At 52.0% G+C, this 139872-nt stretch overlaps 2 protein-coding genes across 11 annotated transcripts; both read left to right on the forward strand.

Annotated features, from left to right (window-relative positions):
* Positions 1-2372: 2372 nt before the first annotated feature.
* TRAF3IP1 (TRAF3 interacting protein 1) lies at positions 2373-63329 on the forward strand. Of its 6 annotated transcripts, none has more exons than XM_019838973.3 (18): positions 2375-2634; positions 5398-5466; positions 5840-6001; positions 7744-7887; positions 7990-8418; positions 10811-10882; positions 11779-11854; positions 14201-14302; positions 15748-15843; positions 19040-19141; positions 21313-21333; positions 22200-22260; positions 22668-22751; positions 23845-23968; positions 24168-24204; positions 28874-28950; positions 59968-60191; positions 61689-63329. In XM_019838973.3, exons 1-18 carry the CDS (start codon positions 2512-2514, stop codon positions 61852-61854), a joined length of 2169 nt encoding a protein of 722 aa, XP_019694532.2. In that variant the 5' UTR covers positions 2375-2511; the 3' UTR covers positions 61855-63329. The 6 variants fall into 6 exon arrangements, with proteins under 6 accessions (XP_019694534.2, XP_019694532.2, XP_011283891.2 ...); XM_011285589.4 differs by having other exon boundaries at positions 2376-2634; positions 22197-22260; XM_019838975.3 differs by lacking the exons at positions 59968-60191; positions 61689-63329 and adding an exon at positions 56726-57250 and having other exon boundaries at positions 2373-2634; positions 22197-22260.
* A 21637-nt stretch (positions 63330-84966) lies between these two features.
* On the forward strand, positions 84967-111366 carry ASB1 (ankyrin repeat and SOCS box containing 1). Of its 5 annotated transcripts, none has more exons than XM_003991302.6 (5): positions 84967-85096; positions 89218-89359; positions 91593-91895; positions 99544-99929; positions 101197-111366. In XM_003991302.6, the coding sequence occupies exons 1-5, from the start codon at positions 85048-85050 to the stop codon at positions 101322-101324; spliced, it is 1008 nt and encodes a 335-aa protein (XP_003991351.1). In that variant the 5' UTR covers positions 84967-85047; the 3' UTR covers positions 101325-111366. The 5 variants fall into 5 exon arrangements, with proteins under 5 accessions (XP_003991351.1, XP_044890626.1, XP_044890625.1 ...); XM_045034691.1 differs by lacking the exon at positions 84967-85096 and adding an exon at positions 85368-85491; XM_045034690.1 differs by lacking the exon at positions 84967-85096 and adding an exon at positions 85401-85534 and having other exon boundaries at positions 89213-89359.
* The last annotated feature ends 28506 nt before the right edge of the window (positions 111367-139872 follow it).

The raw sequence follows: 139872 nt of genomic DNA on the forward strand, positions 1-139872 counted from the left end.
AAGTTAATTTTTTAAATGTTTACTTATTTTTGAGAGAGAGAGAAAGAGAGAGAGAGATCAATCTGGGGAGGGGCAGAGAGATGGGAGACACAGAATCCGAAGCAGGCTCCAGGCTCTGAGCTGTCAGCACAGAGCCCGACGCGGGGCTCAAACCCACGAACCCTGAGATCGTGCCCTGAGCCGAAGTCTGACGCTCAACTGACTGAGCCACGCAGGTGCCCCAGGAATGACTCAAGTTAAAAAGAGTGACCTAGGGGGCGCCTGGGGGGCTCAGTCAGTTGAGCGTCCAACTTCGGCTCAGGGCACGATCTCAGGGTTCGTGGGTTTGAGCCCCGCGTCGGGCTCTGTGCTGACAGCTCAGAGCCTGGAGCCTGCTTCGGATTCTGTGTCTCCCATCTCTCTGCCCCTCCCCCACTCGTGCTCTCTCAAAAATAAATAAATGTTAAAAAAAAAAAAAGAGTGACCTAAAAAAAGAAAAAAAGGACTGACCTGTCAGGTCTTGGCAGGGATATGGAGCAAGTGGAAATCACACACATGGCTGGTGGGAATGAAAAATGATGCCATCAGTTTGAAAACTTGGTGGCATCTTGTAAAGTTAAACATATTCTTACCATACAACCCAGGAAATCCACTCCTAGGTATTTATTCAAGAGAAAGGAAAACTATGTTTGCCCCGACTTGTATGTAAACGTTCTTAGCAGCATTATTTTTTTTAAAAGATTTTATAGCTTATTTACTTATTATGAAGAGAAGGGAGTGGGGACAGGAACAGACAGAGAGGGAGAGAAAGAGAGAGAATCCCAAGCAGGCTGCACGCTCAGCTCAGAGCCTGATGCAGGGCTTGATCCCATGACTGTGAGACCACAACCCAAGCTGAAATCAAGAGCCAGATGCTCAACCAACGGAGCCACCCAGGTGCCCCTAGCAGCATTACTTATAAATAATCAAAACCCAAAAGCAACCCAAATGTTGATAAACTGGTGAATGGATAAACGAAATGTACTATGGAATACTACTCAGCCACAAAAAGGAATGACGTATTAATGTCTGTAGCAACACGGGTGGATTTCAAAATTGTAAAAGAAAGAATTAAGCACAACAGACTATGTACCTTATGATTGCATTTATATGAAACTCTAGAAAAGGCATAATTATCATGACAGAAAGTGGATCAGTTGTTGCCCCCTGCTGGCAGAGAGAGGAGATAGACTGCATGTGAGCGAGAGGAAATATCTTGATTGTGGTGGTGGTAACATAATTGTATATAGTGACCAAAATGCATTGACCAGTAAGTATACTTAAAATAGGTAAAGCTTATTGAATATGAATAATAATCAAATATAAATTTTAAGTTAAAAAACTCCCACACCTAGAAACATCATGGGCAAATTTTTAAAAACCAATGATAAAAGAAAATCTTGAAGGCAGCCAGATACATAGAACAAAGGTCTACAGCCGACTTCTCTTCAGAAACTAAACAAGAGGCCAATGGCGTAAAATGTATAAAGTACTGAAAGAAAAAGAAATTGTTAACCCAGCTTTGCACGCTCTGTGAAACAATCTTTCAAATGTGAAGGTGCAATAAACACTTTCAAATAAAGGAACCGTGGGAGCACTCTTTGCCTGCTGATATTTGCTAAAAGAAATAGTAAAGGAAGTTCTTTAGACAGGAGGAACATGATACCACATGGAAATTTGAATCTACCCAAAGAATGAAGAGCATCGAACATGGTAACAATAAATGTAAATAAAATTTTAAAAAGTACGATTAGAAGAAAGAAACAGATAAAGGGGGTGAAAGGTACAAATTTCCAGTTATAAAATAACTAAGTTATGGGGATATAATGGACGGCATGGTGACTTTAGTTAATATTGTGTTACATATTTGATTTGAAAGTGCTTATTACAATAAACAGCTTTTGAAACTATGGTGGTGGATGTGAACTAGACTTACTGTGGTGATTATTTTGCGACGTACACAAATACCAAATCATTATGTCCTACACTTGAAACTGATGCCATATATGTCAATTATATCTCAAAGGATTTAAAAAGGGGCTACAATCAGCATCTTTTAATAAAAAAGAACCAAAAACAGATCACAAAGCCTCCAAACTGCTGGAAGGACTTCTGCAGTGAACTTGTGCCGGCGGCCCGCAGACGGGTGGGACACAATCACCGACACCTGCTAGAACACCAAGGGCGTGGCTTCGTCCAAGTTGCGAAGGGCGGGCACCACTTCTGGGGCAGACTTCTCCCAGCAGGCGCTGCGGGCGGGGCGGGGCGCCGCGGCGCGTCCGTTGCTAAGGCCGCGCCGCCCTGGCGACGGGCGCCTGCGGCCCCGCGCACGCGCCGTAGCCGACTCCGGTGCACTGTGGGATGGGAGCCCGGGCGCTGCGTCCAGGCCGGAGCGGACGGCGGCGGCGGCGGGGCCGGCGGCGGCCCGGGAGCGCGGCTTAGGCTCGGCGGGTTGGCGGGGGCGGCGGGGGCGCGGGCTCGGGCGGCGCCGCCATGAACGCGGCCGTGGTGAAGCGGACGCAGGAGGCCCTGGGGAAGGTGATCCGGAGGCCGCCGCTGACGGAGAAGCTGCTGAACAAGCCCCCGTTCCGCTACCTGCACGACATCATCACGGAGGTGCGGGCGGGGCCGGGGGCCGAGGGTCGGGGCCCTGGTGCGGGTCGGGACGCAGGTGGGGGTCAGGACCCAGGTGAGGGCCGGAGTCAGGGTCCCAGAGGGGGGCTGGGGCCCTGGTGCGGGTCGGGACCCGGGTGGGCGCCGGCGCTAGGAGTCAGGCCCCAGGTGCAGCCGGAGTTGGGGTGCCAGGTGCGGGCCGGGGCCCAGGTGCGGACGAGCCAGGGTCGGGACCCGGGTCAGGGTCAGTGCCGGGAGTCAGGGTCCCAGGTGCGGGGCCCGGGGGTGGGGGGGTGGTCAGGGCCCAGGTGCGGACGGGCCGGGTCGGAGCCGGGTATCGGGACCCAGGTAGGGGTCGAGGCCACAGTCAGGGTTGGCGTTAGAGTCGGCCTCGCCTAGTCGAGCACAGCCGCTGCCCGGGACCGCTGGGCCCAATCCCGCGGTGCCTGTGCACCGAGTTCCTTGCCTTCACCCCTGCTCTGCCCTCTCATCCACCCCCACTGGGCTGCCTCCCTCCGCCCCTCAGGGAGCCTTATTTCTTTCCTATGTATCTGTTAGAGCTCATCTTCCATTTAGCTTGGCAGGGCCGTTTTTGTGACCCCCCCCCCACTTTCAGTGCCTGGCTCGTGAAAGGTGACCAGACATTGTGGGATATTGAAGTTATTCTTTTCTATCCTCATGTTTCCCGAGCATTCTCCACACTACTCTGCACCGTGGTCCCCATGTTTTGGATGTTCGATAAATACCTGGGGGTGAATTTGTTGAAGGTGGTTGTAGTGGGACCCCAAAGGGAAAACTCTAGAAGAGCAGGTTGATATTTGCTGCTGAAGGGCACAGCCTGGCCTCCATGGAGATTGTCTGTAACTTTTCCCCAGTGGATGGTGAATTACCGAACGGTGGAGACCGTGTGTGTTTGTTGCCATATCCCGGGTGAACTGAACTGAGTAAGGTACACAGAAGGTGCACAGCCAGCCTTCGTCGTTGAACCGGGCTGTCAAGGCTCCTGGTAACTCAGGCCGAGGCGCGTTCCGTGGTGCAGCTAAGAAGGGTATTGAACCCAGCAACTTGGGCGTGGCCTCTGGGAGTTAGGAATCAGGTTGAACTTGCAGGCTTCTGAGGGCTCCCCGAATTGGTGCTCGTCTTCACTTCTCTTTCCGACCGGTGGGCGCCTTCCTCTCCACAAACTGCTTTACTTATCCGCTCTCTGAACTTAGTTTATAATGTGCACCTTTGTGTTAAACACCCTAACTGTGCTTGAGACTCTGGAATCCCAGCCACATCCCAGGGCTGCCTTGCCTAGCCTCTACCTGCTTCCACCTGTCCCGGCCAGTGTTTGGGAGGGGACAGGGCCGTGTGGAGAGCCTGGTGGGAGCTGGGCTGTGTGCTGTGTTATCCTGCGAAGTAGGCAGGTAGTGACCTCTAAGCCAGGAGGTGAGGCTGCCTGACCCCAGTGCTTGCCACCATGGCCCGACATGACACCTTTATCTTCTGTGTTAGTCCTGTCTGGCCACTGAGTGGGGAGGCAGGGGGCATATGCCTCATCCTGTGGGTCTTGGTGTGGTGCCGGGCTCCTGGAAGGCCAGAGCACATTGAAGTGGAGGAGGAGGAGGGACATTCTAGCAGGAATTGACTCGATTGGGCAGGCAATCAGGCTGTGTGGAAGGAGTTACACGTTCTCCACTGGGAACCAATGGTCTGCTTTTCTTTCATGGGTTTTCTTTCCTAAGCTAATGCTGAAATTAATTTCTCTGCCCTGTGTAAAGGCAAATTCATTAATTGGCACCTACTTGTTAAGGATATTAGGATGATTGACCTATTGGAAAGCATTTTCAGGTAGGGGGTGAAGAGTCTCCTCTGAAAATTCTTCACTGCCTCTGAGTATTGTGTTCAAATCACCGTTGGTATCTTAGCTACGGCTCAACTAACTCAGCCTCTTTCATAAATCAAAGCATTGATCTTGTGAGGTTAATGTTTTGTGTCCCTTAAAATTATTATTCACAATTTTACTGCCTGCAAACTAGGAAAACGTCAAAAGAGACAAAATGAAAAGGTTCCAGGAATATTAAGGATTCTCTCTCTCTTTCTCTCTCTTTTTATGTTTATTTTTGAGAGAGAGAGAGAGAGAGAGAGAGAGAGAGAGAGAGAGAGAGAGAAACAGAGTGTGAGTGGGGCAGGGGCAGAGAGAGGAGACACAGAATCGGAAGCGGGCTCCAGGCTCTGAGCCGTCAGCACAGAGCCCGACGCGGGGCTCGAACCCATGAACTGTGAGATCATGACCTGAGCCGAAGTCGGTCACTAAACCGACTGAACCACCCAGGCACCCCTGTACTGAACCCTTTTGCTCCCTTGAACGGGACCCTCTTGGCCCGGGACCTTGCAGGGACCGTTCAGCCTGACACGTGTTTCCTAAACACCCCGCCCCTCACTCTCGTTTCCTGGTAGTGGTGGCCTCAGTTTAGATCTGATTTCCTCTGGGAAGCTTTTCCTGACACCTTTGCCCCTCCTGCATTTGGGTTGGGCACTGATCTAGTGCTCCCTAGTGCCCCGCAAGTCTTCGTAACGTTCACCTGTCCCCACTTCCAGACTGGGTCGTGCCTGGTAAAAGGCCGTGCATGCGGTAGATACTCAAAAGCTTCTTGAGCAAGTGAAGGAATTAAATCCTGGATGTGGACAGGCTCTGACGGCTCCTGACCGTGGGGCTCAGGGGGTGAGGCTGATGAAGGGGCTGTCCCGTGAGGTGCTGACCATGGCCTTGATCTTTTGAAGGTGATCAGGGTGACTGGTTTCATGAAGGGCCTCTACACGGATGCCGAGATGAAGTCCGACAACGTTAAGGTAGGCTGGGGGCGTCACACCCTCACCTTAACAAATGGGTGTTTTGTCAGCGGCGTGCCGGGTGTGTGTCGGCGCGAGGGGTCGGTCACTCTGTGGGCTGCGGTTCGCCCTTCCCATTCCGTTTCCTTTTTTCCGCCAACTGCGCATCGTGCTGATTTTATCCATTAACAAATGGAGTCAGTGTTTCAAGGTTTCTTCTGGCCTCTCCGCTAGAATTAAAAGCGTCAGCGAGTCGTTTTGTTTCGTGACAGGGGGTTCGTATTTCTAGATTTGACATCTACCAACAGTAAGCGTGCCTGTTGAACATACCGAAGAGGGTGCAGAGTTCTTTGGAAGTACTTTTTTGTTTGTGTTTTGAATGGAAATCTTTCAGGATAAAGATGCAAAAATTAGCTTCCTTCAGAAGGCCATAGACGTGGTGGTGATGGTTTCAGGAGAGCCGCTGTCGGCAAAACCAGTGCGGATCGTGGCCGGGCACGAGCCTGAGAGGACTAACGAGCTGCTGCAGAGAATTGGAAAGTGCTGCCTCAGCAAGGTAATGCTGGCGAATCGCAAAGTGCTGTCTCAGCAAGGTAGTGCAGGCGTGCAGAGCTGGCAGGACCAGAAAGCAAGATGGGGGCGGCAGGGTTGGAAGCGTGGGGAGACGGTCTGGTGGCGTCTGTCAAAGGCTATGCTTCGCAGCCTCCGAGTTGCAGGAGAAGCGATTTAAAACTGTACCGTGAAACAAGTGAGGGGATGCCACGCACACCTTCTCCAGGCTTCACTGTGAACCAGGGGACCTCACAGGCGCTTGCTCTCAGGGCGGGTGGCTGGAGGCTGCGTGCCCATGCACCCAGCCCTGCCTGCCTTCTCCTTTTGGGCTTCCTTCCAGTGCAGGGGCAGGGGCGGGGGCGGGGTGGGGGCAGGGGGTGGGCAGGGCGGAGGACCTGCTTTTCTTCTTCTCTGGGGCTCATGGGATGTTCCTGTCCTCTACCTACCTTTCCAGCCTCTGTTTTCTGCTTCTCTCCATCCCTTCCTTCCCTCCCCCCGCCCCGCACTGTCCCTCCGCTCCTCCTCCCCTCCTGGCTGTTGGCTGCAGAGCTGTGCTGCCTTCAGAGACACCTTGTGTCACTTGTACAGGGGCCGCTTGGTTACTTCCTGGGATCCTCACTGTGGGTTTGAAGCTGGGGTCTCTGCTTAGACCCAGCCCGAGTCATTCTTGCCAAGGGCGTTAAGGACATCTCAGCTTGGTGGTGGCAGCAGGTGTCTCTAAGGCCTGGGGAGAGGGCATAGCTGATACAGCCCTTCGTGGACCCTATGGATCGTGGGCGGGGCTAACCTTCCACGTTGCCAAAGTGGGAAAGGGTGGCCTTCAGCCCACACAGCGGTGGTGGGGGTGGGGAGCAGGGCCCCGAGGAGGCCTCCAGAGAGTCTCGCCCTGGTCTGCATCCAACTCTCAGGCTTGGAAACGAGGAGCTCATTCCGCCAGTGCCCCGGCTCTGTCCCCAGTCCCCACCCGTGCATCCTTCATGTTCCTTCTCTTTCAAAACACATTTGACTCCTGCCTTCCCTGCTGAATCCTTTGCCAGCTTCCTGTTGCGTCTGGGCACAGCCTCTCCATGGCCTGGCTCACAAGGCTTCTGGAGATCGGGTCTACTTCCTGTCCCCCGGCTTCCTCTCAGCTCTCACGCCCGTGCCTGAACCCTGAGGTCCCCTGCATGGTCATGCTTCCTGTTTCTTTGTCAGGCAGCAGGTGTGGGATCGGCTGTCCCAGAGCCCTGGCCTCTCCTCCCTCCCAGGCGTGTAATTGTTGCATTTGGTCTCTCCCCCAGTACTCACAAGCGTCCTTGACTTGTGGTCTAGCGCCTGGCGTGTGACAGTCGCTCAGGGCATCCTTGTGGAATGAACAGGCGGGATTCCTGAGCGGAGGTGTTCGAAGCCTCTGCGCGGTGGCAGGGACGCTGCAGGAGGGTTTTTGTGTTTCATAGAGCTCGAGTTAGATCATTCCGTGAGGCCCTTTCCATGCGGGGCCCCGTTGATCCTGGGCGGAGTTCAGGCACTTGTGGAACTGTGTGGGTCGCCTTTGTTGTCCGTGCTAACGCGCCGGAGGCGACAGTTACCAGGAGAGGCCGTGCTTTGTGCTAACAGCATTTCCTTCTAGTATTTTCTCCCGGGACCTTCCTGGGGAGACGCAGAACGCGTTTAACGAGCTGTCCCTGAATGCCGACACTCGCATTTGTCACTTGTGCTGATGTCACTTTCACCTTGCCTTTCGTTTCCTCCCGCTCTGATGACAAGCTCTCCAGTGACGATGCGGTGAAACGAGTGTTGGCTGGAGAGAGGGGGGACGCGAAGGCAAGGACCTCCCTGACGTCCAAGTCTCAGGAATTGGACAACAGGAACGCGCGAGAGGAAGGGCCCGGAGTTCGTGAAGATAAAGAGGTGAATTGCAAGTTGTGCATATCCGGAAGGGAGATAATGAGTCTTTTTGTAGCCCAGGTAAAGGTGTTTATAAGTGATGCTGTTATTTGACCTTTTCTTCAGGATAAAAGATATTCTGAGATAAATGAGGAAAGTGCAAGGAGAGACCAGAAACAGAGGGAAGAAGTGAAAGAAGAAAGCAAAGCACGAGACAAGGACAAGGACAAGACGATGGAGAACGACCGTGAGAGACACAAGGAGCCGGAGAGGGACAAGTACCGAGAAGGAGAGAGCGAGCGAGCCAGGAACCGGGCCAAGCAGGACAGGGACAGAGGCACCCGAGAGCGGGACAAGGACGTGGAGCGCGAGAGAGAGCGACGGAGTGAGGCTGGGAAGGAGAAGGAGAGACGGAAGGAGCGAGAGCGAGAGCGAGAGCGGGAGCGAGACAAGGGCCGGGACAGGGACCGCGACAGGCGGCGGGGCAAGGACGGGGACCACTCCAGGAACCCCGACAGGGAGAAGAGCAGAGAGCGCGACAGACCGGAGAGGAAGGTAAAGTCCTGGTCGCGGCCCTCTGCCTTTAACCTGCAGCGATTTCTGTCGCTGCCGTGGCATGATTAGGAAACCGCTTCTCTCCAGCACCACCTACGGCGGGCTCGGGTTCCCAGGGGAACCCCAGACGGACCCCAGGCGTCGCCAGGTGTTTTACGAGGTGCTCCCCTCACCTCTGCGCTGTGGGCGTGCACGTGCGCGCTTCGGACGACGGAGCTTCACGCCGTCGCTGTGTGCGCGGTTCCTAGGTGTGCCTCAGCCGTGTGCAGGCTCTTACGCACCGCCTGGCTTGTGGGCTCGGCTGACTTCTGGCAGGATTAGGGCCACGCTCTAAGTCCTGTGCGCCTTAGTGGAGGAGCACGAGACCTCTGATTGCCGTAATTCTCGTTTGATTAAGTTTTCAGCTACATTTACGACAGGCCAGAAAATTTGTTTGGTTTCAGACGGTGTTTTCTAAACGTGCAGGTGACTTTTGGGCTCATAGAGGTGGGGAGGCCTCTGCCAGGACTGGCTTTGCAGGTGCCTGTTCTCACGGGGACACTTCGGCGTCCCAGAGGCGGAATGTGGAGATCTGCTGGTTTCCTGCTACTAGGAAGGAGGGGCCGAGGTCTGGAAAGGTTCAGGGTCTGCCCAGGTGAGGTGGTTGGGTAGTGAGGAGAGGGCCAGTGCTGGCACTCGGGGTCGTGCCTCCCGGCCCTGTGGCATCTCTGGGATGTACTGTACTGGGCGATGATGGGCCCAGTGGGCATGACCCTGGGGGAGCCTCAGGGTCTCCCAGGAGCCCCCTGGAGTGATGGGCCCTGTGGTATGTGTCCTGAAAACCAGGCTTCCCTTAGAGAAAGGCTTTAGAAATAACAAAGGCATTCCGCACCGTTTGCCTCTTTTTAGAGCTCTAAGAAAAAATATTTTTCACTGACCTCATTTTTCTGAGGCGCTAGCACGTTCTCTCGTTTTTTTCTGTGCCCGAGTTGGGCAGCCCCCGGAACGGGATGACCTTCTCAGCTGTCCTGGTCTTATGAAGTTTCCCATACTGTACGTTCACTGAAACTGCTGATGCTGTGACCGGTGTTATAAATAGAAAGCTAATTCCAAAGATGAGTTTTTATAGGCGGGTCTGTGGGACACTGGAGCCTGGTGGGAGTGACGGCTTGACTTCGCGGGTGAGACCAGGGCGAGGGGCCTGTGCTGCTGCTGCCTTTTTTTTTTTTTTAATTTATTTTTATTTACTTATTTGTTTTTTAATTTTAAGTAGGCCTCTTGCCCAACGTGGGGCTTGAACTCACGACCCTAAGATCAGGAGTTGCCTGCTCTACCGACTGAGCCAGCCGGGCGCCCTGGGCCTGTGCTTCTGCTCAGAGCTGGTCCTCCAGGCCCCCAAAGCCGGCCGTCGGGGTGGTTTTGCGGGGCCAGCTGCTCCCGTGTAGATCTGGGGTTCCTCTGCAGGGTCTGCAGGGCAGTGCTCGCTGGTGGTGAGGACACCCCGCGTGGACACCTCCCAGGGAACCAGGCTCCGGGACTTTGGTACCGGCGGCTCTGGGGAGGCTCCCGTCCTCACGCTCCGTCAGCTCCCTTGACTCTCTTCCACTCGATTTCTGTCTGGAAGAGACGATGATCAGACCTTCTCAGTCCCCCTCAGGCTTTTTGTGAAGATGAGGCGGGTGGTTGGTGTGTCTAGAGTGTGGGGGTGCGGGGGGGGGGAGGGCCAGGTGTCAGGGCTGGGGGTACGGTGACTCCTCACCCTCAGGGGACAGCGGGGCGGGCGAGGGGCTGCGCATAGAGCCTGATGCCTTCTGCAGGGAGTTAGGAGGACACGTGGTCGTTGACTTGAACCGTTGTCCTTTGCTTTTCAGTCCTCGAGGAGGACGATCTCTGTGTAGTCTCTCCTGCTTTCTCCTCCTCGCATCAAGATGCGTCTGTTAGAGATCTGACTGTAGGACTGAGTTGGCGTGTGCAGTTTGCACGTAATTTGCTCTGGGAGAACTTTCCCGATGTACAGCCTGAAGCCTTTGCTTACAAAGAAGCGTCCATTCGGACGTTGCCCCACTCTCGGAAGCACGGACTGTGGCTGTGTGTCCGTTTCTGTTCACTCCTTACCCCGTTTCCAGATTCCTGCGTCTCGCTGAGGAGTTTGGCCTGGTGTGGGGATCCCGCATGTCTAGGAGATGCCGTTCCGTAGTTTCCCAAGAGGCACCGCCCTGACCCTGTGGCCCTGCCCGGTCTGCCCCGTGGAGAAAGGTCCCGGAAGGCCCTTTGGAAACATGGGTGGCGTTGGGCCTGGAGTGTGACCGATGCTCTTAAGGGAAAGTGATCTTGCTGCTGGTGTGTTTATAGATGTCACAGATTTGAATACCAACAGAATATGATGAATTATTGTTGTTGTTTTTTTTAACAGTCCTCGAACTCCGGGGAGGTGTCTAAAAAGTTGTCAGATGGATCTGTGAAAGACTCCAAAGCTGAAACAGAGGTAAACTTTAAAAAGTAATTTCAAGAGACGTAAACGGGTAGCTGTGTTGATGTGGTGACCGCAGCACTGTGGCCTCTTCCAGCCCACGGAGACCCGGGCGCGGGACATGGCCCAGGCTCATGCAGGAGTCCAGATGTCCATGGTGGGCTGTGGGCTTATTCGTTTATTTGACAAGTATGATGTATGGGGTACAAAGGCATGGGGGCGTCATCCGGGAGAGGGTCCAATCTCCAGGCAGACAGGGAAAGCAGGGGCACTGGAGGGACCCCTCCAAGCTGTGCCCAGCCTGTGTGGGACCCTGCGGTGCGTATCCTACGGCTGGGGGACAGCCGAGGCTGGGCCATGTCATCTCTGCGCCTCTGGGCCCCAGAGGTTAGACTCATCCCGACTTTCACAGTCCAGTTTGCATTTCAGAAAGTATATCCAGGCAGCTTCAGGGAAGATGGATGAGGTGTGGAGTGGAGGCTGGGGGCCAGTTAGGAGTCATCCTGGCAGGTGCAGCAAAACCACAGCGGCTGCTTTGTGCTGTCTTTAAACGTGAACGCTCGCACTGTGGATTGTTACGGACGGACGTGTGTGAGTGAATAGCGTATAGCCACCGAGAGTGAGTCCTCGGGAGCACAGCTGCTAAGATAGTGTTTCTCAGTGTGGCTGGTGGACTGCTGGCCTTTTTAGGCCTTTGCAGAAGATTGGTTTCTGACTGTAGAGTGAAGGGGCCTCCGTGTGTTCAGTTCAGCCTTGGGTCTGGAGCAGCCCCGTTCGCTCTCGAGCGTCTGGATGGTGGTGTTCTCTTTGCTCTTTGTTCTTCATTAAGCAGAGCTTGAGTAGGAAGTCTGCTCAACGTATTGCGGTGACATACGCACTAATTCATTCCTTCTCCTTCTCTTTTCTTTAAGACTGAGGTTTCCACTAGAGCGTCTGGGTCCGTGACAGCAAAGATGTCAAAACGGCGATCCAAAAATTCAATGGAAGGTACTGCAAATTTATCATTATAAGTAACTGAAAATATGGAAATCGGTCACCGTATCTGGTAGAAAAAAGTCCTGTGGCTAGAAGGCAGATGTACCATTGGGGGAATGAACAAAGGCTATGTGAAAGGGGTGAAGATATGTCTGTCTGTCTGTCTCTTTCTCCCTCTCTCCCTCTCTCCCTCTCTCCCTTCCTCTTTCCCTTCCTCTCCCTCTGTCTCCCGTGCATGTGTGTGTGTGAGCCCATGACACCAGGGGCAGGGGAGCGCCTCTTTGCTGGAGATCTGTTGCAGTCTGGGAGATGTGCTCAAATTTTAATCTTCCAGAAATGGTTGCCAGTCGCCCATGTTTCCTTGACTCTGGTCGTGTGAATTGGTAGGCTCAATTTAATCCTGATGCAGAGTGGCCGACGAAAGCACCCTGCTCTTAGGTGATGTTTACCATTTAAAGATCAGAAATGGTCCCCAGGAATCATGCCAAAAGCTAGGAGCTGGAGCTCAAGTGGGCAGGCCCGGCCGGGGCTTAGCCCATGGGCAGTACCTGGTTCTGACGGACCAGTAGGTGGGAGCAAGGGTTAGGCCGGTGCCGGCGAGCGCCCCTGCAGGCTTTCCAGGGAAGTGTCACGTTACTTTGAGCAGCGGTCGTGTCCGAGAAGACATCTTTTTCCTACATCGTAGAGGTCCAGGTAGCGTGGACCTAGTTGGACGTGAGAAGTGGCACGGAGATGAGGCAGAGTCCTCTCCTCATAATGGTATGCGGTGCCCTCGAGCGTCTCTGTGCCGGCACCTGGCCTCTTGTGGGAGATCTCTGTGGGCGAGGCTCCCGGGAGGGGCCCCTGGTGCCCGGGGCAGGCAGGCGTTCGGGTGTCAGCCGAGGTGCACACCAGTTCCCCGCGCCCGACGCCTTTTCCGGTGTCTTTGAGGCTTGCCGACTTGGGTCCGTGAAAAATGAACGGCGCTGGCTCTTTTTAATTGCTAGTGAAATTGTGCATTTTTAACGTGTGTTAATCATGTGTATTGACCTCTTGGGCCTGTCCTCTCCTTTGTGGGCTCGTCACCGCCGCGATGGAGTTTCCGTGTTGTCCTTAATTTGCGCAAGCTCGCTGTCTGAAACATGTCTGCCGATTTTTAGATACGTGTTTGTTCTTTTTTTTTGTTTCCCCCCAGTTCATCTCTACTCGCTGTGTTTCGTTCCTCACTTGCCTGAGTGCTTGATTTTTCTGCACTGGAAGCGGCCAGTCGTTTTTGTTTTTTTTGTTTTTTTTTTTTTTTTTGTAGTTTGTCTAGAGATTCGAGAGACGAAGATTTGTGCTTTATCCTGCATTTTTATATTTAATCTTTTTAGTGACGCTGTAAGGTGAGGCTGTCAGTTTATTTTTCTGGAACACCAGGTGTTCCAGAATTATTGATATTAAGCCATTTTATGCGCTTATTCTTCCAGGTTATTTTGCAACATTGCATCAAAGAGTCTCACGTCCCTCGAACGGAACTAATTAGTTTGTCAGGATTAGGTTGCCTGTGCCCTCACTGGGGAAGACTGGACACCTGTGGTTTCGAGTCAGGACGCGTGTCTCCGCCTCCCCCAAGAGGACGCGTGTGCCCGTGCTGGGCGGTGTCGGCGGTCAGGATTGCGCTTGTCCATGGTCACTTTGTTCAGCGATGGTGTCTTCTCTCCCCCCTGTTACTAGCGATGAGTGTCAGAACGTGTGCGTGTCGCCAACTGTTGTCACTGCACCCCAAACCTGGCCTGTGTTCATCTCAGCCCATAGTTCTGTTGGTTTCGGGTTGTTTCAAGCTGACGGTTGTTACCGTCTGCTTTTCTAATAGCTCAGGGCGTGTGCGTCTGAGTTGACTGGGGAGCTTGTGCCTTAGGGCTCCTTTCCCGTGGTCTCACTGAGATCCGATTACCAGAGATTCCAGGCTTTGTGATGCTGAGCTTTACCGAGGTGTCAGCAAGCTGGTGGGCTCTCCCCTGCCTGCCAGTCAGGCGCGGACCTCAGCGCTCAGCCTCCCCCACCAGAGCTGCCGTGCTCAAATGGGTACGGCACAGGGCACTTGGGCAGATGTCCAGCATCCGCAAGGTGCATGAGGCACAGGACATCTGTGTTCTACTCAAGGAGATGAGCCTACATTTACTGGAGTGTGGGGTCCCAGGTTTGTTAGACACACAGACTCTTAAAGCTCTTCTAGAATCCCCACAGAACCCAAAAAACATTCTTCATAACAACACGGTGATTTCTGCCTATGATTAAGTAGTGTCTTATAGCAGAAAAATATACTACGAGTGACTGTACGATGAAGCATTACAAGTTAAGTTTAACACATACTTTCATTGTGCAATTTCACATCAGGAAGAAGGGACTCTAGAACCAGTGAAAATAGTGCCTCCCCTGAAAAACAACATAACCCTTCCTACAGTAAAGCTAAGAAGGAACATACCGTGAAACAGCTCGGTAAGACTAAGCAAGCCCTCGTGGGGGCTGTGAATGTTGGAGAGTGACGCCGTTGCTTCTCTTTGACCAGGGGACAGGTGCAGCTCTGCGGGTGGAGCCCTGCTTGAGCCGGGCCGGGGCTGTGGAGGGGGGGCTCTGGCCAGGGTGGTGCAGGCTCGGGGCGTGAAGCCCTGCCCACCAGAGCTGCCCCAACCGTGAGTGGGTCTCCTACCGTAAGTCAGTGACGGGCTGAAATTGTCCATTTGAGTGTTCTGCAGATATTTCTGGAGTACCTGCCCCCCCCGGGGAGTGTAACGTAGAGGGACAAGGCAGATAATAAAGAGAACGAGGGTGCTGCCTTCGCGTTAATGACGAGACTTTTGATGGAAACTGTAGCCGAGAGGGGTGGGTGCGGTAGGGGCGGGGTGCGTAGGCAGAGAGGCTCTGAGGACGGGCCATCTGGACAGAGAGTTGACAAGGTGACGGGGGACGTGTGGACGTCCGGGAACAGGCAGAGGCCCTGGGCGGGGGGGCAGCCTCGCCTGTGTGAGTGATGGGAGGCCCAGCAGCGAGGCGGGCAGGGAGGGGAAGGGGGGAGTGGCCCCTGAGGAGGGAGGCCCGAGGTGTGGGCCACGTTGGTCAAGTGTTTGTAGCGAGTGTGAGCAGAAGCCCTGGGAGGACGTGAGGCTGGACAGAGGCCTGATCAGACTCAGGTTTTAGAAGCATCTCCTTTTGAAACTAGAGAGGTGCAATTATGGAGGCCGGATGGCAGGTAGGTGTCCGGGTGAGACCTGATGGCAGGGACCCAAGTGTCACTGGTGAGAGCAGACTGGGTGTAGGACACATTTATAGAAGGATGACAGATATGCGGGGTGACCGCGGGGCACTTGCTGGAAAGGAGAGGGCACGGAGGTAAGGTCAGTGGGGAGGGGCCTGGGCACTTGTGAGGCCCATTCACTGAAGCGACGGGGCTTTGGGAGGAAACGGTTGGTGGGATGGGCGGCAGCACGAGGAATTCTGCTTCCCGCGCACGAAGTTCAAGTGCCTGCGAACAGCCCGGTGGTGTGTGGAGACAGCAGCCGGAGGCGTAGGCCCGGGGTTCAGGGAGGGGCAGGAGCCACTGAAGGTGACGTCGAAGGAGGTGGGGGTCTTTCCCTGACATAGAAACTCGTGTGAAATTCAAGTAGGGGGCCGTGGAGATGAAGAGGGCGGGCTCTGGAGCCCGCCAGGACCTGCAGGGCGGAGGCGGTACTGCTGGGGGTCCCACAGTCCCGAGAGAGGGTGTCCTGAGAGCCGGGGGCCGGAGGGGCGGCGGGAGGAGGGGGGGAGGCGTGTGTCCTGTGACTGTGGAGGAGATGAGCGAGCATGAGCCTCGTGTGAAGCCCTGTCCGTCCCAGCGGGAGGACCTGCCCCACACGCAGAGTCCTCTGCAATGTTTTAATCTGTTGTTAACTATTTTGTGTCAGGAAGAAAGGAAGATAGTATCTCAGCTAAAATTTTAGGCTCCAGAGTGTCTGGATTAAATAATGAACCAGATCAGGAAACTACGACCTCGGATATAGGTAAGAAAAATATATTCTTTAGTTTAAATTCTTTACCACTTTGACGTAAAGTATTTATCTCGGTGTAGTTATATTTTTTATTATTCTAATCATGATGTACTGAAGATCAGAAATGATACCAAATATTGATACAATATCAATGACATTGATATTCCACTTGCTTTAATTTGCTAAGTTATGATAAAGAATATTAACTCAGTTTCAGTTAACTTTTACGTGCCTTTTTACACGTAACTCATTTTCGCATCTGGATCAAGATGCTTTCTTCATCTTGCTGTTGGGATTTAGAAAAACGATGTGGACGGGTGGATAGAGAAATTATTCAGCTTTCCGGTCCTGCTCTGCTGTGTTGTATTAAGGGAATGCCCCCGATAAAGGTTTTAGGGTGCTTGCTGCGGCACGAGGGGACGTTGTTGCCCGTGGCTTGCGCTCTTACCCTGAGGCGGCAGTGGGACAGGTGCGTCGCGTCCCCGCCCTGCTGCTGTGGAGCCATTAGGTGCATGAATTCGGGGTTTCAGATGGGGTGATCCTTGATGAGTGTCAGTATTTGTGACGTTAAATTCTTCAGAAATATTAAGAAGCTTGAGTGACGTTTAAGAGAAAATATAGCGTAAATCTTTTTAATGCTTTTTTAAATTTATTTTTAAGAGAGAGAGAGTGTGAACACGAGTGGGGATGGGGCAGAGGGGGCTCTCACCGACGAACTTGACGGCGGGGTGCGTGCTGCCGTTCGGCCACATCCTCTCAAAGTATACGGATCTCCTTTCTGCGGAGGCTCAGCTGCGCGCAGCTCCGAGGAGGGGAGCCCTGGGCAGCCCCCGTAGCACGGGAGAGGGGTGGGTGGTGCCGGTCGTGTGAGCGGAGACTGCCACCTGGGGCAGCCGGCCGGGCGGTGACCGTCTGCCCGTGTCCCAGACCAGAGGGAAGACCCCATTCCTGCCGTTGCCACCTCTTGGCCTCAAGCAAGCTTCCTGGGTGCGTGGTCCGAGCCGCAGGCCCCTCTGCGCTCAGTGGGTGTAGAAGCACCTGCCTTGAGGCTAAATGAGCTCCGCCCAGAAAGTGGCTAGCTTGTCGCACGTGGGCCACACGGCACCTGCTTTGCAGATGCCCCGTTAGTTACTGTGGGTCTCGTGCTGAGATGGTCTGATGGGATGGAAGTACACCCGAGTGGCTGTTTAGACCTGTGCCCTCACTTGGTGGGTGTTCTCTCCGGAACCCTGTGGCACACGGTTCTCAGTTGAGAGCTTCGCAGAGATCGGAACGGAGCCCGGTGCCCCCTGGCGGCCACGAGTGGAGCCCTGCACCCGGGCCCTGGGCGGTCCCCTCCCTCCACCCCCTGCCCCTACGTCCCGCCCCTGCAGGTCACCAGCATGCCTGTCACGGGTCATCTCGTGCTGTCGGGACTCCGCTTTCTCAGCTGCCTCACCGTGGCTGATTTTCCAGTTGGGCGTGATTTCCAGATCCAGTGCTGGGTCTGCTCACTGAGCCTTTCCTCCCGGGTCCCCTCACCCTGAGCTGGTGCTGCTAAGCCATGCTGGCCCCTGTTGTGCCTGCTCCCCGGGCCCTGGCCTGACTTCGGCCGCAGCGGCCCGCCCGCGGGACCGGGGCGTCACGGGAGCGTTCCTGCGTTTTGCTGTGTCCTCCCTCTTGCTCTCCCACGCGCCCCGAACCACCCCACAGGGAAGCTGTCCGCTTCTTCCCTGCTCCGTATCGGAGCGCCAGCTGCGTGATGGGCCTGTTCTCTCTGCCTCTGTTTGACGGGACATGGGGACATCCTTACAGCTGCGTTGTGCTCGGGTGCTCTCACCCATGTCCTGTTGCTTTGTTGTGTACAACTTTTTATTATAAAAATGCAGAGTTGGGGCGCCTGGGTAGCTCAGGGTCAAGTGTCTGACTTCGGCTCAGGTCACGATCTCTCAGTCCGTGGGTTCGAGCCCCGCGTCGGGCTCTGTGCTGACGGCTCGGAGCCTGGAGCCTGCTTCGGATTCTGTGTCTCCCTCTCTCTCTGACCCTCCCCTGCTTGCACTCTGTCTCTCTTTCTCTCTCTCAAAAATAAACATTAAAAAGAAAGAAAGAAAGAATGCACAAGACCTTGGAAGCGGTGAAATGGTGCAAAGTGTCATTGGTCCCCTTGAGATATAGGCAGAGGCGAAGCACTTGGAAATCACTTACCGTGTGGTGGGTTTTGTATGGCGTAGGAAAGTTTTGACACTTCCAAATAAAGTGTAACAACCTATAGTTCTTGTGTTTTCTTTTAAAATTGATAATCTACAGTTGCCAAGCTGATGTTTAAGTTTAGATTTATTTTTGAGGTTAGTATATCATACTCTTTGGTTGTCTTATAGATCATAAGTAATTAACTATTGGAATCAGGCTGTTTAAAGCATTTTTATAGATCAAACAAAATTTCCTTAGAAAATTGCGTGTCTTCTATTGTATGTAGTTCTATTACATAAAATCAGGTCTTTGATAGTTAATGATAGTTTGATTCTGATATAAACTGTTTATTTGAATACTTTAAAGAAATTGTAAGGTTGTGTTTCAGGAAAGGGAACAATTTTTCTAATTTTATTTTTGTCTCCTGATTTCATTTTAGAGAGTGAGGTCCTGTGGTGATGGGTTAGCTTTCTACCTTGGGTCCTGCCACAGTTTAAAATCTGTTCCTCTAGCACCTCCCGCCCCTTATTTTTAGTATAAAAAATGTTTTATTAGGTGTTTGATATTTTTTCTATTTTTATAGACATTGGCACATTAGTCAGCCATCAGTACACAAGTTATTTGGGAACTTCCGATCTCTAGGACTGTGCGCTGTGCTGGAAGGATTTTTCTCTTCGCCCTGCTTTCCTGACACGGCCACCTATTTGCGGCTTCTCAGTTGGGCCTGGCCGCAGTGGGGAGGCGGGTGGAGAAGGTTCTGGAAATGGCGGTGGAGGGGCTAGTTGGCTTCGGCCGTGGGGACTCCACGCCTCCGCCTGGGCCGAGTGGGCCTGGGGTCTGCTCACAGTCCGGGCACCCCTTCCCTCTCCTGATCCCACAGCCACGCTGAGAGGAACGTTCTGGGTGTGAGTTCTCCAAAGCTGCCTTCGGCGGGTGTTCTGGGAGTTTGTGGGGTGGGAGAGCAGGGTAAGTACTGGAGCCGGAGGGGACCCGCCTGTGTGTGCGTCTTCGTGACCCATTTTAAACTGTTTTATGTCAGGCACAAAAGAAGCTAATACTAACTCAGCTAGCGTTTCAGACGATAATTCAGCTAGTCTGAGGCGTGAGCACGTCGAGCCAGAGCCAGCAGTGAAGCAGAAAGGTAAGCGGGACACCCGTCTCCTCACTCCTTTCTCGGTGAGGGAGAGGGGTCCCCCCAGATGTAACCCCGGGGGCCTCCTCTCTCCCCAGAGGGCGGTGGCCAGGTCCCCTTGGCTTTCTGACCCACACGGAGTCCAGTCCCCGGTTCTTCGTCGGGACTGGATGTGGTGGGTGGCCCGCTGTCGCCTTTTCACATCAGCTGGGCTAGGGCAGGCTGGTCACTGCGTGGTGACCCCAGTGTCCTTTCTGGGGTGGCGGGCGGAGCCCAGGCGGAGTCGGGAACGACCCGAACCGAGCGTCAGAGTCACTGCTGGAGTCCCGTCGGCGAAGCCGCACACCTCCCACGTTTCGTGTTCGGAGAGGACTTTTAAACAGCTCGGGACACTGCCCTGACCCGACGTTTCTGTCATGTCCTCGGGGTGTCCTAAGTTGCACCTTGGTGAGATTCTGCTCTGGGCCTGGTTTTTCTCTGCATCGAGAAAACGTTGTGGTGAAAGATGCGTCTGGCGTTTGTCGGGCACGTGTCGGGCTCGGAGGGGACGTCCCGCAGCCAGCGTCCGCGGGCCGGGTGACAGTCGTCGGCTCGTGCACGCCGCAGGCCGGGTGCGTGGCAGGCCCGAGGCGGTGGGCGCGGGGACCTGGCCTGGGGGGGCGCCGTGTGGTGAGGGGTGCTGGCCGGGAGCGTGGGGGCCACGGGGCCGCATGGGGCCGGGTGCGTGCTGGCTGAGCGGCTGAATCGCACGTGGGTCGCGTCAGTTTGGTCCAGGCGGGGGCGGCCTGGGCCGTGTGGGCGGTGGGGGGACAGGCAGGTTCCGGGGTGCTCTGGGCAGGGTCTGCCCAGGGAGGGGGTGTGTGTGGGCGGGGAAAGAGGCAGAGCTGGTGAAGGGTCCGGACGAGACCTGCGCCCCTGAGGCTGGAGCCCTCGCCCAAGGGCGGGGGACCCCGCCTGCGAAGGGGTGAGGCCGCTGTGAGCTCACCATCCGGGTGTCGGCCTTGAGCTCCAGCAGCCGCGGTGTGTCCCCAACCCGATGGCGTGAGTTTTGACGAGAGCTTAGGAGTCTGGGGTCCAGGGCCAGGCAGCACGGTGTCGAGGAGAGGGTCTGCTGCTACCTGCTCTGGCCCCAGGGCAGGCCCGTCCCGGGGTTGAGCCCAAGCCCCCCGTTGCCATCACCCCGTCCTTCCGGTGGCGCTGTCTGGAAGCGCCATTTCCGGGTGCTTCCTAACCACCAACCCACAGTTGCACTGGGCCTGGCCCCTGCCCTGTCACTCTGTGCAGTGTGACCTCCGGGAGGCTCCTGTGTTGCCTACGTATGGGCCCTATAGGGCCTCCCGGTTCCCGTCGCCCCGGAGGCGTGGCCTCTCCTGTCCCTAGAGCCACCTTCTGTGGGGCACCATTCACGTGGCTCTATGACCGGTGACCAGAACGTTCTCAAGTGCGCCTTAGCGGGCAGGCTAAGGTGTCCGAGGAGCACGCTTCCCCCTGTGGGTGCGTGTGTGCCCTCGGGGCGACCCCGGGTCCCTGGCGCTGACTCGGACCCGTGCAGCTTCAGTGCTTCTGCAGACGTGGTCGTGTCACACAGAGATTGTCCTCTTGTGACTTGGGGTCCACCCCACCCCTGCCATGCTTCCACTCGTGTGCTTGTGGCCACGTAGGTCACCTCTGTCCCCAAAAAGCAGCCCTTGAAGAAGGATCCTGGGTGAAAAGAGCAAAGGTAGCCCATAGGGAGCTAGGCCGTGGCAGAGCCCTGCTGGCCAGCTCTGCGGGGAGGGCCCCGTCGCTCTTGTCCAGTCGTCAGAGTGCCCGGAGCCTTGTTTGCCAGGTCACCCCTCTCGTCCCTCGTGTCCCCGTCGGTCTGCCGGCGGCTCCCTGGGCGTGTCAGCTGTTGCCGTGTATCTTTCATCTGCGTGTGTGATCCTCTCTCTTCATATCCCTTTCGTCTTTTCATTAATGGCATTTTATGGGTCATAGTTTCCTTTCTTCTTTGTCTTTCCCTCTTTGAAAACGAAGGGGTCACAGTGGGACACTGGAAAAGGCTCCGAGGAAAGGGCCGTGTTTTCCCGACAGGCGTTTGTGTTACTTAGTTTGTGTTTTTCCCTAGTCCTGCTCGTTTATATTCCGAGCTTCACTAAAACAAAAGTCGGTTTTCTGATGTGCCTTTTTTTTTTTTTTAGGTGACTCCCCTAGTGATACAGGTAAGGAATGGCCTGCACTAAGTGTGTTTGCTATGAATTGTGTGTGTGTGTGTCAGTATGAACACGGACTCTCAGATTTGTTAAGGAACCATACGTGTCCCACTTTAAGATTTAATCTACACACCTTATGTTCCAGAAGAATGCATCTCAGGACTCTTTCCAGAGTAAAAAGTACATTTCTAAATTCAAATTTTGATTCATTCTGTTCTCTAGAATACAAAGGCTTTTTACTTTAAATAGTGGGATGAATTTAATTGCCTTAATAGAGTTTGTTACTTACCGATTAAGTCCTTTCACCAAAATGAAGAAGCTTTATTCAGATTACAAAAACAATTTGGTCCATACCCAAAGTAGAATCTGTTTAAATGCAGAAAAATATGAAGAAGGAGATGAAAAGCACTGTTTTTCATGGAAATGACCGGCCTTCTAGGACCCCTGTCGTGTGTGTGTGTGTGTGTGTGTGTGTGTGGTGACGAGATACACTCGTCACTGTTACATGTTGGAGTGATGACGTTTTGTGCAGAGGGTCCGGTGTGCGGCTGGAGTTACCCACCGCCCGTCACTAATACATGGTGGCAGGTGACCCTCTTGACACCGCTGATTACACACGTCCATCCTTCTCAGGTTGTAGCTGACCGGATCCACCCACCTTTTCAAAGAAACAGAATCGGTTTGTACTTCCAGGGTTTGAACGCCGTCTCCCAGATCTTCACCACCTCTAGAAACGACTGTTCTGTCTTCATTAAAATGATAGACGAATAAAGCTCGTTTGCGTTTGCACTTACCTGATGGCTGTCTTTTCAAGCACTTACCTATTTGTGTTTCTTCCTTTGTGAATTGCTGATGCGATTGTCACGCTTCAGAAGAAGTCGGACCTTCTGTCCAGGAGAAATCCGAGCTGCCGAGCGAGCTTCCGGCCAACATCAGGTCTGCGGCCAACGTGCTCTCTCTTTGCACCTTCTGCCGTTTGTCCGGTGCTTGAGCTTAATTATGAGGAAATACCTGTACAAAGAACGCAAAAACCGTTTGCTTAATTTTCACATGCTGGGTGTGAGTAACTACACATAGGGCATTTTAAAGATTTAGGGAAATTCATAATTATGGTAATGTTTTGATTACTTTTTGGATCTTAAATTTAATGAAAATATAGGATTAAAAGACGGATACTTTCAACTTGTCAGGTTACTGGAATGTTCTTAATGCTCTGCAGACTGCATCCTGACCAGTTGACGGTGGGAGATTAGCGATGACATTGACCTGGGTTTTCTGTCGTCCCCTTTGAAATGTGCAAGTGTGTCACATTCCCTCTCTGGTTTTTCAATATCTGGGTTTAGAAAACCACCTCGGCCTGGGAGTGCGAGACCAGCGCCTCCCCGGGTGAAGCGTCAAGACGGGGCAGAGGCGCTCACGGCGGACAGGTGAGGCCTCTGCTGCGAGGTGGGGTGAGGGTGGAGAGGGCTTCCTGATGGGGGAGTGTGTGTGGGAGGGGTTCGGGGCGCGCCGGGGGTGGTGGGGGGGAGTACGGGGCGAAGCGAGGCTGGGCCCCGCTGGGGGCAGGATGATGCTTTTGAGGGTTGAAGGGCCTGGTGCCGGAGAAACGTGTACCGTTTCAAGAGCTCACGCCCAAGCACAGGTTCCCTCCTGACCTTGTACAAGGTCCCCGAAGCCAGGAAGAGGGTGTGCACGTGTGCGTGCGAGCCTGCATGTGTGTGCGTGCGCTTGGCTGTGCTGTGATCGTGGGGAGGGAGTTACGGGCACTCGGTGAAGCGTGGTTGTGTTAGGCGGGTCGGGAGGAGGAGAAGGCAGGTGGGAGCCGCGGTGCGTTTGGTCTGGAGGCTTGTGGTCCAGGCACAGGTGCAGCAGGAGTTAGTGTGTGAGCAGAGGGGAGCTGACAGCGGCCTGCAGTGGGGTGGCAGCGGGCGGGGCAGTTCCTGAGAGTGGCCACGGGAGGCGTGAGAGAGCCCTAGGATGGAAGCGGTCACCTGGGGGGACAGGGCCAGGCCTGCGGGCTGGGCAGCTGGGTGTTAGGCTGACTCAGATCGGTGGTAGGACTCGGGGGAGAGGAGGTGCTGGGCAGGGAGCGGGACCCAGAAAAGTGGGACCGGGGGAGGCTGCTGTGTTCCTGGGAGAGACCCAGAAGCAGGGGTCTGTGGCCACATTGCCACCCCTGCCCTGGTGTTGCAACTTGGAAGAATAGGGCCCTCCAGGTGAGAGGCCGCAGGCGGAGGGCTGGTGTCCAGAGAGTGCGGCCAGGGGAGGGGCAAGGCTCTGGGTGGGGGAGGCCCTGGGGGCCCTTGTGAGATAGGGGCACAGGGAGGGGCCTGGGTGAGGACCAGAGGCCAGCATTAGTGGGGGCACAGAGGGCAGGACTCACAGGGACCCAGGCCTGCATTCTGTGATGTTCTGGAGGTGGTTGGTGGTTGACCTCCTCCCTTGGAGCCCGGGGTGCATGGGATTGATGCAGACGTGTGGCCAGCACATTCCTGTGTGATGTGATTTCTGGTGCTCCAGGACAGGGAGTGGCAAAGCCGTGGCCAGTGTAATTGTAGACGCACAGAACTCCGACGGTGAGGAAGACGACCAGTTTGTGGTGGAGGCCGCCCCCCAGCTCCCTGAGATGTCCGAACTTGAAGTGGTGAGTTAGCGGGAGCGTGTTTTGTAGTTGCACTTGGACGACGCTGGAATCCATGCTCCCGCATTCAGGTTCCGGAGACAAACATTCCTCTAACCTTTCGGTTAGATGTCCGCCTTCTTTAATTCTGTCGTTGCTTTGGGGACATCCGCAGAGGCAGGATTTCGAGAATCAGCTTTTTCCTCCTTCCTTTCCTGCCCAGGTGCCAGCGGTAGACGTGGAGGAAGAGGAGAAACACGGTGAGTGTGGGGTGCGCACAGCTGTGCGCGGGAGGGGTCCCGTGCCCTTGAGCTCTGAGCGCCCCGTGTCGGCCAGGGTTCTGAGGAGCATCAGTGAAACACCGCAGCACAGATGGGCTCCTCCTCTGTTGGTGGCTCATAGTCCCGGATTCGAGGGGTGCAGCGCCCCGGGACCCTGGGGCTCGGTCAGTAGCTTCCAGCGTGGCGTGGGGTTAAGGTAGAGGTTCGACCTCTGGGGTTGTTTCCAAATCGACAATATTTGTAATATTTGTTCTCTTCCCAAATGTCTTTGATTTCAAACAGTTGCAAAAGCAGGAAGAGTCTCCTAATGAACCCCCTTGTACCCATCACGTGGCTTCAGCCGTGATCGGCTCATCTCGTTTTCTCTAAGCCTCTGTCTGCTGCAGACCCCCATTCCCCACGCTGTTTTCTTTGTTTTGTTTTTAAGTTTTTATTTATATTCCACTTGGTCAACATATATTGTAATATCAGCATCAGGAGTAGCATTCAGTGGGGCACCTGGGTGGCTCAGTCACTTGAGTGTCCGATTTTGGCTCAGGTCATGATCTCACAGTTCATGGGTTCAAGCCCTGCATCAGGCTGTGTGCTGACAGCTCAGAGCCTGGAGCCTGCTTTGGATTCTGTGTCGCCCTCTCTCTCTCTCTCTGCCCCTCCCCTGCTCATGCTCTGTCTCTCTCTCTTTCAAAAATAAACATTAAAAAACAATTCTTCAAAAGGAGGGGTAGCATTCAGTGGTTCATCCCTTGCATAAAGACCCAGTGCTCAATCCTGAGAAGCGCCCTCCTCAATGCCCATCACCCCTCTGACCCATCCCCCACCCGCCTCCCTCCATCACCCTCAGTTTGTTCTCTTTCGTTAAGAGTCATGGTTTGTTTCCCTCTTTTTTCCCCCCTCCCATGTTTGTTTTGTTTCTTAAATTCCATGTATGAGTGAAATCATGTATTTGTTTTTCTCTGATTTACTTCACTTAGCATAATATAGTCTAGTTCCATCCATGTTGTTGCAAATGGCAAGATTCCCTTCTTTTTGATGGCTGAGTAGTATTCCAGTGTGTGTGTGTGTGTGTGTGTGTGTGTGTGTGTGTGTGTGTGTATACCACATCTTCTTTATCCATTCGTTAGTCGATGGACATTTGGGTTCTCTTTGGGCTATTGTTGATAGTGCTGCTATAAATATTGGGGTGCATGTGCCCCATCAGTTCTGTATGTTTCTGTCCTTTGGGTGAATACCTATTCATATTTATCCAAATTACCCAATTGCTGAGTCATAGGGTAGTTCTAGTTTTAACTTTTTGAGGAGCCTCCATATTGTTTTCCAGAGTGGCTACACCAGTTTGCATTCCCACCAACAGTGCAAAAGAGTTACCCTCTCCGCATCCCTGCCAACACCTGTTGTTTCTTATGTTAATTTTAGCCACTCTGATAGGTGTGAGGTGGTATCTCAGTGTGGCTTTGATTTGTGTTTCCCTGATGATGAGTGACGTTGAGCATCTTTTCATGTGTCTGTTGGCCATCTGGATGTCTTCTTGGGAAAAGTATCTATTCATGTCTTCTGCCCATTTCTTCACTGGATTATTTGTTTTTTGGGTGTTGAGTTTGATAAGTTCCTATAGATTTTGAATACTAACCTTTTATCCAATATGTTGTTTGCAAAGATCCTCTCCTATTCCTTTGGCTGCTTTTAGTTTTGTTGGTTGTTCCCTTTGGTGTGCAGAAGCTTTTTGTCTTGATGAAGCCCCAGTGGTTCATGCTTGCTTTTGTTTCTTTTGCCTCCGGCCATGTGTCTAGTAAGAAGTTGCTGTGGCTGAGGTCAAAGGGGTGGCTGTCTTTGTTCTCCTCTAGGATTTTGATGGTTTCCTGTCTCCCCCAGATTGTTTTCAAGTCCTGGAGAAGATCATTTCTTCTGTTAACATGTCACGTGTCCCTCTAAAAGAGAAGGGCTCTTTAAAAACATATATATAACTATAATTCTACTGTGGTAACAAAACAATTTCTTAATGTCATCAAATACTGTTTTCCTAGTTGTTTTGTATATTTTTTTACTTTGAGTCAGAATCCAAATAAGGTCCCTGCGTTGCAACTGATTGATGTTAACTCTTAGGTCTCTCTTAACCTCCCTCCCCTTTTCCCTCATAACGTATTTGTTGAAGAAGCTGGTTGGTTGTCCGTAAGAGTTTCCCACAGTTGGGTGTTGCCTGCGATATGCCTGTGGTTTTTCGCATGCTCTTCTGTGCTTGTAACTTGGTTCCAGAGACCCAATCAGGTGCCAGAATACTTAGTAGGTGGTGGTGCTTCTTCTTGACGTCTGCATGTCTCTCTGCTTGTGTTGTTAGCCTGGTGGCAGGACGGACCTGCCCTTCCTCAAGGTTAGCCGGAGGACGCCATCGTGCACAGCTTTGCCTCCCCAGCCGTGGCCCCAGGGCTCAGTCTCTATGGGAGAGGTGGGAGGCATGATTCATGCTCTCCCTTTGTTGATGGGTTTTCCTGAGTTTGTTTCCTGTCGCCATCCAAGCTGACTATTGAGGGTTGGTGTTGATACCTGTATGAAATCACAGGTTTCCTTTTAATACACGTAATGTGCTTCATTTCAAGCCAAGTCAGTCTTTCTCATCAGTGTTCTGACTGTCCAGTGTTGACTCAGCGGAACCTGTTCGAGTGGCTGTCTGGGACCTTTTGACACATCCCGGGAGACTTTGCAGCTTCCTCGTCTTCTGATATGGGGAAGACGTTTCAGGCTCGCTCTGCGTGTTTCCCGCCCCATATCTGGAACCTTCCGTCTCTCCACGGAGCCTGGCTGCATGTTGCCTCTGGATTGGTCATTGTGTCTAGGGGTTTTCTTACCTTTTTTAAGACGAGAAAAATGTATCCAAGTTCACATTGGCATTTCTAACGCAGCTTTACTCTTTAGAGTTTTTCCTAAATCTTTGATTTTATACATGCATATCTGTCTCATGCCCCGCATCCTGGCTCCTAGCGCCGTCAGCTGTCCGTTTGCTGTCCCCTACGGCACGCACAGCACTTGGAGAACGCCACCACCGGTAGTGAGCCGCAGCAGATGACTGAAAACACTAGGAGTTTTCTTGGTAGGTCTGTCTGTTCTCAGGGTGCGTCCCACTGGGGACGGACAACCAGTTAACGGAACAGTTCTTTGTTAGGCTACGCTTGCCACTTTGATGTTAAGTTTCTTAGTTTCATTTTGGTTTCAGTTTTTAGGCATTGAAAAATTGGATTTAATTTTGTTTTATGTATGTAAAGTAGTCACTTGTTTCCAAGGTCAAATGTACCAAGCAAGATAGATTCAGAGATTCTGGGCTTCTGCCCTGTCCTCTCCCTCCCCCTGTAGGAAACAGTGAGAAATACGGCTTATACTTTCCTTTAAAAAGTATACGTGAATACGTGTCTGTGTGTGTGTGTGTGTCCGTCTGTGTCTGTCTGTGTGTGTCTGTTCACCGGGATCTATGCTTCTCCATCTGGCTTTTGTCACTGGGCAGCGTGTGCTGGCATTTGCTCTGCACTGGTGCGGGGAAGTGGCTTCACCCCTGCTCCCAGCCCCGGCCTCCCTCACTGACCAGGTGCTTGGGGTTTACTCAGCCAATTTCATGTTGATGTACATTTGGGTGAGATGGTGTTTTAAAGAAAATGGTGGTTTTTTTTAATGGTATTTACCCCATGGGTAATTCTTTTTTTCTAAGGAAGCTGAAGATTCTTGACTTAATATAAAAGGAGTATCTTGTGCTTAGAACCAGCTCAGAATTGTCACACGTGTTTGCAACACTTACTGTTTAATTTACTCTTCCTCTTCATCGTTTTCCATTTACAAAGTTTTGTTTTTTTCACCTTTGAGGAGCTCATTTCTTTGAAACGCTGAAATTTTTTAAAATTTAAATCCAAGTTATTTAACATACCGTGTAATAATGATTTCAGGAGTAGAATTTAGTGACTCATCCCTTACATACAACACCCAGTGCTCATCCCAAGAAGTGCCCTCCTCGGTGCCCCTCACCCCTTTACCCATCCCCCCTCCCACAACCCCTCCAGTAACCCTCTGTTTGTTCTCCATATTTAAGAGTCTCTTAGGTTTTGTCCCCCTCCCTGTTTTTATCTTGTTTTTGCTTCCCTTCCCTTATGTTCATCTGTTCTGTGTCTTAAAGTCCTCATGTGAGTGGAGTCATATGATGTTTGTCTTTCTCTGACTAATTTCACTTAGCGTAATACCCTCCAGTTCCATCCACGTCGTTGCAAGTAGCAAGATTTCATTCTTTTTGATTGCCAAGTAATACTCCATTATATATATAAACCACATCTTCTTTATCCATTCATCCATCGATGGACGTTTGGGCTCTTTCCGTACTTTGGCTACTGTTGATACTGCTGCTGTAAACATTGGGTGCATGTTCCCCTGCGAATCTGCATTTTTGTATCCTTTGGATACCTAGTAGTGAAACACTGAAATTTTATCCTGAATTTCCACCACCAGCTACTTATCAGTGGATTTCAGACTCTCTTGCACCAAATAAAGATTATTTGAAGCCATTTTCAGTATAGAAAGAGGAAGAACAAGAAATTAGTGTCCTCCCCACCCCCTCCCCATTTAGAATGGAAGGGCTCCTCAGGGCGGGCAATAACATAAAACCACTGATTCTCAACAGGAGGGCTTGTGAAAAAGATTCTGGAGACCAAGCAAGACTATGAGAAGCTTCAGCAGCCACCCAGACCTGGAGAGAAGGTAAGGAGGGCTTTCTGCAGAGGCCGCACACACTTGGAAGGTTCCCCCCACCTCCTCGGCCGGGAGGATAGAAAACTCGGGGCTCCTCCAGTGTGTCCCGGGTGGGGCCGCGGCCTCGCCTGGGGGCTCGGGAGTCAAGGCCAGAGGCCTGTTCTGCTCTGACCCCGTGGCCGTCCCCTTCCTGCCTGGTGCATCCCGTCTCCCTGCTTGCAGGGTCGGGAGGCTGGCCGCCTGGCCCTGGCCGACGGCAGGAGAAGAGCCTGGGCAGCTTCCGGTCTGGCTTTTCAGTCTACCTGCTGTTAGTATGTGCCCTCCAGCGGTCTTGCTTACCGGTGTGGGACGTCCTTTTGTCGGGACCCACGGGCTTCCCGCCAGCCGCCACCCCTGGGCATGTGACGCTGGGGTGCCTGCTTGCAGGCCAGGTGCCTCCAACGTCACGGCTAGGTTTCTGTTACAGCCACTTTAAAAAATAAGAGTGTATCTTCACTTACTGGTTTTTTAACAGAAAGATGTTTTTTGGATAGTTTTGCTGGCAGCCAATAATTCCAATAAGTTTTACACACACACATGCACACGTGGATAATTCTGCCTAAAATGTCCTACTTTGTCGTGAAGATGTGGCCCGAAGCCGCCAGTGAGAAGACTGGTGAGAGTGACATTCGAAGGGCGCCTGTAGTGTCACGGGGAGGAGGAGGGGCAGGGGGGGGTAATGCTGCTGAGGCCTCGCTGAACAGCCCCCGCCGCGCTGGCTCCTCTGCGGCCTGTTGTCTGTTGCTGTGGAATTTTAATGTGTCCTGCTCCCGTTCAGGCCTGCGGAGCTGGCCTGGTGTCCCTGGCCGTATTCCTGGCACTTGAATGTGTCCCTCCAGGCTGTTCCTGGAGGTAACCTTTGAGGCTTCGCTTGGTTTAAATTTTATAGCCTTGCTTTTTATGCAAAGCACGGAGGTCTGTGCTTCAGACTTCCTCGGAAAAGTCCACTTCAGAGTAGGTATTTTGACTTTAGAAGATACAAGGAAAAAAACGTCCTTGTTTGGTGAACAATTTGCTGCTTTAAAAAAAGTACAGTTAGTATGGGGGTGCCTGGGTGACTCAGGCGGTAGAGTATACAGCTCTTGATTTCGGCTCAGGTCCTGATCTCATGGTTGGGGGATCGAGCCCCTGTTGGGCTCCGCGCTGGGCGTGAAGCCTGCTTGGGATTCTTGCTCTGCCCTGCCCCTGCTGCTGTGTGCACAGGAGCGCTCGCTCGCTTGCTCTCTCTCAGAAAAATAAAAAAGTACAGTCTATTTTTTTTCTCATTATTTTTAACATTTATTTTTGAAAGAGCGCAAGTGGGGGAAGGGCAGAGAGAGAGGGAGACACAAGATCGGAAGCAGGCTCCAGGCTCCGAGCTGTCAGCACAGAATCTGACGCGGGGCTTGAACTGAAGAACTGCAAGATCATGACCTGAGCTGAAGTCGGTCGCTCAACCCACTGAGCCACCCAGGCACCCCCAAAAGTACGGTTTAGTAAGTGTTTCAAGGTCTGTGTATTACAGGCAGGGGAAACGCATGCTGCTTTGTTTTCTTTAGTGTGTTGGTAAATATCAGGTTTACACTTCACTGACTAGTCTTCTAAAAACCTCTTAGAGTTTTTTAAATAAAAGAAATTAAAACACACAGGAAAAGTTGATGTCTTTTCTGCCTTCGCCCCAGGCCCATTGTCCCCAGGGCAGTCACAGGGAAGAGCTGGTGTGAGCCTTACTTTATAAGCAGTTCCTACTGCTTCGGGGGTTTTCGGTGCTTCCCCCTGGTGCTGGTACGTTTGCTGGTCGCTTCCTTCAGGCCGCAGTGTGCTTCTGAGACCTTCCCCGTTTGGATACCTGTGGATCTAGCTTGTTCCTCTTAACTGATAACTAGTATCCTGTGGTTTATTAATTCCTTTGTTGACGGATGTCGTGTTGACTCCGCCTTCCACTGTTGTGAACACACCTCCACGTCTCCAGGCAGATGGGAGCCAGTGTCTCCGGGAACCGTAGTCAGCCAACATTTTCTGCAAAGGGCCACGCGGTAAATATTTTAGGCTTATGGGCCATACAATCTATTGCAACTTCTCAGCTCTGCTGATAGCCTGAAAGCAGCCCTAGGGAGGACAACAGGAGACGGGATGCGTGGCCGTGTTCCAATAAAACTTTATTCACAGCAGCGGGACCAGCCTGGCGCTGGGGTTTGCGACCTTGCTTTAGCGTCTGTGCCCAGACCCAGAGCTCCTGAGCGTGCACAGAGCTTTGATTTCACCCCATACCGCCAAATCATTCCCCGAGTGGCTGCACTGATTTACTCTCCCAGTGGAGTGAGACTCTGTTTCCACACGTCTGTGCCATCCACAGTCAGGACGGTGAACGTGTGCGTCGCCCTCCACAGTGGCCTGTGCCCTTCGGAATCCCTTCCGGCCACCTCTCCCCACGCCCCGCTCCCGCCAGGACCCGCCAGCTGCTCCTCTGCTCCTGGTCACTCTTGTTTGTTTCCCAGAATCGCAGATGGTGGAGTCACATGGCGTGTGCTTCTTTTCGGTCTGGCTTCTTTCAGTCATCGTGTTACTTTGAGATGTATCCATTTTTCAGCATGTGTCCTTTGGCTTGCTGAGTCGTAAGCGCGTTGTAAGATACACCCACTGCAGTTGTATGGATTTATCATCCTCTGTAGTGGGTGTATCCATTTGTCAGTTGATGAGCCGTCGGGTTGTTTCCAGTTTCGGCCAGTTACACTCCCTTACGAGCCCTTGTGGGGACAAACACTTTCGTTCCTTCGGGTGAACACCTAAGAGTAAGATTGCTGGCTCACGTGGTAAACGTATATTTATCTTTTCGGGAAACCGCCGGGCTGTTTTCCAAAGTGGTTGTACCGTTTACATTTCCACCACAGCAGAGGAGAATTCCAGCTTCCCCACGTCGTCGTCAGCACTCGGAACGGTCAGTCTTTCTAATTTTTTGTGTTTTAATTTGCATTTCCTTAATGGCTGATGATTATTCTCTCTTCACTGCTGCTTCCCCCTCTTGCTCTTTTCTTCGTATTGAAGTCTTAATGTTGCTAGCTTTTCTGTTCTCTTGAACGAATCCTTTCTTTTCGTTTTGCCAAGTCAATTTCTTGAGTGAGTATATTCCGTTTTCCTATTTCCTTTTTGAGTCTCTTTGGGTAATTCATACTTGAATCAGTTAGGATTAGGTTCACCTATGAGTGAAGGAGAGATCGAAAACATTAGTGGCTTAAATGACGTGGAAAGTGCTTTAGCTCCTGAGTCAGAGTCTGGAGGTGGCGCCTGTGTGACCCCCGTGCCTCAGGGCACCTCATGGGCCAAGGTAGCTGTCCCGGGTCCATCCAGGACTGCCTGCCAGCCAGCAGGAAGGGGAGAAGGAGAAAAGCATGCCCCTTTCCTTCCAGACTCTTTCTTGGAAGCTGTGCCTGCTGCTTCCACTTCCGCGATAGTGGCCAGATCTTTGTCACTAAGGGGCCATGAAGTGAAATCTTTATTCCAGAAGTCAGCGTGCTCAGTTAAAAATCAAGGTTTTCACATAGACGAGAATTTGCCAAAATCCCTCACTGCCTGGAGTGCTCAGAAGATGATATTTGCAAGGCACATGGGTGAGTGGAGGCGGCTGGCTGCCTGGCTAGGGCCCGAGGGTTTCTGGAACCAGCATCTCCCACATGCGGGCTGCACATGGGGCAAAGAAGCTTTGCTGTAGAGGCGAGAGCGGAAATCCGCGTCCCCTGGCTGTGCCTTCTCCAGCCTTTCTCCAGGCAACTGTTGCGTCCACGTTTTCCAAAGTCGTGACATAAACATGTTTCAGCTGTGCCTTTGTGATTTTAAAAATATGCCTATAGTTACAGTTTTCCTTTTCTTCCCAAAATTTTGTGTCTTTTTACCTTGAGACTTTAAAGAAACAGTTGAAATAGACACCCTCTAGCAAAGGATCAACTTTTGGTTTTGTAGATAGACACTTTTGTTTTCATTTCATTGATTTCTATTCTTTATTTTTCCTTTTAATTTCCTTGGTTATTTATGTTTTTAGTCCTTGTGTAAAATACTTAGCTCTTTTATTTTTAGCCTTTATATTTTATTTTATTTTATTTTGTTTATTTATTTTTTTTTTTTGAGAGAGAGAGCATGAGTCGGGGAGAGGGGCAGAGGGAGAGGGAGACCGAATTGCAAGCAGGCTCCACGCTCAGTGCAGAGCCTGCCTCGGGGCTCAACCCCACGACCCTGGGATCATGACCTGAGCTGAAATCGAGAGTCGGACGCTCAACCGACTGAGCCACCCAGGTGCCTGAGTCTTTGCCATTTTTAAAAATTAATTAATTAATAAATCTATCTATTTTAAGTTTATTTATTTTGAGAGAGAGAGAGAGAGAACACAAGAGTACAAGAGCAGGGTTGGGGCAGAGAGAGAGGGAGAGAGAATCCCAAGCAGGCTTCATTCTGTCAGTGTGTAGCCCAGTGTAGGGCTTGAGCTCGTGAATCGCGAGATCATAACCTGAGCCAAAGTCGGGCACTTAACCAACTGAGCCACCCCGGCACCCCTGAGTTCTTGTCATTTTAAACAAATATACTTAAGGCCGTACATTTCTCTTTAAGCATGGTTTATCTTTGAATTTTTAATATGAATATTAAAAGTTCCTTGAACTTTAAGATGAAATACTTTATTTCTTTTTATCATGTGGGTTATTAAGGAGTCTGTTCCATAGCTTTGAAACATACGGGTTTTTAAAAAGTCTTTTTACTGGCGATTTCTAATACAATTTCACGTTCAAAGAATATGGTCTATATAATATCGATTATTTGGAGTCGAGCTTTCTCTGAGGCCTAGGGCAGTTTTCACAGGTGTTCCGGAAAGCTCGCAAGGTGTGTGTACCTTCTGTACTTCGGATCCAGACTCCAACGCGCCTGGTTTGCTGAGAGGCGGCTGTAAGAATCTCTCCGAGCTGCGTCGGCCGCGTCTGCCTGTTGCCGTTACTGGTTTATACGTACCCGTCGTAATAGTAATTGCTTGCCTTCTCTCTCTCTCACTTAAAAATCAAATGGTAGATGTTTCCTCTGCTTTTCACATAAATTGTAGTTGCCTTTAGTCTCGGTACTTTGTATTTTCTTTGGAGGCAGCGTGTGTTTTCAGCATGCCTGTAGCCCAGCTGTCTCTCCAGCCGGTCTTTGAAGTTGTGTTGGAAGAAAAGCTATTTCTTATTGCACTAATGGACTTGAATAACACATTATAGAATAAATATGTGAATCAGGCCGCTTTGGGCATTTTCTTCATTGTCCTGACCAACTTGCTCTCTTTTCAAGAGGAAATATAAACTCTGCTAATAGTAAGATACTAAGCCCATGCCAGCATTTTTTTTCCTTCACATTTATGAAGGGGTTTTTGAAAAACAGCCAGAAGAGCAGTTTTATTAGTGTTTCTTGTGCTTTAAAAATACTTGCTTTTTGAACGTCATAAATAAGATGCTTGAGAGTGATAGGGGGCAATTCAGAGATGGTTCCCTCACCGGGAAGTGCTGCTCGGGGTTTCTCGGGCCTGCTTCTCTCTCCTACATTCTCTTTCGGGTTTCTCCACATCGTGTCCGTTCTAATCGAATGTAAATTTTAGATCCTTTTTCTTTTCATTCAAATAATTTTTTAAAATTTATTTATTTTGAGAGTGATGGTGTGAGTTGGGGTGGGGAGAGAGAGAGAGAAAGTGAGAGAGAGAGAGAGAGAGAGAGAGAGAGAGAGAGAAAGAATCCCAAGCAGGCTCCCTGCCACCAGCCCAGAGCCCAGTGTGGTGCTTGAACTCATGATCCATGAGATCATGACCTGAGCTGAAATCAAGAGTCAGACACTTAACTGACTGAGCCACCCAGGCGCCCCTCATTCAAATTCTTTATTTTGAAATAGAGTATTTCTCTTAGTGGATTTCTTTTTTAGTGTATTTAAAGTTTTTGTGATTTTACTCTCTTCACCTGTTAAAAAAATTTTTTTTTAATGTTTATTTTTGAGAGAGAGAGAGAGACCAAGAGTGAGTGGGGGAGGGGCAGAGAGAGAGAGAGGGAGACACAGAATCCAAAGCAGGCTGCAGGCTCCGAGCTGTCAGCAGAGAGCCCGATGGGGGGGCTCAAACTCACGACCCGTGAAATCGTGACCTGAGCCAAAGTTGGACACTTAACTGACTGAGCCACCCTCCCCTACTCTCTTCACCTTCTTTCTTGGTCACATAAAGTGTGTCTTATGGAGGTTGTACATCTTTTCACATGTGAAGTTGGTGTGTGTGTTTAATTTGACGTGAATGTATGTATTTTACTGCCCTTCTCGGTGAAAGTTGTAATGAGGGACTAATGTAGCTATCAGCTGTCTACAGAGATTATGGACAGTCATTTGAAAGAAGCATTTCTTTGGGAATGTGTACCTTGACTCTTGACATGACCTTTTTTTTAATGTTTATTTTTGAGAGAGAGAGAGCGGGGGAGGGACAGAGAGAGAGGGAGACCAAGAATCCCAAGCAGGCTCCACACTGACCGCGCAAAGCCCGATGTGGGGCTTGAACCCATGAACTGGGTGGGGAATCGTGAGATCATGACCCGAGCCAAAGTTGGATGTTCAACCTACTGAGCCACCCAGGCGCCCCTTGAAATGACTCTTGACGGATGAAATGACCTTATCATGCACATGTTGTATTTTAGTTACAGTAAGTCGTGTATAGTGAACAATTGTTAGCTAGATTCTTACATGAACATCAGGGATTTCTATTTTATTCCCTTAGTTTGGCGATCTGAATACATCTTTAAGTTATGTCTCATTTTGGTCACTAGGTGGTGCAGTTTCATCACAAATACTTGAACCCTGTCCTGAAAAATGCTCTTCAGAATCCCTCCTTAACTGAAATTCTGCACCTGATAAAAAGTATGTTTAGTTTGGATGTTTGTGGTCCCAGTATTATTGGGAAAATAGAAATACTGTTTCCATTTAAACTGCTATGAAGGAAACAAGGGACACATACTACGATATTCTTCACTGATGAGACTTCGGTGGCCAAACAGGGAACCACTGACCCTGTCTTTAGTCAGAAAGGGTGAGTTTTTGTTTATTTCAGGAAATAAGGCCATCGCTTCATGTTCCCAAGAAGTGCAGTTTCTTCCAGTATGCAGGCTGCGGATTTTAGATTTTGGATGTAGAACTAGATTGTCACCAGCAAATTATCAACAATATCACTTAAAAATATTTACAGACACATGCCATGGATATATCCTAGACTGTGAAAATGGTTTGGAAACCATCAAAATGTCACATGTATGTGAACTTTGTGAAGATCATTACAAGTAAATAGGCCTTCTTTGTATAAACAAAGGTCATAATGTGGATAAAGTATCAGTCCTTTTCCTGAAAATACATATGTGTGACTTAAAATTGGATTGCAAAACTGTGACTAGCTGTAGTCTTAAAAACATTTCCAACTCAAATACCCATCGTCTTCTGTTTCGTACGTTCACTCAGGGAATGGTAACACAAATAAAGATTTTATTTTTACTCAAAACGTCAACTTGAAATCCGTATCATTGTATTTGTCACTTTTCTAGATTTAGTCAGTTTTGGCCTGACCAGTCATTGTGGCCTCGTGTCCATCAATATCCTATTTGCTTTGTGTAAACAAGTCTTGAGTTTGACTTTCACAGCCTGAGTCTGTGGAGTTGGGGGCTCAGTGCAGGTGCCGGTGTTGACACATGGTCCCTGCAGCACGTTAATGAGGGATCGAGTTCTAGCCTCGGGAAGAAAATCAGTTGGTAAGGATTAGAATGCAGATCGAGGTCAGTCACAGTGACCGTAAAAGGTGGGCGAAGCTCAGCGGACCCCAGTGTGCTTGTGCGGAGAGCAGTCGGGGAGCAGTTCTAGAAGCTACGGCCGCCCAGCGAGTGTGGGCCTGCCGCGGGGGAGACTAGTGAGGCCCCGGCCCTGCTGGAGAGTTCTCTCCGGTTTGCAGAGCCGTGAAGACTTTCAGAAGTACCCAGTGAGACCTCACGAAGGTGTTAAAGGGAAAAAGACCCTTGGAGAGGAGAGGCTTACCCGCGATCGGGCTGAGCCTGGGCGAGCCGTTGGCGTGGTCTGGCTTCATTCTTGGCTGGGAGCCATGTTGCTGGGCGGGGGCCCTGGGGTCTCTGCTTGCCCGGGGGCGAGTGGGGGTTCCTCAAGTGACAGCGGTGAGGAGAGCCACGGCAGCTCTCCCCTCTTGGGTCTCGTCCCCACACGTGACCACCTCCGGTGTCACCCTGGCGCCCGGCACCCGGCCCCAGGCCTTGTGCTCCAGGCCTATGTCCCATCTGTCATCTGGCTCCTGGACACAGGGTCTTAACTCAGGAAGGCACACGGGCTCCTCGGCCACAGCAGGCGGGTCTCAGATTTCCAGGAATCCCCGCACGTGTTGGGACACAGGCCCTGTCGTGCGTGGAGCTCTCGGCTGTAGGTGGAGCAGTTGTTTCCAGAGTTATTTTCATCCCGAAATTCCATGTTTCTTGGCTTCACTTTAGACAAATTTACTTCTTGGTGACTTTTTTCCTTATTCTTATTTTTGTCCTTTCTAAAACGTACACATTTGTGCTCATTGTTTTAAGTGAGAAACGCATTTGTTTTATTTTCCGAGTTCCCATCTGTGTTGTTCCTGCCTGTTTGCTTCTGACTTGAGAAGCAGCTTCCCGTGAAGCACTCTGCTGCCCGAGGGACAGGCTTGGCGGATAAATGACCCGTTAACCCGGGCGACCTGGGCTCAGAAGGGGCCGACATGGCCAACCAGTGACATGGCTTTCTCCCTTTTCTCTGGGAGATGGGTTTCAAGGCAGTTTTTTTTAATTTTTTTTTTTTCAACGTTTATTTATTTTTGGGACAGAGAGAGACAGAGCATGAACGGGGGAGGGGCAGAGAGAGAGGGAGACACAGAATCGGAAACAGGCTCCAGGCTCTGAGCCATCAGCCCAGAGCCCGATGCGGGGCTCGAACTCACGGACCGCGAGATCGTGACCTGGCTGAAGTCGGACGCTTAACCGACTGCGCCACCCAGGCGCCCCTCAAGGCAGTTTTTAGGGTAAAAAACTGAAATGCTTACATCACAATACATACTTTGATTTCCTACTTGTAGCAGTGATGCACGTATAATTTTTCATATTGGAGCATTATCAAGGTTTTCTGATTGAATTCTCCAAACCTTTCTTTCTGGCCAAAGACCCCTCCCCACCAGCCGGGACCCCTTAAATAACTAACAGAGCCTCTTGGAAAGCCTTCTCACCGAGGCCAGGACTGACAGCCACTTAGTGAAGAGCTTGCATTATGCCAGGGTTTTGCTCTACATAAGCCTTAAACTTCACAGGAAATTCTTGGGGCGCCTGGGGGGCTCAGTCGGTTAAGTGTCTGACTTCGGCTCAGGTCATAATCTCAGGGCTAACGAGTTCGGGCTCTGCGCTGACAGCTCAGAGCCTGGAGCCTGCTTCTGATCCTGTGTCTCCCTCTCTGTCCCTCCCCCACTCACGCTCTCGCGCACGCTCTCTCTCTCTCTCTCAAAAATAAGAATGAACATTAAAAATTTCTGATTTCACAGAATATTCTTAAATCCGCTTACAAGGAAAAAAATTAAGATAAAACAGAAATGTGTTTATTTCAGGCATTTGGTTTTCTGTAAATTATGAATAAAATACACCGCATGTTAACGCATGGTCTGAAGTTCACTCTTATAGGCGTGCTTCCTGTTACAAACACGATGCATTCAAAATGTTTTCTTCATTAGGCTTTGAAACTCAGGAGTAATTTCCAAATACGCGTATCTTTGGTACTCACTAGGTTTCCAGGTAGCTTGTGAAAGCTTTATTGTATTACAAATAGAGTTCATTTGCATTGAAAGATGATAGAAAATTATGTTGTAATTGTAACAAATAAGCCAAATGGAGTTAATCATTTTACACAGCGTTAAAAGCAACTTTTGAAGAAAAGCAGATTTAGAAGCAGGTCAAACATTTTAAGTTGTGAGGGGCACTTTTGGGAACTTTCAGATCCTCCCGAGATCTGATCACCATGTTGAAGGTCCTGACAGAGTATGTCGCGTTGTCCTCGCGGGGTCTGCCCTGCTGGGCCCATTTGGGGCCTTGTGGGTTGCGCTCAGCCTCCAGCAGGTGGAGCGGCCCCTGGTCTGGGAAGGAAGGGCTCCTCCGACTGCACGTCCCCGTGCGTGGTAGAGGCCACCATAATGTCCTAACGCTCGGCCAGCTTCGCTTGGGTGTGCCGCGGCTCAGAGAAGGGCCCCTCACCCCCACCCACAAACTGCTCAGAACCAATGGCCGACCTCATCCCTGAGTACTTGACCGATTGCTGCAGACTGGGACCTTCTGCATCAGCACCGCAGGAGCCCGGGCCTCCCAGCGCGCCCTGCATAGAAGCGCCCAGCCTGGAAACAGTGCGCCCTCTGCACTTCCGTGACCTTGTCGACCTTGAAGAGGGTCAGTCAGCTGTTTCGTGGAGGGGCCCTTGGGCTGGGGGGTGGGGGTGGCGGGGGTTGTTCACGGTTAGATGCAGGTAGTGCCTCCGGGGCAGGAATCTCCCAGAAGGGAGGCGGCTGATGGTCCAGCATCCGTCCCAGGGCGCGTTTCCTGCTACCCCGTGACTGCGGTGCTCGCCCGGGTCTCCCCACGCGGAGGACCCTGCCAGGCTGCCCCACTGTCTGCCTCCTTTTCCCCCTGTGATGACTCGCCTTTTCTGGAAGGTACCGTGAAGTGTGAGTGTCCTGCTCTTACTCTCAGTGTGACCTCTTGTTCATATCATCGCGGGCTCACGTGGGCGGGGTTCCTCAAGGGCGTAGACGCTCTGCCTCCTGTGTTGGTGCTCACGGTGTGTCCGCTTTGTCCAGTGGGGGCCCCTTCAGGTGGGCGTCTGCGTCCTTGCCGGCTGCTCTGGCTGCCTTCTTAGCTCACTGGGGTGTCCAGCGCCTCCTCTACTCTCCCTGCCCCCGGAGCCGCCATTTCTCCTGCTCCCTCTTGGCAGAAGCCAGATCTGCTGTCTGTGTGCCCACTGCCTTTGTGGTGTGTCAGCTCTCAGGCCCGCTCAGTGTCCGAGCCACAGGAACTGTGTGTGTGTGTGTGTGTGTGTGTGTGTGTGTGTGTGTGTGTGTGCGCGCGCGCACCATGGGCATCGGGCTAGTTTCTTCCCTTTGTTTATAATTCCCTTGTCCGGTCATGAGGAACATGTTGTTGTCCTTAATAGATCGAGTTGGTGAATGAATCCGTGTCTCCTGTTGCTGCTGTCACCGCTGTCCCGGGTGCATGTCGTCTACACCCACCTTGGGCTCCAGCAACCCCTGCCCCATGGGCAGGCGCCTCATCGCTGCTGGGCTAGCCATTTTCCCCGGATAGGACTCCCTCCACCCTGTGCTGGCTGCTGCACCCCTCCCCCACGTGGATGTCCTGACTCCAGGCCTGTGGCTCTCCCCCTCCCCCACGTGGATGTCCTGACTCTGGGCCCTGTGGCTCTCCCCTCCCCCACCCCGGTGCAGGTGCTCCCTCGATTGGCCCATCTAACGGGCTTCGGAACTGAATGGTTCAGGAGGAAAGAACCACCAAGGACTTTCCCCTGGAATGGAATCTCGTCAGGTGGAGACCTATGTCTCTTCTGTGGCTGGCAAGGTGCTAGACGAAAGTTACCCTTAACTTGTTGACTAGATGAATTTTCAGCGAATTAATTAAACACAAGTCACAAGAGACAGGTAAGTAGACGGGAACAGATGATCACGTATGAGGCAGCACCTGGCAGAATGAACTAAAACCCTGTGCGGAAAGACAGTGGAAGTTTTCACGATGCTTCTGGAGGAAAAGGGGACCTGGTAAGCAGGTGCCGTAGCCTCGGGGAGCCCCACACTGACCCCTCACCTTGTGTCCTGGTGCGGAGCCCTACATGGCCTGGCCCCAGGCCTGGGAAGCAGGCACGGCTGTCTTGCCCCGTAGTTTTCTGCCCCAATGTGGACGTTGTAGTTTGGACAGTAATACAGATTTCAAAGTAAAGTGTGATGAGAATGGTAAGTTTCTGACCTAGATGGGATGTTGAACAAAGTATGGTTTTTTAGAGGCACTTGGGTCCTTTCACAGAGAGCGAGCACTTAGCCTGCTGTGGGTCTGCCCTTAAAAGGGCTTTTATGTTCCAGGAAAGAACATATTGTAAGAAACAATAGGTTCTTTTAAAAAAAAACTAAAGTCAGAGTTGCTTTTAGATTTGCTCTGCAGCCCTAACTGCTGGAAGAAGAGGGAGCTGGGGCTGCAGGATTTGTAGGGAAACAGGTGGACTCGGGATTCTTACTATTTAGTCACGTTGGCATTACAGATGTAGAAGTCAGGAAAGATCTACCCAGATGTTGGACGGGCTCAAGAAACATTGCTCTTGGATTCTCGAAAAAATAAATTGCCTAAGACCTAGTTCACCCAGAGAACTAGGAAAAGCAAATGTGAAAAACCCACACCTCTGCAGAAGCAGGGGGCAGACCTGTGCTGACGGGTGCAGGGGCCACCTGTCCCCTGGGGTGTGTAAGCACCTGAAAAGCTCCAGTCCGACCTGAAACACATAGTATAAAATTCGCAGTGGGGGGGGGCGCCCGGCTGGCTCAGTCGGTTAAGCATCTGACCATCGGTCGAGGTTCAGGTCATGATCTCACAGTTCGTGAGTTCAAGCCCCGCGTCAGGCCCTGCGCTGGCAGCATGGAGCCTGCTTGGGATTCTGCCTCCCTCTCTCTCTTCCCCTCCTCTGCTAGCGTGTGCTCTCTCAGGAGTAAGTTTTGCAAAGAGAAGAAAAGCAGCCAGCCTGGCCTGAAACACAGTTTTATGGAAGAATAACAGAATCGACGGTAGAGGGCCAAGGGAGGTAAAGTCACATGAAAATCATCATTCAGAGCTTGCCCCCTTCACTTTCTTTTAGGTGTTTTTTGAGGACTGAGTTCTTAATTTTAATGTAATTAAGTTGCTCGGCCTTCACGCTTACACTTCATGTTTTTGGTGTCTTAGTTAAGAAATCCTCCTCTGTTCTTAGGCCAGAAAGATACTTATTCTCTTTAAAAGATGAAAACTTTGTTTTGACACTTCAGTCCTTAATCCACCTGGAGTTGATTTTCCTGTGTTGTGTTGAGACAGAGGTGCCGTTGGTTTTTTTTTTTCCCAGTAGGAATAACCAGCTTTTCATCCTCCCCACATGGCTCCGTGATGTTACCTCTGCTGTATGAGAAAGTTACGCGTGCCTGCGGCGCTCTCTGGATCCTGGACCCCAGAGCTTAGCAGGCTTTTTCTAGAAAGGGTCGGCACGCACGCATTTGCAGCTGCGAGAACCACGCACGCTCTGTCACCGGTCTTCAGCTTCACGACCATAAACAGCATGCAGACGGGCGAGTGTGGCTGGGCTCCGGTAAAACTTTATTTACGGATGCTGAAAGGCAAATCGTCTAGAACTTTCATGTGTCCCAAAATATTACCCTTTCGATATTGTTTTCAACTTTGTTTTGTAAAAGCCGCTCTTCGCTTGTGGGCTGAACCAAAAGAAGAGGCCGTGGGCCCGGCTGCAGGCTGCGGTCTGTTCTCCCTGGCCCTGCCCGATTCCACACAGCTTCGATCAGCTTTATGAACAGGCCTTGTGTCTGGTGATGTGCCTCTTCCCGGTCCTTACCTCCCATAGAGGTACTGTAAGCAACTTCTTTTTTAATTTTTTTTTTTTAACGTTTATTTATTTTTGAGACAGAGAGAGACAGAGCATGAACGGGGGGAGGGTCAGAGAGAGAGGGAGACACAGAATCGGAAGCAGGCTCCAGGCTCCAGGCTCCGAGCCGTCAGCACAGAGCCGGATGCGGGGCTCGAACTCACAGACCGCGAGATCACGACCTGAGCCGAAGTCGGACGCTCAACCGACTGAGCCACCCAGGTGCCCCATGTAAGCAGCTTCGTGAATGCCACAAAAAAACCCTCTTGGGAACTCAGCAGGAGTGTTGGTGAACACAATCTCTCGTGTATTTGGCCTCCTCTGATGCCTCTCAGTGAACATCTGTGACTTTTTTCTGTGGCGCTTGTGCCCATCATTTGGTGGATTTGTATCTGGGCACTCTAGAGGTTGTTCTGCTCTTGGAAAGACTCTGCTTTAGATTTTTTTCCTGGTCATTGGTGGGTACAAGCTGTTGAGTGCTTACCATCGCTTCCTCGATAAAACTGTTGTTTGAAAAAGACGTCTGTTGATCCTTCTGTGTTTCCTGTGCCATGGGAGCAGCTGGATACTAACCCAGAGAGGAGTGAGGTACAGACAGGTACTGTTGTCACCCCTGGTTTGAGGCAGGGGCATCAGGGGGGACTTGTCTGGGGCCATGGGACTGCTGAGAACCAGAGCCCGGGTGCAGGTGCAGGCGTGTGGCCCGCGTCTGAGCTCCTCCCCTGCGCTGTGCCCGTGTCGCCGTTGCCCCGAGACCCAGTGGCCTTGTTCCTCCTCTCCGGTCCTAACGCTGTCCTCACCGCTGTCCAGTTACTCCCACTGGACCTCCAGTTCGAGAGGAGCGATAACAGCGATAGTAACACCTTCTTCCTTTCTGATTTTTAGTAACAGTTCTGGAGTTTACCCGTTTCTGACTGACTTAATGTAGCATCGAGCAACCTAACAGACTGACAAAGTCTGATTTTTTCCTCCTATGGGGCTTTCTCATGAATGGGCGTTGAATTTTATTGAATGCTTTTTCTGCATTGAGGTAATTCCGTTTATTTCTTTAGTTCGCTAAATGGCATTTATAGCTTTCTGATATTAAGTGATCGTTCCATTTCTGAGATGAAACCAACATTGCTACACTGTCTTCTCTTTTTCATCCATTGGTAGATTCTGGTTGCTAATTAGTATTTTTCTATTTATATTCGCGGATGGGATGGGCCCATGATTTTCTTTTCCTCATATGATCCTTATCTTGTGTTAGTCCCAAGGTGAAGAGTGAACCAGGGAGAGTTCTTTTCTGTGTTCTAGAAGATACAGTAGATGATGGAAAGAAAGGTATGTTTCTTGACATTTTGGTGGGACTTGTCCATAGAACCATCTGAGTGTGATGTTTCCTTTATAGGAAAATTTTAGTCTACTGCTGTTATTTTTATATTAATTATGGGAGCATTCAGACTTTCTGTTTCTTCTTGAGTCAGTTTTGGTTATTAATTTCTTTTTAAGTCCTCAAGTTTATTGGAAAGAAGCTCTTGATAGAATCCTTTTAACATCTGCTTTATTTGAAATTCAGTTTTGTTCTGTTTTTATTAATAATGCTACTAATTTGTATTTTTTCTTCTTTTTTTGAGGCAGTGCTTCCAGAAGTTTGTCTGTTAGTCTTTTTAAACCAATAGTTTTGGGTTCCATTGACCTTCTGTTTTGTATCTTTGTTCTGTTCACTGATTTCTCCCGTTTTCTTAATTTCCTTCCTTTTCTCTCTTTGTGTTCATTCTGTTGTCCTTTTGATTTCCAAGTTGGACACTTACGTTACTAATATTTGTGTAGCCTTTGTTTAAACCTTCATATGAACTTGTTTTACGATTACAAGTTACGGTGTTTTGTGAGTCCGTGCTCCCTCACCAGCCATTTATTTATCACCTGCTGATTGTTGGGCGATCTCCCAGGCTTGTAATCAGAAGTGGATGTGGAACGTTACCAAATGTCTTTTTGGCAGCTGTTGAGATTAGCATCTGTTAATGGATTCCTAACGCTGAGCAGTCCTTACGTTCCTAAACTAACCTTTGCCTGGTCATAGTCTATTAACCATCCAATGCGAAACCATATTCAATTCACTAATATTTAATTTATTTTTTGTTCGTTTACATTTTATTTATTTACTTAAGTAATCTCTACACCCAGTGGGTCTCAAACTCACAATTCCAAGACCAGGAGTCACATGCTCTTCTCACAGAGCCAGCTCGGCCCCTCAGTTTACTAATATTTTTAAATGGAAGTCTATATTCAAGTGACATTGGCCTGAAGTTTTCACACATGTGTGTGCTGTTGTTGCTAGTTGTTAGGAACATGATTATGTTCATTTTATGTAATGTTTTTAAGTTTATTTGTTTTGAGAGAGAGTGAGTGAGCAGAGGAGGGGCAGAAAGAGAGAGAGGGAGAGAGAGAATCCCAGGCAGTGCAGAGCCTGATGTGGGGCTTGAACTCATGAACCGTGAGATCGTGACCTGATCCAAAACCAAGAGTCGGACACTTCACTGACTGGGCCCCCCCGGTGCCCCTATGCAATTAATTTTTATAAAAGTTTTTCCCATGCCCTAGAATAGTGTAAGTCAGAGGAGTGATCTGGTTCACGGAGGTCGTGGAACTGTGGGGCTGCGTGCCCTTCCGTCCTCTCTGGGGGTGCGTCTCCCTAGGGCTGCTGCTTAGAAGCAGGAGTTCACTTCCTATTCGATGACGACTTGAGGTCCAGCAGCTCGGAGCCTGCGTGGTTCTGTGGGCAGCCGTTGCCGACACGGCCCGGGTTCCTTTGCTCTTGCCTGCGGGGCACGTGGGTGTGAGGCCTGGGGGCCTGGGAGAGTCCTTCTCCGGTGTGCTCCCAGTGACTCCTCGTGTTGTCCCCCTTCCGTCCTGGCCCCAGGAGCCCTGGGATGAACAGAGTCCAGCTGCCCTGTGGCAGGGGCTCAGCAGGATCCCAGAGTTACGCGGCTTGTTCCTCGCGGGTACTCCAGCTGTCCTTGGGAAGTAGGGAGGAGCAGGTGTCTCTACATAATCGGGGGCCTGTTTTCCTGAGGCCCAGGTCTCTCCCTGCTCTCGTCTGTGCTGCCGGTCCAGAGTTTTCTGGAGGCAGGCTGCTGGTATCTCGGGCCTGCTGGACTGTAGGAGGACCTGTCGGAGAAAACTCCCATTTCGCTTAGAGACCCTTCCCGTCACCACGCAAGTCCCCGCACACAGGCCGCCCTTCAGAGGGGCCTTCCCTGTCCAGCGGCTCCATTAGTCCTCCCCCTACCCCATCGCCCACCAGTCTCTGACCCTGCTTGACCTCCTTCCCCGGTGCCCACCGCTCACTGAGACTGTGGCTGTGGTTTTGGATTGACTTTTGGTGGCTGGAGGAGTCGGGCGTGGCGAGCACAAGCCAGAGCTCACCGCTCGTCTGCGCCAGCGGGTCAGGGCACCTGCCGCACGTGGTTGCCAGCGTGGCCTCGCCACTCGCAGGGGTACTTGGGACCTGACTTCCTGTGTTTGAATTTGCCTTTGCTCTTCTAGTGTTTCGACTCACTCCGTACAGTCTCCACTAACCCCATGACGTTTATTTTCCGCCGAAGACCTCGGATAGCCTGACTTCTCGTTACAGGCCTGCGCGTTTCTTTGCCAGTTCACGTGCCGACCGTTAACATGCGTGGCCTTCACGTTGCCCAGAGGCTGCCGGGTATGATTGATGGTGAATTCGATGGTACTTCGGGGCTATGAAATACAGTCAGAATTCAGGAGGTTAAATATGTAAAAGCAGAACTGGAACCAGAACTGTAAGAAAGATTGTAGCAGTAGGCTTGGCAAAGAATGATGAAATCTAAAATAGCAAATCCAATTAGTTAATAAAGGGATGGAAATAAAAAGCAAAATAATTTAATAATCTTGGTGGTCATTTCCAGAGATGATAGGGAAAAGGGAAAAATACTTAAAAAAAATTTTTTTTAATGTTTATTTGATTTTGAGAGACAGAGAGAGTGTGAGTGGGGGAGGGGCAGAGAGAGAGAGGGAGACACAGAATCCGAGGCAGGTTCCAGGCTCTGAGCTGTCAGCACAGAGCCCGACGTGGGGCTTGAACTCACGGACCCATGAGATCATGACCTGAGCTGAAGTCAGATGTTTGACTGAGCCACCCAGGCACTCTGGGAAAAATACTTTTAAAGTATATTTTTAGGGACACCTGGGTGGCTCAGTCGGTTAAGCATCTGACTCTTGATTTTGGCTCAGGTCATGGTCTCACAGTTTGTGAGTTCAAGCCCCATATCGGTCTCTAAGCCTGGTTGGGTCTCTCTCTCTCTCTCTCTCTCTCTCTCTCTCTCTCTCTCTTTCTCTCTCTCTCTTTCTCTGCTCCTCCTTCCCCCAGTCCCTGACTCACGTGAGCTCTCTCACAAAAATAAATAAACATTAAAGTGTATTTTTTTTAAGTTTATTTATTTTTGAGAGAGAGAGAGTGCGAGCAAGGGAGTGGCAGAGAGAGAGGGGTGGGACAGATGATTCAGAGCAGACTCTGTGCTGACAGCAGAGAACCCAATGCAAGGCTTGAACTCACGAACTGTGAGGTCATGACCTGAGCTGAAGTTGGACACTTAACCGACTGAGCCCCCCAGACGCCCCTAAAGTGTATTTTTAAACTTAGATTGTTTGTGGCCCCTGCCTGTAGCATGGAAAGTGATTGTAAAATGTAAAGCAAGTGAACTTGGAATCTTACGTCCTTTGAAAGGTACTTACAGGTACATCTGCTTAGAGCCACTGGTGCATTAGGACCATATTATTAAATACTGGTGCCAGGGCCCCTCCTCAGACCCATGAGATCAATCTTTGGGCACGGTCCTGGCATCGGTAGCTTACAAAGTTCCCCAGGTGATTCTAATGCACAGCCAGGTTCCAGAAGCTGCCATAGAACTTCTGGTCCAGATGGTGCTGGGCCCTGGAGGAACAAGGTGGGAAGCTGCCTATGCTGGCCTCTGGTTCCTGTGCACAAGGCTGATCACGTCAACCCCTCCAAAGACCCCCGGAAGTCTTAATGCTAGGAGAGGACAGAGCCTGTCCCTGCCTGGGTCCCTGGGTGGTGGCGGTAACTGGATCTGGCTCATTTGAGCAGGAAGCTATGGAGGTGAGGCCGATATTGAAGCTTCTTCCTAACCGATAGAAAGCGTGCCCCGCTGCCCTTGTCCAGTGGCCTGGGTGTGGGCCAGTTATACATCTTCCCTGTGCTCCCATGAGTGGATGGGGACCTGGACGGATCCCTGGATGACCCATGTGCCCAGGTTGCTGTGTGAGTACCAGGGATGAGCCCATCCCTCCCTGAGCACATTCGCTGATCTCATGGCGCTCTGCCCTCCAGGTAGCACTGCTGTGAGAGGCCCCCACGCACCTGGTGATCTCTGAGCCCTGAAGCCTATGTAACACACAGGCGTAAAGAGACCAGGGGAATGTGTGGTGGGATGAACGTGGGAGAGACGCGTGTCCGTGACTTCGATTGCGTGCACATGTGTGGGGCGTGCGTAAACGCTAGTGCGGCGGCAGGAAAGGTCTGCAAGGACCTTCCTGGGAGCGACTTCTGCGATGATCTCAGTTCTTCCCAGTCTGTTAAGTCTGCTCCTCTGGTTTGGTTTTCCGAGGGTTCTCCTGGAGCCCGCCGTCCTGTTCACAAAATGCCACCGGTTTTCTTGCCACAGACAGCATGCAACATGGTGCCTGGTGTCTTTTGGGGCTGTGTGCATGGAGCTTCTGGGGCTAAGCAGCTGGGGTCCAGAAGCGATCTTCCTTCCCCTGGTCGGTATTTGCATGGTGCGTGGGTGCTCTGACCTGGGGTGCACGTGTGTTTACAGTGTTCGTGTCCTCTGGACGAGCTGGCCCTCCTCAGCAAATAGTGACATGACCTTCTTTGTCTCTCGTCACAGGTTTTGGCTAAAAGTCTGTTTTGTCCGCTGTAATACATGTGGCCTCTCCTGTCTTTTGGTTTCCATTTGTAGAGGATCTTTTTCCATCCTTTTGAGCCAATTTGTGTGTCCCTAAAGCTACAGTGAGTCTTGTCGGAAGCATATGGCTGGGTCTCGTTTTTTTAATCCGTCTGGCAACTCTATGCCTTTTGATTGGAGAATCTAATCCGCTTATATTTAGAGTAATTGCTGATAGGTAAGGATGTACTAATACCATCTTATTGTTTCCCGACTGTTTTGTAATTCTCTTGTTCTGTTCTTCTCTTGCGATGTCTGTTGTGAATTAATGGTTTCCCACATGGTATGCTCTGATTCCATTCTCTCTGTGTTTTGGGAATCCACTGCACGTTTTTACTTCATGGTTACCACAAAGCTTTCATAAAACATCTTATAGGTAAGGTTCTACTTTGCACTGGTCATAAGCTAACTTCAAAAGCACACAAAAACTCTTTTTAAAACCCTTGACTTCCCCCTTTTTATGTTTGCAGTGTCACAGCTCAGCTCTTTATATTGTGTGTTCATTAACAAATGGTTATGACTGTATTTTTAGTACTCTGTTCTTTCACCTTTATACAGAGCTAAGTGGCTGACACCCCTCCTCCTGGCAGCGTGAGGGGCCTGAGTCTGGCTGCTCATCTCCGCCAGTGTTTCCTCGGCCGCGCTCACGTTCTCATCTGCGCCTTTCACTGCGGCTTGGTGACTCTTCTCGGGATTTCCTGTGAGGCGGGCCTGCTGCTGGCAATCTCCTCCTCTCTGTCTGGGAATGTGTTTGTCTCCTCGCCTTCATTTCTGAAGGACAGCTCTGCGGGGTCGTGTTCTCATGGGCACTTGGTGTCTCTCGGCCTCTAAACGTATCCCCTTGCTCCCTCCTGGCCGGAAATCTGTGGCCTTATGGGGTTTCTTGTGAGGTGCAAGCTCTTCTCTTGCTGCCTTGAAGATTCCCTCTTTGTGTGTGGTCCTGTTCTGTTATAAGGTGTCTGGAGAGGATCTCCTGAAGGTGAGTTTGTTTGGTGAACCTCGTGAGCTTCATGAACTTGGAATACCCAGACCTCTCTCCAGACTTGGGACGTTTCAGCCATTGTTTCCTTGAAGAAGCCTTCTGCCCCTCCTTCCCCCTCCTCCCCCCTCCTCCTTCTGGGCTCCAGTAATGCTCAGATTGCTTCATTTGATGGTATCCCACGGTCACGTGGCCTTTCTTTACCCCCTTCACTCTTTTTGTCCTGTTCTGTTGTCCTCAGAGGTCTGTCCTGTAATTCACACATTCTTTCCTCCTGATGCATCATGACGTTGGTGCGCTCTCCGTCGTGTTGTTTTCATTTTGTTCATAGGATCTTCCGCTCCAGAATTTCTGTGCGGTTGTTTTTCATGATTTCTCTCTCTCTGTTAAACCACTCATTCTTTTCATGTATAATCTTCCTGATTCATTGAACTGTCTTTCTGTGTTTTCTCGTAGCTCACTGAGCTCCCTTAAAAGACCCGTTCTGAATTCCTCACCAGGTAGATCGCAGATCTCCCCGTTTTGGGGTCAGTTACCGAACAGTTACGGAGATATTTGGTGGTGTCGATGCTTCCCTGACTGTCACGTTCCTTGGAGTCCTGTGTTGCTGTGTTTCCCCTTGAAGTAGCAGTGATCGCTTTCATCTTGCCTCACCGACTTCAGGAGACACGTAACCTCTGTCAGCCCTGCTGGGGATTCAGATGCTTTTTCAGACCTTGTGTGGACCCACCTGCCCTGTGTTTCTTGCTCCCTCTCGGGGCAGAATTCTTGAGTTTCTGTGCCTTCTCTCCACGCTGCAGTGCCCCAGGGCAGGCAGGCAGGCGCTGACAGCTCCCTTTTGCTTCCCCAGGGGCCGACTACAGCTGTTGTTTGTGGCCGCTCCCTGGCCCGCAGACTCGCACTGGCTTTGCAGTTCTCTCTGGCTGGCTGTCAAAGCTTGCTTGTGTTGCCATCAGGAGTGCACACAGGGAGCCAGCAGCAGGGCGGGGGTGTGTGGGTGTGGGCCCGTGGGGGTGGGGATCCACGGGCAGGGTGGATTTTCTGGCGGGGTCTGCAGTGCAGTAGGACCTGGGTCCCTCTGATGCCCTCCGAGAGTCCTGTCTGCCTTCTCCCAGCTGCTTCCTGCCCCCTAGTCCTACGGCTCAAGATGCAGTGGTCTGGCAAGGGTGAGAGAGATGTTGGGCCTCTTCGGCAGCGTCCTGCATGGCTGAGGAGGCCAGGTGCTCCCTCACCCCCTGTCACCCTGTCACTTTCCCCCATGGGAGAGATCATGAGCTGAGGTCTCTCCTGGCCCTCCACCCTGTCCTCTTGGAGAGGTGATTGGGGTAGAGTCAGACCGTTCCTCTTACCCTTCTCAATGCTTCCAAACTCGTGTGTGTGTGTGTGTGTGTGTATGTGTGTGTGTGTGTGTGTATTTTGTTTTTGTTTTTGTTTTTTTTTTCCTCCATCGGTGTGCTGGAACTTCTCTGGAAACCGGGGTTTCCACACAGGCTCTCTTCGTCCATGGGTAATTGTCTAAGACGGTTCCCGGCCCCTCCTGGAGGCTGGCCCTCCCCGTCTGCTGCCTCACAGAGGGCTCTCTGCCTCCTCGGCTCACCGACACCCTCATGTTCTGAGCCAGAGCCGGGAGATTGTCCCCACACAGCGAGCGAGGGTGAGGGCGGGCTGGCCCCCGTCCCTTCTCGGGCTCTCAGTCAGATGTGGGCTGGAAACAGCTGCATCCGATGTTTTGGTGTTTTCTAGTTGTTTCCTACTTTGGCCTTTCCATTCTGGCCAGAGTCTCCTTGGGATATTTTAACAGAATTATAGAACCCTAGAAATCATGGTTAGGAACTAATATTTTGTTCCTAAATCATGTATTTTATATAATTAAGAGTGAACTAGAATATGTTCTAGGACTGAAGATCCACCTCTATCAGATAAATATAGTTCTGTTTCCATGAATAGCATTTCCTTTTCATCTCTGCCGCTACATCCAGGGAAGAGGCAGCCTTTCAGCTAAAACCAGGTGGAGGTCAGTGGTTGCAGCACCCTTTGACCATGGCTTACCTCCCAAGAAACTATTCTTGAACCAAAAAAAGTCACTAGTAAGTGTGTTATTTCTCTCTCTCTCTCTCTCTTTTTTTTTTTTTTATCTTCTTTTAATGTTTATTTTTGAGAGAGAGAGAGAGAGAGAGAGAGAGAGAGAGACACTGTGAGCAGGGGAGAGGCAGAGAGAGAGGGAGACACAGAATCCGAAGCAGGCTCCAGACTCAGCTGTCAGCACAGAGCCTAACGTAGGGCTCCAACCCATAGACCATGAGATCATGACCTGAGCTGAAGTCGGACGCTCAACCGACTGAGCCATCCAGGCGCCCCGTGAGCGTGTTGCCTCTTAAGAAGACATGGCGCTTATAAACTTCAGCATCCTTTGCAACTAGAGCGTGCAGTGACCTGGGAATGGGAAGGTGCCTCCGTAAGAGAGCGCGTGTCCCCATCAGCACCCTACGTGGCAGTGAGCGACTGTGTGTGTTCCCACCAGACTCGGGAACAGGGCTGCGAAACACAACCCTGTCCGACTATTCTGGGGGCTCTAGCCAGCACAGAAAGAGGCGAGGCGTGGAGTTCTTTAACGGGGGGGGGGGGGGGGGGGGGGGAGACGGGGTCATCATTACTTGAAATGACAGCAGTCTGCCAAGGAAATTGACCCCCAAAAGGTTAACTGTTAGAGAAAAAATGCATAGGGTGGCCAGTGACAAAATAAATATCCCAAGTCCGTGTTTTTCCTGCAAGTCAGCAATAACCCATTGAAAATAATGTGCCTGAAGTTCCTCTTCAGAACTGGGAACAAAAATGTAACTTACCAAGCCATGCATTTAACAAGAAGTTTATAGTAACTATTTTGAGAAGCCGCAGAATTTTACCAAGAGATGCAAAGGGCCTGGAAAAAGTCAAGAGAGTGTTTCTGGGTGGGAAAATCAATACGGTAGGGATGTTATTTCCCTCGACTTACTGTATAAATTTAATGGAATAACAGTAAGTATTCAGTGGATGTTCTGGAGCTTGGCAAAGAATATTCTCAGGTTCATCTGGGAATAAATATGTGAGAATAGCTTTTCATCAAAATGTTTGAAAGGACCGGTTTTAGGCCAGTATGACTCTGGTTACTTTAAGTAGAGGAGAGATTGTCGGGGCTGAGAACTGGAGCTCTGCATCTCCCTGTTGCCTGCTGGCTTTGTCAGTCAGATCGGCTCCCTGTGGGATAAAAGATGGCTTTAAAACTATTTCCAATTTTCAAGGAAGTCAGAAAGGCCAGTCTGAAGAGCCGTCGCTTCTGTGCTGTGCCCTAACCTGCAGCCGCTGTGGTGACCCCGCTGGGCCTCAGGCCGAGCCTCCTCAGTCGTACTTTCCACAGACTTCCACGACGGTTCCTCCCCCGCCCCCCGCCGTCCACGGCCGCCAGTGTCTGTGGAAGGAGCTAACGTGTAGCGAGCTCTGGTTCTGTGCCAGGTGCTACGAGGTATGCTGTGGCGTGCGTTTTCCTCCCGTGGAAGTTTACCAACCAGTTCTCAGCAGAGACCACTAGAACAACAGCTGCCGTTTCTAGAGCACTTGTTACGACTAAGGAGCTACAGACATCGCGTCATTTAACTTGACCGTAGTTTATTAGATAAGCGCCATCCTCCTTTCCTAGGCCTGGAAACAGAGTCACAGAGTTATTGTGTCTGAGGTTGTTAGGCCGTAAGTGGCAGAGGCGGGTCGTCGCCCGCGTGGCTGTGTGGCCCCGTCCGGGCACGCGGCTTCTCCTGGAAGGTTTCTCTTAACAGCATCTTCCTGACTGCCCGTGAAATAATTGAGAAGATTTTACCCGCAGCTGTCAGATTGTGGAAATGCCCTAGGAGTTGATGTTCCTTTATATGCACAGAAACAAAATGCCGGTTCATGAAAAATATTTGCTGTCAGTTGGTACAACCATTAAATGGAAAACTCTTTGACGTTATGTCACGAAGATGAAGAACTACACGCCCTTTGGCCCAGCAATGCCCTTGGTCATTGCACATCCCAGTGAGTGCTGTGCACATGTGCATCGGGACATATATAAGGTCGTCCACAGTGGTCTGTTTAACAGTTGTAGTAGCGACTCATTACTTAGCTGTTGAGAATGATCACTTTTCCTAAATAGTTATTGTCGGAGCCCCAGACCAAAAACAACCCAAATGTCCATCAGCAGTAGAGCGGGTGAATAAAATCATGGTATATTTGTGTGATGAAATACCTGTTCAGCAATGCAAATGAACGGTATACAGGTGTTTGTAGCTACATGGTTGATTCTTAAATAGAACGTTGAGCAGAAGGGGCAGACACGTGTGGAAATGTACTGTGTGGTTCCGTCTGCACCCTACGAGGGAGACGGGCACACAGGGAAACACGCAGGTGCACACAGACCCAGTAGTGGACCACGTGGAGGGCAGCGTGGTCGTAGCCTGGGGCTTTGGGGACCCTGAGAAGGTTGGTTTTCTTGACCCAGGCGAAGGCTGCTGGAGTCACTTTAGCATTTTGTTATACCATTTATGTTTTATACGCTTTTTTGTATGTGTGCAAAAAGGTTAAAGCATTTGATGGCAGACTGTTTTATTTTACTGTGCGTTCAAGGGATCGGGTTTGACCCACGCTAGGGACACATGTTTGGTTGACAGAGAAGCTTGGCGGTAGAATATCTCTGGATGAACAGGACACTCTGAATAGTTACTCTGTCGATCTCTGCCTTTCTCTTGTAACTCGGATGCAGGCACTCTCGGCTTACGAAGAAAATGAACTTTTGGCAGGTTGTACATAAATCAGTTCCCGAGGTCATGGGAGAGTATATTATTTAAAGCAAATACTCACACTCTTTGATTTATTATTCCCTCTCCCCACCCGACATTACTCAGGCCTTTGTTTATTGGGTTTGCTTAATGTAGGGTAGAGCTCTGCCCGGCAGCGTTCGTGACCCCCCGGATCCAGAGACAGAGTGGAAGGCAGTGTGCACATGCCACAGCCCTCGTGTTGCACCCTAAATCCTGCTCCTGAGACACTTCTGGCGGTGCCTAAGGGTCAGGCTCCTAAGGCATTCTTTTAAAAACCGCGTTTTCTTCTGGTGAAGCATCGCGATCGAAATTTAAAGGAACAAACCTTCCACGTCAGTGGTTCTTATTTATTTGACTTAGAATAAATCACCATAAACTTAGAAAGTTGCCATAAACACAAACGCTTACATTTCTGGGGACAAGTGTGCGTGTGGTAAATGCAAATCGTATGAAGTCCCAGAAGCAAGCAGCCGTTCACCTGGAAAGTCTTGGAAACTCACGCTTTCTGAAGCACATGTGCGAAGTGGGCAGCCAGACGCCGAAACGCTTTGTCAGAGGCCCTTCCTGCCGGAGAAGCAGCTGAGTAAACAGTGTGCAGGCTGCACGAGGAGCCGGAGGCCACAGCCCGGTGGGTTTGTGTCCCTGCGAGACCCGCCGCTGCCACCTCCGTGCGCGTCGCCCGTGGAGAGCGAGGCCGTGGCCGGAGTGCCGCAGAAAAGTGTGGCCCAGAGATGTGCTCTCCCGGCAGAGAGTTTCGAGATCTGATTTCGTGGCAGCGGGCCATTTACACGTTCACAAAGTAGAGCTGGGGACGGGACCGTGTCGGGGAGGAGGGTGTATTCTCGATGAACGATCCTGTCTCTCTGAAGCTGGTCAGTTGGTGCCGCCGCTCCACCCGCACGTGTTTTCCGGTACGTGCCGGAGTGCTCGGAGCAGAGTGCTCAGAGCAGGCCCGACTTCGAGTCCTCTGTAGCTGACGAGTCCGCCCGAGAGAGAGAAGGGCCACGTCGCCGCACTGGAGGCAGAGCACGCGGGCCTCGTCCCGCAGGGGCTCGTGCTTCCGTTCTTTCTGTCCGAGAAATTTATGGCAACGGTTAACGCCCATTGAAGGTTTACTACGTGCGAGGCTCCGGGCTGCCTATTTTATATGATCCCATTTAATCTTACCTACAGGGTAAATATTATTATTTCCATTTTATGGTGAGGACATTGAGCTACAGGCAGGTCAAGTGAGGCTCCCGGGGCCATACAGTGAGGAGGTGGCGAGGCTTCGTACGTGCAGAGCACGTGTTCCGACCGCTGGCCCGCGCGTTTCCCCAAAGGCTCCCTGTGTTCCCCGTCGTTTCGGTAGTGGACGTATAATGGTGGAGTTTCACTGTATCTTCCTCTTGTGCTCCCAGAAATTGAGCGTGGCTCGTGTGACTGATTCCTGGGTGGTGGATACGGTGCTAGATTCTCATATTTCACTATACGTATTAAAAGTCTATAAAACAAGGGTTTATAATGTTACGTTGGTCTGGAAATTCGCTGACACAGCTATACGGGCTGTGTATAAATCAGTCTGTCGTCAGAGGGGTGTGCTTTTAAAGCAAATAATCACTGGCTTATCCACCCCACCCTGCCATGTTCGTTTAGATGGAAGTAGTTGGTTGGTTTTTTTTTTTTTAATGCCAGAATTTTGATGTTTTGCCACAGCGTGTTTGCAGCAATGATAAAAGTTTCTCCCGACTCATAATCCCAGCCCAAATGCATTTTGTTTTGAATTCTTAACCCCTTAAAAATAAACTTATAAACGTAAGATTAGTGTTCCCAATTCTGCTTGGCGCTGTGATTCATAGCTATGAGGGAGTTTGACACGGTGACCCAGAATAGGGAGCTTGGCCAGATAACCCCTTAGTGTCTTTGTCTCCCTTGCAACTCACCTGTTTTATCGCACATTTACACATATTAGCCATGCTAAGCTCTGCACCCTAAACAGTTTTGTATCAGACTCGACACAATGCCAAGTACGTGGGAATTATTTACTAAGCATTATGAATGGGTTTTAGTAGAATTTTAAATTGCTCAACTAAGTCAGAGTTTTACTAATCTGGATATAATAAAGACAACACTTTTTTTTTTTTCCCTTGAGAAGTAGTTTTTTATTGTCTTGAGTTCATTTTGGTCATTTAGCATTTTACTTGAAAGGCATTTGTGTGGCCACTAACTTTTTTCGTCAGTGAAGTTTATTTTTACATAACTGTAGACTCAACGTGCAGTTGCAAGAAATAATGTACATTTTACATTCCTACCAGCCATGTCCAAGTAATCGAGTTTTGCTGCATCCTCACCGGCCTTTGGAGATGTCCCATATACTCCGTTTTCCCCACCGATACGTCGTGTAAAGCCACGTTCAATATCATACCAGGATATTGACCTTGATGCCGTCAAGATACGGAACAGTTCCATCACCACAAGGATCCTTCCTGTTGCCCTTTTACAACCACGCCTATTCCCTCCCCTCCCCTCCCACCTCACCCCCTCCTCAGCCTGTGGCAACCGCTAACTGTTCTCCACTTTTACAATGTTGTCATTTCAAGAACGTTCTGTGAATGCAGTCATAGAGCATGTAGTCTTTGGAGATTGGCCGCTTTCGTGCAGCATAACTGTCTGGAGAACCATCCAGGTGGCTGCGTGAATCAGCAGTTCGTTCCTTTTTATTGCTGAGTGTTGTCCCACATGTGAGTGTAGCGCTGTTTCTTTAACTGCTCACTTGTTGAAGGGCATCTGGGTTGTTTCTAATTTTTGGCTACTCTGAATAAAGCTGCTGTAAACATTCAGTACAGACTTTGTGTGAACATAACTTTTCATTCCTCTGGAATAAGTGTCCAGGAGTACAGTTGCTAGGTCGTCTGCTGGTTGCATGTTAGTTTTTCAAGAAACTGCCCAACTGTTTTCCAAAACCTGTTTGCAGAACCTGTACAGTTTACATTCCTACCAGCCATGTCCAAGTAATCAAGTTTCTCTGCATCCTCACCGGCCTTTGGTATTGTCACTCCTTTTTTTTTTAAAGCTACCCTGGTAGGTGTAGGGTGATACCACATTGTAGCTTCAGTTTGAATTTCCCTGATAAGTAATGATTTTGAACGTCTTTTCATGAGCTTATTGGCCATCCGTGTATCCTCTTTGGTGAAATGTCTATATGTGTCTTTTCTCATGTTCTAATTGGATTTCCTGTTTGCTTTTTTACTATTGAGTTTCGAGAGTTTATATTTTTTAGATACTAGTCCTTTGTCAGATACACGGTTTGGAAGTATGTTCTCTCTCCAACTTGTCTTTCAGCCTCTCAACAGGGTCTTCAAAAGTTTTTGACTGTGACAGAGTCAGCTTTGTCACCTCTTCCCTTAATGAGTCATGCTTTTGGGGTCAAGTGGGAGAACTCTTTGCTTGGCCGTAAATTCCAAAGGTTTTCTCCTAGGTTTTTTCCTAAAAGTTTTGTACTTGTACGTTCTATATGTAAGTCCATTACCCACTTTGAGTTAATTTTTGTACAAGAAATGAGACTTAGGTCAAGGTTCCTTTTCCCCCTCTGGATATCCAGTTACTGCAGTGCCACACGTTGAAAGGCTCTATTTCTTTCATTGAATTGCTTTTGCACTCTTGTCAAAAACCAGATGGGCATACTTGGTTGAGGGTCTATTTCTAGATTCTTCATTCTGTTCCATTGGTCTATGTGCCTATCCTGCCAATACCACACAGTCTTTGATTGCTGTAGCTACATAATAAGTCCTGAAATTAGATAGACTGATTGCTCCCTCTTTATTTCTTTCTTAAAAAATATTTTAGCTATTCTAGATCCTTTGTCTTTCTGGATAAGTTTCAGGACAATCTTTTCTGTGTCTCCAAAAAATTTAGTTTGAATTTTGATAGGAATTTTATTAAACTTGTATATCAATTTGGGGAGAATTGACATCTTCATGATGTTTGAATCTTGCAGTTGAGGAACATGGTATGTCTCCCCATTTATTTAGATCTGTTTTGATTTCTTTCATCCACATTATGTAATTTTCGTATGCAAGTTCCACACATATTTTGTTAGATTTACACCTAGATACTTTTCTCTTTTGTTTACGTATACACTTGTAAATGACACTGTATTTTTAATTTCAGTGTCCATGTGATGACAATATATAGACGTATAATTTATTTTTGTATATTTATCTTATATCCTGCAACCTTGCCTAACTCTTACTAGTTCTATGAGTTTTACCTTTTGTTTCTACTCATGTTTATTTAACATTTTCTGTGTGCCAGGCATTATGTTAAGACTTTCCACGTGCTTGTCCAAGTTCAGTAGGTAGTGGAGCCAGAATCTTGAGAGGCAGACTATTTGGTCACTTCATTTGTTAGTTTGGCAGATATTTAAGGAGAACCTATATGGGCCACAGTGGATGCAGACACAGGGCTCCTGCCCTCCTGGATCCTACAGTCTGAAACTGGCATTAGAAGTAACACAAATGGTTATATGATAAAAACAAGTTAATTAGTTATAATTTAATTGTAACACAAATGGTTATATGATAAAAACAAGTTAATTAGTTATAATTTAATTAACAGCATTTGACTCATACTCTAAGTCAGTAAAGCAGTGACACCTTAGCCAGCCTTGTGGAGCAGGAACATCCAGGAAGGGCTTCCTAAACAGTATCCATTATCCTGGGAACGGTTTTCCAAGAAGCCAAACTATTCATTGGTTCTTGTCACTTACGTCAATTTCTGAAATTCAGAGATGTCTGTGATAAAAGCTCATACGAAGAGAATTGTAAACGTCGGTTGCCAAAGAGCCCAGCAACTCCTGGCCAAAACTGAATGAAGTTTTCCAGTTGCCTCTGTCTCCTTCCCTCCTTTGCCTGCTACTGTGTGAGACCTCCCCCCTACCCTCTGCACCAGTGATTCCCACCGAGGCCCCAGGCTCCTTGACCTCTGTACCAGCCAGCTCAGTCCAGCCCTCTCCAGCTGACCCTCCGCTTGGCTTGGTGCTGCTGGCCGTGCCCTGCTTGCAGACTTCCTCTCCTTCCTTTCCACGTTGCCAGGTTTCCTCCTCTCTGGAGGGTTCCCTTCCTCCTTTAGCCTGGCGAGCTGGGTTGCGGTGTCATTTGAGACGGAAAAGAGGTCCGTTCAAGGAGTGAGGTGCAGGGTCAGATCCCTTTTCTGCCAGTCTGTCTGGGAAAACCATCAGTGTCCCTAAGCCTTGGTAACAGTAACTATAAGTTTCTGGTCAGTTGGGGAATAAATCTTACTTTATAGAAATTTGCCCTTTAGACAGCCTTCCGGGTCAAGACCCCTCTACCCTTGAGAAGGGAAGGCACGGACCCCCGGTGGGCACAGTGTACCTGCTCCCATGGCTCGGGGCTGCGGCTGGCCCAAGCGTCACGTTCACAGGAAGGACAGTGGGTCCCGAGCCAGTACTGTCCCCACTCCCGTGTCTTTCCGCCCTCGGCAGGCCCGCAGAAATGAGGATGTTTCCTTCTCTTCCTGTTTCCCCCACCGACCACAGGAGAAATTGCTTGTCTCTGAGTCAGCGTGGAAGAAGGAGAAGGACATCGTTTCCAAGGAGATAGAGAAGCTGCGTGCGTCCATCCAGACCCTGTGCAAGAGCGCGCTTCCCCTGGGGAAGATCATGGACTACATCCAGGAGGACGTGGACGCCATGCAGAACGAGCTGCAGCTGTGGCACAGTGAGAACAAGCAGCACGCCGAGGCCCTGCAGGAGGAACAGAGGTCAGCAGGGGCGAGGGGGGCGAGGGGCCCCCACATCTGTCCAGGGCCCCGGGGGACATCTCCCCTGAAGGAGGAATAGAGGTCGGCAGGGGTGAGGGGGCGGGGGCGAGGGGTCTCACATCTGCCCAAGGCCCGGGGGGATGGGGAGCCTTCCCCTCTGCCCGGGGCCTGGGGGACATCTCCCCTGCAGGAGGAACAGAGGTCAGTGGGGGCATGGGGCCGGGGAGGGGGGCCCCACATCTGCCCAGGGCCGGGGGGACATCTCCCAGGAAACCACCACCCTCCCCAAAAGCGGCATCTTCTGCATTCATACCGCAACATGCACTTCTTTGTAACAAGTAGGAAAGATTTGGAGTTACCTTTCGCACGTAATTAGACGTAGGCAGTAAAGACTATGGGGAACTGTGCAGTATGGGTATTATTTTTTTATGTGTCTTGCCACAATCCCCCCAATTTTGTAACTGTTTGTAGTTTGGCAGTGTTTTCACTTTTTACTCCAGAAGAAATAAATGCAGGTGAACCCATTTCGAAATTGCTACCGTGAAGGAAAAGAACCGCTAAAGAGAGACTTATCTTAGGGAAATGTTTGACAGTCTGTATTTAAAATCGTCCCAGCATGAAACTATATCAGTTGTTAATGTTTTTTTTTTTTTCCAGAAAAGTATCTGATTGGACTCAGTGATATATCTCTAAGCCCGTATAATAAGCTGTGTTATAACGAAGCTATACTCTTTTATTAGTCTGCTTATTCTTAAAAATTTCCTTAAGATTTTAAATTCCAGCACGACAGGAGTTAGGAAATCACCGAGAACTTTTTGGTGCCGAGTCCAGCGTGGTCATTTGTTAGCACTTCTTACGTTTCATTTAACGTACTAAAAAGTAGCACCCAGATGGTTCTTCCTTCGCAAAACTGATGTTGCTTTATGGCAGGATGGTTGGACACCATCACTCTTTTTGTATTTATTCTGTATTGATATGCTTAAAAAAAACTAAAGGGAAAGGCTGATTTGATCTCTGCCTTCCCAGGTATGTTCTAGATTTTTCCGGGCACGTAACCCAGCACTGAAAGGCCTCATGCCTTGGGCAAGGGAGTCCGGGGGGAGGGTCTCTGGGGGGAAGCCCTTGCAGCTGGGTGAGCCTCCCCCTGGAGGAAGGTGAGGGAGGTGGAGGGCTGCCCGGGGCGGCGGTCTTGGTGGCCGTGCCGTCCCCAGGGCTCTCTGCAGCGCATGTCACGTAAAGACTTCAGACACATTAGGCTCCTGTGTATAATTTCACGTTTGACTCCACTTCGGGTCGCGGTGAGGCTGTGACCCCCATCGTTCCCAGGCGTGAGGCTTTCGTCCCTCCGTGTCATCACCCGAGCGTGTTCGTACTCCTAGCCCTTTTCTGTGGATGCCGTGAATAACCACCGTTTGTCTTCTTGTGTCGTTTCGGTCAAGAAGCGCGCGTCCGCGGAGCCGCGTGGTCCTCACGAGCCCCTGTGTTGTTTCCCGCCAGCATCACGGACTGTGCCGTGGAGCCCCTGAAGGCCGAGCTGGCGGAGCTGGAGCAGCTGATCAGAGACCAGCAGGACAAGATCTGCGCCGTGAAGGCCAACATCCTGAGGAACGACGAGAAGATCCAGAAAATGGTGTGCAGCATCACTCTGAGTTCCAGAAGGTGAACGCTCGGACGTCTCGGAAGCCGCCAGCCCTCCTCGGGCCGAGAATAAAAAGGCAGAGAGAGCCTCGCTCCTCTCTAAGCTCAGTTTCCCGAAAAAAATGAAGTTTTCGGTGTCCTCCGATCGACGCGCAGGCACGCTCCCGCCCGGAAGGGCCGTGTTCTCGTACCTTCCTCCTGCGGGGGTGTGGCCCGTGGAGGGGACTCCCACACGCGTATTCTCCGTGTCTCCGTCGCGGCCTCTGTGCTCAGCTCTGTGCCAGAATCCTCCAGCAGGCCAGCGGTGCTGGTGCGCCGAGGGAGACCCGCGTCCCTCGTCTTCAGGTCTCAGGCCTCGAGTCGGGCACTGGCACTTACACGCAGAGCGAGGTCGACTTTGATGAGCAAGGTCGACTTTGAGTTCATCCCCCCTTGCAGAGGGGTCATTTGAGCCTGTATCTCTAGGAGGCACGCGGGAGGTTTTTAAACCTCTTACCCACGGCCCACGCTGCTCGAGGTCATTTTCTCATGGGTCCCTGTTGCCTCTGGCTTGTGTTTACAGCCTTAAAGTTCAGAGATTTGAGGAGGTTTCAGTATGTCCTTGGCGGGAGTCTGGCCCCCAGGTTCTCCCCACGGAGGCAGCAGTGAGTCCGGGTGGGGGGCCTCGCTGTCCTGCGCCCGCGGCTTCGGCCTCTTCCCTCTTCCGCGCTCAGTCGTGCGTCCCTGGGAGGCAGGAAGACTTCGAAGGATGCACCAGTTGACCCCATTTTTTTGATGTTACCATTTTTTTGGGAAATTGTTTTTTAAAGCAAGGGTTTTTAAAAACATGGTTTATATTTAGTTTTTCACATACGATACCGTCAACACTTACGAAAGTCTTAACTTTGTATGTAAAGGCTTTCCCCTGGTCAGAGACATACTCACAGGTCTTGGGTTCTGGGTCCCGATACCGTTATTTCTAGATATTTGTCGTGTGAACCACGCAGTGCCACTGAAACGCTAGAATTGCCTGAGGAGTTTTGCTTCTTTAAGGGTTAGCACGAATGGCATGGGTAGGTTCTCCCTGGCATTTCCAAAATACGTCCCTTTCTAAGGCAGTTACGTGATCTTCCAAGCTGAATAAGCTTGACACCCGATGATTAAGTTCCGCCGTTTCCACACACGGGCCATCTCCTCGTTTCTACAGCGCACCGTTAAATTGTGTGATCAGATTGTGCTGAGTACATTGTTGGAGGCGGGCGGCCGGCCAGTTAACTGTCCTTCGTACACTTCTCTCTCTCCTACCGAGTTGAACGACTTAGCCCTACAGGGACTGTTTTGCTTCAAGATGTCTGCCTTTTATGAATTTGTATATCTGAATAGAGTTTTTGTGTTGCACAAAAATTGCATACATTTTATGTGAGTCAGATTTTGTATGAAGTAGTTTATCAAATTGTATCATAAAATTTATTTTTATTTTATACATAAATCATTAAAAACGATCACATATTTTTGCTAGAAGCGTATGGGTTGTGCAATTCAGTTCACACCTGGAAAAAACATTTATAAGCATTTGGGAGTTTTTTTATTTTCAAATGTGCGTATTTTGCTTTTTCTGGTGAAGAAAGTTCAGGGAAATTTATCTTTTCATTCGTACCATGACACTTACACCTCTTCTGTGTAAACTGAGGTTTTATAAGCCAGGTAAGCATTTATCAGAAATTTCAGGATCATTCATGAAGTTATAGAAAGTCTCTGCATGTGATTATGACCGTATCTTATCATAGGCACAGTCAGTCCTCAGGTTATTCATTACTTTGAGAAAATACACAAAGGAGATCATTAAGTGTTTTCCTCTACTTTGGCTGAGACGTTTCCAGGAAGTACTGAAGTCACACTGCAGGAGTTCTAATTTAAAAGTTGAGCTGACGCTAATTTACATTCGAAGAGAATGCGTAAAGCTTTGGAAAAAAATAATTCAGGACTAAAATTTGAGCTTTCTGCCCCCGTATTCACGCTTATTTTTCTTTTCAGTAAGCAACTTAAAAAAATAGTAACGACTGGAATCTGTGAAGATGATGTCATTTAGTGGCACGAAGTGCGGGTTAGGATCTGGGGTGGCCTGGAATTGCATTCGGTGCTGACAGGTCCCCTGAAGTGTACTTGGACTTGATAGCTAAGCTGCGCCCGGCTCACTGAGACGCATCTTCCGTCCGTGCGCAGTGTCAGGGCATAGAGCGAAAGCAGGGCCAGCAGGGCGGGGACCCGCAGCCGAATGAACAGGTAGATGTCAAAGGTCACAGGCCGAGGGTGACCCGTTTGCTCGAGCTTCCGCAAGAATCCGGCTCCAACGAGGCCGCGCACAGCAAGACCATGTGCTCAGCCGTTCCCGCCGATGGGGAAGACATTCCGCTCAGAGCTGGACTCCGAGCCCAGCTCTGGAATCTTCCACCCACGCCTGCGATGCAGAGAGCCGCTCGCCTCCTCGCCTCCGTGGCCACGCCTCCGAGGAGCCAAGCACCGCGGCCTCCTTCGAGCAGGCTTCCACGCGGTCCGCAGCAGAGGGTGGAAGTGAGAACGGGAGTCGCGGAGGCCCCCTAGCGGCAGAGGCCGGAATTCCTGTCACGCTCCGGAGCCGAGCTGGGGCCTGCACTTGGGCTCTGAGGTTAGCTGTCCTGCGATGCGCTTTATAAATAAAAAGCTTTTATATTTTTCTAAGAGGTGTTTTGATAAGTATAGTTTATACAAGCCTTACAGTAAGGCAGAAGTGAGGCCCTACAAGACTCCCTTTTTTGTTCGTTAACGAGCGTCTTCATAAAGGGAGATTGGGAAGGACATTTTTTTTAACTTTTTTTTTTTTAATTTATTTTTGCAAGACAGTGAGAGACAGAGTGCTAGCGGGAGAGATGCAGAGAGAGAGGGAGACACAGAATCCAAACCAGGCTCCAGGCTCCGAGCTGTCTGCACAGAGTCCGATGCGGGGCTTGAAATCACAAACCGTGAGCTTGTGACCTGAGCCGAAGTCGGTGCTTAACTGACTGAGCCACCCAGGCGCCCCAGGGAAGGACTTTTTTAAAATTCAGCTAGAGAAAAGACATTTAAATGGCTTTGAAACTATAAAAAATGTTAAATCCATATTTAGAGCTGAGTTCCAAATTGATAGCTTCTTAAACCAAGCAAGGAGATCTTTCTGGTAAGAAAACGGGGTTCAAAACGTGAAGTCCATAAATGACACGGAGGCTGTGCCCGGTTAGCCGGGGAGGGGTCCAGGCTTTGTAGACCAGTGTGATCAAAACCCACGCTGCCCTCCCCGGGCCGGAGCTGCCAGCAGGGCGCCCTCGGGCCCCCGCCCCCTTGTCACCTGCCAGGCAGTCGCAAGGGCACGCAGGACGGAGGGCCTCCGGGCTCATCAGTCACCCTCACGTCGTCTGTTTTGTCCTTCAGTGTGCTCTCACGTCTCCCACTTGGGTCTCAGAAAAAGCCTTTTAGCGCCGCCATCGCCACGACCGTAACGATCAGAAAGCACTTAAGTTTGCCCTTCAGAACCTTCCTCGAAGCCAGTACCCGGCTGGACGCTACCAGCTGGTGTGCGCGGGGCTCCCTCCCTGGGGGACACTGGTGTGAACATGGGCGCTGCTGCTCCCCCGTGGGGGGTGGTCCCGCCCCGACGAGCTCTGGCTTTTCTCCAGCGTCCTTCCTGGTAGGGACGGCACAGGACGTGCGTGGTGGCACGTGGCCGTCGGGGCGTCGAGGGCCGTCAGGCGCTCGTGGGCTCTGCAGCCGGTGGGGTTGTTGAGCCAGATCGCGGCTGTGCTGTCTAGACCTCAGGCATCTGGCGAGGTGTCCGCTCCCCTGGGGACAGATGTGGGAATGTCCGGATTCGTCATCGGTTGGAAAGACCTCGCCAAAGAGGCCGCGTCTGTGAATGGTGTTGCCCTGGAGGCAATTGCCGGTGGGCCTGCCTCCTGGACATCTTTCCCAACCGCTGTCTGGGGGGAGCTGTGGCAGGCGGGTCTGTGTGACTCACACCGGCCTGAGTGCGTGGGCCGGACCCACACACTGGAGAACCGACTCAGCACGTGGGAACGTGAATCGGGACCAGCCCTGCCGCAGTGAAAGATGGCAGGAAGCATCAGGACGTGACGGGGGCTGCGTGGCCTTGGAAGCGCCGTGGAAACCCCCCGGGTTGTCTCATGAAGCCAGACTCTGCGACCTTGGGAGGCGTTGGGAGACGAGGCCCGGCTGGCCCTGGGCCACGGCCTGATCGTGGCTCCCACCAGAGCCCAGCAGGGCACCCTGTGACTGTGCTGTGTGAAAATGAGTTTTTAATATTTTTAAATGTACTTTATTTTATTTTTTAAATATTTATTTTGAGGGGCACCTGGGTGGCTCAGTCAGTTGAGCGTGGGACTTTGGATCAGGTCACGATTTCACTCTTTGTGGGTTCGAGCCCCGCGTCGGGCTCTGTGCTGACGGCTCGGAGCCTGGAGCCTGCTTCGATTCTGGGTCTCCCTCTTTCTCCGCTCCTCCCCTGCTCACGCTCTGTCTCTCTCTCTCTCTCTCAAAAATGAATAAACGTTCAAATTTTTTTTAATATTTATTTTGAGAGAGAGAGAGAGAGCGCAAGCAGAGGGAGAAAGGGAGAGTGAGTCCCATGTAGGCTCCACAGTGTCAGCACAGAGCCCTCTGTAGGGCTCGATCTCGTGACCACGAGATCATGACATGAGCCAAAATCCAGAGTCAGACACTTAACCGACTGAGCCTCCCGGGTGCCTGAAGATGATTTTTTTTAAAAAGAAACTTACCCTTTCTTTTATGTATCATTATCCTTAACCATTCCAGTTTTTTGTGTATTTGTGTCTGGCATCATTATAATTTTTAAAACACGGCTCTACAGTTTCATTTAAGGTGGTCTTTTTATTTTTGAAGAGGTGATCTATTGACACGGATCAGTAACGTAAGTGGCAGGAAGGAGACCACACGGAGCCCTCCCTCCCTCCCGTCCCTGCCCCTGCAGGCAGCCATCCCATTGGCCGCGCTGTTTCTTTAGGGAAAAGCAAGCAGACTGAGTACTCACTCTTCTACTCCCCACAACACACAGAGTCACGAAGGGGAGCATGCCGTATACACTGTTGCACACCTTGCTTTTCAAGTGTGCTCTGGGGCGCCTGGGGGGCTCAGTCGGTTAAGCGTCCGACTTCGGCTCAGGTCACGATCTCGCGGTCCGTGAGTTCGAGTCCCGTGTCGGGCTCTGGGCTGACGGCTCAGAGCCTGGAGCCTGCTTCGGATTCTGTGTCTCCCTCTCTCTCTGACCCTCACCCTCTCATGCTCTGTCTGTCGGTCTGTCTCTCTCTCTCTCTGCCCCACCCCTGCTTGCGCTCTCTCTCTCTCAAAAATAGACAAACATTGAAAAAATTTAATAAACTCCTCTTACACTCATAGATTCAACTCCCCATGATCAGGATGGGTTATTCTGACTCATCAATTAGTTCTGTTACGTATTCATCATCCCTGTTTCTTGTCGCCCAGTGCTTGCCGTCTGGTTGTGAGGGATGGGCCCCCCCGCCCCGCCGTGTTGTCAGTTACCCCAGTCTTCTGTGGGTGCCCTGTCCTTGGGGCGTGGTCCCCCAGTGCTCCTGGAGTGCCGCAGGCTGACGGTGCGGGGAGCCGTGCGTCCCCTGCCAGAGGCTGCCGCTCCCTTCCTCACCTCTGCACCACGAGGGACACTGGTGAAAGCTTTCTCCGGTGCCTTCCGAGACGGTGTGGAGGACACCTGTGAGGAGGGTGCAGACCCCCGCCGCCCACGGCCCCCGGGACTCACGTTCTTGCCCGCCGGCAGCCGCCCAGGGAGCCCGCGCCTGGCCGGGCTGTGTTCCCCACTGTCACTTCGGATGGATGGTCCCCTCCTGGGTCTTAATCCAACCCATACCTGGAAAGGCCCTTGGCAGACTTGAAAATCAAAACCGGGACCCGGACGCTCGGGTGACTTTTCATCGCCGGCTTCTGTGCCGTGTTCCTGGGTCACCGCATTTTGCCGAAGCACAGACGGTTTGGTATCAGCGATAGTCGGTGGACGGGTGTGGGTTTCAAGCGTAACAAGGGAGGAGCCCAGGCCAGAAGCTCGGCCTGCTGGCCCGCGGGGCACGACAGGCCTGCTTTCCCTACGACGGGCCTTGGGGTCATCGATGGGACTGTGCCCCTCACCCACGGGGAGGAGACGGCGGGGGGGAGGGGGGCAGGAGCCGGTGACACGCACGGCCTGGGCCCTGTGTCCTCGCCTCACCTCGCCTCCGCTGGCAGAGAAGGACAGTCTGGTGAGGCCTGGGGGGCGGGCGCCCCACCAGGTGCCTTTTGCCCTGATGAACTGTTCTCATCTGGTGACAGAGGCTTCCCTTTCCCTTAAGAAACCCCCAAGGCAAAGACAAGATCTTGGTGGGAAGAAGGCCACGGTGGCCTGGGAGTGGAGCTTGGGGTTTGGGGTCCGTGTGGCCCGGACACCCCCTCCTGTACCTCTGAGCCTGTGGTCATGGCCCCCTCAGGCTCGGGGGGCCTGGCAGGAGCCACGGGGTGTTCCCAGCTGGTCGGCCCACGTCCCCTTGTGGGCGGAGGTTCTCACACCTGATCTTCTACTAGCGGAGGGAAGCGCCTACTGAAATGTGCCACAGACACGCAGTTAAGTCCAGATACAAGTCCAGTCTTGCGCGGTTAGAGAGCCCACGACTAGCATTTTCTTGGGAGGGAACAGGACGGCGGTCTGAGCTGAAGTCTCGCAGGAAAGCCTTGCCTGTTCTCGAGCCTGGGGATAAACAGGGCAGGGAAGGGCACAGGTCTGCCATGGCCGGCTGGCCCCCACGTGGGGGCTCGAGCCTGCCGGGTGGTGGCACTGAAAGCAGAGACGCCTGCCAGAGGTTCGTGGCTTCGAAGCCGGGCACGGGGCCCGTTAGAGCTAACGGGGCCCGGCACTTCTGGGAAGATTTGTTTTGTCTTCCCAAAGTGAGTGAGGCCCTTCTGGCTTGGCAGTGAGAAGCCAGTGAGACTCTGGGCTTCCCCAGGCAGAGGAGCCGCTTGCCCGCCCCACCCGATGGCGGTCAGGTGCGGGTCCCCCGGGCCCTGGGCGTTGTCATGGTCCCGAGCGCCACCAACCCTGGAGGACTGAGGTGCAGACACCCTCCACCGCCCCAAACCAATCTGTAAATTGAATGCAGCGAAAAGTCCACGTGGGGATGTGGAAGAAATTTAAGCCGATGCTATACTACAGAGCTATCGTAATTAAAACGAAGTATGGGAAAACATAAATTAATCAATAAAACAGCACAGGAACTTCCGACCACAGAGGTAAACCTGGGGATTTCGTTTCTGATAAATGTGGTATTTCAAAACAGGCGGTTCAGATTGTTGTGAGCGTAAATGGTATTGAAGCCTACGGTTATCCACGTGGCAAAAATAAAGTTATAACCTTGCCTCGGACCACATGCAAAAATAAGTTCCAAAAAAATTAACTTAAAAATATGAGACTACTAGAAGAAAATAATTGAAGAACACTTTGCATTGATCATATTTATAGATGTTTTTGTTATTTATTAGCACATTTATTATCATACTATTTATATATTTATGTCATTTAAAATAGATCTGTTTTGGGGCACCTGGGTGGCTCAGTCAGTTAAGCGTCCGACTTCAGCTCAGGTCATGATCTCACGGTGTGTGAGTTCGAGCCCCGCGTCGGGCTCTGTGCTGACAGCTCGGAGCCTGGAGCCTGCTTTGGATTCTGTGTCTCTCTCTCTCCTTACCCCTCCCCTGCTCACTCTCTCTCTCTCAAAAATAAATAAACATTAAAAAATTTAAATAGTTCTATTTTGGGGCACCTGGGTAGCTCAGTCGGTTAAGTGTCTGAGCCTTGAGTTTGGCTCAGGTCATGATCCCGGGGTCGTGGGGGAAATATCTCAGGGTCTAGCCAAGCAAAAGTAAAAATCAGATGGCCCCCTTGGAAGAATATTTACAACATCTGTAACAGAGTTAATATTCATAATAGATGAAGACTTTTAATTAATAAGCAAAATACTTATGGCCCAATTGAATGATGGATGAAAAAGATACAGTCAATTCATACAATACGCCAGTGGGGAAGAAGCGCGTGAGACCGACGTTTAACCTTCCTGTCAAGAAATAACGTGGCCGAGAGTCTAGAATCCAGACAGGACAGAGTTAACCTGGGTTGGAATCCCAGCAGGTCAGGGCGCCCTGCCTTCGGCCTGTGCTGGGCTCCCTTACTGGCTTGTGACTTTGGGCAAGTGGCCGAAACTTCCTGCCTCACTTTCCCCTGTATTTGGGTTAATCCGCATGGCACCTACTTTGTGGGTTATCGTCAGAAATTGCATTCCTGGTTACGAAGTACAAATATCAGTCATTGGCATACAGTAGGCTCTATACGAGTACTGGCCATTCATCACAATCTATGCCAATATCACAGGGCGCAGTTTTCAGCTGGCAAAAGTTAAAAAGACCCAATAATACCTAGTGTGGTCGAGGATGTGGTGGTGTTACTTGTTCACTATTTTTAAAGGGTGTTTTGGAAGTCCTTGTCAAAATTAAAAATGGGAAATCTTTTTCCGACCCAGGAGAAAGCTGAAGCAGACACATGACCGCCATCCACAAATAAAAGGCCTGGAGGCTGGGAGCAGGGTAGCACCTGTTCTCTGTGGCTGTAGGACTGACCCCTGGGTGACAAATGTGCAGTGACAGACTTTGGGTCTGAATAAGGAAGGAGTCTCCACTCACATACAGATTGGTTCAGAGATGGTGTGGCTGGTCCGGGTAGATAGTGAGAGCCCCATCACAGGAGGTATGCAAGCAGAACTGGTGACCACTTCTCAGGGATGCTGTTGAGGATTCCACTGGATGCTCCTGCAGCTACTCCCAGGCCTTGCCCACCCCCAGTCCACCATCCCGGGTCCCCACCCCAGCCCCTTACTGCCCTGTCTGCTGTCTCTTAACACGCATACCCCCTCGTGCACAAAGGCTAGAGCTTCAGGCCTCAGCGGAGATGATCTTCAGGACCCCGGCAGGCTGAGCCTGGCTGTGGTTGCTGGTCCCCTCAAGGCCCCTGTCACCGCTCAAGTTTGCCTGGAGAGACCTGTCTGGGCCCCAAGTGCCCCCCTCCAGCCAGGGAGCTTCTGTCCTTCTCTCCTGCACGGAAACCGCCTCCGCCATGGCCCCGGGGACACCAGGGGAGCATGGCAGGCAGCTCCTGATGAGATGTGCCTCTCGAACAGATACTGATTGGGACAAGGGCATTCGCCAGTTTTTCTGCTTCACTTTAAGCAGCCTGTGTGAGATCCTTCCGGGATTTTCCAAAATTGTCATTTACACTCCGGGGCAAGGCTGTCTTCTGCGATCACAGGCCCGGCGCTGGCTGGCTGCCTGGCTGCCTGGATCGGCTGCAGTCACCCTGGGCTTTGAACCTCAGTCAGGGCTCCCCGTCCGGGAAGTCTCCTCTCCCGTTCTGCTGGGGCCTCGGGGAAAAAGAACCCTCTTGGTGGGAAATCGTTTACAAGGATCCTTGGCTTCCAGTTTCCCATGTGAGCCTCTCCGGGGCTGGGAGTCAGGCCTCCTACCCATTTTACAGATGAGAAAGCCAAGGCTGCAGGGGCAAGTCACAGGCCTCCGCCAGCTCTAAATCCCAGGCACCTTTGGGGTAAACGGGGCCGGGGCTGAGTTGCAGAGCGTGTGTGGCCCAGGGGAGCAGCCCTGGAGGCCGCTGCTGACGGTGGGGCTGCTTTGTCCTGTCATCTGAGCACAGCACTAAGGAGGCCCTTGCTCTAAGGGAGCCCAGCGCGCTGTGGGGGACCCCGGCCCTGCTCCAAACCCCGCACCCGGGCTGGACCCACAGCCACCTGCGGGCCGCAGCCGCTAAATCTGAGTGGGTCTGTGGGGCCCCCGGCACCTTAGGGACCCGTGAAGGTGTTTTGATTTCTTTTATAATCAGATAAAAAGGAACTTTTAGGTCAGACTAGAAGTTTTCATATGTACTATTAACATAGTCGTCTTTCTATCAACACAGTTGTAAAAGATCATTTTTAATGCTTTTGGCGGAGGAAGGGCCCACGAAGAAAGTGCCCGCAGGCTGAGTGGGTGCCGGGTCCCACCCCGTCCCCCGCACGGCTGGGCCCACCTCGGAGCTGCCCTCTCTCTGCTCTCTGCCCGGCGCCTCGTCCAGGGGGCCCACAGGCCTGGCGCTCTTCCGGTGGGTTTTCCGCTTCAGGGGTTATGCGTCTGAAGGAAACTGTCTTTGGGGCACGTTCAACACAAACACTGGGATGCATTTAAAAATAGAAGGTTCCAAAAAAACCCCTCTTAAGCGTTCAGCTTATGGGGATGCTTGTGGAATCAGAACCTTGGCCGTGGACTTGGTTCTCTCAGCCCGTGTGCTCCTCCCCGATGCCCGCCCCCCCTCCACCACAGTGGCCCCCGTGCCCCAGCCGAGGGCGGCCCCCCACCACCGACCCCATGGGGCTCCTGTCCTGCAAGGCTGCACACCCGTTTCTGTATCTCCCTCATCTGTACACCTGCCCAAACAATCGTGCGTGCTGTTTAGATTCTCGGAGCCCTCAGCAGTGGAATGAGGAAGGTCACAGCTTGTAAAGGGCAAGGTGGTCTCCCGGGGGGTGAGGTGGACCACGTGTCATGCGGCTTCCCCTCCCCGTGCCCTGCAGAGGGGCCTGGCGGGGCCCAGCCTGCGGGGCGCCTCCAGTCCACACCCGGCCGCCTGGCTGCCTGCCTGGCCGACCCCCAGATGCTGGCACTCGAGGCCCTGAGCTCTGGGCGCCGGGCGCCGGGCAGGCCGGAGCCGCCTGTGCCCCACGAATGTCACGCTTCCGGGAATTGTGCGTGATTTTACAGTAAAGAATTGCTTTTAATGTTTATTTATTTCAAAAGTTTTTAGTATTTGTTTTTGAGAGAAAGAGAGAGAGACCCAGAGGAGGCAAGGGGGAGGGGCAGAGAGAGAGGGAGACACGGAATCCGAAGCGGGCTCCAGGCTCCGAGCTGTCGGCACAGAGCCCGACGTGGGGCTCGAACTCACGGACCGTGAGATCATGACCGGAGCCGAAGCCGGACGCTCAACCGATTGAGCCCCCCAGGCGCCCCACACACTTTATAGTAAAAACAGAAGTAGTCAGCAGGGAGAATTCATCACTTAATTGTCTTCCTGTGCCCCTGAGGTTATTTTTTATCTGGACTGTTCGTCTCTTCCCAGCTGCTGTTTCGTTTCATTCCCTTCAGCCAGGCTGGGAGTAGTGACACTATGGAAACGGGCAAAGTGACAGAGTGACCCCAATAATGACGCACGTGTCAGAGCCACACTTGTGAGTCGCGGCCACAACGCACACAGGAGTTCAGCCAAAATCAGCAACATCTTCTATGAGAATAGATGTATCATATCCCTGTTAATATTTATAATTCACCTCCCCCCGCCCCACCCCGACCAGGGGAGGAGACAGTCTCGGGTTTGGTCCTCTGGCTGGGATCGGGGGGCAGGAGGGTCTCCTTGTGGCTCAGGGCCTCCCCCCTGCCGGCTCCGCCCACCGGAGGGCAGCCCCTGCAAACCCCCCTAGGTGCCTGGGGTGATCCTCCCTTCCAAGACCATCTCCTTCCAGAAGTGGTTCATCAGGTGGCATTCCTCCCGAGTCCCCGGGCCCCTGTAAAGGCGGGTCCGCTGGATCTGGGGGGGGCTGCCGCGGGAGGAGCGCAAGGAAGGTGAGCTGATCGCTTTACAGACAACCGTACCTGCCCTGCAGCAGACAGAACGGCCTCCTGAGGTTCTAGCTCCTTCAGCCTCTGTTTTCTGGAACAGGCGCATTTGGGGGCTTTGGGTGTGGCCTCCTCCCCGTCAATTTAGTGGCTCCAGGCTGCTGAGGCGCTCCTAGGGGTCTGGCATGTGGCAGGGGGGTTCCAGAACCAGAGAAGAGCTGGAGCACAGGGGGTGGGGGTGGGGGGCATTGCAGATGGGGCAGAACTTGCCTCCTCCACCCCAGGGAGGATCGGCTGCCCCAGCCAGGGTCCTGACCTGGGAAGCAGGGGAGGGGCGGGGTCCCCCGTGTCCTTCCCTGATCACCGATGCCTCTGTGGATCCTGTGTGGGGCAGGCGTCAGGCCAGCAGCAGCAGCACTGAGTGGTTCAAGAGGTAGGTGGGTGGCGGTTCCCGGTCCTTTGCCCCCACAGCTGCTGCTTCTGGCTCGAAGACCTTTGTTGTTTGAGCTTTCTGCTCGCCGAGTATTTGCTCGGCCAGAAACCAGCGCCAAGAGGGAAACAAAGATGGCTCACGGCCCCGCCTTCCTAAGTGAACCCCCATTCACATGCTGGCCGCTGGCGTGGGTCCGTTTTCCCATCTTTACAAACCGCTTTTCCAGGGGAGCTCGGTCATCACCACCACCTGCCTCCGGAACTTTCTAGCCTTCCCTACTCTGTCCCCAGGACACCCTGCCCACCCCCCACCCCCAGCCTCTGGCGCCCACCCTTCTGCTCCGACCCTGTGAGTGTGACGGCTCTGGGGACCTCGCGGCAGTGGAACCACACAGTGCTGTCTTTCTGCGACTGGCTCGTCTCACCAGGCACGACGGCCGCGTTTCATCCAGGTTGTAGCCTCGGCAGCCTTTCACTTCAAGGCTGACACACATCTCACTCCACGGAGAGACCACATGTTGTTTATCTGTTCGTCCGCTGATGGACACACAGGTTGCTCTCAGTGCTTGGCTATCGTGAGTAATGTCCAGATCGTGAACGTGGCTGTCCAGATCCCTGTTCGCGTCCTCATTTCCCATTCTTTTGGATGGATACGCGGCACTGGGTTGCGGGGATCACATGAGGATTCTCTGATTGTTTGAGGAATCCCCGGTCTGTTTCCCATAGCAGGGGCACCGTTGTATATCCCCACCAGCAGCGCCCAGGGTTCCCATCCCCCCCCATCCCTGCCCACACTTATTTTTGTGTTCCGCGTAATTTTGAAAAGGATCTTGGGCACCGCGTTATACCATCCAGGCCCATTCTGTCAAGCCCGTTGATGGTCTCACCCAAATTTGCATCCTGGAAGATGTTTCTCCTTGTTTCACCACTTACTGAGAGAGGTATTGAAAGGTGTCCTGCCAGGGGCGCCTGGGTGGCTTGGTCGGTTAAGCGTTCAACTTCAGCTCAGGTCATGATCTCACGGTCCGTGAGTTCGAGCCCCGCGTCAGGCTCTGTGCTAACAGCTCAGAGCCTGGAGCCTGTTTCAGATTCTGTGTCTCCCTCTCTCTCTTGCCCCTCCCCTGTTCATGCTCTGTCTCTCTCTCTCTCAAAAATAAATAAACGTTAAAAAAAAAAATTAAAAAAAAAAAGTGTCCTGCCCACTAGGAACATTACTTCCCTTGATAGATATTTTCACCCTTTGCCTTTACATCTCTCTGAATTTTCACATTTTGTGTCTCTTGAAACATTCTGTCAGGCAGTCTTTGTTTTCACCTGGAGAATCGATTCCATTTGGACGTATTACACTCTCTCATTACGTGGGCTCAGTTTTTCCTACTGTTTTGTTCTTGCTCACTTCCCCCCTACCTGTTTGTTTCTTTTTTTTTTTTTTTGCCTTGTTTTGGAAAAAGAAAAGTTTTTGTCCTATTTTTTATTTTTCTTACTCCATTTTCCTAGACCTGTCTAGTTTGAAAGTTATGCTTTCAAACTATGGTTGTTATTTTAATAGTTACTTTAGCTACTTTAAACTCCTTCGAGTTTACAAAGTCTAAGATTAATCCGTATCTTTAGCTTCCTTCCAACAATACGAGGATACCCCTGGCTAATATAATGTAGTACCTCGTGTTTTATTTATTTATTTTTTTTAATTTTTTTTCTCCGTTTTTTATTTATTTTTGGGACAGAGAGAGACAGAGCATGAACGGGGGAGGGGCAGAGAGAGAGGGAGACACAGAATCGGAAACAGGCTCCAGGCTCTGAGCCATCAGCCCAGAGCCTGACGTGGGGCTCGAACTCCCGGACCGCGAGATCGTGACCTGGCTGAAGTCGGACGCTTAACCGACTGCGCCACCCAGGCGCCCCAGTACCTCGTGTTTTAAGTTTCTTTTAATTAAATTTTTTTCATTTCATTTCATTTCATTTATTTATTTATTTATTTAAATGTTTATTCATTTTTGAAAGACAGAGAGAGACAGAGCACAAGCAAGGGTGGGGCAGAGAGAAAGGGGGACACAGAATCCGAAGCGGGCTCCAGGCTCTGAGCTGTCAGCACCAGAGCGCGACGTGGGGCTCGAACTCACGAACTGCGAGATCATGACCCGAGTGGAAGTCCGATGCTCAACCGACTGAACCACCCAGGCGCCCCTAAAAAAATTTTTTTAACGTTTATTAATTTTTGAGAGAGAGAGAGAGAGAGAGACAGAGCATGAGCAGGGGAGGGGCGGAGAGAGAGAAGGAGACACAGAATCCGAAGCAGGCTCCAGGCTCTGAGCTGTCGGCACAGAGCCCAACTCGGGGCTTGATCCCACCACCCTGGGATCATGACCTGAGCCCAAACCAAGAGTTGGATTCTTGATGGTCTGAGCCGCCCAGGCACCACCCCAGCCCTGTGTTTCGATTTTGCCTGGTTTTTTTTAGTTTGCAAATTGTTTTATTGTTGCTTATCTGGGCAGCCAACTCTCTCAGAATGTATTCACCTATTTACCAATATCTGCTCATCATTCTGTCGTGCATCTCAGACTTCCATCCGGGATCCTTCTCCTTCTTTCTAAAACTGATCGATCTCTCAGAAGTCTCCTGAAGGAACATGTGAAGCAGCCAGCAGACCTGTGTGCACAAAGCTGTGCGAGCAGCCTTGAGGCTTGCCTGGACAGTGAGTCTATGGAAACCGTCCGCCCTCGGCCAACCTGCCTTCCTCCGGTGGCAGGGGCCACACGCCCAGCTCAGCCTGAGGCCCCAGGTCATGGCATCCCCACCTCTGGGGCTGCGGGCGGCCTTCGCCAGCCCCCTGCCTCTGCAAGGAGTTGTGCTCAAGCTGGTACTTAAACTAAACAGACTTCCTATAGGAAACACACACACACAATCACACGTCTGCTGACGTCGCTTTTATGGACATTTCCCCAAGAAATATTTCTCTCTGGAAAAATAAATTCACAGGATGTAATTAAAACCACTATATGTGTATGTTGGCCTGGGCGCTTCCTAAGTGCTTCACCAAATGGGCCACCAAATAAAGAAATAAAGGCTGGCTTTGTTCACGTCTAGGAACAATGATCTTTATTAATTGTAGCCCAGGGCATTCTTGGGTTACTTATGCATTCAGAAGCAGCCAGCACGTGCCCTCGGTGCTGACCGCAGTGTGTCCACAGCTGCAGGGGACAGGGCGCGGGTGGCGCTGGGTCAACCGGATAGAGGCAACTGAAGGTTGAATGGCAGGTACTTTCTGGCTGTGACCTTTGAGAAAAGAATATCGCCGTCTCGTCTTCAAACATCAGAAAAGTTTCTGAAAATCAAAATCAAAAAATTTCTGAAAGAAAGTTACCCAAGCAACGTGCTTTTGCGTGACGTGGCAGAAAGGGGCTATGTGGCTGCGTTGTCTTCCGTGGCCCTCTTGCTCTGCCCCTTAATCTACTTCTTTTGGGGGACCTCCCGGGCCCTGGGGGGGGGGGGACCCAGCTCTGGGCCTGGCACCGGCCCCTGTGGTGGGCACGGGGCCACAGGACGGCACTCAGAGTATTCCCTGGGATGGAGGGAGCATGAGGACTGAGAGGCTGTTTCCTCGCAGTTCCTGAACGAGGTGTTTGAAGGTCGATGGTGACGCCACGCAGAGGAAACTGTCACAGTGGAGGCTGCACACAGAGCAAAACAACTCTAAAGATGGATGACACTTGGGGCCAGACTTTGGGTTCCAGGATCCAGCTGTGCCTGAAGACCATCCCACCTTGGACACCCCTGTTCTACAGACGTCTTAGTGGGTGTTCAGTTTTGTCAGCTTGGCTAGGTCGTGGTGCCCAGCTGTTTGGTCAAACAGCAGTCCAGCTGTGCGGTGAAGGTATTTTGCAAATGGAATTAACATCCACAATCAGCTGTCTTTAAATTAACATTACCCTTAATAATCCAGGTGGGCCTCATCTAATCAGTTGAAGGCCTTAATGGCAAAAATAGGTTTCTCTGAAAAAAAAGCAGTTCTGCCTCAAGACTGCAGCAGACTCTGGGTTTCCAGGCTGCCAGGCTGCCCTATGGATTTTGGACTCAAGACTACAACATCAGCTCTTGTCTGAGTTTCCAGCCTGCTGGCCTGGATTTCAGACTTGCCAGCCTTCACAATCACATGAGCCAGTTCCTTAAAATAAACCTCTTTGTGTGTGTGTGTGTGTGTGTGTGTGTGCGTGTGTAATAATAGACACGTATAAATGCACATACACACATACACACACACACATCCTACTGTTTCTGTGTCTCTGGAGAACCCTGACTGATACAGAGGGCTTCCCAGGGCAGACCCTAAAGTGTGTGCAGGAGATTAAGCATGGGCTCCCAGGGGAGTGGAGCAGGCAGTGGCAGGGGACAGGGAAGGGGGGACGCAGGTGGAATGTGATTTCAGGCATCGGCAGGAACCAAACCGTGGGAGGCTCGGAGTGGGAATCCTGCTTCCGGCAAGGGGTGTAACTTCCACGTACTTCTTTGTCTCTTGCCTCTTTGCAGAATGGTGGCTGAGGGCATGAGCAGTGCCTGCTACAATGGGATAGATGCTTCTGTCCCTACTGGTTTGAGTTGAGACCCTCATTAGCAATGGGGAGTCCTGACAAGTCACCCACGGGCTGTGTGAATGAGGGGAACCGAACCGCCTTCCCAAAGACCATGGCAGAAACTCGTAATCATCCAAGTGGCCAGGCTCTGCTGGTCGATACAGGCTTGGAGCAGGGGCTCTGGGGCCAGAGGAGCCTGACCCTGGCCCACTGGCTGTCCAGGGCTCTGTCTGCAGAATGTGAACCGAGAGACCCATGGTGGAGGTGAATGCCTGAGCTGATGGTCGCGAAGGGTCAGGCTGGAGTTTCTGTCTCTGAGACCAATGACCAGTCACAGGGGGAGGGGCTGAAGCTCAGAGAGGACCATGGAAACCCATCTGCGGAGAGGGGTAGAGGAGAGGCTGGCAAGCTGAGAGAGGGAGGGTGAGACACACAGGGTGCTAGAGGGAGAGAGTCAGGGACAGTGAGACATCGGGGCAGAGCAAGACCAAGGTTCAGGGAAACAGAGGCAGAGATGGAGAGACAGAATGATGGGGAGGGATCGACAGAAAGGCAGAGAGAGCGACTGAATTATCTAAAATAGCGGCAGCGATATACGTCCCTCCCCCACTGCCGTCCTTGCTTTGGAAACGACATTGACATTCCTTATCGAGAGGTGGGCAAGGTCTCTCCCTCTCTCTGGACACTCCCCTGGGAATCCAGCCCTCATATTGTGAGGAGCCCAAGTCCACAGGGAGGCCACATGTCGTGCTCAGATGGCACCAGCCCGGGAGCCGGCGCCCCTCAGACGCCCCCAGCCCCAGCCTTTGAACTCCCAGCTGAGGCCTCGGACATCGTGAGACAGAGGCAAGCCTTTCCTGCTGTGCCCCATCCAAGTGCTTGGCCCACGGACACCCTGGGAGATGACCCAGGATCGCTGTCCTTGGAAGCCGCTCAGTTCTCGCTTACCTGGTAACGGATGAGGAGAGAGAGAAGGGGCACGAAGGGAAAGAGACAGGCAGAGATAAATACAGAGACCCGTACCCGAGCAGGCTGCAAGAGAGAAACAGAGCAAGAGTCAGAGAAGCTTCTGAGTCCAGTGCAGCCAGCCTTTCTAGGCCACCTTGTGTCCCCAAGCCAAACTGAAGACTCCTTTGGACCCAAAGCAGCTTCAGTGGCCTGGTCTGTGTCTGTTGGCCACCGGGCCTCTCGCAGGAATGAACGCAACCTTCCCGTGCCCCACGCTGCCCAGCCCACGGGACACAGGTGTTTTCTGTCCTCTGGGCTCCGGCTGGGCTGGTGTGGGTGGCGTGGGGTCACCCCGGGTCTCCTTGGAGTCCTGCATGTGTTTCCTCCTCGTCTCTCTGCACAGGCAGCCAGTGTGCCCCTTGTCAAACCTGATCCGATCCCTGTACCCCGAAGCCTTCCCTGTGACACCAGGGGAGGCCCGGTCAGTAAGCTGGCCCCTCCCTGGCCTTCACCCGACTGCCCAACTGCCCATTCCCCTGGCTTCTCTTCGTGGTTAACTTTCTGCCCTTCTCTGCCTCCTGTGGAAGCCTCCCCGCGCCCCAGCCCTGCTCTGTCCCTCACAGCCCTCGCTCAGCCGGTGATTTGTGATTCTGGCTCCATTTACTGGGGGTATTCATTGCTTGCAGCCGCTCCCATAAGTCACCACACACTCAGTGGCTTAAAAACGCAGAAATGTATTCTCGCACAGTTTGGAGGCCAGGGGTCTGAAATCGAGGTGTCTGCAGGGCTGCATTCCTCCTGGGGCTTCCAGGGGCAGGTCCTTCCGGTCTCTTCCGGCTCCTGATGGCCCCCCGGCTTCCTTAGCTTGTGGCCACATCCTCCAATCTCTGCCTCCTTCTCATGTGGCTTCTCCCTGTGTGTCTGAGTCTCCAATCTCCCTCTGCCCTTCTCCTATCAAGACACTTGTCATTGGGCTTAGGGCCTAGCCTGAGTCCAGGGCCCCGAGATCATTGCCCGGATTTCATCTGCAAAACCCCTTTTCCGAACAAAGTCGCGCTGTCCGGTTTCAGAGGTTGGGAGGTGGGCTTCTGCTTCTGGGGGGGGGGCACCGCGCACCCCGCCACATTGGGCCACAGGTTCCTTGGGCCGGGGCCGCTCACCCCTGTATGCGGGACCACGCACAGCGCCTGGACGAGGACGCTTGTTAGCTCTGGACGATGAATGACTTTATCCGTTTGTTCAATAACAAGTGCTGGGCAGCTCCCGTGAGAGAATCAAAATATTTGTCCGACCAGAGGCAGCTTTCGAGGAAGCTCCGTGGCCGCCAGCAGAGATAACACGGCTCTGAGTCCAGGTGGGAAGAGATAAACGAGGCGGATGTGTGCGTGGGGGCTGGCGGGGAGCCCAGGCCCCCCCCCCCAGAGGCTCGGGTGGGGGCAGGGAGGCATCTGGGGAGCCGGAGAAACACGTCGCCCTGGGCTGCTTTGTGGGGGGGCGGCAGGGTCCGGGTCGTGCAGACACTGGCTTCTGGATGTGTCCTGGGAGCTGCCCGAGGGAGGAGGCTGGGGTGAAGGGCCCCACGTGTCCAGCGAAGGAACACGTGGGAGTTCCCAGGATGTCATAGGAATTAGCCCACATGACAGAGCCGGAATCTCAGCTACTTTCTCTGCAGGGAAAATTGACCTGGTGGCGAGGGGGGGAGGCAGTTCAGGGCAGGGCGACAGACAGCAATTCCAGGGCTGGGGGAGGGGCCCAACTCACTCTGGTTTTAAAACCGGGAGTCCTGCGTTCGGGGAACCCCCTCGGTCGGGGGCGCAGCGGGAGGGTTGGTCCCCTAGGACTGGGCGAGTCGTCCCTGAGTCTGTGGGCTCTGCCGTGAGTCACTACCCCCCGCAGACTCAGGCACAGGCCCTTCCTGCGTCTGGAGGCCTGGGGCTGAGATTTCCTCGCCAAGCCCCAGAATCTCCCTCCCCCTCCCTGTGACAGGAGCACGGCAGGTGCTTAGGCAGGTGGTGAAAGAAGATGGAGGACACGTGGTCTCGCTGCCACCTGTGGGGACACACACCTCAGCAGGTCAGCCCGGGGCTCCACGCTGTCCTCAGCCATCTCCGGCCCGGGAGAGTAGGTGTGTGAAGAGGCATTGTGGGCCACACTGACCGCTCCCCACCCTTCTCCACTGCCTTTTCCTGCCCCAGCCTGGCTGGAGGCCTGCTGGGACACTGCCTCTGATTTGCTTTGACCCTTGCTTCCCTCCCAGCCTGGGCAGAGAAGGAGGGTGGGTCCCCAACCCAGGATGCAGTGTGGGAGAAGGGGGGCCTGGCCTGAGGCTCCTGGGAGGAGATGCCCCAAACGCAGGCCCAAAGGGTCCCCAGAACCAGGAAAGCTGCCCTCTCCCACCCTGTCGTTTGGTGATTTACTGCCCGTTCCCGGAGCTGGGCGGTGGGGATCGAGCTGCCAGCACCCCCGAGCCCGGGGCCAGAGTCCTCACCACATGCAGCTGTGGGGCTCAGGCTTCTAGCCACTGGGAGCACTAGCAGTGTTTTGGGAGGAGGGGAAGGGACAGGAGCGGGGACGAGGGGCCCCAGCCCAGACCTCCTGAGCCAGAAAGCTATCGTTGGACATTTTTGCTATAAAGATGATGCCTGATGAGTAGCACCATAGCTAAATCTCTCACGCATCTGGTTACTTCCCTAGAATAAATGCCTAGAAGAGGAATTTCTGATCAAGGATTATGCCAAGCTGTCCTCCAGGAAGACTGGGCGAGACTTCAAGGAGGGCTCATCCTGGGGACAGTGGGCATTTTGTTCTGGGGACATAGATGGGTGGGCTGCTGTGGGGGTGGCCTGAGCTGTCAGATGGCAACAGGAGGCCGTGGGTGATCTTAGGGTGGGAGGAAGCAGGGGGTGTGGGAGAATGTGAGGGTGCTGCTGGGACTCGGAGGGGGGCAGACACAGCCCCCACTGTGCCTGGGGTGGCACCGGCCCCGTGTCCATGGGCTGGCATGCCCCGCGAGCCCACGCCTGGGCTGGCACTGGCAAACTCTGTTGGTTACAGATTACGCGAGCTGAATTACTCCCATCTGCAGAATTCCTCTTGTTGGTGGGTGTTCAGGGCTTAAAAGACCTGGAGGAAGTGGGCCCTGGAGAGAGGTGAGGCCTGAGGAGAGCGGCCCCGGGGGTGCCGATCGCCGTCTCAGCCACTGTGTGCTTTGGGAATGGCACCAGGCCCCTTAACCTCAGGCTCCTGAAAAACGGGAGGGTTCATGCCTCTTCCAGCGCCTGCTGGCATTGACCGTACCGTCCCCGCCTGGTGGGCGCTTAGGAGGAGGGGTGGGAGGCCATGAATGGAGTGGGGCCTCAGATCTTTCTCAAGAAGAGACAGGATTCCGAGGGCAACATCAAAGCCAGGCCTAGGCACAGAGTGACGCTCTGCTCTGGCCACCTAACCCCTAGATACAAAGGCACTGATGCCTGGGGACTGGGAAGGCAGCACTGCTGAAGGTGGTTGGGACAGGGCTGCACATTAGAATCACCTGAGCCTCAAAAATCGTGAAGGCCCAGGCCACACTTCAGACCATCTGCATCAGGACCTCTGGGGTGGGGGTAAGCGGGGCCAGCCTTCCTTTTTTTTTTTTTTTTAAATGATGGTAACATTTAGGGGTGCCTGGGGGGCTCAGTTGGTTGAGCTTCCGACTTCAGCTCAGGTCATGATCTCACAGCTCGTGGGTTTGAGCCCCGCGTCGGGCTCTGTGCTGACAGCTCGGAGCCTGGAGCCTGCTTCCAATTCTGCATCTCCCTCTCTCTCTGCCCCTAACACACTTCAATTCTGTTTCTGTCTCTCTCAAAAATAAACATTAAAAAAAATTGTGGTAACTTATACATCATAGACTTTATGATTTTAAATGTCCCCCCCCCCCCCCAGTTTATCCTGTGAGGGAAAGAGAGAGCAAGCATGCACATGTGAGCGGGGGAGGGGCAGAGAGCTAGGGAGGAAGAGAGAATCCCAAGCAGTCTCCGCATTGTCAGCATGTAGCCCCCTATTCGGGGCTTGAACTTATGAACCGTGAGATCACGATCTGAGCCCAAATCAAGAGTCAGACGCTTAACCAACTGAGCCACCCAGGCACACGTATTTAACTTTTTTAAAGCGTACAGTTCAACAGTGTTATGTACATTCACACTGTTGTGTGATTGATCTGTGGTCAATCTCCAGAACTTTATCATCTTCACAGACTCAAACTGTGCCCTTTAAACAAATCCCCATTCTCCCCGCCCCCAGCCGCTGGCTCCACTGTGCTGTTTTCCTTCTCTAAAGAATTTGACTCCTCCAGGGACCTCACACAAGTGGAATCATACAGCATTTGTCCTTTTGTGAATGGCTTATTTCACTTAGCATGAGGTCCTCAAGGTTCATCCATGTCGTAGAATGTCCTTCCTAACATGCATATCATTCCATTGTATGACCAGACCACACTCTATCTATTTCGGCGCTGATGGACACTTGGGTTGTTTCTGTGATTCCGGACCCAGTGGGCTGGGCACACCCCTGGCTCCCGGCGGTGCAGCACCAAGGGCGTCACCCCCAACCCTCTGCCAGGGGTGCTGTCTGCTGTTATCAAGTCCAAACAGCATTGCAGGAAGCCCTCTTTCCCCACCAAACACCCCCGCAGGCCTGCCAGGTCTGCGGCCAAGGGAATCCGAGCTCCAGAACCCACGCTCAATACACACATTGACTGTACTGACAACGTTGCAAGAAGCGAGAGCGCAGAAGTTATTCCTTTGTTCACTAATTTATTCAATAAATGCTTTGTGTCAGGCAGTCAATAAATGCTACAATTTAATAGACGAGAGCCCTGCCCTCATAGAAAGCATTCTGGGGGTGCATTCTGCTAGTAGCACATTGATACATGCACCCCGTAGTGGCGCCCGGCCATCAGAACCGGCCGCGGGGAACCGAGCTGGAAGTCCGGCACCTTCGCATCCACGCTTTCCCGGGGCTGCTCCGGAGCGGGCCGCTGCCGCCCACGCAGGCCTTCTTTAACCCGCACTCCCGGGAGCGCGCCGTCAGCCCCGCACAAACCCGATTCCCACCAGCCTCCCGACCCGCCCGTGGTCTCGCAGACACCGGCGAGCACAAGGCCACGCCCCCTACCGGGGGCGGGGATGGGGCCGCCCAACCAGCGCTCGCGGGAGAGCGCTAGGCTCCGCCCCCAGGTGAGCTTGTTTTTCCAGACCGCTCCACTTTCGTGCAGAAACCGCCGCACCGCCGGGCCCAACGGCGCGCACCCCCGACAGGCCGCGCCCCCGGACAGCCAGCGCCCCGCTGCCGGCGCTCGTTGGGCCTCGCGTCGGGACGGGAGGCGTCGGGACCGGAGGCCGGAGCCCCACTCGGAAGCCCGCGAGGGAGGTGCGCGCTCGCCGGAAGCCGCGCCCCCGACGCGGCCCACCTGCCCGCGGCGCCGGAAGTGGCTGTGGCCGCTCTGCTTCCGGTCGGCGGGGCGCTCTCGGGCCGGGGCTGCTGACCGGGGGAAGTCGGAAGCGCCCATGGCGGAGGGCGGCGGCCCCCACGGGCGGGCCGGGCCGGGGCCCGCAGGTAACGTGCGCGCCGCCGCCGGGCCGCGGGGGCGGTGGGGCAGCGGAGGGCAGGGTCCGGCGTCCCCGCGGGGGGGACGCGGCGGCCGCGCCCGGGCCGTGCTTCCTCGTCCCCCGCCGGCCGGGCCCACGCAGCCGCGCCCTGCCGCCGGGGGCGGGTCAGCGCGGCTCTCCGTGCGGGGCGGCCCGGCCGCTGCGTGTGCCCGCTCCTCGGCCTCGCGTGGGCGTCCTCGCGCCGGAGTTACTGTCCTGTGGAACTTGCTTTTCTAACTGCCGGCTCCTGAGCCGGTGGGGATTTGATAGGACCCCAACTGTAACCGTAGGACATGGATCATCTCCCAGCTCCGAACGCACGGGTCAGGAAAGCCCCCAGAGGCCAGCCCCTCCCGAGGGCAGGTGTCTTTTTCTCCGCCCCGCCACCCACGGCTTGCCTGGGGAGGTACATCACACGCACAGGCAAGGGACAGCGATAACACCGTCCCCAGCGAGCTCTTCGTGACACAGCATGTCCAGGGGCCCACCGGCAGAGGAGGCAGCTAGGAAGGCTCACGGCGACCTTCCACAATGGCCCTCAGACTTAGGGTTTCCACCTTGAGACCCTCGTCCTAAGCACAGGAGAGGAGAGGTTCGCCCTAACCTGTGGCGGGATTTCCTCCGTGTTAGTTGTCTGGGTTTGCCCTGCTTCTGTGTGTTCTGCACTTTACGGGTTCGTCTCCCAAGAGTTTCTTACACCTGGAGACTGGCTCAAGTGGGCCTTTTCATCCCTCCATTCGTCCACCAGATGTTTATGGAGGAACTCCTGCACGCCAGACCTTGCCTGGGCGGGGGACAGCCCAGCGAACCGGGGCAGGTCAGACAAAGCGCCTTCCATCCTGAGATTCGGCTGATACTGACTTTGACCGAAGGTATCAGGACTTTGGTGCCTGGGCTGTCATTTCAGCCCGAGGGAGAGGAATGGGCTGAGGAGGCCTGAGGGCCCCTTCCCAGTAGGGACGGGAACCGTGTGGAAGAAAGGCTGCTCTGCCCCTGTATACAGGGCTCTTTTGTATCTGTGCAGTGCTGTTTTGTTATTTAGAGTGTTGCAGGCCCCGGGCGTGGAGGGGCCGCGGACATTTCCAGTGAAGGTCTAAGTGCTCTGCGGAGTAATTGCGTTGACAGTGGAGAAGCTGATCAGAAAAGCACAAACTTGAAGTTATCCTGGGATCTGGAGCTGGGGAAAAGGAGGCTGCACTGAGCTGGGCCAGGGAGCGGGTTGAAAAGCGGCCAGCGAGGGGAGGCCGGAGAAGAACCTAGCAAAAGTCCATGGCCCCCCACTTAACCTGTCAGGCTTTGTTCTATGTTTTCTGCATCTTACCCCCTCCTTCTTTGAACTCTTTCACTCTGTGGGGGTGAGACTGTGGGTAACTGCAGTGGAGGAGAGTTTGGGGCGGCCCTAAGGGTTCCTTGGGGCCTGCCTCTTGATCTGCCACAGGTGTTGTGGGATCAGCTTGAGGGACCCATGTGTTTGTGAACCTTTGCTGCCCTGCCCATCTGCCAGTGATCCGTTGAGTCCTGAAGGGCAAGGAAACATTCGTCACCCCCACTGTGCCAGGGCCAAGCCTTGTGTACAGTAGGTATTCAAAAGAGATACGGTTTGAATATAAAAACCAACTTCATCGTTGGAAGGAGTGCACCTGCGGAGGGGTGTCCTTCTGTGCCTGGTCGCATGCTGGAACAGGGTGGCAAGGCAGGAACTTGCATGCAGGGAGCCGAGTTCGTGCGCTTTCCTTACGCCCCTCCCTGTCTGTGATGCTGTATGCAGAACTCTTGATTATCTGGAGATTATTTCTGAGCTCTAGTGTCAGGTGAAAAACGCGAGAATTTGCAAGTAGGTATCTGATTTTACAAATTTGTTGACTACTATAGTCCGTTCAGGCTATAACAATACCATATACTGCTGGGTGGCTTAAAAGCAATAGAGATTTATTTTTCTTAGCTCTGATGGTTGGGAAGTCCAAGACCAGGGCCCCAGCGGATTCTTTGGGGGAGGCCTGCTTCTTGGTTCATAGACAGCAGCAGTGCCTTGTCCTCACGTGGTGGGGGGTGAGTGGGAGCTCTCTGGGGTCTCTCTTAATAATGGCATTAATTGGGGCGCCTGGGTGGCGCAGTCGGTTAAGCGTCCGACTTCAGCCAGGTCACGATCTCACAGTCCCTGAGTTTGAGCCCCGCGTCGGGCTCTGGGCTGATGGCTCAGAGCCTGGAGCCTGTTTCCGATTCTGTGTCTCCTTCTCTCTCTGCCCCTCCCCCGTTCATGCTCTGTCTCTCTCTGTCCCAAAAATAAATAAACGTTGAAAAAAAAAATAATGGCATTAATCTCATTCATGAAGGTTCTGCTCTCATGAGCCAGTCACCTACAAAGTCACTACCTCTTCAAACCATCACCTTGGGGGTTAAGATTCCAACATTATTTTTGGGCGAGACACAAGCATTCAGTCTATAGCAACTACTCTTTCTATCCCTTACAGATTTTGACACCCATTTATCTTTATATTAAGGTCTTTCCTGAGCAGTGGATTCTGTTTATGTTTTTATTCTGATGACAAATAATCAGTTCTGTTAACTAACTGGTAGGGTGGATTTCGTGTCATATGTGCTGAAAAAAATGATTCCCCTTCCTATTTCCAGATAAACTTTTATGATATTTGTGTTGCATATAAGAACCCCGAAGATGGGGCACCTGGGTGGCTCAGCCGGCTAAGCGTCTGACTCTTGTTTCGGCTCAGGTCATGATGTCACGGGTTTGTGAGCCTGCTTGGGATGCTCTACCCCTCTCCCGCTGGCATGCTCTCTTTCTCAAAATAAGTAAATAAACATTAAAAGAATAAATACCCCCCCCCCAAGAGATTTGTTAAACCTCTTAATTTATGTGGTACCATTTAAAAGTTTCCTAGCATCGGGGCGCCTGGGTGGCTCGGTCGGTTAAGCATCCGACTTCGGCTCAGGTCATGATCTCACGGTCCGTGAGTTCGAGCCCCGCGTCGGGCTCTGTGCTGACCGCTCAGAGCCTGGAGCCTGTTTTGGATTCTGTGTCTCCCTCCCTCTCTCTGCCCCTCCCCTGTTCATGCTCTGTCTCTCTCTGTCTCAAAAATAAATAAACGTTAAAAAAAATATTAAAAAAAAATAAAAAATAAAAAAAAATAAAAGTTTCCTAGCATCGACTCTTAACCCGGGTACATGGTATGTGCTCACCGCTTCTAGTCTTTGTTATTTTCCAGGTTTATAGTCTATTATGCGAGGCTGGCCTTCTATTTATATGCACATATTTTTAAATTTTCCTTCTTACCGAGGTGTAACTTATATTTAGTGAAGTGCCCCCATCTTAGGTTACCGGCTGATGAGTTACTCACGTAGACTCCTCTGAGGTCATTACCCAGGTCAGCTTGTTACAAACAGCCGCATTTGTTTGGCTGTTGAATTTTGCCAAGGGCAAGTGTCTTTCTGTAATTCAGAAGGTGATCGTATGGTTTCTTCCAATATTAAGACACTCCTACATTCCTGGGATAGGTAGAGTGATATTATGGTGGATTAAAAAAAAATTTTTTTTTTAATGTTTATTTATTTCTGAGACAGAGACAGAGCATGAGTGGGGGAGGGGCAGAGAGAGAGGGACACAGAATCCGAAGCAGGCTCCAGGCTCTGAGCTGTCATCGCAGAGCCCGACGTGGGGGTCGAACTCACAGACTGCGAGATCATGACCTGAGCTGAAGTCGGAAGCTCAACAACCGACTGAGCCATCCAGGCGCCCCTATGGTGGATTTTTTGATACGTATTTTAAATTGAACCTTGCTAATATTTTATGTAGGATCTTCTGTATCCTTCAGTACGGTTGACTCCTTACCTTCCACCCCACCAGCGTTTTTAAAATTCTTGCCCTTGCCAGGTTTGGTGTCCGGAATGTGCTTCTTTCATTACGGGAAACTTTCTGTATTTCTCTGTTTTTCTGGAGCACGGGAATGATTCGTTCTTGAGCATTTGAGGGGTCCTGTAGCCAGAGGACAAAGGGCTCGCTGCAGATGGCGCCCCCTCCTGGCTGGTGTTGGCAGGGTTTCCCCTGGCTGACAGGAGCCCCTCTCTTCAGTGCAGGTCCTAATCTGAAGGAGTGGCTGAGGGAGCAGTTTTGTGACCATCCGCTGGAGCACTGTGAGGACACAAGGCTCCATGATGCAGCCTACGTGGGGGACCTCCAGACCCTCAGGAGCCTGTTGCAAGAGGACAGCTACCGGAGGTGAGTGTCACTGTCCTGGGGCTGGCCCGGTGCTTGGGCCCCGTGGGTCTGCGTGGAGCTGAAGTGCACGATCCATGAGGGTCCATGTGACTCCCTGGTCTGCAGGTGAAGGCCCTGGTGCTTTCCAGGCCAGGGGGAGAAAGGAGACCGGGAAGCATGGTCAGACTTGTAGGGAGACCTGAGTTCAAGTCTCGCTCTGTCATTGACCTTTATATTTCCTGGAAACTTCTGGCCCTCTCTGGTGTCAGTTTTCTTGATGGTAATCCTGATGGCAGCACTGTTACTCTCGTCAACATTGGTCCTGTCCCCTTCCAAGTCTCTTGTGGCTCTTTTTTTCTCTTTTTTTTTTAAATAGTTTTTATTTTTCTTAATTTTCTTAAAGTAGGCTTCGCGCCCAGCACGGAGCCCAAGGCGGGGCTTGAACTCACAACCCCGAGATCAAGACCTGAGCTGAGATCAGGAGTTAGATGCTTAACCAGCTGAGCCACCCAGGCACCCCCAAGTCTTTCGTGGCCTTTTACCCTAAGCTGTATACAGAAGTTCCCCTTTGTTATTTTCACTTGGTTACCCCTTGGTGGGCGTGGACTTCCTGATGTACCCCATTTATACATCACCCCTGATGTGCTCTCCTCTAGCTTCTCTGGTCCCCAGTTGTCTGCCTCCTGGGCCTGGGGCTCTGTCTCAGGTCAGGTGTCTCACCCTCCTGGGATCTGCTCTGTGCTCACCTTCTTATTCCCTCTGTCCATAGAGCTCTGCGTGTTGCCCGTCAGATCCTCCAACCCCGTCAGGCTCTTCCTTCGTAGCAGCGGGAGCGCTGATGTTACCTTTTTCCCACTGGGGACACCTGGGAGAGCGTAGAGTCTTCCTTGCCTCCGGGGGTTCTCTGTTTTGTGTGTCCAGGACTGGAGTCCCAGCTAGATTTGAAACTGACCTGCCACCGGAAACTCCTCATGCTCTGTGTTTCTGTTTCCCCTTCAGGGAAGTTGATAGAAGAAAAGCCTGCGTGTGAGTGGTGAAATTAATGCCACATTTTATGAATAGCTCCCAAGAGAAGGATTTCTAACAATACAAGAGTAGGTTTCTTTTTCTACTTCTAATGTCTTAGCATTATTGTTCAGAATAGATAGCAGTATTAAAAAAAAAAAGCTGTAAATATCTAGGAAGGATTATCATACAAAGACATCAGATGGATTCCACATGAATATTTAATATGAATGACTCAAGCCCAAAGAAACACTTGAATTTGCAGAGGTAACAATAAAAACAATAGAATGAGACGGAGTTCAGCTGGGTCTTAGACAAGTGTTTTCATACTGCTTTTCCAAGTACTTTTTTTTCTTGTTTTATATTGGGGTTTAGTAAATCTGTCTCGACGATATTTTCCTGTTGCTGTGTACTTCTCTGATGAGGAGTCCTTGGAGCGTTCCTCGGTCTCCTTGGCTAGTGGAAGCCAGTGCGCTGAAGGAGGAGCCCCTGGCCCACTACGTATTTCCGCGTCACTGCTTCAGTGATCCGGATCACCAGGCTCTGGTCACAGCTGCCTCGGGAGCGTGAAGTGAACCGCGTCTTGACGGAGGACGTGGTGGGTCAGTGGACTGCATGGCCGTGGCACTCCTTGACAGGGAACCGTGGCCTGATTTTCCCTTTTGATGAGAGCTGAGTCTGGCCAGTTTCCCTCTGCTGATGTTGGCCAGGAGGGTAGCCCCGTGTGGCCTTAGTGATTCCTACAGGCTGTGACTTGTGCTGTGTCACAGGTAGAGGGACCACAGCGGTCACCTGGCTCCAGTGAGGATGCCGAGGCCCGACCTCAGGCCTTCACAGCTGGTAGCTGGTGAAAAGGGGCCTCGGGACGCTGACCCAGATTCCCGGCGAGTGTCCTGCCCTCCACCCCGCACTGACTCCCTGGGCAGACCCGTCTACCCTTTGTGGAGCAGAGAGCTCTGGACCGAGAATCAGGAAATGAGATCTCAGCCCTAGTGCCCATCTGTCTGCCTGTGCCTCAGTTTCCTCTGCCGTGGAATGGGCCCTTCAGATCTGCTGTGCCACGTGCACGGATCCAGCATTTCATAAAACAACGCACGTGGGGGCATTCTTAAAGCACGGGAGTGTCCGTCTGAAGAGGTTGCCCTCCTGCTGTCTGTTTCATGTAGGTACCAGTATGAGAGGAAGCCGAGCGGCTCGTCAGTTTTCCAGGCTGCCCCTCACAGCCTGGCTCCCCTATGTTCTTTCTTAGCCGCATCAACGAGAAGTCTGTCTGGTGCTGCGGCTGGCTGCCCTGCACACCGCTGAGGATCGCGGCCACTGCCGGCCATGGCAACTGTGTGGACTTCCTTATCCGGAAAGGGGCCGAGGTGGACCTCGTGGATGTAAAGGGACAGACCGCCCTGTACGTGGCTGTGGTGAACGGGCACCTGGAGAGCGCCCAGATCCTCCTGGAAGCCGGCGCCGACCCCAACGGGAGCCGGCACCACCGCAGCACCCCAGTCTACCACGCCTCGCGTGTGGGCAGGGCTGACATTCTGAAGGCCCTCATCAGGTCAGTACTGCGAGGCCCGGCCACCCTTGTGCCGCGTGGGTCCCTGCGGGGGGCGTGGCCCCATGGCTGCTAGTTCCTGTGGCCGTGTTCTCATTCCTTGTTGTCTGTGTTTGCCTCTCTCTGTCTCACGTTAGGCTTGTTAAAAGATTTGTCTATTGTAGGTCTTTCTAAACAGCCCCTTCTTAGCTCTGTCAGTTATCTTATTTTGTGCTTACTGGTTAATTTGTTTTAATTTTTTCCCATTTGCCTAACTTTATTTTTCCCCAAACTTTTGCCATCGAATGATTATTTTTTTTCTTGAAGTGTAAACTTTCAAGATTATTAATTTGTCTTTGCCTATAGCTTCGGTCATATCTGCTAAGTTTTTTCCTCATTTTGAAATTGGTATTGAAGTCGCTCTCCTCTTTGTTCTTATGGCTATGGAGGAGAAGGGTTGAATACAACTTTTTATGAACCAATTGCATAGTATTGTGCACAGGTAATGTAGAGTGTGTAATTTGCATTTGGGGGATTCTTTTGAGTTTATTATTTTTTTAATGTCGAACTACATTGTTGTGGTTGCTTGAACAAAGTACGTGACCGTGGGTGTTTTAGTTGCGTAGTACAGTATGGTAGCCTCAATTGTGTTTCATGGCCCCTCTTTTTTTCTTTTTTTCTTGTTTCGTTTTTCTCTTTCTCTCTCTCTCTCTCTCTCTCTCTCTCTCTCTCTTTCTCTTTTTTTTTTTTTTTCACATTTTTAGCCATTGGATCTGCCACAGGTTTAGAGAAGTCTGTTGGTCTTTAATCACTGTTGTGATTTGTCAGTGTCCCCTTTTATTTCTAGTATTTTTTGCTTCCTATGTTTTGATGCTAATTGAGCCCCTAGAAGTTCTTGCCTGTGGGTTGTATGCACATTATCGAAACCAAAGGTTTCACTGAAGGCTCATTTACATAGCATTCTGCCATTTAGTTTTACTCTGGGTTTAAGTGGTTCTTTGGGTGCTCACCTTTCTTCTTTGCATGTATGGGATTCTTTGTTTTTTTAATAGAGTCAACATTATTGCCATAGTTGATGTTAGGTCTGTGTCTGTCTTTTCGTTTTTTAGCTGTTCCTTAGTTTGTGTCATGTTCCATGATCTGTATTTTCTTTGCTTTCTCTGTATTTTATTTTACTTCAAATTTTTTAAATTTTATTTTAAATTTTATTTTTGAGAGGGAGAACGACGGAGAAAGTGAGCAGGGGAGGGGCAGAGAGAGAGGGAGAGAGGGAGACACAGAATCTGAAGCAGGTTGTAGGCTCTAGCTGTCAGCACAGAGCCCGATGCGGGGCTTGAACCCACAAACCACAAGATCATGACCTGAGCTGAAGTCGGACGCTTAACCGACTGAGCCACCCGGGCGCCCCGCTTTCTGTTACTTTACATGGTTTATGGTCTTATTTACTTTCTTACTTTTACTTACTTACTTGCTTAATTAATTTACTTATTTTTGGTCTTATTTTAATTGTACTAATAGTTACCTTTTTAAAAAATCTGAACAAGATTACGTTTTCATATTCTGCCTCCAGTGACTTCTTTCTACCAAGGTGCCTTTTTCCGTGCCTTGCTCTGGAGGCATTTTGTTCTGCGGTTGGACAGAGTGTAGTTGAGGTAGCCAGTTTGCAGTGTGGAAAGGATTATAAGGGTCCCATTGTGCCAGGCCCCAGTGGGGGTGGTTCTGAGGAGCAGGAGGTCTGCCGTCCCCCATGCCCAGCACAGAATGTGGGTTTTGAACCAGGTACTGACAATATATTTACTCCATCAAAAAATTTTTTTAAGTGACCATGGAATTGGCTTTTGGAGAGACAAATGAGGGTAATATGGTTGTTTTGCTAGAAGGTGATAAAGCTGTGATGCTTTTTGCCTTCTTTTTAAGGATTTTTAGCTTGATGATCTAAGCCACCTCAGTCCCGTCTTTGCATCTTGGAGAATGTTAGTCATTAATTTGGAAATATTCGTGAGTAGGATCGGTCAGTGAAATTTCATCTTGGTTCCAGAAATCCTTGAAGGCATCTCAGTCAGTTCATGATGCATACCTGCTTTGGGTTAGCTGCAGGCTCGTCCTTCAGAAGTCCACACACAGATGCGCTGTTTGAGAAAGTGTTGCTGTTAGTAGACATCTCCTTCCCTCACTGGAGCCTAGGACGTTACTTTTACAATGAGGTACCAAGAGCATATACTAAAAAGTTTTCTCTGAATTACCAGGTAATTGACTTACTGACTTGGAAAATAGGAATGGGGTGGTTCAGTTACTGCACAAGTAATACAATCTACATACAGTGTCAGCTCCTGCCTTGAGTCATTGTCCCTTATATGCAGGGCCCTTTGCTGTCACGTTGTAATTTGCTGTTTCTCTGCAAGTAAATGCCATTTTGTTGCTTTTAAATTCCCTTGATATATGTTGCTGATGGTTTTTTTTTTTTTTTTTTTTTTAAGGTAAGGAGTGGTGTTTCTGTATGTGCAAAAGTTATACTGATTCACTGAGTTGTCCCGGTGGAGCCTTGCCAGAATATTAAAAGCAGGAGGGGAATTTTGGAAAATATTCAGGATTAAAATGAACTGGATCTTATCCAGTATGTTTTTATGAGGGGCTGTCTCTCCCGTAGCTCAGCTAATACCAGATTGTCCTATTGCCCAAAATTACAAACAGTTTGGAACACCTATCCCTAAGAACAGGAGGGAAAAAAAAAATCACCGTGTAAAATCGAGCTCTCTTTTTCTTAATTGATTGAGTGTGTGAAACGAAACACCAGTCTCTGCTTGGTTTGGTACGTGTTTTAGGATGTTTCCGTGGTCCAAGAGGATAGGCGATGTCTGCGTTTGTGGTGTCTGACGATGCTACGTGGCATCCGTGGGGCAGCGGATGGTCTTGTGAGCACATCGGCCTGTGTGCCCCTCCTTCCTCTTCCTTCGGCCTGTGCTGCCTGAGAGCAGAAGTGTCAGTTTCAGGGAGGAGTCCCTTCGGACACTCAGAACAGTGCTTAAGAGACGGGTGATAGAACATAACTGCTGGCCAACCGTGGAGAACGATGCTGTCTCCCGTGCCCTAGACCCTGCTCGTTGGCCCGTCGTCACTGCTTTCCACGATTCCCTATTTTCAGTGACACGTGCTGATAGAGCCCGTGTGGCGTTGCAGGGCTGTGTGGGGGAAGCTCAGAGAGGCAGGTGCTGACCCAGCTGGGAGCCGGGGAGTGCGTGCTGGGCGGGAATCTCACAGGGGTGAGGCTGGGCTCTTCTCATCACACCCTATCAGGTTGCACCCGATTGCACTTGTCCCGTTACCGCAGGAGTTCGCTTGGATCTTTTGATTAAGGTGGCGTCTGTCACATTTCTCCACTGTAAAGCTATTCTTTTTCCCCTCTGTAATTATTTAATTAGTAAGTATTTTGTGGAGGGGTACCGTGAAACACGTGTTTATCCTATTTCTTATCAAATTTTTAGTGTATTCATTTATTTGTCTTAGACCTGTGGTTTCCCAGTGAGTCATAATCCCTTACTTTATTATTTTGATGCTCAGATTGTCTTAAATTTGGCTACAGGGAGCCCTGTCAAACTGGAACCCAGCTTTGTCCTTATGACCTGTCCCCCAACATCCTTTGAACAATTCCTTACTTTCTCCTGTAACAATATATTCTAAGCTCATCTAGTACTGTGCCTGTTTTAGCTCTGGGATTAGTGATTTCTCCAAGGAGTCCTGGCTTCTTTTTAGTGGAGAATGGTGTATAGAAGCCAAGATCTGGTTACTGGGAGTGTTTATTGCTTATGGGCTGTTCTTTTCGGGCTCTTGGACTGGACAGAGCTAAGGTTACTTATACATGTTTCTTTTCTTTTCTATTTTATTTTATTTTATTTTATTTTATTTTATTTTATTTTATTTTATTTTATTTTATTTTATTTATTTTATTTTATTTTATTTTATTTATTTTATTTTATTTTTATTTTATCTTTATTTTATTTTATTTTTTATATTTTATTTTATTTTAATTTTATTTTTATTTTTAACATTTATTCATTTTTGAGAGACAGAGAGAGACTGAGCAGAGCAGAGGAGGGGTAGAGAGAGAGGGAGACACAGAATCCAAAGCAGGCTCTAGGCTCTGAGCTGTCAGCATAGAGCCCGATGCGGGGCTCACACTCACCGTGAGATCATGACCTGAGCTGAAGTCGGAAGCTTAACCGACTGAGCCACCGAGGCGCCCCATACATATACACATTTCTGTCTGTATTTCTGTCTCTAAATACAGTGACAGTTGAGTTCACCCCAGTACTTCTAATCCAATCTGGTACCACAGGGGTCATCTTACTTTTCTCCCTTTCCAGATTTATTATTGGCTTTTCCGACAGAGGCCTGGTTCCACCTATCCTTAACATCTTTATTTATTTTGCCAGTCCCTCCATCTATAACCGATGTCTTAATGTTGCTGCCCCCTCCCACACATGCCTCCTCACCCCACGTGGGCTCTAACACCCTGTGCCAGGCAGTGTTTTTTAGCAGACGTCCTCTAAACTTTGCCACGACACTGATAACCTGAGCCAGGCCACCCTTTGTGCTTTAATCAGTGGTCTCTGCTTAAAGTGACCTGGGTTGGTAGTTTGCACTTGGGCTGGGGGAACTCCAAATCCTGACAGTAAGTTGTGTCTTTGGACTTCCCTGAGCGCAGTGACCAGGGCAGGTCCCTTGTGGGGACCCTGAAGACTCTGCCTTTTAGAATGGTTTAGAGATGGGCCCTGCTGAAGATTGAGGCTTCTAGGTCTGGCCGCCCACGCACCCGTCCCGTGAGAGATGCATTTCCTCACGTCTGGGCTGTCACCGGGCCTCAGAAGAGAAGAGCTCGCGGACAGCCATAGGGTTAGCTCAGGGACTGCCGTGAGCATGCCCCTCTGGGAGCGGGGGGTGTTGCATGAAGCTGTCCTACTGGCAAGCTGTGCTTCCTGTCTTGGGTTCTTCTAGGTGAATCTGATGCTGGAAGTGGTCTGGATCGTCTGGTTGTTTTGCAAAGAGGAGCCACCCTGCAGGCAGGACGTGATGGCACCAGGTGGCTACACGTTGGGTTAAAGTGGTTTCTTTTGCTTTTAATTTTTGGGGATTGCTTTCTATTTAATTTGTTTCACGACATAGATTTAGCTGGTTCCAAAGTCAAATCTATAAAACAAAGTACACTTAAAAAGTCTAGCAACTTCTATGCTGGTCTCCTTCGACTCCCCTGTAGATGACCATTTAAAAACTTTTATGGTTTATTCCTCCTTGTTAAGTTGTAAGCCTAGTGTGGGTATGTCTAGGAGTGTTGTGTTACAACCGCTTTCCCCCAGATAAACAGTAGCATACTACGCACTTTGACTGTCCTGCCATTCTCACTTGTGAAACGTATTCTGGAGGTCATTCCAGAGCAGTCTTTAGCGACACTCCTCACGCCTTTTCATTGTGGTACAGCGCGGCTTTATGCGGGTGGAGCACAGTGTATTCAGCCGGTCTCCTGTTGAGGGACCTGTGGGTTGTTTCCTGTCTTCAGCTGTTATGGATGATGTTTCAATGAATTGTGTGCATGCTTCTTTTCAGAATTGTGCAGATGTATCTTGGGAATAGATTCCAAGAGTGTGATGGATGGGTCAGAGGGTAAATGCATACGTAACTTTGCCAGCTGTTGCCAAGTTTCCTGCTGTAGGGACGGTTCCATTTTGTATTGCCGCCAGAACTGAACGAGACTTCTTGTTTCTTTAGAGCCTGGTCAATAAAATTTTGGATTTATCCCCGTCTGATAGGTGAGAAGTGGTATCTCAGGGTAGTTTCTCTTGTTTTCTTTTTTTTTTTAAAATTTTAAAGTTTCTTTTATTTACTTTGAGAGAGAGTGGGCACAAGCTGGGGAGGGGCAGAGAGGAGAGACAATCTCAAGCAGGTTCCACACCATCAGCACGGAGTCCGACGTGGGGCTTGAACTCACAAACTGTGAGATCATGACCTGAGCCAAGATCAGGAGTCGGATACTTAACTGACTGTGCCACCCGGGCATCCCTAGTTTTTCTTTTTTTAAACTACAGTTGACATAATGTTATATTAATTTCAGGTGTAAAGGTAGTTTTAATTTGCATTTGTGTTATGAGTGAGGCCGAGCATCCTTTTACATGGCTAAGCCTCTCTAGCTCATTTCCAATAGAGCAGTTGATCTTTTCCGTTTATTAGCTCTTTATATATTAAGGATATTAATCCTTTGCAACATTCCCCTAATTTTGTACATACTGCTTTACTTCGCTTATGCTGGGTTTTTTTTTTTTTGCTATGTAAAAGTTTTTCTTTAATTTTCATGTTAAAAAGCTTTGCTTTTACATCTTTCCTTATTTGATCTTCCAAATGACCTTTCTAATCAACTTCTATAACTCCAGGGATGTTACTATTATTTGTTTATATTTATAATGAACTTATTTAGTTCTCGAATGGGATTTTCATTTATGTAATAAACTTAGGGAAAATTGACCTCTTAATGTAGACCCTTCCTCGCCAAGGCAACGGTGGTGGGTCTTTCCATTTCCGAGAGCTACTTGTGTGATGCCTTCAGTAGTATTTTATAACTTCCTTCATGCACATTTTAGACACGTACCGTTAGGTTGATGCTTAGATAGCTCACTTTAATTTTGCTGTCATAAACGAGGTCTTTTCCGTTTTGTTTTTGAACTTGTTTTTGTTTGTATATATGAAGGCTGTTGGTTTTATAGCTTTATTAACGTACTTAATAAATTCTCTCATTGCTTATTGTATTTTTATTAATTATTCAGGGCTTTCCAGACATAATCATACCTTCTGAAAATAGGGAAGGTTTTTCCTTTTCTTTCTCATCTTAATTGGCTGATTGCTTTCCCTTGTCTGGTTGCGCTAACACTTTTGTTTAAGATGCCTGACTGAGAGTAGGCAGGAGAGTGGGCTCCAGGAGGAGAGCCGCCCCTGTTTGCCCCCCATTAGGTGAGACTCCGACGTCTGGGTCTTGTCTGGAGAAGGAAATGTCCACCACTTCTTATTTTATTGAGTATTTACGAACCTGCGTTAGTGTTGAGTTTTGTCACATGCCTTCAAGTTTTTTTTCCCACCTGTAGAGATAATCGTGGTTTCCCCCTTAGTTCTGTGAATATGATGGACTGTGTTAATGGAATTTCTAATACTGGAACTGCCCTTGCATTCTTGGAATAATCCTCATGAGGTCATGGTACGTTGCTTTTTTAATATACTTTTGGATTCTCTTTGCTAACATTTTATTGAAGGTTGTTAAATTGATATTCACAATTGAAATCGGTTGGTAGTTTGTCTTTGTGGTGGGGCCTTTGTCGGGTTTTGGGATTGATTGGCCAATTTCATCAGATGACTTTGGAGTTTTTCCTTTTTTTTCCTTTGCTTTGAAGTAGCTGAAATAGCTGTGGGATTGTTGGCTCTTCAGAGGGTTTAGAGAGTTCCCTTGTAAATTTCTTGTGTGAGTGGATTCCAAGTTCTTAACCGCTGTCTTACCTTTGCTGGAAGTCACGAGACCCTTGTGATCTGTGGAGGCTCCTGTGCGGCCCCCCGGTGCTCACAGAGGTCAGGCTGTCTCCCGCGGGTGCCGTGGGAAGCTGCCGACTTGGGTCTGACTGTCCCTGTGCCTCCCCTGCAGGTACGGGGCTGACGTTGATGTCAACCACCACCTGACTCCTGACATCCGGCCCCCTTTCTCGCGGCGCCTCACCTCCCTGGTGGTCTGCCCCTTGTACATCAGCGCAGCCTACCACAACCTCCAGTGCTTCAAGCTGCTTCTCCAGGCGGGGGCGAACCCCGACTTCAACTGCAATGGCCCCGTCAACACGCAGGGCTTCTACAGGGGCTCCCCCGGCTGCGTCATGGATGCCGTCCTGCGCCACGGCTGCGAGGCCGCCTTCGTGAGCCTGCTCGTGGAGTTTGGAGCCAACCTGAGCCTGGTGACGTGGGACTCCTTGGGCCCAGAGTCGAGAGGCAGAAGGAAGGTGGACCCCGAGGCACTGCAGGTCTTTAAAGAGGCCAGAAGTAAGTGGCCTGACTTCCGTTCTGACTCGCAGGCTGTTTGGGTCAGTTGAAGGAGTCGAGTGGCAGGGATGAAAAAAGCCTCCAACTGAGCACTTAGTCAGAATCTTCAGTTACGGCTAGGAATTTTCGAGAGTACTTCCAGATGGGTCTTTTCTTTTCAAATTCCTAGACACCAGGAGTCGATACAAAGACATCCGTGGAAGCGTGTGTTCTCAGAGTGCCTGAAATTATGTGCTCTTTACCCCTTTGCTCTGCTCTGTGGTCCCCCAGTTCTCTCTCTGACACACGGTTTTTAAATGTTGGCCTGACACCAGACTGCCGGCCCTGCCCCCTCCAGGGGTCCTCACCCCCTTCTTCGGTTCCACACCAATATGTTGTTTTTATTGTGTGGTACCTCTGATTTTTGTTAGGATAAAGCCCATGGTGTGCTTATTTCGGAAGAACGGTTTTGCTAACGAATTAACAAATCGATAGGCTGTTTGCAGTTGATCCGGGGCTTGGTCTTGTTGCCAGAGTCCGTCTCTGGGACTCAGAAATTGACCTTGTGCGCCTCTGCAGGCTGCTGCGTGCCCTCTGCGACCTGCCCGCGCCCGGCCTCATTCTCGCCTGGGTCTCGAGGGCATCTGGGTTGAATACCTTTGCCCCCACCCTTACCTCTCATAGAACTTTAGGTTGTTGTGTTTTTGTGGTTGGGGTTTCCGAAGGCTGTCATTAGAACCCGCTCCTGCCGGGGCTTCCCCGGAAGAATTGGTCGGTGGTCAGCGGGAGGCACCCCGGGGGAGTGGAGCCTCCTGCGTCCTGCCTGCTCCATGGGGCAGAGCCGTGGCTGGGCTCTCCTGCCCCAGAGCAACATTGTGGGCCCGCACGCCTCACATACTGCTTGGCCTGTCTGTCCTGGCCCCCCTTGGAGTTTCTGGACTTGACCCGAGAGCGGAGGCTGACTGCGCGCGTGTGGGTCAGTTGCTGACACCTGGCGGGGCCTTCTGTCGTCGGCCCTTGTTTCTCTCTAGGAAACGAAACACGGTCAAGGAGGGGCCGTCACGGTGAGCAGGTGCCCCGGGGAACGAAGCTCTCACCCCTTGGGCAGGCGGGGGAGGAGCAGGTGACAAGACCTTCCTCGCCAGGGACTGCCCTGTCCCCTGTGAAGCTGGGCAGTTGGCAGTGAGCGTCAGTGCGTTCTGTCAGTCGCAGCCAGCCTTCCGTCTTCAGGCTTAGGAGAGGAATTAACCTCCCTCCCTCTCTGTCCCTCTCTTCCATGGCGTTCCAGGTGTCCCCAGGACCTTGCTGAACCTGTGCCGGGTGGCTGTGAGAAGAGCTCTTGGCAAATACCGACTCCATCTGATTCCCTCGCTGCCTCTGCCGGACCCCATAAAAAAGTTTCTGCTCTACGAGTAGAGCTCAGATGCGGCGGTCGACTGCGCGAAGAGGAAGGTGACTGCGGTGAAAGCGAACACCGGTCCTGCCCCTGTGAACCAACCACCCCCTGTCCTCCGACCAAGTCCCATTTGGCTGTTGGTAAAGCAGAAACGGCCTTGTTCCCACGGCTTGTAACTCCATCTCGGGTGCTGGGGGCACTGGACAGTCCTTGGGTCATTGTCGGCTGAAAAGTTCATACAAAACCTAATTTCGCTCTTCCTCAGTATCTCTGTTTTGGATTCTCACAGTCGCATATTAACGAAATGGGCCGTGCCGCGTGTGTCAGGACGGGCTGAGGTTGGAGGCCTGTGGATAGCTAGCTCCGGCAGGGAGGACTGCTAGCACTTTCCAGAACTGTACTTCCGTTGATGTTTGTACTTCTCCATTCAGTTGTTTGATTCAAGCCTTCTAATGCCTAAAGGCAAGGAGAGTTTGGTGGAAAAGTAGAGCTCTGGAACGCAGTTCATGGACGTGCTGGGTTGTTTTCCCTGCCCCCGGGGTGGCCTGTGGCACCTGTCTACACACGGCCCTTCCTTGCCACTGGAGCGTTGTCTTCTCGTGGTGGCCGTGTCCTCCGTTAATTGTCCTCACTGCACGAGGGTCCCCTGGCCTCACGGATCGGCTGTGTTGTCTCAGTGCTACGTTTGCTCACCATCTAAAGAGGCACCTTCCGCAGCGCTGCCCCGTCCTGATACCGACCGTGCCCGGCACTGCGCCACCGGGTCTCGCGGCTTCTCTTTGAGGAGCTTCCCGACGGGGATTGATCTTGGGAGGCGCACAGCGAAGAAGTAGCCAGTAAACTGACTGCCTACACTCGGACCAAGGACCGCTCCAACAGCATTCACTGCCAGTTCCGACAGAAGGGAGGCCCCGCGGCGCTGCCTCCCAGTCCTTGCGCGCACCGGGACGGGGAGACTCGGTCGTCCTCCGGGTGGTTCCACAGTCTCCGTTGCTTGGTGTCCAGAGGACAAAACGTGCGGCGTTTGGTTGATTGGTCTTCACCGTTGGGGACCGAACGTCTTGGTCATTGCTCCTAGAACCCGAGGACGGGGATAGCGGTGAGGTCAGAGGGCCTCCGCCGGCCTGCTGGGGTGCCGGGAGGTGACATGAGCCGGGTCACCATCCCCAAGGCTGCGGTTGTGGGCAGGGCTCACTCACGCCTGGGCTGTGCGGCTCGGCTGTGTCCACAGGGGTGGGGCGGGGCGGGCCGCCGGCTGCCCTTGCAGAGCCCTCCAGGAGATGCTGCTTCTGGAGAAACCACATGTGGCACTTTGAAGCCTCTGAGGACCATTGAGTGGAAGCATGGCGACTCTAACCTTTGGAAGGCTTTAGAAATGGGCAGATTGCAAATCTGCGTGTAGATATTCTGTAAGAAGAGATACCTTGTTTGTAACAATTGCACTGATGAATGATACAGGTTTATTTAATGACTAACAGCGTTGTATGTCGTAGCCCAGCAGACAGGCGGTGTCGGTCATTGTCGTATACGGCTCGGGGAGAGAATTCTCAGCCCCGCCTTGTGTGCGGTGGACGGCTCCACCGGAAAGCCGTGCTGTGACCTGCGGGTGCCTGTGTGAGGTCTGAGGGCAGAGGAGTCGCTGGATGGTTCAGAGGGGAGACGCAGTCACTGGAGGCTTTATGCGGCTGAAGTGATCCTGTCACAAGCTCTGGCCGTGCGTGGTGTCGGTGTGGGATGGCTGTCCGAGCCCGAGATTGGGCTTGTGTGCCGCCACCAAAGACCTGGGACCCTGGATGGCTGGCGCGTGCCGAGCCGGGGTCGGTCATGGCGCAGTCGGGAGCTGCGGGTGCGGGTAGCTGGGGACCAGCGCCATTAGAGCCACGGCCGAGCGGTGCCGGGGTTTCCGCTGAGAAGGGCTGGGGGTGCTCCTTGTGCACTCAGGGTGGGAGCAGGCCCACGGGCTGTGCCAGGACCTCGGGGAGGTAGGGCTCTGCCTGGGCACAGGGGAGCTTGAGTGCCCCGTGGGTGCACTGGATGCTGGTAGGGGCAGCGTGTCACTGGAGGTGTGAAAGCCGTGGCTGGTCACCTTGGTAGGCCTGAGAGAGGAGTCCGGAGTAGGTTCACCTTACTTCTCAGCTCTTCCGGCTCTGGGTCCCCTTGCGGCCCAGGTTCTCTGGGTGAGTTGCGTCCGGACTCGGGGCATGCACGGAGTCTGCCCCGCCGGGTGCTTTCTGCGGAGGCCTGTGAGGGGCAGGGCCTCTCCAGCCCTGCCCAGGGTAGGAGGGTAGCTCCGTTCTCGGACCTTCTGGAAAGCAGCACCTGGGCATGCGGCCAGTGCAGAGGTCTCGCACCTGTAGGCGCAACCTTCAGGCTGCACGGAGCCAGGGGCCCAGCACAGAGTGGTGTCAGCGTCCATTGCCCAGTGGAGCAGGTGCAGGGCTGGTTTCTGGGGGGGTGGAACCATTTTCCCAGGGTCTTTCTAAAAGGAATGGACTGAGTTGATCCTCATAGTTGGGCCTCACCCAGACCTGGCCAGGGAGGTAGCATGAGTCGGGGGGGGGGGGCGGGTGGCGGGGGTGTCTCCCACTCTGCCCCTAGAATGTCGCTGTGCCCCAGGGCAGTCTGCAGGGGACTGGGGCCTCAGCATTTCCTTTGAGGAGGACAGGTCTGATCAGCCAGACTCCGCTGATTGTTTCGGAATCCTAGCAACTTTGAGGTTCAGCCTCTAGTTTGAAACTTCTGCTGCCAAACACAAATCTGAAAACAGAGATAGTTGCTTAAGGTCATTCCTACCTGTTTTGAGTGACACCATACTAAAGCCTCCTTTCCTTTTGTTGGCAAGGATAGGATCCTGGAGAAGAGAGAGTAACTGTCAGAACCCTTCATAAAATCGCGTTTCTGAGGCATGGGGCACCCGAGTGCGGGGTAGCAAGGAAATGTGGTGATGAGGCTGCTGCCTGGCTGGGCCCAGAGTCGTCCCCAGGGAGGGGCACAGCGAACCAATGCGAAGTTGCTGGTGTCCCGCCAGCCTGGTCCCAGGAGTGTCCTTACTGTCCCCACACAAGGGGCCTTGGCTGCTGTGGACAGATGGGCAGGGATTAGGGTCCGGGGCAGCGTCGATGTCTGAGAATTCAGCTCTGGCGTCCTGGGTGGGGATTTTGAGTACATTTCCCAAAGCCATCGATGTCACGCCCAGCCGTGCCTTTTCATGTTATTTATGTTATTTATGTATTTATTTATTTATGCCCTGCCTTGCTCACGGAAAGGGATCAAGGCAGCGATGCTTGGCTTTTGATGTTCTGTTTTGATCTTTGCTAAGGTTCCGTCAACACGCATCTGTCAGGTGATTTTGAAAAGAGACGACAGCTAGCAGTTTCCTCATGTTGACTGTGTTTCCGTTTTCAGGCTTAAGTGCCGTCCTCTTTTCTTTTTTCCCTCTCCCACGAGTTGGTTCTGTAAACACAGGTTGGGGCAGAAGGAGGGGAGGAACGTGCCGTGCCGCGAGCGTGGGCCTGAGCAAAGGGAGATCGGCCTGAGAGAGACGCGCTTTGTGCTTTTCCGCTCCCTGCCGTGTGGCCCGGGCAGGTCCCAGGTGACGTGGAGGCTGTGCTCTCACACTGGCAGCCGGTTGACTGTGCCTTCCCACGGGACTTCATGAGGACGCGTGGGAGAGTGTGTGATGGCACTTTGTGCACGAGCGGTCCCTGTGACTGTTGTCCTTCTTCTCAGCGGATATGCGTTAGAGGTGATGATGGTGCTGAAGAGTCTGTGACCTTGGGGATCGGGCTTGTCCTTTGTGTCCCATGGGGCAACGAAGGTCATGGGAGCCCACAGCGTAGGCCTTGGCACAGGGGGTTCTGGGCAGGTCACAAGGATAAGGACATGTGTTAAATAACGTACAAAGTCAGGTTTATTCGACCTAAAGGATCATATTTTATTCTGAGATAATGACCTTCCTAATTTGGGTGATAAAACGTACTTTTGTGTAATCAAGGAGATAATAGAGGGCAATATTTTTATTTTTTAAAATGCTCTTGGTTATAATATATTGGCTGCTCTGTGTCAAGCCCCAGAATTTCTTTCTAAGTTTGCCAGTCTCTTAGGTCTCAAAGTCAGGGAACCCCGCGGTCTAGCTATGGTGTGTGTTTACATGGTGATGAGAAGTCCTCTCGGACTCTTCAAACAGCCTATACATTGTTGACGGGAGGGCATCACGGCATTTCTGCTGCCCGCTGATCTCAGGATCACCACGTGCGGCGTTAGGAAGGGCGTGCTTACGTCCTGGCAGTGACGGAAGCTCCCTGTGGTGATAGGCCTCTGGCCTTTTCCTGGGTCTGTGAGAAGCCCCCCCGGGAAGTTTCGCGTGGCCTTCTCAGGCCTTCTCAGCGACGACTGCCCTTACCTCAGGCCCTGGGGGCCTGTGGCACCGCTGAATGTTGGTGACGACGCCAGTGGTGGGTCTTGTGCCTGCCGGGCACTCAGCGACCAGTCCTGAGGGGTCTGGATTCCCTTCCAGCTTGTGTCTGCTCGCTGGAAGTGCCTCATTTGGCCGTGTGACCTCTTTGTCTCTGGCTTGCTCATTCATCCTCCCCTCCACCCCCAGCCTGACCCCCTTGGTGTGGAGTGGAGTAACTGATGTGCACTCATTAATGGTTTGTGGGATTGTGTCCACGGAGGGACGTGCGGATTTTGAAGTGGAGGCTAGTGACGTACACGACATGTACTAGAAGTTCTGGGCAGACAATCAGCTGGAGGAGTGCGGCAGGGAGAAGGGGTGACTTCTGTTGCCTTAACACGTAATTGCTCAGTGTCTGGAATACGTGGGGATCTTTTTTTTAGGTTGTTTTGCTTCCAGATGTGCACCAATGCATTTGGAGTATGGTGGGTGTGCACACAGCTTTCCCGTACGTATGACACCACAGCAGCGCCCCCGCTCGGCTCCGTTTGCATGGCTCCCGGTGCTTGTGGGTGTTGGGCACAAGAGTGTGACACGCAGGGGGCCAGTGTGCCCGGAGGCGTGCTGCAGGGTGTGTTCACCGTGGCCTGCTTCTCCCTTCCGCTTTGGTGATGAATGAGTGTCCCCCGCAGCAGCAGGGACCGTGACTGTGCCTGCACTTGTGCCTGGTGACGAGTTTCTCTAAGTGTGATGAACGTCTTCGATACGTTGTTGTAACTTTAATAAATGCTTTATTACCCTTTAATTCACCCTGCCCATGCCTTAATTTGGGGGACTGTTTATCTCAACGGGTAGAAATGGGTCTTGTGAAATCTTTGAATACACATTTCGGGAAAGTTTCTCGCTGGAAAGTTTCTAACAATATGGAAGGAGGGACTTTTGGGAGCTGCCCTGAAGGATCTTGCTGTGTTGTAGGGAGGCTCCCAGAATGTGGCACAGGCTTATACTGCTGGATGGAACCTGTTTTACTTAGTGGGGTTTCCAGTTTGAAGAGACCGTGCCCCTAAAGTGTTTGAAACCCATGGCTTTCAAGTAAGGTGGCATCCCTACAGTGCTCTGCAGGGGGGAGGTGCTGGAGAACTGTGGGAAAAACCATGGTCTCTGGGCCCATGTTATACGTGACTTATTTTGACAGCGGGAGGGATGAACCCAGGAATGGATGAACTAAATAAAGACATATCTCATATCTCAGTGATGCTCTAGCACGTTCTCAGTGTGTGTGATTTCAGATATTTTCTTCATTCTCCACCCCGACCCCCCCTCACCCTCAGCCACATACACCACCCCCCCCACACACACACCCCTCCTGCTCTATTGAAAAGGTGGCTTGTCTCTTGTCTCAAAACCAGCTCAATTTGTGTGGCAGAATTGCTAGTTTTCCTTCACTGTCCATTTTTTATCTGTGATAATAGAACCCACAGTTTTAGCTGGACACTTAAATTCCCAGAATAGTCTTCATTTTCCAGTCTCCTGTATGGTAGGTGTGGCTGTTTGCCAGAACTCCTTTCCGAAATTCTGTTAAAGTGATAGGGAATTTCACTTTTTTAAAAAAAAGTATAAATCCCTTAAGATGACTGAATGGCAACAAAATTTTGGAACCTCAAGAAAATAGATGAATGGTAACTACTACAGACATATCTGAGAAAACAACCTTGTAAGAAGTGAGCGTATCTGAGAATCTGACTTTACTGCCAAGCTCTCAAAGGCTCTGGGGTCGGCAGTTCCTGGGACCTTAGAAGTGGCCGTGAAAGAGGGTGAGAGTGTGAGGACCGGCGGAGAGCCAGGTCACGGGACCACCAGGATTCCCCGCTACACACGGTGGGATGCTTGTGCCTGCCCCGGCCCAGTGGGCCCTGAAGGGAGGTGTGCCGCATTCAGCCTTCCGTGTGTGAAGTCTGCAGCTGGGTAATCGGGCTCCTATCCTGTAGGCAGCAGCAGAGCAGAAAGAGACTTCTTGGGGAATCTCACCAGCCTGATGGTGTAGAACCAGGCTAAAATGGAGTCACTTATGTCAGGGACAAAATGTAGACCATCAGCGCAGGCGCGTAAAGGAAACTTAACCTTACAGGAATTGAAAGCTCTTCTTAGAAGTCAGGAGAGGACACCAGCCAGCCCCCAAACGCCGGGTCTGTTCACTCTCTGGACTTCTCCCCTCCCCCCCCCCCCCCCACTCCCCGACTCCACTACCCTGATCCAAATAAGAAAGAAGACCACTAGGTAACCAATCAGCTGAAAAAGCAAAACAACTTTTGTATGTGTCCTTTAGTCTGTGAGCAACTTGGAACTGATTGCTTTTGGGCCTTGCGTTACCTGGTTTGCAGGCCGAAAACCCTGCAATAAATTCATCTTTGTTTGTTTTTTTTTAATGTTTATTTGTTTTTGAGAGTGAGTGCAAGTGGGGGAAGGGCAGAGAGAGAGGGGAACAGAGGATCTGAAACAAGCTCTGCACTGACAGCAGAGAGCCTGATGCGGGGCTTGAACCCTTGAACCGTGAGATCGTGACCTGAGCCGAAATCAAACATTTAACCGACTGAGCAACCCAGGTGCCCCTCGTCTTTATGTTTTAATTCATATGCAGGTATGTTTTTGACAAAGACCTAACATACCAGTACTGAATGTGAGCAAAGAAATGGTCACATGTCTTGCAGTGGATTCCAACAGATCAAGAGCATTCTGAGAACAAAGGCCAAATTTTCCAGATTATAAGAGCCAATGTAGTGCTAACACAACGGAAGACTCTTGGCAGGACATCACTGAAATGTCCATACCGGAGAGAAAAGATGCTACAGCTTTTGGAGAGAATCAATAGGACGCGTACAAAGTATCAGGTATTGCCACATGGGACCGTAGAGGAATGTGGACCTTGACTTTCATAATTCTGGAGGGAATATTTTGAGCTAGCTTAAAAGTCAAGCTAAAGATTTAGTTTCTTTAAAAATTTATGTCTCACATACACCGCAGAAACCACTAGTTAATGTACTGCTCCTCCAAAATGAAGTAAACCAAGAAAGGAGAAAACATGGTATACAGGAAACGGACCCAACGCCAAGGCGCAAGGTGGAAGCTGGCACAGTGAAAGCTTCCAGATGGCGGCTGTACATCAGAAGAGAAGGGATCCAGTCTCGATTAGGTGTGAGCGAGCAAGATGTCTTAGTTATTAGACTGCTTCTTGCCTCTGAACGTACTTGTACAGGAGTTGGGATTCAGTTATTGACAAGTTGCTAGGAAACCAAGGAAAAGAAAAGGGTGGGTGGGAACGAAAAAGCGACCCCGGTAATACTAGCTGACTCAGCAGGGGTTAGTATTGACATGGTCCTAATAGGATCAACACTGAGTTTGAACCATACAGCCATAAAGCTCTGAAGAGGGTCAGAGGGTGGGGAAGTGTGTGTGAGTGAAAGCTGTACACACGATCCTCATTTTCTGTGGGGAGAGATGGAGGGGTGAAGCCTAAAAGAAAGGCTGATAATATGAGGTAAGAAAGTAACAGCCAAATGAACCCAGAGAGAGAAGGGGGGAAAGTAAGAAAGAGCAGAAATTCATTAAAAAACAAAAACGAGAGGGCAGCAACCAAGCCAAAATATGCTTCTTTCTAAGTAAAATATACACACCTTCGGAAAGGCTAGTCAAGACAAAAAGGCATACAAATCCGTATTAAAAAGGGCAACGTTACAGATAATGTTGCTATCCATTAATACGGATATCATCAACGACTTTGTGATAAGAAATGTGAAAGTTTAGAGAACATGGACAAATTTCTGGAAAAATAGAACTTTCTATGGAGGTGCTCTGACAGTAACCACAGCCTCCACCGCTCTGCAGGAAGTGTCATTGGAGCACCTGCCTCATAAGTCTTGGCGCGTCTCCTTTAAGAGGAAGCGAAGCCCCGCCCCGTGTGGAAATGTCATTTCCCGGCGCCCATTTTGGTGACGTCACACAGCGTGGGGCCAGTGAAAAGCGGGGAGGGTGTTCCCGTGCTCGCGAACTAGGAGGGGGCGGGGCCTCTGGTGCCGAACTCTCGGCGGTCGGGCGGGGTCTCGCGGTGCCGGTGAGCCGTCGCGGAGAGGGCGGGCGGGGCGGGAGCCTTCAGGACCCGCTGCCCGCGGACGTGGCCTGGTGTCGGCCCCGGGAGGAGAGGGACCACCCCCCACCCCCCACCCCCCGCCCCTCCGGACAAGGCTGGGAGCCCGCCGCGCGGTGATGCGACGGGGCCGGCTCCCTCGGGCGGGGTGTTTTGTCAGTGTCTCGGGGCGGGGCGGCCGGGCGGGTCCGGGCGAGGCGTGGCCGCGGGTAGAACCTTGCGTGTGCGGAGGTGTGCGAGCGAGGCTTCGGCCTCCGCGTGAACCAGCTCCGAAGCAGCCGCGGGGAGAGAGCCTGCGGAGGGGCCGCCAAGTCCGGGGGCCGGGGAGGACCGTCCCCGCCCGCGCCGGCTTCCACGCAGGAGCGGGGCGGCTGGGGCCGCCTTTCCCGGGAGAAGACACAGCAGACGCGAGCGGGCCGCCCACAGCTAGCAGCACGGTTCCCACTGGAGAACAGCCTCGTGGGCGCAGCCAGTGTGGGAAGGCATCCGGGGAAGGTGCGAGAGAATGGCTCCCGAAGCGCCGTAGTGCTGGCGCCTTAGCCACAGCTGAGCTCACTCAGCCAGCATCAGGATGTTCACACCGGAGAGATTGCCTTTGAAGGCGCAGAATGAATTGCTATAATGCAGCGCTGGGCAGTTCCCAGCCTAGAAAGCTGTTAGGAGTGCAGCGGATGTGGGAAAACCTTCTGCCAAGGCCACATTTGTGCTGCACAAGAGCTTTGGAAGGATGACTAGTGTGCGAAAGCGTTAAGCTGCAGATCCGGCCGCCTTCACCTCTAGCAGATTCACACTCGAGGAAGACCTTATGAATGCAGAGGGGGACGAAGGCCTTGCACCAGAGTCTTCCTCATTCAGCACCAGAAAAGTCTCCACAAAGGCCTTCTGAGCGCAGCCAGCCAGTGTGAGATAACCTTCAGCCAAGGGCCTTACCTCGTTCAGCAGCACACTGGAGAAAGGCTTTAAGTGTGCAGGGAATGCGTTCTCCTTGTCGAGCGTGACCCAATGCGCAGGAGAGAACCTCTGAGAACAGCCTCTGAGAGGATGCAATCGGCCGGAAGTTGAACGTCGTAGGGTTACACACCCACGCTGGCTATATTCCTAATGAGTGCCAGGTGTGTGGGAGGCTCTTCCGAGCTTCGATCACTTTCTGACCTGCGGGGACCCCAGCCAAAGTTCTTTCTCAGTGCCTGCGACAGAAGCCCCATCACCAGCTCTGCCAGCTGGGAGGGACTCATCTCACTGCTCTTCCCAGTCCCTGGGGACACTCAGAAGCAGCCTGAGGCCACCGGTGGACTTTATTCTCTGCTTGACTAGGATCTATGTGTGTCTCAGCTCTGGCGAGGAGGACTTCAGCTGGGCTCGTTTTGTGGCTTATAGGGATCGTTTACCTTTTTTTCAGAGATATTATTGGCCTCATAGGGCTCTTTGTTGGCTTCGTCCAGCTTCCAGGTCAAACTTCCCAAGGAACTGCCTTCCTCCCGTTAATCTTCTGGGTGTGGAAATAAAAGCCTTATTGTTTAAGCCACCTTTTTTTGGTCTGGGGGTTTCTGTTGACTGTGGGGTGGGTTGAGCGCAGAATTGGGGTCTGTGGCATCAACGGGATGCGTGGTGGGGAGAGTTGATGACAGGGAAGAACTCTCAGTCCGCTTTTGGCTTGATTTGCATTGCCCCCCAAGACCTCCAGGGAATGACTGAAGGGCTTTGTGGGCTCAGTGCTGTGGCCTAGATGTCAGGATTATTTTGGGGTCTGGAGGTCACCCTGAAGAGGTGGTTGGTGTGGCTGCTCGTCCCCCAGTCCCCAGCAGTGCATCTCAGGCGGCCTGAGTTTGGTCTGTTGTACCCAGGGCATGCCCCACATTTCCCAGCACTGCTGAGCTGGGAAGAAAGCTGCCCACGATCTACCTAGGAGCCATGACCCCTGAAGTCCAGAACCTAGGAGGCAGGTGTCCTTGACTGTGGGGCGTGCAGGAGCGATGTAGGAGCCATAATTAGTGCAGAAACACCAGGTGTAATAGGGAGTGGGGAAGACTGGCCCAGTTAGGAGGGATGTGCCCTTGTAAATAGGCATTTCTAGATGCTCTGGTAACTGTAGCTTCGCCAGAGGAGAGTGTGCAGAAATTCTCAGGATCTTCAGACCCGTATCTCCTATACCTATGCTCACCGTCCACATCTCCATGTATCCTCCACGTTTTGAAAGTTTGCATCAGTACCTCTTCACTTTTACCATAGACCTGTATTAGTGCCTATTTTTGCTGACTGAAAGAAATCTGAAGGGCGTTTTCACTTCCGTGAAAAAGGTGAAAAGCAAAAGTAGTGTTGAGCATTCATCGTGCAGTGAGCCATTACGGAGGCAGCGCGTACCCCGAGCGGTGAGAGCGGCCCCGCTAAGCTCCTTCCCCAGGAACCCGCGCTCGGCATCTCAGCACCAGGAGACCGTAGCTTTGAACTGTGTGAGCATCTGTGTTCTGTCTCGATTTATTTTGTGCATCTGTTAGCAAGATGTGTCCTGAGGTAATCAGAAAAGTCCAAAAGGTGATTTTGGGGTCTGGGAACCCTCAAAAATTTTCCATATAAATGAATGGCCATAGTTTCTTTGCTTTATGGTATTCTGGCTTACCGGAGGCTGCATAGGAATGCTTTACTTTTAGATCGTGGGGGAGGGGAAGGGGGGTTCTGTAGTGGTTGCATCCCACTCTAGGGCAGAGAAGGCCACTGGCTGGTCCACCTGCTGGAGTGCCAGAGAAATTTGCTGGGCAGCCGCCTAAGTGTAGGGGGCGAGATGGAACTTGGTGGGAAGCTAGCCGGGGCAGGCCGGGCTCCCTGGGAACGCCACGAAGCTGCTGGGTGCTGCTGAAGCCAGCGTGTCACGTACCTGCCCAGTGCCGGGGCGTGGGGAGGAAGGAAATGCAGTGGAACTTTGAAGAGAAGCCCCTTCCTCCTCGCAGGACCCCCCTAGCGCCCTCTATTGACAAGTGGAGAATGGATTTGGGAAGGCTTGGATCCAGGTGGTGTACTTGAGGCCGGGTGGCAGTGTTCTTCCGGGGACCCAGCCTCCCCTTCAGCCAGGGGCTGGAGGCCTGTACACTGAGTTAGTTCTAGGGACTGGCTGAGAGGCAGTCACGACCCACAGATGAGACTCAAGTCAGGTTTTGGGCCACTGGATCTAAAGTGTTTTGTTTTGTTTTTGCCATGTCTTATCATCAGTATTCTTTTCTAGAGGCGCCGCGTTCAGTTAACCACTGTCAGAGATCCCTGTGGACCGTGGCATTCTGCTGACTGCTACATACCTGCCGTCCTCCGTGGCAGATGCAGCCCCCTGCCTTTGGCGGTCAAGTCCTGCCGTGTGGCCTCTGCTCCTCCAGATCCCATCACCCCCGCTGAAACGAGCCATCGGCCCATCTCAGTGGCAGTATCCCCTCCATCACACCTACCTGCCAAGGAGAGTAATCCCAGAGCTTCTCAAGGATGCGGGTGCTCCTCTCACGAATGTATTTCTTAGTGCCCTCGTGAAGGGAGTATCTCCTGGGCCTTCTTGAAGTGTGTAGTTAGGAGATAAAGGTGCAGGTCTCACACGATAAATCCAGTCCGACATTCCTATCACCTTGTTAAATGGAGGCCGTTTTTGAGTTTAGGTTTCAGTTTAAGCAACCAAATACGCTCTTAGAGCCACCTCCCGCTGCCCAAGTGAGAACCTTAAATCTGGACTCTAGTAACTTTACCATCATCAATAAATTTGGTCTGACCTGGTGTTATATTCCATCCGCTTTGTTCTGACACCCTTAGAATCCACACATGTTCCCCATATTTCTGCTGATACATACTAGCAAAGTCTTACTTGTTTCCTCGGTGTGCAAACCGTTCTTCCTGGGGCATAGTGTGGACCCGTGTGTCCCTCTGAAGCACTCTGCACTTTGGGCCTAGTTGTGGGTCTGGTGGCAACAGAGGGTATTGTGGTGAATGAGTATCCCCTTTCCAGGCATCCCTTTCCCTTGGCAAGGTCGTCACAGGATTTTCAAGCAAAGGAAGATTAATCTTCTAAGACACCGTGGGGCAAACTTACTACTGATAAGAGAGGCACAGAGTGACTCAGGGTTTATGATGGTCAGTTGCATCTGGGGCTGACCAGATGTCCCCTCTCCGAGTTTCAGGATCCTCTCCCAGTCAGTGTCCTGGCTTTCCCTTGAGAAAGGGAAATACCAGCCCTGTGACTACAAGGAGAAAGTTTCCTTTACAGCTGTCCTTGAAATTCTCTGGGTCTCACCATGACTTGTCACCTTCTCTGTGTGAGCACTCATGCACTCAAGAGGCGGTCCCACATCAAGTTTCTGTAGTCGTCATTACTTCCATAAAACAACAAATTCAGCAACCACTGGGGCTCCAAGGCACTTGCTTTGGTCAGAATTCCAATCAGCCGAAGGCCAGAACTTGATTAACTCTTAAAAAAAACACAAGCTACTCTTGGGCGCCTGGGTGGCTCAGTCAGTTGAACGTCGGACTTCGGCTCAGGTCATGGTCTCTCAGTCTGTGAGTTCGAGCCCCGCGTCCGGCTCTGTGCTGACAGCTCGGAGCCTGGAGCCTGCTTTGGGTTCTGTGTGTCCCTCTCTCTCTGCCCCTCCCCTGCTCATCCTCTGCCTCTCTCTCTCAAAAATAAACTTAAAAAAATTAAAAACAAATACAAACTACTCTTAATGAAAAGATTGATTTTATTTTTTTGCCATCAAATAATCATACATTTTATAAATTACATTTTATGTCTACACTTTTGTCCTACACCAGTGCATGCCATGGGTTACTAGCATCGCATTTCCCACAGGTAGTGAGTTCAACCACGTATATCTAAGATTAAGAGTACAAATTAATCCCCAGGTCCTGCCCATGCACGTCTATCCCTTGGGAAACTCCCGGTACCAGTGTGGTGTCCGTCAGGGTCCAGTCCAGTCCAGAGTAACCACACCACAATCTGAACAAAGCAGGTGTGATGTGAAGAATATTGACTATTTTTGGGGATCTAACTACTATGTGGAGATGCCTGAGGGTTCCAAGGAACACCCTGAGGGAGAGTAACAAGGAAGGAAGAATGTGGAGGGGAGGACTCCCTCCCTAAGGCGTGGGGCTTGAGACCTTGTTGGAGATGGTGCCGGTTCAGCTCAGCAGACTGCAGAGGAATGTGTTGGCTTGATCTGGACTGGAGTTGGTCCATGTTTGTTGGGGAAGACTGGTGGGCAAGAACTCCGAGCAAGCAGAAGCTAGACCCCGCCTTCCCGGTCCCGCTCGCCTCGCCCCCACCTTTGGGAGGTCTACACCGATCACCTGGAAACTGCCCCCAGACTTGCCGAGGAGCCTGCTGGGGCGCGGCTGGCAAGCCCTCCATGGGGTGTCGTTGAACTCTCCAGAAGGTGGCTGGGCCACCTGCAGAAGCTGCAGGAAGCTGCCTGCGGTGGGTGCCGCTGACCTGTCCTCGGGGAAGCCGTCTCGGGTGTCCCGACACTCCCGGGCGGCGGGCTTCCCTGGGTGCGCCGACTCCAGCCGGGGCCCGGGGAGCAGGGAGGAAGGCCAGCCCTCCTCCAGCGTCCCTCCAGCCCCCTCTACCGGCAGAGCCTGGCTCGGCGGCCGCCGGCGCCGGAGAGACGCCGCGGTCTCGGAGGCCGGCTGCGAAAGGGAGTTCGAGCTGATGGGAGGGAGGCAGTGCGTTTGCACAACCCTTGCACGACTGAACTCGTTTTGCGAAGTTCGCATAGGTTGATGACAGAACCCAGCAGATGCGGGAGGGAAAAGGCACCCTGGCCTAGCTCAGGCACAGAGGCGAGATCCGAAAGGAAATCCGGCGAACTGGCTTAGCGACATAGAAAGTAGGATGCGTTAAGCCCCCCCTTGGGTTTGTATCCGCAGCCGCTGGCTCTGCGCCAGAGTCCGTGCTCCTGTTTCGTAGGACCGAGTTAGTACCGACTCGTTTCAGGGAGGCGCGCGGCCGAGGCCAGTGGAACGCAGTCCCGGGGCTGGGGCTCCTGGAGGCTCCCTCCCCAGGCGCCTGCGCCCTGGACGCAGACGGAGGCAGGCTCCGCGGGGATAGCAGAGGGCTGGGGGCGGGAAGGGGCGGGGAGGGGAGAGTATAGCCAAGTGCGGGAGTTGGGGGCGGGGAGCTTCCTGCCAATCAGGAACCTCCACCTGGGGTTGTTACACAAGTGACACTTCTAATTGCTGTTAATGTTTATATACGAGAGAGAGAGAGAGAGAGAGAGAGAGAGAGAGAGAGAGAGAGAGAACAAGTGGGGGAGGGGCAGAGAGAGGAGACACAAAATACAAAGCAGGCCGAGCTGTCAGCACAGAGCCTGTCGCGGGGCTCGAACTCTGGAACCGCGAGATCACGACCTGAACTGAAGTTGGATGCCTAAGCGACTGAGGCCCCCAGACGCCCCTAAACTTCTCAGTTTTGAGGTAGTACACATTTTGGGGGGTGTGTTTGTGTTTTGGCCTTCCTTAATAATGTTTACATTATACAATAAATTATATATCTGATATTTACAGATTAAGGGGTGAAATCAATGATTGTATTAGTAGATGTAGAAAAAGTGTTTTAAAAAAAACCCTGGCAACTGGGAATGGAAGCAGGTGTCCCTGCTGTGGCACAGGGTACTTGGAGGAAACCTATGACGAGCATTCTGGCAATGGTGACAAATGTAGGGCTTCGAGTTGGGGGCACTGAGGCAATTCACGACAAAAACAAATAAATAACTAGCATAAGAATCAGAACGTTGAAAGCAAAACCTGTTCTTTGACAACATAAATACAGAAAATCCTCAACAGGTCAACGTGTATGCTTGTGCTTGATTTCTGGTAAAATGGGCCTCACTTGGGAGGCTCAGTGGGTGGCAGGGGTAGTGAGGCCGGGCTGGCTCTGACCTTGCCGGTTTCCCAGAAGGAACTGAGCGGCCAGCGGAGTCCGGCTCAGCCTGGTTCTTTTCTTTCAGCACTTGGCAAATACGGTGCCTCGTCATTCTGGTCTCCGTGGTTTTTGATGACAAATCATGTCATTTAAATTGCTTTTCTTATATAGGTACGATGTTTCTGGGGGCGCTTGGCTGGCTCAGGCGGAAGAGCCTGCGACTCTTGATCTTGAGGTCGTGAGTTCGAGCCCCACGTCGGGGTGTAGAGATTACTTCAATAATAAATACATAAATAAGTAAGTAAGTAAGTAAATAAATAAATAAAAAGATGTTTTTCTCTTGTTCCTTTCAAGGTGTTTTCTTTGTCCTTAGCTTCGAGGAGTCTTATGACGTGTCTCGGTGCAGATGTCTTTAGGTTTTCTCTTCCTGGCGTTTGCTTCGCTTCTTGTCTCTGTGTATGTATGTGTGTGTGTCTCCCTCTTCCCAGGATTCTGATGACATGAGTGTCAGATCTTATGTCATCATCCCCACAGGTCCCTGAGACTCTGTGAATTTTTGTTGCTAACCTGCTCTTCCTGTGATGTTCAGACTGGAAATTTCTGCTGTTCCAGTTTACAAGTCTCTCCTCTGCCTTCTCTGCTCTGCTGGGGAGCCTTCCAGTGAGTTTTTAAAAAAAGCATTGGTTACGGTATTTTTTCAGTTATAAAATGTGCATTAGCTTCTCCACATCTTCTGTTTCTTTGCTGAGGCTTCTGTTTTTTCATTGATTTCCAGTGTGTTTGTAATTGCTTGTTGAAGCATTATTATGATGGCGGCTTCAGAATCCTTGCCGGGTACTTCCTGTGCGCGTCAGCTTGGTGTTGGCATCTGCTGACCGTCTTTTCTCATTCAAGTTGAGAGTTTTCTGTTTCTTGGAATGATGAGTGATTTTTGGTTGTATCCTGAACATTTTGGGTATTTGGGGTTTTATTTCAAATAAAACCTGCCTTAGCAGGTAACCCCTGATACCTCGTCGCTGGGAGGAGTTACTGTCAGGTGGGGTTGAAGTCCAGGTTCCCCTCGTGGCCTCTGTTGACACCCTGGGGGGTGGAGAGGATGCCTCCCCAGAAGCTGTAGGGGTGTGGGTGGCAGGGTGGTCTCCTCATTACCACTGGGCACTGTTGAAAGTCCTGACTCTCCCCCAGGCTTCCTCTGACACCACTGTGGTGTGTGTGTGTGTGTGTGTGTGTGTGTGTGCGTGTGTGTGCGCGTGTGTGCATGTGTGTGTGTCCGTCTGTCTATGCTGATTTCCTTTGGACTAGGTTTATATCATGACACATCAGCCACCTCAGGGGAAGCCCCAAACCCAGTGCTCCCTTGTCACTGATACTTAGAAGGACCTTAGATTTCAAACACTTTCTTAATCTCTACAGAAAATGGGACGAAAACCAAAAGCACTAGGTTTACGGAGCCAGGAGGGACAAGCAGAAGGCCCCTGGGCGGTGGGGACAGTGTTAGAGTCCTGTAGGGTCTTCCTGCTGAAGGAGACAAGTACACCTTCCCTAACGTGAGTCTTCCTGTGGACACAAGAACCTACCTGAAGGCCTTGGAGGGCTCTGGGTCTGCTGCCAGCTGGGCCTCTCGCCTTGGGCAGGGTATCCGTGCTCTGGCTCCGATTTTCCTTACCTACAAAATCACAGGGAGGAACAGTCTCTGGTGAATAACCAGGTATCTTTGGCGTTTCCCATTCTCGTCCGTGATGGCAGCATCGAAACGAAGGATGCCTCAGAGGAGCGCGGAGATTGGATTTGCCCGTGACTGCGCATGGGGAGTTTGTGTGGGGGCTCCAATCCAGGGTAATGAACAGTGGAACAGAACGAAGCCTTGGGGATCAGTACATCATCGGGGCATCACCCATGTCTGGTTGGCCTCTAGAAACAAGCAGCGTTTCCCCCCAAAGGCCCTTCAAATCTAAATCGGCTTTACAAGTGTGGCACTGCCTGTTGTGGGGCATCTTGGGGATGAGGACCCTCGGGAGGGCCCACACCTGGGTCTTTAGTCTGGGCCCTGACCTTATCTTGGGCAGGCCCAGAGAAGAGGCAGTGGTCCTGAGGCATGTCACAGACCCAGAGCCGGCGCCATGGGTCCAGAGTTAGTGGGAAGCATGAGTAGGCTGCCTGGTGAAAGACAGTGATGACAAAGGTCCCGGTCACTTACTGTCCTGGGTGTGAGATGCCTGCACGTACAGTCTCCACAGTTCCATTGGTGCAGGGATCAGCCTAGCCACCCCCCCGCCACACCCCCTCCCCCCGGGCTTCCACTGCGGATGTGCTGTCGGCGTGGCAGAACTGGTCCGTTTGGGACACGCGTGATCACCATCCTGGGTTCAGTTTAGCAGGTGCATTGTACCCAGGGCAGAGCCACGGAAGGGACGGCTTCCAGAGCCCTGGGGACGTGGGGCCCTCAGGGCTTCTGGTGGAGGAACTCTGAGCGGGCACAATGCAAGCTTTTACTTCTGGCGAGAAAGGACAGTGTGGCAGCAATCAGCCCTGTGAGAGTGGATCGGAGTTCCTCCAGGGTTTGTACCTGCCACGGCAGGGGAGGGGGCAGGGGAGGGGGGCTGAGCAGACTGCAGCCATGGACGAGACCGCTGGAGAGTGACAGCTTCAGCTGCCCCACCCGCTGCCTTGAATACGGACCTCAGCCAGGGCTCCAGCAAGTGAAAGGTGGCCCTCACCCCGAGTTTTATTGTTCGGTTTTTGGTCCTTTACTGTGTAACTTGGCCTGAGGTGGGACTGAGAAAATGCATTGCCTTATTTCACCCTTGACATTTTTATTGCAGGGAATTTTCAAATCTGTGGGAAAGACTGTTCAGGCTGCTTCCTTGGGAATTATTTAAAGAGAGACAGGTTAGCTACTGAATGCAGGGAGAGAGGAAAAGAGCGAGGGAGAAAGAGAACACGCAGGAGGGAAGGAATTTCAAAGTAAGGAACGCCTCATCACGGCATTTTTCTTGTCTGCTTGTTCTTAGTGTCATAATTTTCTAAGTGAGCTCTACTCGCCGGCTAGTTTTTTTTCTCTCCATTAATCGGATGTGTACGGAGCCTTCAGTGAGAGGGACCTGTCCCCAGCTCTGTGACCTTGGCCATTTCTCTTCTCTGGGGGAAGAGAAGTCTCTTCATGTGCGGGGAGGCGGGGGCGGGGGGGGACCAAGAACATCCTCCACTGCTTAGGCTTATTTCAAGGGTTAAATGAACCTGAGCAGGGGATAGCTAGGGAAGGAGCACTGTTTAATGAGGCAGGTATTAAAGTAGTGGGGGAAAGGGCTCCCCCGGAGAAGCCACACCTAGCTCAAATCTGGGAGTTTACTAGGAGAAGGGGCAGGTCTGAGGGTGGAGGGAGAGGGGGATCTTGTGCAGAGGCCCGTGGAGGAGGGGTGCCGCGCCACCCCAGGGGCTGAGAGGAGGCAGGCCAGTGAGGCTGGAGGGAGAGGGGAGTGAGGGGGCTGGAGAGGCCAGCAGGTGGAGATCGTGGGTGTGCACCAGGCCAGGTGAGCACTCTGGCCCTCATCCCAACAGCCTCAGGAAGCCACCTCACGGTTTTAAGTAGGGAAAGTCACAATGGGACGTGCGTCTTGAAAAGCTCTACTGGCCACAAGAGCCAGTCTTGGTGTCTAGGGGAAGCCAGCGATTTGGCTCTTTCCTGAGACCAGCTGGGACGCTGCAGCTTGGACGGTGTGGTGGTCGGTGGGGTAGGAGAGCGGAATGGAGAAAAGCGCGCTGATGTTGGGATTGTTTAGGGAGTTGGACCTTCCGGTCTTGGTGGCTGATCAAGTCGTGAGGGCAGAGGAGGGGGAAGGTATCAGGGTGTCAAAACTGCCTAGATTTCTACCTCGTGCAACTGGATAGAGTCTTGCCATTCACTGATGTGGATGCTATTAGATGAGACTTGGTCTTGGGAATGTTCCGGTTGAGGTATCTTTGAGGCCTCCTAGTGAAAAATGTGGAACGGGTATAGTTGGATGTACAATTTTAGAGTTTAGGGTTGAGATGCGGCCCCTGACTGAGTCACCAGGCACCCTGTATACTTTGCTTTTGAAGTCATGTATTGAGTTCTATTTTTTTTAAATGTTATTTCCCTCTTTTCTTTTTTCAATAAGGTCTCATTTATATATGATAAAATGTATCAATCCCATGTTTAGCCTGATGATTTGTTACACACACACACACACACACACACACACACACACACACACACACGCACACACCCACCTCTATCTCTACCTCAATCTCTATCTCATCTTTATCTATATTCATATTGAAATAATAATCACCTGTATCAGGATATTTTAAGTTCCTAGCACCCCAAAGTCTCCATCATATCCCTTGCATATGATATTTCCCTCAAAGATAACCATTTTTTGACCTCTATCACCATGGATTACTTTTGTCTATCTTTGAATCTCCTATAAATGGGTCCCGTATTATGTAATTTTATGCCTGAGTTGTTTACTAACATTATGGCTGAATTTATCTATATTGTTTTGTATAGCAGTTTTTTAATTGGTAGGTAGAAATCCAATATATGAATATGCTATGTTTTCATTTGTTTATTCTACCGTTGATGGATATTTGAACCGTTTCTATGTTATTATTCTCTTGTGACTTTTCCTCCTGATCCTGTGTCCAGTGTGTCTGGTAATTTTTGATTGCATGTTGGGCATTGTACCAGAAACTGATGCAGTTCTGAATGACATTATCTTCCTTTAGAGAGGGTTTACTTTGGTTTATGACAGGCAGTTAGATCAGGGGTAGACTGATTTAATGTAATGAGATGGTGAAGTGATTTGAGGTGGTTTTAGTCTTCGCAAGGCCAAGTCTATTTCTGGATTGTCTTTGTTCACAGCTGTGCTCCTTGATGCGCCCTGAACTCCAACGACTCCACAGCATAGTGGGGGTTGCCTGAAGCTCTGCTTGGCTTTTTGGACTCTTGACTTGCTATCTCCAGGACCTGTCAGCCTGTGGGCTGCTGGTCACAAATCAGGAATCACTTTGAGGAGATCACACTCTTTGGTGAAGAGTGTTGGGCTCACCTCTGTGCATTCTCCTTGTTTCCTAAAGTCCTCACGCTTTGGCTGACTTGCTTCCTTGGGCTCCAGCTTTTTGCTTCTCTCTCTCAGACCTGTGAGACTGACGAAAATCTGCTTCTCTCACAGCCGCTTTCTGCTCGGCTTCCAGTCCTCTCCAATCCATGCTGCTGATGAACTGTCAAACACCTGGAGGGTGGGAGCGGCGCTCGGTGTCGGACTCACATCGGTCAGTTTTCTTCTCCCTGGGATCTTTGTGTTTCATCCAGCGTTTCTTGTTATTGTTGGCGGGGAGTTTGGTCTGATACGAGCTATTCTGTCACGATCGGGCAGATTGATGAAATAATTCCAGACCGCTTGTTTCAGCAGCAGCTTGCCTTTTATCAGATGAGTTTTAAATTTGATTTTCGTAATTGTCCCATGAAGTAGTCAGCAGTTATCGTTGCTGCCTTACAGAGGGGGGACACTGAGGCCCAGAGGGCTAACGCGGTTGAGGGGGTCTCTATAGTTAATGTGTGGTGGGCCATCTTTAACCCTTACTCAACACTTGAGGCCCTCTTGCGCCATACCTGACACCATTTAACAGAACCCAAACTGTGCTCAGGGAACAGGAAACGACGGTAACCGAAGAAGGGGAACCTGGTGGGTGGTGGTTCAGTCACTGAGTTAAAAGGAAGGTACTCAGTGAAACACGAGTGAAATCCTCTATAAACAAATGCCATGTGGATGCAATTATTTTCACCCTAAGCGACTGGAAAGTCCCGGCAGCAAATAAACCCACTCCATGTGCGGTGAATGGGGCCATCACCACCTCCCGTGAGCAGAGGTGCTGAGGAGCGGAGCCGGAGACGCCAGCCCAAGTCGAATGGAGGTTCGGGGACTGCGGGGCGCCCTCTGCTGGCTGGCTGCTTTGGGGTGGCCTCTTCAGAAGCCAAGGGCCGCCTTGCGGGGTGAATCGTGGGCTTTCCTTGGCGGGTGTTGGTAGTCGGCACACCGATTTCACGAGCAGAGTACCGTTTGTGCATTTTCCCGAGAGAAGTGCCAACCCACCGGTGAGGGGGTGGGGGCTCTGCGAGGGCCTGGTGCCCCTGAGCCCCGGAGCCTGCTCTGAGCCACCCCGAGCTCCTCTAGGGAAAGGGAAGGACCCCCTTTACTGTCTGTGTGTGCCGTGAGGGGAAGTAAAGCCCCTCGGGTGGCTTCCCGGGAGCCCTCTGAGCTTTGGGTATTCCAGTGTGGCGTGCAGCACAGTCGAGGGGCCTGGAGGCTGAAACGGGGCTGGCCCCCGGGGAGTGTTGGAGGAAAGCACGGGAGAACGGCTGGACAGCTCTTATCTGCTATGACTGCCTGATAGGACCCAGGCTCTTCTGTCCGTCTCTCACATTTGCCGACCGTCGGGTTCTCAGGACAGGTGGCACCGGGTCCCCTAGTCACCCCGCCACACCTGGAGTCCCCTTGGCTCTGGGCTCCCGCGAGTCTGTGCGCGGTCCCCTGGGAAGCCCTCCTTCCGCACATGGTACTGAGGCCACCGGGGACCCCGCGAGGGAGACCGGGGTGCCACTTTGCTCTCAGACCCTCACTTTTCACCCCCCTCACACGAGCACTCCGGGCCCCTCCAGGGAGCCAGGGAGCTCCAAGTGTTTCTAGCGGGCGTAGTTCCAGGGGTCACGCCTCCACGCCAGGCTCCTGGGCGAGGGTGTGCCGTGCTCCGTGTTCCTCCAGCCCCACTGGGGCCTCCTTCTCGGTGCTTTGTGTCCTTTCAAGTAGCTGCGTCTTCTCCAGTCACGTCTTCTTATGGATCGAAGCGTGTTCCTCAACCCTCGTGTGTTCAAGTCCCAGCCCCCGAGGTGACTGTATGTGGAGACCGCGCTTCTCGGGAGGTGATGGAGGCTAAAAGAGGCCACGCGGGCGGAGCGCTGGTGTCCTCAGAGGAAGAGGGGGACGCACCGGAGGCCAGGGTTCTCCCAGCGTCTCCCTCAGGAAGGCCGTGTGGGCGCAGCAGGAGGGGGACGGTCCACCAGCCGGGAAGAGGCCTCACCAGCAACTAGCCCTAACGGCCCCTCGTCGTGGACTTCTGGCTGCCAGGGCTGCGGGAGAATACATTTCTGGGGCCGAAGCCCCCCAGCCTGTGGTCCTTCGTGACCGCAGCCTGAGCTGACTCATACAGCTGCCCTTTACGGCTCACTGCAGCCTGAAAAATACGATTTCTCCCACCTCCCCCGACTGGTTTCTTAAAGACATTTTTTAATGTTTATTTATTTGGAGAGAGAGAGAGAGAGAGAGAGAGAGAGCGAGAGAGCGCGCAAGTGAACAGGACAGGGGCAGTGAGAGAGGGAGAGAATCCCAAGCAGGCTCCACATCGTCGGTGCAGAGCCTGACACGGGGCTCAAACTCACGAACCCATGAGATCATGGCCTGAGCCGAGATCGGGGTCAGACGCTTAGCTGACTGGGCCACCCGGGCGCCCCTCTCAAAGGTAATTGTTATCTAAGGAAGCACATCAAGTCCACGAAAGCTCTCAAGGTCCACAGACTGAGGCTCAGCTGTGGGTGTCCCCTCCCCCCCACTCACACACTTGCACACCTACCCCCACAGGGGTCTTCCCCCAACTGTGGCATGGTGTGTGTGTGTGTGTGTGTGTGTGTGTGTGTGTGTGTGTGTTTGACGTCTGGTTATGGTGAGTGACTGAGGCTTTGGTCTTGTTTGGAACTGCAGGTGTGGGGGCTGCACTGCTCCCTCACTGGGAAGGGCTGACAGCCACCTGGTCTCACGCAGTCACCTTTCTGCGGGCGGGGAGTGCTCACCACCAGCGCAGGCAGCGGAAAGTCCAGGGAGGCGGGATGCTTGCGGACACTGCTTTCTGGGCCGGGACTGACCTTCAGGCCGGCTTTCCTACAGTGGGCAGAATCCCGTCCTGTCCTACCCCTACTACCCGTGGATGTGGCCTGATTTGGACCTGGAGTCTTTGCAGGCGCAAATACGTTAAGATGAGGTCCTACTGGAGTGTGACCCTGAAGAGTGACCCTAAATCCCGAGACCGGTGTCCTTGGAAGAGGAAGGAGGGGAGGTTTGGGTGCAGAGACTTGAAGGAGACCCGGTGGGACGGAGGCCCGGCGGAGACGCGGGCAGAGGCGGCCTGACGCGGCCTCGGAGGAACGAGGAACCCTGCGTTGCCGGTGCCCCCTCAGGCTGGAGGGAGGCTCGCCAGGGATTTTCCCTCAGAGCCTCCAGAAGGATCCCACTCTGCCCCTGCCTCCCCCTTGGGCTTCGGGCCTCCTGAGCTTCGAGGGAATACAGCTCTGTGGCGTTAAACCCCCCAGTCTGTGGTTCTATGTTAGAGCAGCTCCAGGAAATGGACCCATTCCACCAGCCTTTCTGGAGCCCCAGTCAAGTGGCAGCCACTGCTCTTGGTGCCCCGTGAATAGGGTGACCTGGTCCCGCCCCGCTGGGACCTTCAGCCCTGTGACCCAAGAAAAGGATGGGAAAGTGACTCACTGGTTGTCGTGGGGGCCCCAGAGGAGGGATTCCGGCTTATTTGGTGATGTGCCCTGGGGCTTGGGGATCTCGTGGGGAGAGGATGTTTCCAGAACAGTCTCGTAGATTGGGGATGGGGGAGGGTAGACAGATAGGGGCCTGTGCCAAGGCCCCGAAGGGTGAAAGGGCATGGTTTAAAGTTCAGGTTTAATGAGCACCCTGGACATGGTCTGAATCAGCTTTCTAACGGCACCGGCTCCCCAGGTGCAGCAGGGAGGCGGGGCTGGTGTGTGCGCGCAGGGCCCTCCCGCCGGCCTCCCCCAGCTGCACCTCCGTGCTGGGGTCCAGCCGCACATTCCAGAAGTTACTTTGATTAGCCTCACCTTTGGCCTACATGGCCGGAGGCCTGAGGTGGAGTCCACATTCTTATACAGTGTTTAGAATTATTCAAAAGCAGGAGAGGCCGCCCTTTGATCATACTTTGAGCCTCTTACTCTGTTCTGGCAATCGTCAGTCTTGACAAACTTCCCCTCCTTCCCGCGCGCTCCCTCCCTCCCCCAGGTCAGCTGTCACCGCCCCCCCCCCCCCCAAGTCCTGGGTGGAGGGCGAGTGACCTCAGCCCACGTGGCTCCTTCCACAGCCTCTCTGCTGTCGGGCCTCGCCCTGGCCCTGGCGCCCGCACACCAAGAACCCTAACTCCCCCTTGCACGGACTCCCCTTCGGCAGGGCCTGTCCCCCAGGGGCGGCGTTCAGAACGGCTCTGGTTCCTCTCAAAGGGAAAATGCACCAATTGCCAGCAGCATTTTATAGACGGACACGGAGAAAAGGAATTCCTCTGCCTCAGGGTTGCCGCCCGTCAGAATGGCCTGACCCCCCCCCCCCCCCCCCCAAGGGCTGCTCCAGCCCCAGCGTTGTGTGTCAGTCCTGGAGCCCTGGAATGTTCTCGGAGTCCAACAACTAGTTTTTGTTTCTCTGCCTCTGCTCTCTGCGGAGCCAGGAGGGATGTGAATCATGAAGGAATGGAAGTTTTCTTCAGCGACCTTGACCACGGGCTTTGTGGATGGCTCTGGCTGGGCGGCTGGATGTGTCAGCCCCTCCACTGTGCTCTCACCGCCTGATGTCTTGCTTCAACTGAAGTTCTCCACGTTCTCAGACTCCTCCCACGGCACCCGGGGATTTGGAAAACGGGCTGTCTCGTGGAACCCAAATGACAACGGTGTGGTGTGGCCAGGCTATCGGAGCTGCTCTCGCCGTGCAGAGGCTGGCTGGGCTCCCCGCGGCCTCCCGGGAAGCACGAATGGAGTGTAGCCCTGCCTGGCATCCGTCTTGGGCCCTGTGCTCACAACACGTGGCCAGTAGGCCCTGGCCTTGCCGCCCTCAGCAAGTGTTCCTGCTCAGGCGCCTCGACTCATGTGCACCTGCCCTGAGATGTTTATTCATTGGTACCTCGGGGAAGTTGGCTTTCTGTGGTGTGTGGGTGTGTGTGTGTGTGTGTGTTTTATACAGAAAGCGAAAGTGCTCTTGAAGAAAGTAGCTGAACATTACTTGTGTGCTTCTAGAGCGGTGGTTCTTAACTGGGGTGACTTTGCCCCCATGGGACAATGGCCATGGCTGGGGGCATTTTTAGTGACCACACACAAAAGGGCTGCGGCCTGTGGATAGGGAACAGAGATGCTGCTCCACAGCCGGCAGAGTACAGGCCCCCCCCACCCCCCCAACACAGGGTGACCAAGCCCAAAATGTCAGCAGTGTCGCTCTGGAGAGCATGGTCTGCGGCCAGATGTGCCGGAAACAGGCAGTCGGGGCCGTGGAAGGTGTCTGCTTTTTTCTCCTCTGTGTGTCTCTAAACAACAGGTGGGTCCTGTTGGAGATCTCATTGGCCGGAAGTGCATAGCCACGCTAGGAGGGCACACAGACCGCGATGGCTGACACCACGTGTGGAGTGTTGGCAACAGAGGAAGCTCGCCTGACTGCTGGTGCCCCGGGCTTTTCCTGGGGTCATGTTAGAAATAAGCCCATCAAGCCGTGAGAAGGAAGGGAGATGGTTCCTTATCAGAAAGGCCAAATAAAAGCTGTGCTGTCCGGGTAACACTAGGTTTACAACCTACTGGAAATAAGCACGGACTCCCCTTCCCCACAATGGAGTCCCAAACCTTTAGACACGTCACTTCCTGGTTCTTCTTACCCTCTCTGTTTCGCGGGCTTATTTTTCACAGGCTTTGCAATGAGCATGCGCCAAAGAACTGAAGTCTCTGTGTCACCTCAGGGAAAGTACATTTGTTTCAATCAGACGACTTTTTGACCTTACATGGGCACAGGCGACTTCCTGGTGAGGCTGTAACCTCTGTAGTACTCAGCCAATGAGGGGCCAGGGGAGGGACTTCCGTGCTAGGAGATAAGCTACCTGCTGTAAATTGGGCCAGTGTGCTTAGTCCCAATCAAAGGAGGGAGGCGGAAACTCAGCGCACAGTGAAGGGAGGCTTTAATCAATGTTCTTGCAAGAGCGAGGGTCTGAGGGGCAGGCACGCCGGGGGAGGTTACAGCAGACAATTTATCTCCTAGCGTGAAGTCCCTCCCCTGGTTCCTCATTGGCTGAGCACGACAGAGGTCCCAGCCTCACCCGGAAGTCACCTGTGCCCACAAAATGCAGCGGGGAAGAAGAACCAGGAAGTGACGGGTCTAAGGGTTTGGGACTCCATTGTGGAGAGGGTTCGTACACATTTCCAACGGGTTGTAAACCTACTGTTAACTGGACAGCACAGCTTTTATTTGGTCTTTCTGAAAATGAATCGTCTCCCTTCCTTCTCACAGTCAGTCACATAGGCATACAGTGCCCATGTGACTGACCTCAGCCACTCAGACTCCAGCCCCCAGAGCAAAGACAGGTGTTCACCATTAACTACACTGTTGGCGCAAACTGTCTGGTCACCCTGGCACCAGCTCTGAGTCCTTCTGCTGCACACTCGTCTTTCATCTCCCTGTCCCTGAAAACATGTCTGCAGAACCTGTCATCGATCCAGCCTGGATGCTTCAAGATTTAGCTCCCTGTCAGCTTGCCTCTAAACGTTCAGATTCTTTTTGTTCCCCTGGTCCCTATTTGCTGTCTGCATTCCAACGTTTTTGAAACCGGTCCCACAGGCGAAAAGTGGGGCCTCTCTGATGGCAAGGCAGTGACCCCTTTGAACACAAGCCAGCTGGTGGTTGAGAGACCCTGTACCTTGTCTTTTTCCCAGAAAGGAAACCCTGTGCCCTATAGTTACCCATGTTCCAGGACCCCCTCTCTTCATGATTACTCTGGAATCCCTTTAAGACACCTGTGCCCCACATGTCGTCCTTCCTCCTCTTGGTGATGGGGAAGACTCTTGTCTCTTCATTCTTGTTCTTCTTTTGGATTATAGGTCCACCTTGGTAGCACCTGCACAGGGAATACTCAGTCTGACTCTGCCCTGATCCCCGACACTGGCTTCAGCTGAGGGGTCTATGAACATACACTGCCAGGACAGCCCTGATGAGGCCAGATAGCAACTTCTAGCAGTGATTGGTTAATGGAAGGCTCACACAGGTAGAGATGATGATAGGAGCTCAGACCTCCTTTGGAAGGTTCCCCAGTCATTCCCCAGACAGGCCCAGCCCTTCAGAGCAAAGAGCAGTTTCAAGTGACTCCAATTATGCTTTCCAGGTGACATTCAGCAAGAAGCATGTGGCTTCCCATCTGGTTGCAAGTGTTGGTAGAAAGGATAGCCCCCTGCCAGGAAAGGGGGGGGGTGGTCAGCCCAGCCATGTGGTCCGCTTCTCCCAGTGGGCAGGGGCCAATGAGCCCCTTGGGTGCAGATTTTAACCCTTAGTGCAGTGTGGGTGGGGCACTGGTGCCCTGGATGCTATGTTTCAGACAGGGCTGACCGGGTCCCTCTCTGCTAAGCAGAATGACGTATAGGAACTTACCTTTCTTTATGTCCCTTTACTTTACTCCATTTATGATCTCCCTCTTTTAAATATTTACTCTCCATATATTTAGAACCACATCACACAGTGTTACAATTTTTTTTTTTTTTTGAGAGAGAGAGAGAGAGTGTGTGCCATGCCCAGTGTGGAGCCTGACTTGGGGCTCAGTCCCACGACGCTGAGATCATGACCTGAACCAAAATCAAGAGTCAGATGCTTAACCGACCGAGCCACCCAGGTGTCCCACACAGTATTATAATTGTAAACATCAGACATAATCTCGAAAGCTTAGAAGGAGAAGGAAAGCCTATGGTAGTTCTCCATGTCTTTTTCTTTTCTTTAAAAAAATTTTTTTTAATGCTTATTTTTTTTGAGAGAGAGAGACAGAGTATGAGTGGGGGAGGGGCAGAGAGAGAGGGAGACACAGGACCTGAAGCCGGCTCCAGGCTCTGAGCTGACAACACAGAGCCTGACATGGGGCTTCAACTCACGGACCGTGAGATCATGACCTGAGCCAAAGACGGACACTTAGCCGGCTGAGCCACCCCAGGCGCCCCTCTCCATGTCTTTTTCTTATGTGTATTTTTCCTTCTTTCTGATGTCCCAGATTCTTTCTACTGTTTGCTTTCTGCTCAGAAAGCTTCATAAGTCATCCTTTAGGACACATCTGCTGGCTCTCCTTCACCTGAGAATGTCTTGATTCCCCTTCATTCGGGAAGAGTATTTACCCTGGGTAGCTCATCTGGGCAGACGGTTCTGTCTTTCAGCACTTGAACTCTTGTGCTGCTTCCTTCTGGACTCTGGTTTTTCATGAGAAGTCTCCTGTCATTCGAATTGTTTTATTTTCTATAGTACGGCGTTGTTTTTCCCTGGCTCCTTCAGGATCGTTTCCTTGTCTTGATCTTTTAGACGTTAATAGGATGTGTCTGGGTGTAGGTTTCTTTGGGTTTATCCTCTTTGGAGCTTGCTCAGCTTCTTGAATCTGTAGGCTTATGTCTTTTGTCAAATTGATGAAGTTTCCAGCCATGATATCTTCGAGGGGTTTTCAGCCCCTCCTTCTTTCTCCTCTCCTTCCAGGACTCTGATGACATGAACATTTGATCTCCTGTTGTAGTCCACGGGGTCCTTGAGACTCTTTAGCGTCATTCTCCGGAACATTTTCTTTCCGTGTTCAGTTTGGACAATGTCTGCTGTTTTGTCTCCCAGTTTACTGTGTCTTTCGTCTGTCCTCCCCATTCTGCTGTTGAACTTAACCACTGAGCTTTATGTTGGACTTTTTAGGTCTTAAATTTGCATCACAAATGTATTCTATTTCTTTGCTGAGGCTTTTGATGTTTTCATTTGTTGTGATCATATTTGTAATTGCTTCTTGAAGCATTTTTGTCATGGATGCTTTAAAATTTCAGACAGATCATTCTTACTTCTCTGCCATCCTCCTGTCAGCATCTCTTGGTTATCTTTTTTCACTCAGTTTGAGATCTGCCTTGTTCTTGGTGTGATGAGTGACTTTGGCCAGAAGCCTGCAGCCCTCCTCTGGCCTCCCCACTCTTGCTTGCTCTCATGGGCAAAGGAGTGGCTGCAGTTTTCTCTGTGGGGTTTGGCTGGAGCAGAACAGTTTTGTCTACAAGTTCTCTGCCCAGCGGCCACGCAGCCTCTTTTCTGATCCTCTGCCTGCAGAGAGCAGGCTTTTTTGGGACTTTTTTGGGTCTCTGCCCATTGGTCTTTCTGGGTTGCAGCCTCCTTGATCTCTCAAGTCTGGAATATACTAGGCAAAAGCGAAGACAGGGACGCCCTCCCCCCCACCTCCCAATATGTCGCCCCTCGGGTTCTGAGGGCTCCAGCTGGTCTACTACCTTTCAGGGTGCTTTGTGTTTGCTTTGCATATAATGTCCAGAGTGTCCAGCTCTGCTGGGTGGGAGAAAGAGGGAGAAAGTAGGTCTGCTTCATCTTCCCAGAAGCAGAAGGAACATGCGTTCTTTTTATAATCAGAAAAAAAGAAAACGCAAGAGTGTTTGATCAACCGTTCCATGTTAATTGGGCTGAAGGGATTAGAGACTGAACAGAAGACTGCCTTCCAGCTGAAACAAATCTGAGCTAAAACTCAGGGGGCTGCTTGTAACAGAACTGAATAATAAAATCACTCTTTTGCTCATAAATTTTTCTATTTAAATGTTTTGACCAGAATTGCCAATGAAATTTTGTATGTTTACATTCATCCATGACAAAGGGGGTTTGCTGCAAGGAGAGATTGCAACCCTGTGTAGTTCATAAAATTAATAACTGAGACGTTGGACTTTGGCTTCCCTGTTGTCATTTCTCTCCAGCTTTTAGCTGAACCAGTGATTACTTTCTGTACCAGAAGTCCTTCCCAAAAGGTCTGCGTAAGTGTTCCCGCAGATCGAGAAGGTGACAGAGGGGGAGCATGTGGGCGGTCTCCACTAACCCAAACTGTTTCCTCCTTCAGAGAGGAGAGCAGGGAAGGGGTTTCCAGATTCCAAAGGAGGCTGAGAAGGACCAGAGCCCCCTTTCCGACACATGAGGGAGACGGTCCATGGGGGTGAGGATGGAAGGGGGAGGTGGCGAGACCCTGCTGTGTCCCCTGAGCCCCGGGCCTCTCTGTGCTCCCCCTGGCCCTCACACCTCACCTGTGCCTTATTGACCTGGGTGAAGGGAAGGATTTCTGTGTTTCTCTTGTCCCTACCATGGTCACAAAGACAGTTGGTTCCATTTGACCCTAGCAGTTAGTGATATAGTTTGGGCTCTTGGATGCCATGACTACAGTCCTTCCTTCCTTCCTTCCTTCCTTCCTTCCTTCCTTCCTTCCTTCCTCGAATATGCACAGAGCACTGACTCTTGGATGAACTGTGTGCACCTGGCTTATAGCTTTCATGAGATTCTTATCACACCTTCTGGTGATATCTTGGTGGGGAAACACGTAATTGCATACTTACTGTGCACACAGTGGGGCTTTTCTTTTTTCTCTTTTTCTTTTTAAATATTTATTTTTGAAGGGCGCCTGGGTGGCGCAGTCGGTTAAGCGTCCGACTTCAGCCAGGTCACGATCTCGCGGTCCGTGAGTTCGAGCCCCGCGTCAGGCTCTGGGCTGATGGCTCAGAGCCTGGAGCCTGTTTCCGATTCTGTGTCTCCCTCTCTCTCTGCCCCCCCCCCCCCCCCCCCCCCCCCGTTCATGCTCTGTCTCTCTCTGTCCCAAAAATAAATAAACGTTGAAAAAAAAATATTTATTTTTGAAAGAGAAAGAGAGAAAGGGCATGAGTAGGGGAGGGGCAGAGGAAGAGGGGGAGACACAGAATCCGAAGCAGGCTCCAGGCTCCGAGCTGTCAGCACAGAGCCGGACACGAGGCTCGAACCCACGAATCTCGAGATCATGACCTGAGCCAAAGTCGGACGCTCAACTGATGAGCCACCGAGGCGTCCTACAGTGGGGCTTTTCATGGCTTGGTGGCCAAAGGGAGGCAGAGACTAGATGTGCTGGCACCAACAGGCCAGGTGAGCACCTGCTGGGCCTGGGGTTTTCCAGCCAACACTGGTTTCCTTCGTGAACGCGGTTCATTGTCAGACTGCTTCTTTCAAAATCGGCAAAATACGTGCCTGGATACACCCCCTCCCCCGCCCCCCGCATCTGTATATATCCAAGAGCTACGTTATATTCTGCAGTGAAGATGTCCTCTTCCACTTCCTTCCCCTTACCCGCTGCCTCCTCCTACAAGAGGCACAAAATCAGGTTAGTAGTACATCCCATTTTCTTCCTTCCTTCTTTGCACCGACATAACGTAAAAACCTAATAAACTAGGGGAAAACGTGAGTCACCCCGAGGCTCAGCTGCAATTTCTCCTCTGCCACCAGCCAGCTGTGCCACTTCGGGAAAGTCAGCCACCGTTCCTGAACTTCAGTTCCGGATTGTCATAACTGAAGGGGCTCCTAGGGGAACCCCTCAAAAGGGCGCTCGCTTTAGGCAACAGCCCAGACGTTCTTCTTTTCACCATGACTCAGACTGAAAGGTGAAAGTATCTCATTCCTGGGGCAGACTGATCTTACCAAGGGGGACCCTCAAATAAGACAAGTCTTCTCGATGGAGTCAGTTCCTGGCCCTGAGATAGTTGGAGACTTGTTTCTTTGTCCTTTTCTACAATGTGGCTCCTTAATTCAACATTGTATCGATGCCACAGTGGAAATAGTACAAAGAAACAGGTGACATTCATTTTAATATATTTTTAAGTATATTTTGTTTAAAATATTTTTTCAGGGGCGCCTGGGTGGCTCAGACGGTTAATCCTTTGACGACTTCGGTTAATCCTCTGACTTGGGCTCAGGTCGTGATCTCGCGGTTCGTGGGTTCGGCTCCCCCATCAGGTGCTGTGCTGACATCTCCGAGCCTGGAGCCTGCTTCAGATTCTACGTTTCCTTCTCTCTGCCCCTTCCCTGCTCATACTCTGTCTCTGTCTCTCTCCCCCAAATAAATCAACATTAAAAATTTTTTTAAAAAATATTTTTTCAACCTGTAAACCATATAAAGATTATCAATGAGATATTTCATGTCCTTGTGTCACACAGAGTCTCTGACACTGGTGTATATCTGACCAGTGGCCACTGTGCGGGGTGGGGCAGGTGTAAGAGGTGTAAGAGGTGAGATGGGGCTGGGCAGGAGGCTTGGTGCTTGGCTGGCCCCGTGGGAGGGTCAGGTCGCTGTGAAGGGAGGGAGGGTCTCCCTTGGGCGGATTCTTCTCTCTCAAGAGGATTCAGCGGACAAGAAGATGAGTGTAGGGGTGGGGGGACCGTGTCTGGTGGGGGGTGGCCTCCCCCTGGGCTGTTGAGAGACAGACTCACATTTCCCAAGACATGCCTTGATTCTCTGGGGAGGCGGGCAGACCGTGAAGGAGCCGCTTCGGCGACCCCAGAGCCGGCGGCTACACGGGGAGCGCTTCCCCATCTGGCCTGGGCTCCTCGCGCACCCTTTGTGGCTCTGGTCAGCGCGTCATGGGAAGATAATGGCTGTCCCTTCACTCCTGCAGGGAGTAGGGGAAGGCTGGTTAGAAGTCGGCGGTGAAGGCCCCGTCTCAGGGTGTCTACTCCCCCCAGCGAGGACACCTGCACTCGCCCCGGAGGTCACTGACTCCCGACAGCACCCACTCCTGCGATGTCGGCACGTACCCCAGCGTCTGCTTTGACCGTTCGTGTGTCATCATCAGGTCACACGCCGCTGCTTCCCCACCAAACCCAGGAACAGACTGACCGCCAACTTGGTAGCTTCAGCAAGCTCACATTTTGGCCAAATACCGGTTGTGTGTTTGTTTTTTATTTTTTTAATGTATTTTGTTAAAGTTCATTTATTTGTTTTGAGAGAGAGAGAGAGAGAGAGACAGAGAGAGAGAGACAGAGAGAGGGAGAGAGAGAATGTGCAGGAAGGGCAGAGAGAGAGAGGGAGGGAGAGAATCCCAAGCAGGCTCCGTGCTGTCAGTGCAGAGCCTGATGCGGGGCTCGAACTCCCCAACGGTGAGATCATGACCTGAGCCGAAACCAGGGGTCTGCCGCTTAACCGACCGGCGCCCCCCGGTTGTGTTTTTATTGGTGAGCTGTGTGTCTGAAGCCTGGCTCCTTTGCAAACCTTAGTTCCAAGTAAAGTTTCTTTTCTCAGCGCTTTGTCTCTGTCTTCCTTTGGCATAACGAGGGTTAGAGCAAGGGCAGGGCGTCATGGCCTGACCCGCGGCTTTCCTTCCCAGGCTGTGGACGGCTCCCGAGCCCAGGCCCACCTCAGGGACCCCAGGGCTCAGCTCACCTGGGGCAGGAGGCAGGGCTGAGGCTGCTGCGGCTGGAGGCCCTGGGGGCGGGCTGGCTGAATGGGCCGCCTGTGCTCTGACCCGCCTGGTCCCCCCTGAGGGGAAAGAACCAAGCTGAGAGCTGAGAAATCATAATAAAACACCACTCCCGGGAAACCACTTAAATGAATCACTGCTAAGGTAATAATAACCTTTTTGGCAGATGCATTTTCTCCATCCCCAGCCAGAATCTTTTCAGTCCTACAAGGGGCCCTGTGACAGGGTGTGTGGCAGGCCCGCCGAGTGGCTGTTCTCGCGGCTCTTAAATTCTGTTCTTTTCATGGGGCTGGGCCTGACGAGGAACTTAGAGGACTCTGATACTTAATGAAACCTTCCGGGGCTGTATGTGTTTAACAGATAGATGCGTTTACTGGGGTCCTAGTCAGAGCGAAAGAAACATTAAAAAGGTTTTTATATTGATCTCATTTATAGTTTCATAATAAGTGCTTTCTTGGTGGGGACAACAGCTGTGTCGGCCGCCCCGGGGAGGTTGAAGATATCGGAAGAGTCACCGATTGTTTTCTCCCTGTTAAACCCAGCTCCATTCTGGCTAGGGGCAAGGCTGGGGGCTAACGAAATCAGTTTACCTCTTTTGCGGTCCCCTAGCTCAGATTTGAGGGGCCTGGAGCAGCCCGGGGGTGCCCCCCCCCCCCCGCAACTGTCACCTCTGGCCAGGTGACAGGCCCTGGCCTCACTCCTCTGTTGCAGGGAGACCTGCCGGCTAGTGGTTCTGACCCAGGATCGCGCCCCGCACTCTCCCCTCTTTTCTGACTCGGACCCACCTGGGCCACCTTGAGGACCTCGCTCTCCTCTCTGGCCTCACTGCCTCGTCTTTACAGTTAGGATGTCGGATCCTTTTCTGGCCCCGATGTCACTGCCCCCGCAGCGGCGTCTCCCCTGCGTCCAGGGTGGACCCCGGGCACTAGCCCAGGTGGCTGTACCGGTGGTGGGCTTCAGTGCCGAACGAAAACACAGCCCCTCGTTCAATAAGCAGGAACAAAACTTTGCCTGTGGTTTCTCTTTTGAGCTGTCGTGGTTTTCATTTGCTATATGATGTCGTGCGAGTGCAGACCCTTGTAGGGGCCCCAGGCCCACCCTGTGACTTGGCGCCTGCCCCCAGCCCTCAGGTACAGGTCACTGGGCTGGGCAGGTGGCAGGCTCCATTGTCCCCACCGGACTTCATTTACCGAACACAAACCCGAAGGAATTTATGAAGAACTTCAAGACATTGGCCACCAGGTGCAGGGCCCCTCTGAGCATGGTGTGCTGTCTGACTCTGTGGCCGCCTAGGGAGCCAGCCCAGTGGCGGAGGAGGGACGCTGCCCCGAGGGACTCAGGCCATTGGGCTGATGGCACCCTCTCCCCCCCACCCCCCCTTGGGCTGAATGCTGGTGTAGCCTTCCAGCCTGGAGGGAGGATCACTCCAAGTCAAGCTTCTGTCACTGGCCTGAGACGAGGCCCCAATCCAATATGGCCCTGGGGAGAATGCAATTTCTCCAAACTACTTGGGGTTCCCTGCTGGTCACTTGATTCTGCTAGTCTGCCCCTTTATTATTATTATTATTATTATTATTATTATTAAATGTTTATTTATTTTTAAGAGAGACAGAGCACGAGTCGGGGAGGGCCAGGGAGAGAGGGAGACACAGAATCCGAAGCAGGCTCCAGGCTCCGGGCTGTCAGCACAGAGCCCGACGCGGGGCTCGAACTCACAAACCATGAGATCATGACCTGAGCTGAAGCCGGACGCTTAACGGAATGAGCTGCCCGGGCGCCCCTAGTATTATTTTTTAAAATCACTTTTACCAACCTGTAGGGTACAATTCTGGAAGGAAGGAGGGGTGGAATTTGGTGTCAATCTCGCACCTTGTCCGCAGGGAGTCACGTGAGTCTTATTTGTCATCTGCAGTGGGAGTTAGAAATACCTGATGGTGGCCAATGGTGAACCCTGGGGTTCAGTCCGTTTACGTGACAGACGAGCCCTCTTGCCGAATCTGCTACATTTAAAAGGCCTAAGAGAGAGCTGTCCCAAGGGGAGGTCCAGCAGGGCCCTGGGCCCTGCCTGTTTATCACAGAGCCGTTTAGGAGAAAACAGCTCCGGGGAGAAAACACCTCCGGGCACACCTAGCTCCTGGGGAGGAAAACGGCCAGCAGGCCAGGAGCAGAGCAAGGGAGGCACAGATAGGAAACACCTGTTCTCCGGGCCGAGGCGGGCCAGGCGTTGTTTCATATTTGCGTGTTTTCCTTTCAGTGCGTTCAAACTCAATATGGTGGTGAAATTAAGTACATCAGCAACCTAAAGCTACCACACCAAATGCATAAATGCTGGGATTTAAAAAATATGCAATAACGGGGGTGAGTCTGGCGTCCGGCCAGCCCGGGCTCGCGTACAATGGGCGCAGTGTGTGCTCCGGGCCCTCGGTGCCGGCGAGACCACAGGCGGGAGGGCGGGTTTCCCTCCCCGGGTGGCCCGGCCAAAGGATCGGTCCGAGGAGGGCTCCGGGTGGGCCCCGGGGGAGCGGGGGGAGCGGGAGGGCTGCGGAGGGCTCTAACCTGCAGACGTGAGCCCCCGAAGCCTGCTGTCATCAGGGGGGCGCGGGCTGAGCGATGCGGTGTGGGGAGCAGGGGCGCCGGGCCGCCGCGGGGGAAGGTGTAGAAATCTGACACAAACACAAATGTTTTACCTTCTAAATCACCTTGGTCCTCACAGTTGAAATTCATCCTGAACTTCCCACCCCGGTGTCTCCTGCGGGGGGAGAGCCCGGGCTGCTTCTCGCTTTCCTGACTCACAAGCCGTAATTCTCTCCCCCCCAGGCCACGGCGAGTTCAGCGCACCCTGAGACGCTGAGCCGCGGAGATCTCGAGAACGTCCCGGGGCCTTCCACCTCCTGCGCCTCCAGGCTCCGCTCTCCGCAGCCTCGGGCGGCTTTCCCAAGGCCATGGTGTTTGGGGGTTTGCTTTCCTGGGGTTCTCCTCGGGCCACGAGAGCCCAGAGCTTGCGCCACCTCCGGTGTCGTTCACCGACCACCGTCAGCCCGGCGGATGGGCGTGTTGAGCAGGGCCATCCAGAATCCTCCTCACTGCCACCCTCCGTTGGGAGCGGGCCCCCAGGGCGACCTGCACTCTCCGGGGACTCAGGACGAGAACACCCACAGGCGTCGGCCCCTCCAGCCTCGCTCCAGGCTTCCTCTCTGGTGCCAGGCCCCCGGCGCAGAGCGGGCGGAAGGCTGCCTCCCAGGAGCCGCGTGTTGGTTTCCTACGGCTGCTGGAATACCGTGTCAATCACGTGTCAATCAGTCACTGACAATCCCCCATCGACTGTTTGACTCCCGACCTCCCCACGTGTCTGCCGAGTCCCGGGGCCAGACTCGCGACGCAGTGTATGTCTTTGCGGCAAACTAGCTGTTGTGGGCCCATGGTTTCCCCGGCTCCTTCCTGCCACCGTGGCCACAGAGACGCAGCCCGGTGCCTCTGTCTGACCTCCGCGTGTGGCCAGCTCCGTGTGCCCCCCGTGGTGTGGCGAATGTGTGTCCCCGGGGTGGTGGGAGGGTCGAACCTTCTTTCAAGGGCGGGAGCCTCTCCGTGTGACCACTTGGTCTCCGTTATAAATTAAGACCCGGACACAGTGCGCACATGGCCACCAGCCTGGTGCCTTCAGCCGCACAGATCTAGTCTCGGGCCATCCTGGAGGCCTCTCTCAGGCGCTGATAGAGGTTGTGCTTCCTGGACGTTTCCGGCTTCTAGTGACCGCCCGCACCCCACCGACCTCCTGCCCCGTGGTCGCGTCGATCACTACCACACTGAGGCAGGCTGAGTAACAGCCCCCAAATATCCACGTCCTCGTCCCCAGAGCCCGTGGACATCAGTCCCCAAGGCAGAAGGGTCTTTGCAGATGAGGTTAAGTTAAGGATCTTGGGGCCGGGAGAGGCGTCCTGGATGCGGAGCCGCCTCCGTTAGGAACACAGCCTGCAGGCACCTTGATTTTAGCGCAGACACTGATTTTGGAGTTCCAAGCTCCAGACCGTAAGATAATCAATGTGTGTTATTTTAAACCACTGAAGTGGCGGCAATTTGTTAGAGCAGAAGGGGGAACCTAATCGGGCGGCCCCAGAATTCAGAGGGAGGCAGCTGAGCAAAAAGGATGAGAGGTGAGAGGACGTGGCCCAAAGCTGCTTTTCCTTAGGACTGGTAGCAATCCAGAGTCCTGGGCGCATGTGCGGGAGCTGAGGCTTCTGGGGGGGGGTCCCCCACACAAGTACCAGTGCAGGGCTGCCGTGTCAGCGAGCTGGGGCGCCTCGTAGCCTTGCTGAAAATTCCCAGTCTGGCTCTAGCTTGATACTTGCCTAGTATTTTATTAAAAAAAAATTTTTTTTTAGTGTTCTAAGTTTTGAGAGAGACAGAGTGTGAGCGGGGGACGGGCAGAGAGAGAGGGGGACACAGACTCCAAAGCAGGTTCCAGGCTCCGAGCGGTCAGCACAGGGCCCGACGTGGGGCTCGAACTCACGGACCGCGAGATCATGACCTGAGCCGAAGTCGGACGCTCAACCGACTGAGCCCCCCAGGCTCAATCCTTGCCTAGTATTTTTGAACTCTATCTGAAAAAGCGTAGTTGTTCTTTCTATCAGCTATGCATGCACAGAATTTAGAGTGACGACCCAGAGGCGTTCACTCGTACTCTGCAGCCAATTCTGTCCGTGTCCACGCAGGTCATTGAACGCCGTGCGGCTGTTTCCCAATTTTCAGATCCGCCGATTTCCTGCCGCGTGATCTGCCCTTCCGACGAGTATGCGTCTCCCCCCCGCAATAGTAACGGTGGTTGGTCGTCATATTAAGAC

The sequence above is a fragment of the Felis catus genome, chromosome C1, assembly GCF_018350175.1.
Source record: "Felis catus isolate Fca126 chromosome C1, F.catus_Fca126_mat1.0, whole genome shotgun sequence".
Taxonomy (NCBI): domain Eukaryota; kingdom Metazoa; phylum Chordata; class Mammalia; order Carnivora; family Felidae; genus Felis; species Felis catus.

Bases quoted from the DNA above. Each gene is read 5' to 3' on its own strand.
- TRAF3IP1 (XM_011285589.4), top strand. From the start codon at position 2,512: ATGAACGCGGCCGTGGTGAAGCGGACGCAGGAGGCCCTGGGGAAGGTG. The intron at 6,002-7,743 runs GTAATGCTGGCG...TCTGATGACAAG, and splicing joins GAAAGTGCTGCCTCAGCAAG to CTCTCCAGTGACGATGCGGT. The intron at 14,303-15,747 runs GTAAGACTAAGC...ATTTTGTGTCAG, and splicing joins ACATACCGTGAAACAGCTCG to GAAGAAAGGAAGATAGTATC.
- ASB1 (XM_019838976.3), top strand. From the start codon at position 85,422: ATGGATCATCTCCCAGCTCCGAACGCACGGGTCAGGAAAGCCCCCAGA. The intron at 85,552-89,217 runs GCAAGGGACAGC...TCTTCAGTGCAG, and splicing joins GAGGTACATCACACGCACAG to GTCCTAATCTGAAGGAGTGG. The intron at 89,360-91,592 runs GTGAGTGTCACT...GTTCTTTCTTAG, and splicing joins CAAGAGGACAGCTACCGGAG to CCGCATCAACGAGAAGTCTG.